At 43.9% G+C, this 110,677-nt stretch overlaps 2 protein-coding genes and 1 long non-coding RNA gene across 16 annotated transcripts; 2 read left to right on the forward strand and 1 right to left on the reverse strand.

Annotated features, from left to right (window-relative positions):
- Nucleotides 1-2,465: 2,465 nt before the first annotated feature.
- Nucleotides 2,466-4,818, reverse strand: LOC146760045 (uncharacterized). The gene is made up of 2 exons (XR_014948174.1): nucleotides 4,301-4,818; nucleotides 2,466-3,804 (listed from the first exon to the last, which is right to left on the reverse strand). It is a non-coding gene; the product is annotated as an uncharacterized LOC146760045 (long non-coding RNA).
- A 10-nt stretch (nucleotides 4,819-4,828) lies between these two features.
- KIF5C (kinesin family member 5C) lies at nucleotides 4,829-64,395 on the forward strand. The gene is made up of 26 exons (XM_015869249.3): nucleotides 4,829-5,034; nucleotides 19,953-20,043; nucleotides 22,682-22,755; nucleotides 26,437-26,541; nucleotides 28,337-28,385; nucleotides 29,207-29,262; nucleotides 30,121-30,208; nucleotides 31,056-31,180; nucleotides 31,366-31,470; nucleotides 31,815-31,963; nucleotides 34,923-35,071; nucleotides 37,374-37,549; nucleotides 39,010-39,078; nucleotides 41,806-42,012; nucleotides 43,195-43,341; nucleotides 45,311-45,499; nucleotides 47,507-47,624; nucleotides 48,523-48,599; nucleotides 49,223-49,332; nucleotides 50,055-50,156; nucleotides 50,504-50,564; nucleotides 51,748-51,819; nucleotides 52,506-52,610; nucleotides 55,084-55,300; nucleotides 56,291-56,404; nucleotides 60,697-64,395. The coding sequence occupies exons 1-25, from the start codon at nucleotides 4,909-4,911 to the stop codon at nucleotides 56,395-56,397; spliced, it is 2,874 nt and encodes a 957-aa protein (XP_015724735.3). The 5' UTR covers nucleotides 4,829-4,908; the 3' UTR covers nucleotides 56,398-56,404; nucleotides 60,697-64,395.
- Nucleotides 64,396-64,571: 176 nt separating this feature from the next.
- Nucleotides 64,572-95,601, forward strand: LYPD6B (LY6/PLAUR domain containing 6B). Of its 14 annotated transcripts, none has more exons than XM_085552939.1 (7): nucleotides 64,572-64,617; nucleotides 76,559-76,706; nucleotides 89,203-89,358; nucleotides 89,493-89,643; nucleotides 90,762-90,860; nucleotides 91,664-91,794; nucleotides 92,742-95,601. In XM_085552939.1, the coding sequence occupies exons 4-7, from the start codon at nucleotides 89,529-89,531 to the stop codon at nucleotides 92,904-92,906; spliced, it is 510 nt and encodes a 169-aa protein (XP_085409065.1). In that variant the 5' UTR covers nucleotides 64,572-64,617; nucleotides 76,559-76,706; nucleotides 89,203-89,358; nucleotides 89,493-89,528; the 3' UTR covers nucleotides 92,907-95,601. The 14 variants fall into 14 exon arrangements, with proteins under 14 accessions (XP_085409065.1, XP_085409064.1, XP_032301812.1 ...); XM_085552943.1 differs by having other exon boundaries at nucleotides 64,583-64,913; nucleotides 91,700-91,794; XM_085552938.1 differs by lacking the exon at nucleotides 89,203-89,358.
- The last annotated feature ends 15,076 nt before the right edge of the window (nucleotides 95,602-110,677 follow it).

Consider the following 110,677-nt stretch of genomic DNA (forward strand, 5'->3'; position numbering starts at 1 on the left):
GTATTTGGCTTCAGTGCTTGATATTTGAAGCTGAGAACCTGCAGAGATCCTGTTTTGTCTCCTGGGCTGTGTCTGTGGGAGCCTTGCAGTTGCTGGCAGACCTCATGAAGGAAGTGGCGTGCTCACAGCCAGCTCACAGCTCTCAATTTCCAGCACCTCTCAGGAAGAACTGCTCGGTCCTTTAGGATAAAGTGTCCTGGTTGAAATGCACTCCTTCAAACAACAAGGCTCTCAAGGTTGCAGCAAACAAACTTTGTACAGGCTAGTCGTGTCAATGGACTTCCTCCATTTGACTTCCGAGGAAGAGTCTCAAATCTCAATTCTCTACTTTTTCTTCTGTTTTTAGGTTTCACTGTATTCGGACTTAGAGGTGGAGAATTGCCTTCGTGAGTTAAACAGCATCTTTGTCTTCATAGTAAACTGTTACTCAGAAGAGAAGGATGGGGGAAAAATGGAAAGAGAAGAAATGTTTCCTGTGTAGCAGCGGACCAAGCAGTAAGAGCTGGGTTAGCTCTTAGGATCCCAATGTTTACATTTGAACAATGGCTGGGGAGGGGAAATTGTTGGGTTTTTTTTTTTGGTGCAGCCATTGGAAACATTCGGTGTGAGCAGTTTCAGTCCGTGAGCCAGAGCAATGCTGTATCAGCTTAGCAGTGGAGCTCCACCATGGAACCACTTGGACCTGGGAAGCTCACTAAAGCAGACAGTTGATTTGAAGGGGGGTTGTTGGGCAAAGGACAGGCTGCTTCAGGGTAAGGGCAGGGCTTGAGGAGGTGGTAGGGGCAAAGGATGGGTAGGCAGCAGTGTGGGGAGCACATCCCTTGTGGCTGCTGTGCTTTGCAGTGCATCATGCTCTTAACTGCATTACCAGGGCTTGCCACTCTGAGCAATCTGTTGCTTCTTAACAGAGCCCATGTTGCAGACACCCAGTTACACTGCTGCAATCCAAACCTAGTGAACTTTGCCAACCTAACAGCTATTTGTGCGATGCTATAAGTGCATGTAATGGCAGCATTTCTCTCAAGAGTCAGTGTAATGTGAGAATAGCATGTGTATGAAATGGGAATCTATTTGGGTAAATATTCTACAAGGCTTTATTTAAATGGCCAGAAGGTGAATGTAAAGATGTAATTCTGAGAGAGATGAAATCAATATTATATTCTGTTTGGTAAGGTCCTTTGGCTGAGAATGTGACAAGTCCAAAAAGGGCTGCAGTACTTAAATTGCTCTATCACTCTAAGCATGCAGCTTGAGATGTACTTATTTTGTGCCTTATCTTCCTGCTAGGAGCCTTCTTAGAGGAGTGGATGTGAAACATGGATGAAGAGACATAACTGCCCACAATATCCCGTGCAGGAAATGGGGAGATGGCTGGAGCCTCCTCTGTGGCAGAATAGCTTTTCCCCTGCACACTCAGTGGGCTTTGGTTCCCAAAGATAGGATTGTTTCTGTGACTAAGACCAGGAAAATCTGTTTAGTCCAATCTTGTTTCAATCCATTACACACTGATTTAGCTCTAATACAAATGTAATTACACAGGGAGGATAAAGTAGAAAGATCAATTAGAGAGCAAGGAGTAAATGAAGGGAGGAGGCAATTAAGAGTACAGCAGATAAGAGGAAAATGGGAGCAGAACAGATAGATCAGCCTAAATACTGTGTCTGCAGTGCACAGCCACCTGCTGCCACTCCCTTAGAGTTCTGACAAATAAGACTGACCGCAGCATTATACCTGTTATGCCTCTCGTTCCAGTCTTATCTATTCAGGATTGCATGTGGAAATAGTGTAATTCCAACCAGTGGAACTCTAGTAAAGATAGCAAAAAGTCAGTGGGTCGACAGTCAGCTGACCACGGCTGATAATCACACATTCCAAACCTCGGTAGCAATTCAGGCTTAGTGTTGATGGAGATGCTGGTGGTGACTCTGGCAGCAAGGCCGTGCTCCAGCAGCCCCATATGCCCTGCCTTCCCCCTGGGGACAGGCTGGTGGCAGCGAGCTGTGAGCTGATGGCAGCCTGGTGCTGGCTTTCCCACCATCACTGCAAACGCTTCGCTGACTGTTCCTGAATTAATGTTATTTCAGTGAACCTTGCCCTGGGGATAAAGTGATGCTAAAGCTAACAACATTCCCCTCCCTCCCCCCCCCCCATCCTCCTGGTGATGATCAGGCTAGAGCAGTCACTGTGCTTTTAAATCAACAGCTTTGTAAACGACACCAGAAGATGGCATCATCTGCCTGCAGTGCTGTTTAACTCTTTCTGCACTTTCATGCCTCACAGTGTTGGTTTTGTTCTCTCTTTGTATTGGCCACTTTTCTGGAGAGTGGAAATGCTGTCATCTCTCACAATAAAAGCTGAGAGTGTGAAGGTTTGGGGTTTTGTTTATATTTGTTAGTTTTGTTCCTGGATTGCAGTGATTCTTGTTTTTATGGCAGCTTTTTATGGCCGAGGAAGATAAATTTTGCTTTTCCAAGTTAAAATCCTTTTATTTCAGCAACACAGAAGGCTTATATCTCAGGACAATATTGGAGTAACTGAATGCTTTGCTGTTTTATGCAAAGTGATAAAAAAATCAATTCTTTTCTGAAGCCAACCCATTTGTACAGATGGGTAAGCACAAAAGATACGACTGCGTAATGTGAATAATGTATTTGAAGACTGAGATTCATCTCTGTACGTTAAGGAGGCGCACAAATGCTTTAAAGAAAGCATATTTGTTAGCGTTTGGCAACTGGGAGACCGTGGCTGCTCTTACGCACCCTGCCAGCGTAGTTCAGACCTTTCCAGTTGGAGCTTCCTTTGACTGCAGCACTCTGTTTATAATGGTTCCTGTCTCTGCCAGTGTGATGGCTCCAATTATTGACTTGTTTTGTTCTTAATAGCAGAACTGTCCTGCTGCAGGGCTTCTGTCTGACTGCTCCAGGTGCTGCTGGGATGTGAAATAAGGAAGCGTTAATTTTGTTGAAGTAAAAGAGTGGCGGCTTGCAGAAGGAGAACTAAAAGAAACCTCTTCAGTCCCGGATCAACAAGGAAATTACACGTCAGACCAGAAGAAACGTGGCCTGAGGGGAAGATTATCTTGAGTGACTTAGTGTTAGCTATGCAGATCTTGGTTATTAGCCTGGTTCTCTGCCTGCACAAACGGTCTGTAAGTCCCTCCAGAACTATTCCTAGGCCTCCTTTGCCTTGGTGATGCTTGGGCACACTGATGTGTTTCTGTTCCTAATAGCTTTCTCGTCACTTTTCATTCTGTTGCTTGTTTCTTTACTCACTCATTCCTTGTGAAGCATGTTTTGGGTTTGTAATGTTTTCTCTGATGCCTTCCTTGTGATGGTAGTAACCGACCTTGCTAATTCAACTTCGTCTTGTGGATCTCAGCCCTCTTGGTACCTCCTGCACCTCATAGATGTGATTTACCACCTCTTTCCTCATAGATGCATCTCAGCACTGATGACACAGGCAAAACATCAAATTTCATCTTGGTGGCTGTTGCTGATGCACCAGGATCAATGGAATCTACATTAAAGCTGCTCTCCTTGCTGATAAGTTTCTCCCCTGGCCAGTACTGATGTCAGTTCATTGGACCGAATTGTTAAAGACAGCAGAAATTCAGCCTTGTTTATTCTTTTTCTCCTGAAGCTCTTTCATCTCTCAGCTCCACTGCTCGTTCCTGGAGCCCAGCAGCAGTGAAAGGAAGCAATATCCAGAGCAACCTGGAAGAAGCTCTCAAGCTTAAGGGAGTTCTGATTGCTGATCTCTGACTGAGAGCTGACGTTCTGTCTTGGCTGCTGAACTCACAGTAATCTGGAATTAAGTAGCAAAAAGAGCAGGTTAGTGACCAATGCAGTATTGTCTGCGGTGCGGACAATGCAATATTGTTTCTGACAATGCTGCTGAGAAAACATGGCTCTTCAGAGCATTCTCACTGATGGCAGATTAATTCCCACTCTAACAGGGAGATGCAGATTTGCCTATCTTGCTCCACAATGAACCCTCAATAATGGAGAAAAATATGGATTAATTCCTTTATGGCTAAGCCCCTACTTGTCGTGACTTACAAGTTCGCTATTCATGGCAAGAGCTTGAAACATAAGAGAAGTGAGCGCTAAATAATTGGTAATCCATAGGAATAAATCACATTATATAACAATGCCTTATCACACGCTGCACATTGCTAACTCTCCTTGATGTAATTACTTTTAAGAAGGGCATGAGAGCCTTTGGAACCAAACCAACTGTGGCTACAGGGGGTGGGGTGATGGAGGAGACCCAACGTGGCAGATCCAACTGCTTCAGGTACCTTGAATGCTGCACATAAGGCAGGGATTCCAATGGCTAATAAGGAAGGCACAGGCCTCCAGGCTTTGCTTTTCCCAGCTGCTGATTCACGGGTTGTGCTCTGACAGCCTTATCGGTGCTGTATTGTCGCAGATCCATACCAAACTAGAGCAGTGCTGTTGTTACAAAGAGTTAAAGGTGATGTATTGATGGCTATGGACAACTCTGCTTTTCCTCGCAGATCTTTGCCAGATCAGCCCACAGACGGCAGCAGATCAGCCGTGCATCCATCTCTCTTTGTTCCCATCCTCCTTCCCCTCGCAGGGCCGCGTCCATCCCGCACGGATCCGTGGGGGGCGCGGACTCCATCCCCCGTGTTACATCGCGGCGGGCGGGGCGGGGCGGCGTTACTGCGGCGCGGCCACAAAGCCCCGGGGCGAGGAGGGATGACGAGCCGCTCCTGCAGCCCGGCAGCCGGGGCGGGAGCGCAGCCGGGGATGCGCTGCCGGCTCTGAGCGGCTCCGAGCGGCTCCCCGCCCCGCACGGTCCCGCCCCGCTCCTCCCGTCCCCGCCCGGCGGCAGCGGGGAGTCTGCGGCACCGGCACCTGCCCCGGCCCTTCCACCGCCGAGATGGCGGACCCCGCCGAGTGCAGCATCAAAGTGATGTGCCGCTTCCGACCCCTCAACGAGGCGGAGATCCTCCGAGGAGACAAATTCATCCCCAAATTCAAGGGCGAGGAGACGGTGGTCATCGGGGTGAGTCGTCCCCGTAGTGGCCGTGGGGTCCTTTTAGCGGGGGGACGATCGCTAAATGATGTCATGGCCGCCCCCGCGCTGTGCTGCGGCAGCGCCGCGGGGAAACTCGGTGCGGAGGGCGGACAAAGGCGGCGCGGGGCGGTGGGAGCCGCGGGGTGTCGGTGTCGGACCGGACCGGGATGCGGTGCCGCATCGCTGCTCCCAGCCCCGGGCTCGGCATCCCATCCCATCCCATCCCGCCCCGCTGTGCCGCAGCCCCCCGGCTCCGGGGCGCCCCCTGGGGCGGTGCCTTCCCCCCCACCCCAACCCCGTGTGGCCGCCCGGCCCCTCTTTGCAGAAGCATCATCACAGAGCTGGTTCCCATCGCCCCCTGGATGCGGGGTGCTCCTGCCGCTCCCTCCGGCCTCTGCGGGCTGAGCTCCGGGATGATGCGCAGTTCCTCGGCCCGGGTCTTTGTGGGGTTGTTAATGGGGGCGGCGTGCTGAGGTTTAGCGGAGCGACACGGGGTGATGGTGCGGGAGGCGATCGTTGGTCGTAGGGTTTATGAGGATGCTGATGAAAACTTTGCATCTATTGCAACTTTCGCACAGATATAAGAAAAACACAACCCTAAAACCATTTATTTTCCCTCATTTCGCTCTAAGTGAGTCGTCTGTGGGCAACCTGCTGCCTCCTCTCCCTTCCCTCCTACCCCAGCCAGGCGAGGCAGCGCTCCGGGGCTGCAGTGCAGCGCTGCTCACAATGGGCTGAGCTCATCCGCTATCAAAACCCGCTGCTCTGGGAGGAGCGGCTGCGGCACCGCCAGGGCCTTCAGCTGCCATTTGCTTCACATCTTTCTTCCTTTCCTCCTTAAATGAGCCCTCACGCCTATTAAAAGCCGGTTCGAACACTTTGCATTGAAACGTCCCCTTAACGGTGTGGGTCGCGTTGGAATTTGGAGCTGTGTCTATGCTTTGAAAGCGGGACGTGCCGGTTCGTAACCTGTGAGTCTGGAGGTTGTTGTGTGGACCACACAGTGACTGCACTGCTTTGAGGATGGTGTTTGTTGTGGAGATGGGGGCGATTCCTTGAAAGGTAGAAAGGAGAAATAGCAGCGACTGTCGGCTTCCTGCTGTCGGGGTTTAGGAGAGGAAGGATAAAGCTTGTTTGCCTTTTGGTTTATGTAAATAACACAATTTAGGTGTGCTCGGTTCCACGGGGTGGGTGTCAGGGGGTGCTTTGCTCTTCCTTTCCGTTCACAGAGCGAAACAGGGATCTGTTTGGGATGCTGGGGGGGAGGAGACCTCAGGCTGTGGGCTTCCATTGGAGCGGCAGCGGTGTGAAAGCCCTCACACCCATGGTGTGTGATGGGAGCACACCACTGACCCATGGTGTGGGATGGGAACACACCACTGACCCATGGTGTGGGATGGAGCACACCACTGACCCACCACTGCTTCCCTACAGCGTTAGGAAAACACTGCAATGCAGCTTTTACTTTTTGTTGCAGAAGATGTTGGAAAGGAGGACTCAAAGTAAAACAAAGAAGGAAGAAAGCTCATAGGAATTCTCTCATCCTATCAGAAGAATTAAAGTCTGAATGCTTAAGGGGTATATCTATCTTCTTTCTTCGTAAGTGCAGGTGAAGTTACTTCTCCTTCCCTAAAGGGTGAGTGTGGGAGGTGCTTTGCTTATGAACCTCTCGCATCATCTCCCATTTTCTTTATGCCTTGAGCAAGTTTTCCAACAACAACAGAAGATCAGAGCTCGGCGTTTACTGACAACAAGCTGCAATGGAGGAAGCGTAACAGAGGGTGTGAGTTTCTCTTCCACATCAGGAGTGAAGCTGCCTGCAGTGCCCGGCTCCATTTGTTTAGGAGCTGCTCATCAGGAAGGCCTTGGAGCTGGGATGTGATCTGTGCTCGTACATCCTTACCGCTTCCAGGGGTGCCTGTGCACTTTGAACTTGGTTTGCAGGGAGGTGTGGGCAGAGCAGGAGGACTGAAGGGCCTTGCTGAGGTTTTCCTGTGATTAAGGAAATAGTCAAGAGGAAAAAAACAAAGCAAGAGTGTATTTTTATAGGTGAAACTTCGAGGTAAAAGAAAAGCTTTTAATAGGCATCTCACCTTTAACCGTGGCAGCAAAAGGCGGCGGTGGGAAATGCACGGCTCTCTTTTGCGGTTAGATCCACCGTAATCCCAACAGACTGCAGCTTCATTTTACGTTTCTGCTCCTCTGCAACCTCAAGGTGACTTTCTGATTGATCGTGTTGGCTGACGTTCCTAGAAATGTGCTTTTCTTGCTGCCTTACCTTCTCCCAGTCTCGCTGGAGGCCGTGCAGCCATTTGCCCCAGTGAGCTGCTCCTGCAGGCTTCTGATGGTGGCTCCTTGAATGCCCCCCCGTCCCCGGCTGCTGTCCTTCATGGGCACCCACACAGAGGGGAGCTGGAGGGCTCTGTGCCCATCTCATTTTGGGATTCATGGGGAGCCCCCTCTGCCCCACTGCTGAGCACACCGGGCTGGACCGATGCCCCTGGGGTAGCATGGTGTGGGGCAAGGCAGGGCTGCCTGCTGCAGGGCGGATAATGCTGCATGAAATGTTCCACATAGCTCACCATTGTGCTTAGGAAAATAAATGGTCACCCGATCCGCAGCTCCGTGGTCCTTGTGGTTGAGCAGTGCTGTGCTGTGCGAGGTAAAACAAACCGAAAACTGATGGCTGATTTGGGGTGGAATCCGAGCGGTGTTTTGTGCACTTCTGGATGTAAATGGCATTGCTGTTTACAGCGCTGTTTTGCAGTCAGGCTGTGGGATGTTTGGAGATGCTTTACCTTTTATTTCTTGGGCACCAGAGTTGATAGTAATGTAATAAAGGCACATTTTTAAGCCCCTCCTGTACGGAGATCCCTGTAGGCTGCGAGCAGTTGTAGTTAAGAGACCTTCAAACAAAGCAGCCGACCCAAAGCTGTGGGGTAGCAAATGAATTACAGCTTCAACAACACCCAAAGAATGTGGTGGGAGCCCACCCCGTGCTGTGTGCCTGTTCCATGGGCTGTGCTGCACGGTGTTCCTGTGTGGTGCACAGGCAGGCTGTTTGCAGGGGTTTGTTCATGTCATGTCTATAAATACCTCCTACAAAGCACTCCTGCCAGTCTGATGTTGAATGCAGACTGAGATGGGGCTTCTGCCTCACTGCAGAATGTTGCAGTGGATGTGTAGCGCATCATTCCCCTAGGAGAACGCTTATCTATCTGGGTGCTGGATGCTGGCTCTGTCCCTCGGTGTTTTCGGTCAGCTTTCCAGCTCTGCTGAGCATTGCTGCTGTACTGAGCACTGGGCACGGCAGGAAAGCTGCTGCAGGGCACAGCAATGGGTAGCAGGTAGCTGGCATAGCTAATGTGTTTGTATGGAACTGATGGGATCCAAAGGCACCGGGAGCTGATGGATCCTTTCCAGGACTCTTTCCTTTCCCCCTGCACCATCAGCTTTTCCCACACCCAGACATGAGCTGCAGCAATCTCTGGCCTGCTGCCTTTTCCTATTACACGGGCAGACACACCGTGGTGTGCTGTGCTTGGTCCCTGTGATTATGGACCCTGCTGCTTACAGGTCAGGCTGTTTGCAGAGGAGCAGCAGCACAAGACTGACAGATCTGGAACTTTGTGTGTGTGTGTCTTTGGAGGTGGTTACTCTTGGAAGCTTAAGCTGCTCATTATCTCAGGAGGAAGATGGACAATAGTGTGTTAGTTTGCTTGGGAAACATCAATGCAGCACAGCTCCTTCCACAGGGCTAGGATGTCCCTTCTGTACCTCGCACAATGAAGGCCTTCATTTGCTGCACAACTGCTCTAGCAGCCACCCAGGGCTTGTATGCTGAGGTTCCTTTGAAAAGGGGAATTGTTTTCCCAAGGCATACAGCTGTGCTTCGTATCCACTTCCAAAAGCTCGTGCAGAAGGTGATGGTCGTGGGGCAGATGGGGCACTGAGAGTGTGCATGCCTGGTTCTTGCTGGCTTATAGCAGAGCTGCTTGCTTCTGTGTTGATGGGCTGGGTTTGGGGGGTTCTGTTGTGTGTGCTTGACAGCAAGAGAAACTGGGTGTGAAAAGTAGCATCTGTGTATTGGTGATGGTGCTAGGAAGAAGGTTATTGAATCAAATTACAAAGTTTCTTGTTTTCACCAAAGCAGTTTCGCACTGGTGTCTTTTCAGAGCATTGAAGGCTTTTTCATGTGTTTTTCCCGTCCTGTCTGGACACCTTTCTCTAAAAATTAAGCATCTTCCTTCTGCCTGCCTGTTCTGTCAGAAACACAGATTCCAAATGAGAACTTTGGAACTTAAAAGTACAGATGCTGTATTCATAGAATCGTGGAATCCCAGAACGGCCTGGGTTGCAAAGGCCCACAGTGCTCACCCAGCTCCAACCCCCTGCTGTGTCCAGGGTCACCAACCAGCAGCCCAGGCTGCCCAGAGCCACATCCAGCCTGGCCTTGAATGCCTGCAGGGATGGGGCATCCACAGCCTCCTTGGGCAACCTGTGAACAGTGCGTCACCACCCTCTGGGGGAAAAACTTCCTCCTAAGATCCAACCTAAACCTGCCCTGTCTCAGTTTAGAGCCATTCCTGCTCCTGCTGACCTGCTTCGTGTTAGACCAAGGCCGCTTTGGTGCATTCAGCAGTGTGCATCCCTGCTGTTTGGGCTCCTTTCTGGAAGTGCCTGCTCCATCTGATGCCATTGGATTGCCTGGCATTTGGGAAGTCTGGGAGTGCTTCTTTTCCTGCATTGCTGGAGATGATTTCTGTGAGGCTTCCTGCCCAGAGGAGGGCTGAGCAGTGAAGGAGCTGGTGGGAGTGATGTGCGCTTCCATCTCCATCTATTGTTCCAGCACTTCAGGCTGTGCCAGGAGGATTCAATCCATTGCAGAAGATAAAGCAGAGGATGAAAGGCCAACTTAATGTCTCTGCTACTAATACACTTTTCTCTGTGGCAGTGTCCTAAGGGATTTTTAGAGGGAAGAGATGCTTCCATAAAAGCAGAGACAAGTTTTTGGAAGAGAGAATATTCAGTTTAGTTCATCTTGACAGTTCTGAACAGGGCTGCTGACACCCTCGCTGTTACCTTTGGTGTCCTTTCCATCGTCACGGAGGCGACCTCCACTGGGACGTGTTTAATTCCAAGCCTGAGATACCTCGTGCATCTCCCATCGCTGACACATCCAGCTCTGCCAGAGGTGTGTGGGCTGCCAGAGCAGCAGCTGTGCCCCAAATTCCACACCTGCAGCTCCCCCAGCTGCTCTGTCCTCAGGGTGGGCTTTTCTTTCTGCTGAGGACGAGATTAAATGGCACTTAGATAACTTGTGTCACTCGGCATCACTTGCAAGGAGGGGTGGCTGCTTGGGCTCACCTTGTGTGTATCACTGCTCAGTGTCTGCTTGATGCCTTTGGCTGCACTACAGCATTGCTGGTGTTTGCATTTCTATCTCCATGGGAAGGTTCCAGCTGCTCAGCAGTGCTTGGTCAGGTCGCTTTGGTGGTTGTTTTTGGAGAATGAAAATACTGCGTACTTAAAATCATATTTAGAACAAACCAAAGCATCCCAAATGGGATGCTTCGGAATCTTAAAGGTGTGGAGCATGGTATTGCTGATGGATTCCTATCTTTAGTCATCTGTGGGAAAGAGCCAAGCCATTTCTAGGTATTTATGGCCTCTTTGGGTCTTTCTATGGGATGTTCTGGAAATGCACACGATTGCTATCGAATTCACATTGTGATATTGATCATTGGTCCCATGGCAGCTTCAGAACATGTATATTATCAAATTATGCGACAGACCCTAATTGCAAACAGGAGCGCTGGAGTTTCTTTCCCCCCTGAGAGATGAGTACTTGGAGATAAGAACTTAAATATTTAATAGTAGTCCTTTTAGATGCGTTTGCAAGAAGTGATTCATCCTTTCAGTGCCTCGCTGTCTGCTGAGAAGCCTCACCTGCTGCCTCGTCATGGTGCTGGGCTGTGACATCTGTGATGTCTCATTTTGGAGATGGAAAGCCAACTTTTGGGTTGGGAATCCATGGAGAGGTCAAACCTCTGCTACATGAGCATCACGTGCTGACTGCCAAATCCTTTCACTGAGTGCAGAATGTGCAGGAGGCCATTACCTGCATTGGGGTAACTGGGTTAGAGAATATTTTTAGCAAAGCTGTTAGCAGAACTCTGATTTCTGTGCAGCTGTGAATCTCTTTTCTCAACTCTGAATTGCTGGAGTGTCAGTTTAGAGGCCAGCAGTGGGATGTGATCAGAGCTGCCACTTCTCACAGAGCGCTGCCGTTTTCTGTGATCCACTTGGGTTTTTTGGAGCTGATTATCAGCACTCAGGAAGGTTTGGGGCTGGTTTTGAACGTGTTGCTCTATGGTACAAGAGCATGGAGAGGGAGGCACGGGGTGCAGCTGGGAGGTGTATCTCTCTGCCTCTTTGTCTATTGGAGCAGCTCATAGCGCACAGTCCTGCTCCCAACAGAGCAGCTGGAGCAGAGCTTCTCTGTATGCTTTCATATTTTCTCACTGCTTTCCTGGTCAACCACAAATACCTAGTGGAAAACACATTTGCTTGATTACTTTTCACTCTATGGTATCATTTACAATTTAACTTCAAAGCAAAGTAGTTCAGTGATGCAAACAAGCCTTAAAGCAAAGTTAATCTTGCTATACTGAAGCGTATGTACATACTTGAAGAAATCTGTTTCTGTTGGTGATAAGGGATTTATTCTGCCCATTGCTGCCTTTATGTGCAGCCCAGATTTTCTAAGTATTATCAAATAGTCACCCATTAGAAAACTGGAATACTCCTCCCATTTCTCCTCTCTGTTGGGTTCGGAGGTTTAGATTTCAAGTTGCCTGGTGCTGATGGGTGGATCAGCGTGGCTAGGGTCACCTGATGGGGCACGGATGGGTTCTCAGCTGGTGAGCAAAACTCAGCTCATGGCTCTCAGTCTTATCCCCAGGCCATGTATTCTCTGGTTTTGCCTGCTCTCCTTTCCCATGAAGTTCTGTGAGCTCAAGATACTCCAGCAACACGGTGCCATTTGGAGTTGTGAGGGCTTAAGAGATTTGGGGAGCTCGGAACTGTATGTTGGATAAACAGTAATGTTAGGGAAGTAGAGACCGTTCTAGCTTCAGTACTGAGGATGTGGGCTTTTATTGGAAGTGGTGCCAAGCGATGAGCTTAAGAGTTTGTATGAATTGACCCATAGGCCACGGCCTGTCCTTTGTCTCTCATGCTGCACCTGGTCAAGAAAGAGCACACATGGTTTTACTCACAATGTGGGCATTACTGTGATCCCTTTTGTGCCTGGTGAACGTTGTGAGTGAATGCTGTGTGACAGACCAGATTGTCCCCTGCTTTGAAGATTTGGGAGCTGCAGAAGGAATATTTCAGTGTTACTAAATCTGGTAATAGAATTACTGTCAGATAATGGTAGCCAGCAGTGCCTGTTTCGTGGATAACTTGCGGAAAGTGGGGCTGCTCTGCTGATCTCCTTTACGTGCTTTACGAAGGGATGTGCTGTATGTGAATGCTGTAACACATTTTGAGCTACAGTAAAGTCACAGGATGGGGTTATGAGCCAAAATATGTATTTCTGCACTTAGGAAAGCAAAAATTACATGATTTTTATTCATGTCTTCTGTGTGACTGAGCTGTATTGTGAGCAGTAACACAGGCAGAACCCAACAACTCATCCCCACAGCTTGTTTACTGTGGGACCACTTGACACAGACATTCTGACTACCAAATGCAAAGCTGTTGATAATCAGTTCCATTTGAATTTTGAATGAAATTTGAACAACGCTGAATATCTAGGCCACGGGCTTAGATGGTCAGCGGTCCCAAAAGGTTTGGATGTACCTCTTAACACTGTGGGTTCTAGATTTTCTGCAGATATTGAGGTGAGCTGTATAAGGAAATCAGTGTGATAAGCCCAAAAAGCAGAAGCTTGTTGGTTTTAAGCCTGTGGGTGGGGTTGAGTTGGTTCCTCTTTGTGCAAAGGGAGCAGGAATGGAAGCCCTGGGTGAGCTGGCTCTGTTGGGTGGGTGGCTTTGTGGCTCCCTGGGGGCTGCTGCCTCCTCCATCCTCTGCCTCAGCTTTGTGAGAAGACCCGCCTTGAACTGGGTGAAATGGCAGGAAGAGAAGAAGCTCCAGATGGGAAAGGATGAAAGAAATCAATAGAAGTGTTAGCAGAGCGAAGGGAGGTCACAGATACAGCAGTGGGAATCAAAGCACCTGATGAATCGCTGCAGTTCCTGCACGCTCCTTCCTGGCGGATGCTAATCTCACTCCATGTTCCAATGTAATCAGCTTTTAGATGTGCAGCTTGCTTGTGAAGCGAGGAGCTTGCAAGAGGAAGCAATTATGTGCCCCAGGTGCTGCAGTCAGTAACACCGACACGGAGAGAAATAGCACCAGGCAACAGCTCCTCAAAATGGCTGCAGGAGTGCATGGCATCGCCTTGGTGAGGGCTGCTCTCCATCCACATTTGAAGTGGTTTGTTGCCAGGAGCAACTTGTCTGCATTACTTGGTGACAGGGTAATTGCTCTGCCTGCCTCGGTATTGGAGCTTCTGCGGAGCTCTTCCATGCTCACGCTGTAGCTAATAGGGGGGATGTTGAGATGCATATGACACAAAACTGGGCTACAGCCAGGCAAGCTGCAGAATAGGGGTAATGCTAGCACAGCTGTGCATCACATACCTACAGCTGTGACTCCATACAGCACTGTGCTGTTTGCTGCCCTTTCAGTTCTTCTGCTAGTGTTGCTTTTCAATGGAGAAGGCAGAACGTGCAGAATGGTTGCTGTGCTTCTCCTATGTTAATTCATAGAATGGCCTGGGTTGCAAAGGCCCACAGTGCTCATCCAGCTCCAACCCCCTGCTGTGTGCAGGGTCACCAACCAGCAGCCCAGGCTGCCCAGAGCCACATCCAGCCTGGCCTTGAATGCCTGCAGGGATGGGGCATCCACAGCCTCCTTGGGCAACCTGTGAACAGTGCATCACCACCCTCTGGGGGAAAAACTTCCTTTTTAGTTGCATTGCAGGAAAGGAGGCGGACACAGACAGGGATTATGTTTCTGTTGTAAGGTAAGCTTGGTGGATGCGCAGCCCAGCTGTAACTGTGACACTTCTGCACTTGTGAAATGCTTCTTCTGCAGAACAAACCCTGTACAATGCAGGCAGCGGGAGTGCAAACATCTCATTTGTTTCTCTTTGCCACTATATATATCCAGCCTGGTGGGACACTCCAGCACCAATGGTGTGGTTTGTTCGCTGTTTCCCTTCAATCCTTGCTTTTGCAGAGCATGCTGAAATAAAGCTGTTATACGGATCAGTGATGCCCTCTCGTTTAATTTTGACCTCTCCTGACCTGAGTTGGATTTGAATCTACAACTGACAGCACTCAGTATCCCATTACTAATCTCCTGAGCCATCCAGCTCCCCATAAAATCTGTAAGTGATATGTTTAACAGAGTGAAGATTAACACAGTGCCAGCATGGTGGAGTGAAGGTGCAGCTATGTCTGGGGCTGGGGCTGTGGAGCTGGGGAGCAGCATCTTCCCTGGGTCTGCTTTGTTTCATGTTCTGAATTGTCTGCCCACCCTCTGGGGGCTTTGTTGGCATGGTACAAATGCTCCTGGTATGCAGAGATGCTGTTCTCTCCCAGTTTATTCCTGTAGCTCCTCGCCCATGGGATGTCACTATCTGGATGCTCTCCCATTGGTGCTGTAGGGAGCTGCTTCAGGGTATCTTTGATCACCTGATTGTTAAATTACAAGCTTCAAGCCGGGCAGCTTTTTTACCAGAGAGTTTTGGAAGGTCAGAACCTCGTTGTACCTCACAGGGCTTAGAACAGTGTGTCCCAAATGCCCTTGTGAGATTCCTGTTTAGTTAAGAACCTCTGACGCAGAGAAGAGCTGCAGCTATAATGCAAATGACAGCATTTCAGAGTTAATTTAATTAAGCTTGTCTGTGCTTTGCAGAAGTGAAATGAGTAGGTTGTGAAGGTAGCTCTGAATAGGCACATAGAGGTCTATTAAATTAGTTAGAGCACGTAATTTGAACTAGTAGCTTTCTGTTATGGTACAGCAATGCAGGCTACGTGGAGACTGAGAGGGATCATGCTGAAGAGGGAGTCCTGCTCTTCCCAGCAGGGTACAGGACCGTACATCTCATGTTGTATGGTAGAGCTGAGAGGCCTGCTGAGGCAGTAGCTAAAATAGCTTGGCTTGAAGAGCAGGGAATTGTTCTACTTAAGGCATGGCTTTGTGAGAAACGATGGGAGAAATGGAAGTGTTACCTTGATTTCTTGGGCATGATGCCTGTCTTGAGCCGGTGTTATGCAGCTGGCGAGCTCCTTTTCCCACCAGCATTCACCTCTGTAAAGACAAAGGTGCTTCAAACCGAGCTGCAGAGTGTCACACCTCTGTTCCCAAATCATTTGTGTGCCGTTACATAAGCAGTTAAATAAATGCTGCCCAAATCCACCAGCTGCCACGTGGGCTGCAGAGCAGCACACTGAGAGTTCCGAGAGCGTTTGGCTCTGCTGTACAATGCAACCAGGCCATGCAGAGCTCGAGCTCCATGTGCTGCATTGCTGGAACCATGGGCAGGTGGAGTGGCTGGATCCTGGCTCCCGGGGTCTTCCTTCATCCCAGGCTGTGCTGACGGTGCTGGGCAGCCTGAGAAGAGGACAAGCAAGCCAATGGCCCTCAAGTAAGACATCCCTCTTTCTGTGGTGTGTGGGAATGGGTGGGTGCTCCTGGTCCATCCTGCATGGCTCTATGGAGCCTGCAGTGCTCCGAAAGCAGCCCAGAGCAGTGCTGCTCCTCACCTTAGCCCTGGTTCCACTAACAGCCAGGAGGATCTGGGTGCTGATGGGCTTGGGAGGTGCTCACGCTTCTGCTCTGTGTTAGCTGGTAGCATCCCATCCCAGCAGGATAGTGGTGGAGAGCTCTGCCTGTGTGCCTCTTTGCCCAAAGTGTTGCTAAAGGGTGTTTGTTCTTTAACAGTTGGCTTTGAGCTGGGATATCCTCGTGTTTAGAATTCATTTGCTTTTTTCTTGACGGAGTGCATTTTCCAGGTCACTTAGGGGGAAAGAGGAGCTGCTAAATAGTTTTGGAAGCCTCTATTCCTAAATCGTAGATCCATACCAAACTAAAGCAGTGCTGTTGTTACAAAGAGTTAAAGGTTCTCTCTGCTGCAAGTGAGAGCTAAAAACAGGTCTTTGGCCACATGCCTGATCCTATCAGCGCCGCAGGGATGTTCAGAAGGCAGATCAATAATTAAAGCCGCCATGCAAAAGTAATGTTGCTCAACTCAGATTGCTCTGCAGCTCCTGCTTGGACCAGAGTGTTTGTTTTCAGTTGTTTTCCAAGTGATTTTTAGGGGTATTACCAAAACGTAAGAGTTTCTTTAGGAGAATTTTGTTACCCCTGTAGCGCATTGAGGTTACTCTGGGCCTTGATTGAAGATGTGAATTGCTTCTGGTAAGAGTCTGCTTTCTGATCTTTGACAAAGCCTGTCTTCCGGGCCTGCAATTAAGAATCTTTTATTTATAAGACCTCTTCTCTGTGAGCACGGATGGTGCTGGGTGTGTGCGGATGAGCTGCACAGCATGCAACCAAATGAGAGATGTGCTGATGTGATACAAGGATCCCTGAGGTCAGGCGGGTGGAACACAGCTCATGGCCATCCAGTTTGCTTAAGAAATGTCCTTAATGTCCTCATGTTCGTCTTCTGGTTTCCTGTGCAAGCAGATCAAACCTGTGTCCGTCTTGGGATAAATGTGAGATGGTATCTCTGATTCTGGGGTGTGTTTTCAGACTGTAGCTCCTCGTCTGATCCAGATGCCCTCATACAGCCCAAAAAAGCAAATAAATTCAGGGTTTTGTGTTCCTTTCTTCCCTTCTACTTTATTGATTCCACACCTGAGCTACACACTGGCTGTCGGGTGCTCCATTCTAAGCCATCTCATTCTGCTCACACTTCTCATAAGACATTCCAGGGCTCCATGTGGGGCTGTGGATCCTGCCACAGAGCTCAATGCCTCCTGCATGTACACTTGTGGATCGAAGCCTGCCTGAAGATCAGAGGGAATTAACCATGAGCTGCACTCAGGCACTAATTGTTAGCATGCTGCTCTAAGCGCTGAACCATTACCCGTTTCCTCTCTACGTGGAATTTAGAAGAGCTGAGCTATTTCTTGTATAAATCAGGAAATGCATTCAGTTACATTGAATTAGGAGTGTGTTACCTTCTAGTGACATCGCTGTGACATTGCATATGAAATCACAGATCTAGCGGTGCATGCGCTTATCATTAGAATTCTGTTTGTGCCTATGAAATCTTCAGGGTTTATTTCTTTTTAACAGCAAGTCTGCAAGTTCAGAAGCTGGTGAAGGAATCGGCAGCATGTCTGGGTGGCAGTTCACCCTGCAGTCAGAGGGGCTGTTGGTGCAGCTCCAGCCTTAGAGGTGTGGGTGTTGCTGAGCGCTCAGCACAGCCCATGGTGCAGGAGTTGATGGTACATGGTCAGGGGGACTGCAGGGAGCAATGGCATGGGCAGGAGGATGGGATTTATGTGTGAGAGGTGATAACACGGCCTGTAATGAGAAACCTTATGGAGATAAAATTGGTAGGGTCGCTTCATGAAGGCTGTTAATTGTTCTCTTGAATAAGCTGTAATAAGGCTGAAATCCTCCTGATTTCGGTTCTTAGTTCAGGTTGAATTATGGTAGGGTAAAAGTGGTATTCTGAAGGTGGCAATAGGAAAAAAGTCCTGTTTAAGGAGATGATAGGAATATGGTGACATTCATGCTTGCTCTCCCTGTCTGTGTTCCGGAGCAAAAGCTTTGGCTCTGCCATCACGTTGCCTTTGGAGGGTGGATGTGGCTTTTGTTACCTTCGAGGAAAGACTGCTGTAAACTCAGAGCTTAGAAGCATAGCACCCAAAAATTCAGTAAATTATAATGAAAAAGCTCCATATCTTAGTGTGTGCCCTCAGGAGTGCTGCTGAGCCTGAGCCCCGAGTTGTCTTTGTCCAAAATCAACAGGGAGATGAGCCATAAAAACCCTTCCCAAAAACATAAGTGCTGCTTGGATAGCAGAGCTCTCATTTTGTGTTCTTGATGACAGCTGCTTTGGGATCCTTAACACACATTTATTTCCTTCAGACACCAGTGCTGGGTGTGCCAGCCTTACAGCTTTCCAGAACAAAAATTCTAAGGAAAGAATTTGACCCGCATAGCACATTTGTGAATTGCTGCTTTACATTTGAAGCTTTTCAGTCTGACAGATAAATGACAGGCGGTGCCTCTTCCAGCTGCATGCAGTGCAATTACTGTGGGGCTGTTCCGGAGGGCTCTGACACTGGGGCTGCTGAGAGCTCAGTGGATTGATGGCTCAGGAGCAGCGTTTGCCTGAAGTGCGATGTTTGCTGTGGTGCAGTGATGTACTGGCATCTCCCTGCTGCTCTCTCACATTGAGTAGCTAATGTGCCTCAACTCAGGCATGAAGGGAATAAATTGGTAAGCGGATAGCTGCACTTATGTGTGCACTTGTGCTTTGGCCTCTTTGATTAGTGCCTATTGTTTATGGCCGCTGCTCCTCACACCCCTTGCCCTCAGAACTGTCCCCATCTTTGTACTCCTCCTTTGGGAGCTCTTGAATAGAATCATAGAACCATAGAATGGCCTGGGTTGAAAACAACCACAATGATCATCTCATTCCAACCCCCTGCTGTGTGCAGGGTCACCAACCAGCAGCCCAGGCTGCCCAGAGCCACATCCAGCCTGGCCTTGAATGCCTGCAGGGATGGGGCATCCACAGCCTCCTTGGGCAACCTGTGAACAGTGCGTCACCACCCTCTGGGGGAAAAACTTCCTCCAAAGATCCAACCTAAACCTCCCCTGTCTCAGTTTAAAACTATTCCCCCTTGTCCTTTTGCTGTCCATCCTTGTAGTTTTATGTCCTTCTGGTATTTTGGCACCCAGTCTGTACCCAGTGCTTATGGTAAGCAGTCTGGGACAGTCCCTATCCAGGGGATAAGTAGGTCAAAAGTCCAGTTGAGAAATGGTACCAGAATAGGCTGGGCAGCCCCACAGCACTGCAAGGGGAAAATGGTATATTACAGAAAGCTGTGATGAAATGGAGTGCTGGGGCTGAGTGTGTGCTGCCCTGGGGCTGGGGTTGGCTGAGCACTGTCCTGTGGTCCTGCTGCTCCCAGGGCTGTGCTGTGCTGGCAGTTGTGGTCACCTCAGTTGCGTCTTATTTGACCAAGTGGGATGTCTAGATTGCCCATTGCAGCACAAGAATAGCTGTTGCCCTGATTTTTTTCTTTTAAATCATTTAAAAATCACTTTCCTATCCTTGAGATAGGATGAGGTCCAGAAGATGCTCAGAGGGATGGAGCTGCAGGAGCCAGGCTGGTTCATCCTGGAGAAGGCTGCGGGGTGACCTCATTGTGGCCTTTCAGTACTTAAAGGGAACAGGGGGGAGAGCAACTGTGAACATGGTCAGATGATGGTAAGACAAGGGAGAATGGGTTTAAACTAAAAGAGGGGAGGTTTAGGTCAGGTGTTATGGAGAAATCCTTTATCCAGAGGGGGAGAGGCCCTCATTGCACTCGTCTGAAAGCAAAATGTCACGTCTTTGAAGGGAAACATTACAGGCTTTGATGGAAGATGAAGATACGACAGATCCACTTAGTATAATAAAGGAATCTTATTTTAAATGCAAATGCCTTGCTTGCCTTTACTGAGCTGTAAGAACTGAACTGCTGTCTTAAAAATGATTCGTCTTTTAAGTATCAAACAAACCTGTTCACAGACAACACACAAAACCTGTGTAACTGTATGTGATGTTCCTTCTCTTACAAAAGTCTCTGTTTGGTTTGCAGCAAGGGAAGCCCTATGTCTTTGACAGAGTGTTACCTCCCAACACAACCCAGGAGCAAGTTTATAATGCCTGTGCCAAGCAGATTGTCAAAGGTAGGTGTTGTCCTCCTTTATTGCCATTTCGGTGGAAGGAAAATGATGTCTCCCTGTCCACTCAAGCTATTTAAAGGCAGGATACTAAAGCTGTCTCTACTGGAACTTAGTAATTATTGCAGGCATGGGATTTTGGTATATTCTTTAAGCATTTGTCTGCATTTCAGTGGTTCCATGCAGTGGCTGACCTGCTTGGTCCCAGGGTTTGATCCTCAGTTTTTCTTTTTCAATCACAATGTTCAGATAGTGGGGTTGTTGTTATGGCTGCCCTCAGCTGTGCTTCTATAGCAGCACAAGGCTGTATGGTGAATGCTGTGGGCATGTGAGATCTGGGGTCGCTCAGAGGTGCAGGAGCAGTGCTGGAGAGCTCTGTGTAGCCTTTAGAGCAGTAAGCAGCACAGTGAGCTGAATGCTGACTGCAGGGAGTGGGCCCTGGGGTGAGCTCTGCTGGGTTTTGTTCAGGAGGAAGCGGGCTGCCAGCAGCACACGTGTAGTCTGGTTGATCAGGGATCAGGACCAGAAGCTAATTATTTGATGTTGTAGAGAGGAAATGAGTCATAAGGCTCAAGTTGGCTGCTCTCAGAGGGGAGCCTAATTAAAGCAATTCTGATTTCTTCACGTGGGTAAGCCTTTAATAAAAACTGGTGGGAATGGAGTTTGTAGAGCTTAGAAATCATTCAGATTGCTGACACACAGCTCCACATCTAGAAGTGTTCCAAAGAGTTCCAGCATCCCAGTGTGTGCTAATGTTGGATAGTTGGTGTCCAGTAATTGGTTTGCCTTCTTTGTATACGTGATGTCTCACGTGGCTCTTAGAGGCTGCAGTCCTGAGTTTCTGTTTCTGTGAAAGTGAAATACAGTGAGAGAAATAAAACACTGAATTTTCACTTTGAAACCTAATATAGTGAAGAATGTGACACAGGCTGTGCTGTTTCTGATAGGTGGGTACAAGGTGATTTACGACATGAAAATATCAGCTGAGGATGTCACAATGTGAAGCGCTATTTAAACCTTGGAGGCTTTACAGATTGCTTTTCAAGGTTACCATTTGTTATCAGACTTCATCGCGCTCCCGAGAAGTGGCTGATGGTTTCCTTGTGATTAATGTTATCACCAAAAACACCAGCTGCGCTGACAGGCTCTAAAACAATGGCTGTCATAACGATGTTAACAATAACAGTGATCCAAATGAGGTTTTTCTAGCTGGAAAAGAAATGGGATTAGGTTTAAGTAAGTAGCTCAGAAATTCAGCCAAAGTGTGTCACACTCTGCACATGAGAAACATAAGGAAGAAGGAGATTTTGAGAAGCAGTTCACTTGGTGTGGAGCTGGGGGGGTGCTGGGTGTGCTCCCAAAGGCTGCATTAGGCCTTTACGATTCTGGTTCATAGGATCATAAAATGGCCTGGGTTGAAAAGGACCACAATGCTGAGCATCCAGCTTCAACCCCCTGCTATGGGGTCACTAACCAGCAGACCAGGCTGCCCAGAGCCACATCCAGCCTGGCCTTGAGTATCTCCAGTTCTCACCATTGCTCCATTTCCAGGTCTCCAGTGCTCCACAGCTGCTGTGGACAGTGTGTTGTGGAGCTTTACTGGGCAGCACAGCCCTGCTGGTGCTGTCAGCTTTTGTATATGCCTGATGCCAGTGTGTCTGTGTTGCCACATATGCAACAGTGCTGCTTGCAGGGAAGCACCATCTGGTTGCAGTGCTGGGGCTGAGCTGGGCGGCCATCAGGGGCAGTGAGTGTAGCTGAAAATCACTGCAGAGTGGGTTCAGCAAGGAAGGGAGAAGAGTGCTTGGGCTTTCATGTTTGTTAGGAGTTACATAAAACCCACAGCTGATCTTCGTGGGATCGCTCCTGTTCATCTGTTGTTTTATTCCACTTGAAGTTTTGGGCAGGCTGTTTGTCTCAGGGCCCATCTTCTCTATTCAGTCAGCTGACAGATGGTGAATTAACCATCTTCAGTGGAAAGCCTTTCACCAAACATCCTTCTGGCTGGCCAACCGTCAAGTGTCTGCGTGTGGGCAGCACAGTCCTGCAGGCAGGGACTGCAGTGAACCTGCACATGTGTTGCTGCTTGGGCTACGGTGCCTTGGGATGCATGCATGGGGAGATGCATACAAAGAGATTACAGTTGTCTATGTAATAATATGTAATCTGGACACATGTGTATATATACAGGCAGTGGGGTGGTCTGATGGGACCAGCACAGAGTGAATAGTGGAATCATTAAATAGAATAACAGAGTGTCCTGGATTGAAAAGAACCACAGTGGTCACCTAGTTTCAACCCCCCTGCAATGTGCAGGGTCATTTTGGAAGCAAGTATACAATATAAAGACTGTCCTGCCTTGATGGAAGTCTATTTTCAGCAGAGCTAATTCCTGTCTGTCTCTTTTCCTCCTTTGCTCTCCTGCTTTGCTGACAAGCTTGGAAATTAATAAGGTTCTGAACTGTTGAGTGATACAGTAATAGGAAAAGTGTGAGCTTGTTTAACTTCCTCTTTGGAGGCTTATGGATGGCGACTTGCATTGTGTGTTTCTGACTGGCCTTCCGCATTTTGGATGTATGAAACACTGATAGTGCAGCTTGAAGATGCCATTCTGAGGTTTAATTGTTTTCCTCCTCCTTTGCAGATGTTCTTGAAGGCTACAATGGCACCATCTTCGCTTATGGGCAGACGTCGTCAGGAAAGACACACACTATGGAGGTACAGAGGCAAAGTTCAATCAGTTGGGTAGCAGCAGCAGAATTTTATGCACTGCATGCTTGAACAAAGCTGCTAGCTGGAACACTGAGCTGTGAGGGGCTTATAAATACATAGACAAAGCTTCTGCTTTTCATGCTATCGTATTGTTTTCAAAGGGAAGGTTTTTTGTTTTATTTTTCCAGAGCATCTAGCTAAATTAATGAATGGTGAGTGAAAAGTACCAACTGCAGCCTTTCCATGTTTGTCATGACAGCTTAGCTGTGTGTATCATTGTGAAGGAGTGAGATTCCTTAATCCACAGAGAATACTGTAATACAGATACAGTTCTCTTACACACAGGATTGTGCAAATTCATGCCTTGGTTATTGGTCTTCTCATTTGTACTCATCTTCTGGGATTGCCTCCCTCACACACTGTGGCACAGATGGATGAATTGGTGCGTTTGGAAATGGTTGCTTTACAGGAGGAGAATATCAGCTCCTGGTGACTGAGGCCCTAAGTCTTCCTATTTCTGCTACACTTTGGAGTTCCACAGTGTCTTTTGTCTTCTTCTGTATGAGTTTTTGTTTTGGTTTGCTTTCCCCCTGCTGTTCTGGCAGAAACATGCATATATTCTAGTCCCTTCCCATAGCAGAAGGATTATTCAAGCATTTAATCCTAGCATAGGATTGTTCTGTCACAGCACTGTACGAGCCACATGTATTTGTCGTAAAGCATTTGGGTTCAACTATGAACTTTCAATAGGAGATCTAGAGCAAAGCGTTGCTAAATGAAATGAAGGGAAGCAAAAAGCTGTCCTTTGTTTAACAGCGTCAGATGGTTTTGCTACGTGATTAACACAGCTGACCTACCTGACCTGAAGAGTAAAGGAGAAGGAAAGCAATATTCTCTTGAGCCAGTAGGCCCTGATGGAATTGCTGTTTAATTGCCACAGTTGCTCCTTTCCTGGAGGATGCAATAACGGATGCCTCATGTCTTATTAAGTCTGTCCTTGCCTCCTTTGGAGACTAGGGATGGGGAAAATCACTAGCTCAGGCCTCACAGATGGCACAGTGACTGAGTAATCCACCCGCTCGGAATGTAATTACATCAAAATGTCTGCAGGGCTTGAGCGGGTCCTTCCACATGGCATGGGGAAAGATCTCTTAAAGCCAATTTATATTCGGAATTACAAGCTGCGATGAAGAAAACGACTGTAGAAAAATGTCCATTTTGCTTTTTTAATAAAAAAAGAAGCTGTCATTTCTAAAGTGGAATCGAGTCTAAATGCAGTTTAATCCCTCTTTGACTCTAACATCCCCTTGTGATGTTGCTATAGCATGTTGAGGAGGAGAAAATAGTCTGAAGTTGAAGAAAAATGAAATCCTGTAGGGAAAGGATTTTGTGTGAAATGCAGAATGCTGCCTGGTGTCAGTGTGAGGCCTAACAGGGCACAGTGGTGTAATACAGCCAAGAAGGGCTTTCTGACACCTACCTTTCTCTTGGGCAAATAAAACATTTGCTAAGCTGCATAGCAGGATGGATATCTTCTTTAAAAATATGTGGGTTTTTTCCAACAGGAGAAACTGATGGACTCTGCTGTTACATTGCAGTTTTCAATAGCAGGTCCCTCCAAACTGTGGTTACGTCAACGTCTTGAAGTCAAGCTGCAGTGTCTCAATGCTGTCCTTCACTATCCTCTGTTTGCTTGCTGTGTAGGATCACAGAATTGTAGGGCTCTGAAGGGGGGATCATGTAGTCCAACCCCTAAAAATTAATGTTGTTATTAAAACGAGGCTTTAATGAGCAGAGAAAACTGTGCTGGTGCTCTGGGGGAGCTTCCTAACTGCAGTGTCAATTGATGGCAGCAGCAGCACTCCTCTCCATACTCATCCTGGGGTCAGAGATAAATCCATGGCAGTGTTTTCCCTGTGGATTTCTGCGAGTAGCCATCGTTTCCTTCGTTTCCCTTTCCAACGTATGCTCTCTTTGCAATTCCCCTTGTGATAAAAATCCATTCATAATGAAGTTAAACCAATTATTTTTCAGTGGCGTGCTGGTATTACAGTTTTTAAAGCAGTGAATGTCATCTCGCTTCGTTGCTTCATTGCTATTCTGACAGCACTGACTTAAACAATAAGAAAACCGAAGCTCATGAAGCTGTAGGGACAGTGATTGAATTACATGTACCTTAAATCATTATTATTTTTTTTACAAATAAACTTTTTCACTATAGTAAAGGCTATGGAAAGGGAAGCAGACATACTATGCAGCTCCTAGATGTTAGGAGAACATATAAACAAATACGTCTCTGAGCTGACATTTATACAGAGCCCAAGCACCATTTACCTTGTGCAGAGGTGCCAAAGCTGACACATCTCTGTGTCTTCAGACAGAAGACCCTGGGACAGAACTCTGAATTCATACTGTTCTTTGGCTGAGCTAGCAATGCATGCAACAAACCAAGACACTGCTATGGAAAAGGAGGCACTGCTTAGCTCCTTTGTTTCTGGACCTGTAGCTGCCTCTGCTAGCTGGATAGAGCTTCTTACATTGCTGTATAGTATGGATGCACCTTTGGTTGCATATGGGAGTAGTGAAGAAATACCAACTGATTTCTGTTTATCCTGGTTTAGGAAAAGCTCCTTTATCCTCTTTGGGAAGAATGTGTGTGTGCAGTAATGCAGGACGGGTAGTTAGTTGGCTTCGCTGGAACCTAAGGACTTCTACAGTGAGAAGGAATGAATGAATAGTGTGAAAATTGTATGGCAGTGTCTGCCCCAAACCAGTGTTGTGTAATGGAGCTCAGCATTGTGCAGTGAAGCCTTTGCTGGCAAGGCAGAACACAGTGCTGGGTTTTGTTTCGAGTGTGCATGCATACAGATTTCTTTCCCCTCCCTCAGGAATTTATTTAATCACCCTCTTTTTCATTTTCTCTTTCTGAATTAAAACAGCATTTTGTACAACCAGGACTTCTTAGCTTTTGCAGAGCGTCATGGGGTGCTGTGTATGGTACAGCATTTAACCGCTTCCACTGCAGAAGTTAATATTGCTTAAATAACATGAATAAAATGCTCCTGGTTTAGATACAGCCAAGTGCTGCTTTACAGGGAAGGCAGTCAGGAAAGCAACTAGTTTCTCTCTTTCAGCCTCTTTCTTCTGCTTTTTCCCCATGGTGTACATAGTTGAAAGGGAGAAACCTGGTAGCTGCTTTAAATGTAAGGTGAGAGAGAAGGAGAGAGACAGTGTCGATTCTTCATGTTAAATTTCCTTCATCCCAGGTTAATGACTTGACAGTCATTTATTACTGTTACTGGCAAAGGAGAATTGGGATGCTTTAAGGCTTCTTGTTTCTGACGTGTTTCCAAACAGCTGATTTCTAACTGGGAGTAGCAGGCAGTAATTGGAAAGTTCGTTTTGTTTGTGTTTATCTGTCTTAAATCAGTGAGTGGCAGAGTGCACAGCAGCAGGACAGCGTGCATCACATGTGGTAGGAGCTGACAAAACAGATAGGTGCTCCATGGAGTGAAGAGTGCTAACATGTTGAGTCACCCTGCCATCTTTTACGTGTGTTTGCATCAAGCAAATCCCCTTTGCTTGTTTGCAAAGCCCCACTGGATGAAGGTGTGTTTGAACAAGGATTTCCCTTTCCCCATGCTTAAGCAACACTTTCCTAGTTGTGGTTTGCTTTTGTGTCCATAGGGGAAGCTTCATGACCCTCAGCTAATGGGAATCATTCCGAGAATTGCACATGACATCTTTGATCACATCTATTCCATGGATGAGAACCTGGAGTTTCATATAAAGGTAAATTCAGGATGGCATGTTATGTAATGGGTCAGCTGAAAGAAGGCAGAGCTGGAGCTGGAGCTGGATTCTGGTTAGGGCACGTGGCTGCAGAGTGTTTCCTTTCTCCTGCCTGTGATTCAAACTGCTTTACTGAGGACATTTATGAGAAGATGGTGCTCTGGGCGTGTGCATTTCAATAATCCATCAGCATGCATCTGAACCAGTTAATGATATGCTGGGAGGAGTATGTCGTTTTGTACTGGGAGCACCTGAGCATGCACATGAACAGTCACCGCGACATGAAATGCAGACAGAAGCAACCTCACAATAAACCATCTAAATATTTGAATAGACTGTAGAATGTAAAGTGTTGAGCTCTTAAGAATTAAGGGTCACCTTTGAATTTTCATAGAAATGGTTTTTGTAGCAGTGGCACTGATTTCTTTTCATCATCCATAAAACTCTCCTGTCTGTTGCTATTCTACATGATAACATTTTGATGCTAACAGATGGGGACCCCCTTGTACAAGACACCAGACGTATTAAATTCCTGTCCCAGCAGAATTGTATCACTCTATAAATCACGTTCTGCCAGCACTGAGCAGTTTTTGTGGCTTCCTATCCTAGCTGACATCTATGAATATTGTAACAGAAAAGCTGCCTAAGTAGCAGTGAATGAATGAGTGATTATACGAGGAGCTGTCATTTAGAGAAATGCGAGTTCTGTCATTTGGAGCAAGGTTATAACTGAACTGTCACACTCTTTTAATAACTAAGCCAGCTCAGAAAACTAATATCAATTTTTTTTTCTCCCTAATTGAAACCCATTTAGAAATGGGAAGAGTACTTGATGTCTCCTACGTATGTGGGTCCTCAGCAGTGTGTGTTAATGGGATGATACAAAGCACGTGAGCTGAGTATGGGTGAGCCAGAGTATTGAAATGTGTGGTCCAAAAGATGGCTTGAAATGTGACACAGATGAAGAAAATATCCCAAACTGAAACACTTCTGTATTTATTGGCAGTTCTCAAAAGTTAAAAATAAACAAGTCGATAAAATTCTATTTCATTTGAGATAAAAGGATGCTTTACTACATGGGTTGGGTTTATGGATACCTGCAATTTAGCCATCTGCTATTGGATTTGCTAAATAATCCCTAGGTAAATCTTAGTTCTGGTGCAGTTAGGCACCATGCTGACATTTCTGTTTGCCTGTGTTGGAGCTGAATGCCCTTGTATTCACATAGTCACTCATTCATTCGACTTCTCCCTAAACTTCTTTTCTGTTTTTTATTCCGGGCACAGTTGTCTCCTTTTGTGACAGAGGAGCTCGTTTTCCATTTGCTATTTGAGACCTGATTCAGGAAAGAGCTTTTACAATATGCTTCATTGTAAAGTTTCATTTAATGTATGTAAGTCAGGCTTATGTTACTGGTGTGCAAAACCACGGGCTGTGCTGTCTGCCTTTGTGCCTCTTGTCAGACATGCCCTACAAGTGATGTAGTAGTATTGCAGTGGTGATATGGTACTAAGTGGGTTACTTTACTTCTCTTCAATATTTTTATGTCCAAAAGTGACAGAGGAAGCTGAGGTTTGTCTGAAGCTTTTTGACACACGTTCCTGGTGAGCCACTGATAAATAGAGAGAGGTTGTTGGCGTGGAAATCATTCAGAAGAGATAGATGTAATTCAAAGCATGTGGGAGGTGGGATTTGCTTGTAGTTTGGTGCTTTTCGTTTGGGCAGATAAATATAGGTGGAGGCATTTTTAAACTGCTAGAGTTTAAATCTGTAATGCTTATGATTCTTTAATTAGGTTTCCTACTTTGAGATCTATTTGGACAAAATAAGGGACCTACTTGATGGTGAGTTTCACATTTTATGTATAACTACATGGTGGTTGGTTTGGTCTGGGGCTTTTCTTCTCCCTTAAGTGTTGGTTCAGTTCTGTCTTTGAGTGATTTAAGTTGAAGTTGTGTGACTGTGACTGGGTTTCTGACAGACAGATCTGTAGCTTAAATCATCAGAAGTAGTGCGCTGCTTTGGCAGTGCTACCCAGCCTGGTTATCTACCAGTGGGTATGGAGCTGAATGGAAGGGGCTGTTTCTGAGTCTTGCAAACTTCCATTGGATTTACTGTAAAAAAGAATATAAAGGGTTTATTTTGGGGCTGTTTTTGGTGGTTTTTTTTTAAAGTTATTATTATTTTGTCCTTTGCTTTGCTTCTCTTAGGTGGAATTTTATGGGAGATAACCATTTGTGTGTCTGTATGTTAATGAAAATAACTTACGCTTTTTAGAATCAGCCTGAAGACAGAGAGATGTAAATCACAGTAGCACTCAGGAACATCTATTCAAGCTTTTTTGGAGTTTCCCTGAGACCTACTGATACTTTCTGAATTTTTTGCTGCTTTGAACAAATTTATATTGTTCTGTCTTGGTCATACTAAGACAAGCAGTAAAGAAGAGGTCTTTTCTATAAAGGTAACAATAACAAAACAGTCACAAGATCTACTGAAAAAGAAACAAAATATATGTACAGAAATAGCGCTAGTCAATAAGGAAATTACTACACTCTGCTTTGACAGATTTAATGTATTCAGAATATTTGCATCTTCGTGTCGTGTCTATATTTGACACAGTCTTATTTATGGAATGTTCCTTATGATCCTCCATCTTTCTTTCTAGTGTCAAAGACAAACCTTGCCGTACATGAAGATAAGAACAGAGTTCCATACGTGAAGGTACATGGCAAAGTTGAAGCTGAGCCTTTCATTTTTCTTAGATAACAGACATATACATTCATTTATGCTTGTATACCTCTGTGTTTACTGAGGTGATTCAACTGATGTTCTGTCTTGAATGCTCAAGCAGTATTAGATCCCGAATCCAAACAGTTTCCTGAAATATTAATGGGCTTGAATCATTTGTTTGCTTTGCTTTACTGACTTCAAACATTTACAGTGTGTTCCAGTGATGTTAAATTCTCAGTATTTCCCTGCCTGTTTCATGTTGAATATGAAAGAGAACATCTTGAAGAATTTTTTAATACTTTGTCGCTGTAGTCTTGCAGTATTTTAGAGCAGATTTGTTGGGCTGGGATTTCATGTATAAACTGCTTTATGACCTTTATGCCCTCAATTAGATTCCATATATTTCTTGTGAACATATGTGAGCCTTAATAATGTACGTATAATAGTGTTCAGTTTATTCTGTCCCTGGAGAAGGCGAAAATAATAACAAATATTGCAGAGAAAGAGAGCTCTGTCTTGTATGGATTGAGAGAGAAAAACTAATTCGGACAAGTAATCTAACCCAAATTAGCAATAGTTAGCAATATGCTGTGCCATTCTTTACGTGCTGAGTGTAGAAATGGTCTCCTGTACATACATTACAATTTGACTGAATATTTAATTTTGTGGAAATAAAACTCTCTTAACCTTTCCCATCAACAGCTGCTGCACCAGGGCAAATGTGGGTCTCTGCCTTGTTGGTGGTCAGCTTGATAATTCTTTTCCTTATTAGATCATCTGTGCTATAGATTCTTGATGGCATTTGGAGTACTCATGCTCTTCTAAACTCTTCTTGTGTTTCATTTTCAGGGTTGTACAGAAAGATTTGTATCTAGTCCTGAGGAGGTGTTGGATGTCATCGATGAAGGGAAAGCGAACCGCCACGTGGCTGTTACAAGTAAGTGTTCTGTGGGTGCTTTCTTGGCTGCTTGGTGCTTCCTAGTTGGATACACAAAGTATTTCGAGTTATTTATGCGAATGGTCACAGAATCATAGAATTGCTCAGGTTGGAAAAGACCTTAAAGACCATCAAGTCCAACTGCCTGAATGAAGGTGGATGTTTGATTACATACACAATAAAAGTCACTCATAAGCTCTAATGTAAATGGTGTGCTCTTTGCTGAAAGCATTCACTATGAAGTTAGGAAACCTTCTCACAGAAATGCACTGAGACCTGCCCAACTTCTTTTCATCGCTTCATAATTCTCTCTAATTTTGCTCAGCTTAGATTTCCTTCTCTATTCATGATGTTGAACATGCATTCTTATTGCAGTTCTACATCAACACCATCAATATACCAACACATCTGAATAGTGTTATTGTATCATGTGAGGTTTTTGTGTGTGTGCTGTATACTCATTAAGAAGCACAAATGGAGAGAACCTTCCTTCCTTTCTACATCCCTGAGATGCCATCTTATTATGCTTTCAGTGTTAATCTTTTTCATACTATTTCTGGTTAAATTTCATTGGTTTGTGGAAAAAAATAAACTTTTCTTGAAGAAAATTAAGGAAGAGGGGGAAAAAAGAAACCTTTTCCAAGACTGTTGTGTATTATGATTCTGGTTAATTTAGGTCTTGGTATGAGGAAGTAAGAGCTTGGTCCATGGCTGTGAGACGTTGCTGTCCAGGACTGAACTCTCCAATGAGTAGACTCTTATGTTTGAATTTGTTAGCCATCGGATAGCACTGAAATATGACTTCTTGTCACTTACACAACACTTTTAAAATGTGATTCTTCTGCAGATATGAATGAACACAGCTCTAGAAGTCACAGTATCTTCCTTATTAATATTAAACAAGAGAATGTGGAAACTGAGAAGAAACTTAGTGGAAAACTGTACCTGGTAGACTTGGCTGGAAGCGAGAAGGTAATCTTTCTTCATAAAATCATACTGGTGAGATTACTAAACTAACCATGTGCATATAAAAATCTCCCTTGGCTGAGGATAAGCTTGCTTTGTTGTTCTTCCAAGAGCTCCTTTAATTGTTGCACTGTCCCATCTGCACTGACTTGCCAGTAGCTGAGCCTGACTGTTGCCTGCTCTCTTGGTAGGTCAGCAAAACTGGAGCGGAGGGTGCTGTTCTTGATGAAGCTAAAAATATCAATAAGTCTTTGTCTGCTTTAGGCAACGTGATATCTGCCTTGGCAGAAGGAACTGTAAGTAATCCTGTTTTGTGCTGGTTTAGAATAACTTTGTTTATCTTTCTTTATCATGCATGTAAGAAGTAAGCTATGGTTTCAGTTCAGAAAGAAGAAAGTATTGACTTTTCAACCACAATCCAATAACGTTTTTAGTATTCTCCTAAAGATAAGAAAGCAAATTGTTAGTGATTTCGCTTGAATCCAGTGCAATTCATCATAGCACAATCAAAACTACTGCACTTGAGGACTGTATGCTTCAAAATCCATTCATCCTGTCATCATTGACTCATATTCTCTCTCAATTATAATACTGCTATTTAAAAAATATTGTTCATGCATCTTATTTGTATTTTGATTAGAAAACTCATGTTCCATACCGAGACAGCAAAATGACCCGGATACTTCAGGATTCCCTTGGTGGAAACTGCAGAACCACCATTGTTATATGCTGTTCTCCTTCTATTTTCAATGAAGCAGAAACAAAGTCGACCCTGATGTTTGGACAGCGGTGAGTCTTACTTGGCATTAAGATAGATAACTCTCATTGGAGCTCTTCCATGTGTTCTGAGCCGGCTGTAGAGGTCACGATTTCTGAAGTGGTTAAAAAACCAGAACTGAATAACTTGAGCCTCTTTATTCTGCATGGTACCAGTAAAAGAAATGTTGGTGTTGGCCAACAGCTTCTCTGCTTTGGAAAGGATGAAGATTTCTTGTAATTTTTTGAAGTTTTGTGGAGAAGTTAATGGTGCTGGGCAGTTTTCTGCTGGCTGTCTCAGTGGAAAACGTTGGGTATTGCTCTGTTTGGTACTGCTGTTGTCACTTATAAGATGCATCTTCTCCTTGAATGGCATCTCAGTGATCATTGTGATTTTTTTGAACTGTTAATTTAGAAAACTGAAGAATGTGGATGCAGGGTAAATGTTGACAGTTTTGATGGGTTACTACGATGGATTTCGATGTTTAGAACATCAGTTATCATTTAGGAGCAAGCAAGGGTTAAAGAAACGTGGAAATGGTTGGAAGGAAGATTTCTCTTGTGTGTATATCATTGGCTGTAGTCATATGAAATACAGTTGGAAAGGTTGCCAGAACAGGTCAGGCTCATTACATAGTTACTTTTTTTTTGTAACTAAAGAGAACTCTGATATGTTCATATTCTTTATATGATATAAAGCGTCATTTGCTTTATGTAGTGTGTATTTATTTGTGAAATAGCAAAATGAAAACAATTCTAGCAACTTACGATTGCTTGAGAGATTATTTGTTGAGGAGTTTGTGCAATAATAGAATATATCTGGTCGGGAAATAGGTTGTGTCTTCCACTTGGCATAAGTTTGGCATTAAAATTAACTCTTTTATGGAGCATTTTATATTGGAAATTAAAATCTTGTATAAAAGACAAATCTGGCAAACTTATATTAGTTCATCTCCCCGCTGTTATTGTTTAAGGTGAGCTCTTCTTTACGTTTTGTTGAAGGAAGATGAGCTCTGCAGTGCATTCACATAAGAGCACATAAAATACAGGATGGGCCCTGAAGATGCAGTTGGTGTAGCCCCTCTTAAAGGACAGCTGTGGGGACTGAGGGGGATGCTGTAGGTTAAGGCTGGCAGACAATTCTGCAGTGCTTTCCCCATCTGGCACTTCCAGAAACAAATCATGTGCTAGAGGAGGAAGGTTTTCTCTTTCTAATCCATAGAAGTGCTCCTTGCTGAGGACTAGGATGTCATCTGAAAGAAGTGGAGAGAGGGCTGCATTCTGTGCGGGGCAGCTTGATTAGTGAGTCACGTGTTGGTCATTTTGTGGTTTGCTGCTTAGAAGCTCTAAAGTTGTGCTGAAACAGGAGATCCTGGGGAGCATTTAATTGGGAGGGAGGACACGCAAAGAGGAGGACTGCTGAGGTGGCAGACCTGCATAGGAGCACACCTACTGTATGTGCACAGTGTTGTTTGTCAGCACTTTGAACAGCAGTATTGCTGCCTGTGGGGAATGGTTTCATTTCCAGGCCCTTTGGCTGCGGTATTCCATTTTTCTGATGTGGCAGGATTAAGGGCTGAGTAATGTTAAAGGAAAGGTGAGTGATTCATGGTTGATTACCAGATCCTCCATTTTGCCAAGCAATAGAGAAATAGCACCATTAAAGTAAGTGCCAGGAGTAAAATCCATCTTCATAGACCCAGCTGCAAATTCATGGGCTCCTCTGTCAGCACTGAGTCAGTTTCTTCTTTTTTCTTCTTTTTTTTGGTGTTTTTATGTTGTTTTTAATTGTAGTTGTATGTGCTTCATCTATCAGCAGTGCAGTGCAGTCAGTGTATTTTATAGTGTGGCATTTTTTCCCCAGTGCACTTCAGTGAGTAGAAATGTGAGCCATGCTTTTAGCAGAATATGAGACAATATGTAAGAGCCAAGCATTAGGTGTCTGCATCGTTCAGAAGAACAAGGTTATTTTAAATTCTTCTAAGGTAATTAAACTTCTGCATGTCACATAGTGCAAGTCACACTTTTTGGTGACCCTGCTTGTGACGGGGGGCTGAAACTAGGTGATCATTATGGTCCTTTTCAACCCAGGCCATTCTATTGTTCTGTGATTCTATGGTAAGTCACCAGGGCACAGTTTGGGATCTGATAAGCATGGATGGGAGCATTTCCCTGCTGACAAAAGAAAGCTTCAGGATTTAAAGTGATTGGCCATATTTTTTTCACTCAGAGGGTGGTGACGCACTGTTCACAGGTTGCCCAAGGAGGCTGTGGATGCCCCATCCCTGCAGGCATTCAAGGCCAGGCTGGATGTGGCTCTGGGCAGCCTGGGCTGCTGGTTGGTGACCCTGCACACAGCAGGGAGTTGGAGCTGGATGAGCACTGTGGTGCTGTTCAGCCTGGGCCATTCTAGGTTTCTGTGATATTTAGAAGGTGATTCAGAATCATGAAGTGAAGCCATGGAGAAAATGATAAAAGAGCACTTCTGGAACTCAGTAGTTTCACAATAGTGAAATGGTGAACCCAGAACTGCTTCTCTTAGAGTAAATCTGCAGAGACAGATCCGTGCCTGACTGGAGGCAGAAAAATTCTATTGAGGTTTCGATGGAAAGACTGTGAGAGTGGTGAGGTGCTGGCACAGCTGCCCAGAGAGGCTGTGGATGCCCCGTCCATCCCTGGAGCTGTTCAAGGCCAGGTTGGATGGGGCCCTGGGCAGCCTGGGCTGGTATCAATGTGGAGGTTGGTGGCCCTGCATGTGGTGGGTGGTTGGAGCTTTGTGATCCTTGAAGCCCCTTCCAACCCAACCATTCTGTGATTCTAGGTAATAACACTACTGAGGTTTTGAGAGAAAATGGAACTGTAACATTGCACTGCAGGAAATGAACTGCAAATGTTTCATAGTTTCCCTTGACGTAATATAAAAATTTCCAAATCCCAGCCTTGCATTGAGATAGAAGTTACAGAGCAGCTGACACCTGTTTTTGTTATGCAGAGCTAAGACCATTAAGAACACAGTCTCTGTGAATCTGGAGCTGACTGCAGAGGAGTGGAAGAAAAAGTACGAGAAGGAAAAAGACAAAAACAAGAGTCTAAAGAACGTTATCCAGCATCTGGAGCTGGAACTGAACAGGTGGAGAAATGGTATGTATGGGAAAATGGGAATGGGGGCATTTCTGCAGATTTAAGTTATGTGTGTTAAACTCCAAAGCGCGCAGCCTCCTTAGCACCTTTGGCCACACTGCTGCCTGTTGCTGGCCACAGACTTGCCAGCATTAAGTGAGAACAAATATGTGATTTAATGATTAGTCACAAATGGCTTTGCACTTGTCAAGTCTGCTTTTGAATAACATGGATAAAATCTCTACTGTCCATACTTAAAAGATAATCCCTGCCCCTTATGGCTGCAAAGCAGTGCTACTTTCTTTCACCTGCTGTGCTGTTTCCTTGCCTTTCACATCAGGTAGTTACCTAATGGCTGCTTTCTGCTTCTTCCTCTGGGGGGTTGGGCCACTTCAGGGATAAGGGATATTTCCCTTATCCACATGGTAAAATTGCTATGGAGACAGTGAGTCTGTTGTGCGTGTTGAAGAGCACTGGGAATTGTTGGCACTTATATGTTCTGCATTTCATTCAGTGTTTGCTCAATGTGATAATAATTTCAATGATTTCCTTCCCATCCTGGGAAGGATCTTTAAGAAAAACCTGTGTACATCCATCCTATATGCTGTTTAAACACAAAATGCTGCCTCTGTTGTTTTGTCTAAATATACAGAGCGCCTCTTCCCCTACATCTTTTCTCATTGGTGTTACCAAGCCATACATTAAATGCATTTAAATTATTATTGATTTCTTGTCTGACCTTCTGGAATAGCATCATTTGGAAGGATATTGTGTCAAAGGAGGCTCTTTCCAAATGAAACTATAGCAAAAGCAGTATCTTGAGTATAAAATAAAAGACCAATGCATAAATACTCCATTGATATAGCTTGTTCTGTACATTCAGAAAATAAAAACAACATTACAGCAGAAGGTGGCTATGCCCTGTTCTCTCTGAAGGAGGACTTCTGTGCTCAATTAGGTTTGTGCCTTACAGTTAGAAGGATGTTGTCCTCCCGGTATCAAATTTATGCTCCCCTCCTCCTTTCACTTGTGGTCTGAAATACAAAGCTGTTGTGTTCAGCAAAAGGAAAATCTCAAGGTCCTGCTTTGGAGGCACCTGACTGATGCTCTGCAATCCAACCATGTTGCTGCCCCACATACTAGCTCCTCTGCTCTGGATGAGCCCACCTTTCTTGCTTTGTTCTACTGAAATGCTACGGAGAAAAAATCATCGTATATTTTGCTCTACATTATCACCAAGTCATTAGCAACAGGGCAGAAAGTATTTCTGCATCAGTACTTTTATAGAGTTCACCGTGCTCGATTCCGAGTTTCTTCTTTCTGGCTTTAGAGTTGCCAAAACAGTCTTCTCTGTTTGTTGCTCTTTGTTTTTCCTCCCCTGTTTCGGTTTGCTTTCTGGTCAGAAGCATCTTGCCTTTTGGTTCTTAATACATTAGTCCTGTTTGCATGCTTCTACCAGTGCCCAAAATGGGCAGGAAGAATGGCCCATAAAGCTTTGTGGACTGAAATGTCATAGCTTTTCATAGAAATGGAAGAAATCTCTGCTGAAGGGTTTGAATGCAGCCTTCCCACACCTTGAACAGCATTCAGCAGCTAAGTCTCTCACCAGATTAATGAATATAGATTCAATTTCTGGCATGAGCAGCTTGCCTATCCCTCTTCACTGAACTGCAGCAGCCTTGTAATTATAATGATCTTACGTTATCGAAGGGAATACTCCTCTGAGAAAATAATTTGGAAAGAAAATGTGTAGGGAGAACATTCTCTCTGGTATGCATAGGCAACATCTGAAAATTGGTCTGTGCTGTTTCATTTTAGACGTGACAAGGCAGAACGTGAAGATTGTTTTAAATGCAGCTGTCTTGCTTGTTGTCCTGGTGCTTGAGCAGTTCTTTGTGGGGGAGGGAAAGCTAATAAGGCAGTTGGAAATCTGGAGAGGAAGGGACACTCGATTGCCTTTGGCTTTAGGTTGAAAGTCTAATTTTTTCCTCCTTATTTCCCCTTCTGCTAATCCACAGAGCTAATCCCATGTATAAAGGGCCCAAGTGAAAGGGAAGTCAGGAGTTCAGTGCTTTCAGTGGCAGCCATTCAAGCTGCTGCAGTGTTTGGTTTGCTTGTTTTTCTAACCCTGTAGGTTGCATGGCCACCACTCTGCACCTAATTTTGCCCATTACCTTTACTTATGGCAGTCACCCACTGGCAGGCCTATGCCCAGGTCACCCTTCTGTTTGTCCGTCAGCCAGGACTGTCCTGGGATGCCTGTGTTTTCGGCCCCCCCTCCCTGCACCCTGGGTTGTAATGACCATGACTTGTGTACCTGCAGGAGAAGCTGTGCCTGAAGATGAACAGATCAGTGCCAAAGACCAGAAGAATCTGGAGCCGTGTGATAACACACCGATCATTGACAACATCACACCCGTGGTTGCCAGCATCTCAACAGAGGAGAAGCAGAAGTACGATGAGGAGATTGCCAGTCTCTACAGGCAGCTGGATGATAAGGTGTGAACATTAGGTTTGACTCCGTTCTCTGTGTGTAAATGGAAGCCAAAGCCAGGATGGGTGGGTTTTATTTTTGGTGCTAATTTTGTGTCCCAAGTGTGTAGTTTGAGCTGCTCTTCCTCCTCCTGGCAGATTACATGCTCAGCAAACCAACACTGTTTCAGTCATGGGAGAAAGAAAATTAAAATATATATATAAAAATAAAGGGAATCTGTACCTTCATGTTTACTATATATTAGAATTTTGAAGAAAAAGAAAAACAGAAGCATCCCTTGGGCCTTTTTTGTTCATCTCCTTCTAGCTGTGAGCACTCTCTGGAGTGCAGGTGGCTTTTTTTGATTTGCACAGCTTGAAGCACATTATTGGCACTTAAAGCTATCAGCAATACATTTACTGAGCACTTGCCATTAATGGTTTTGGCTTGTGTGAAGATAAGAAGGGGAGAAAACAGCATCCTAAAAACACCGACCTTGATGAATGAGAAGCCGCCTAAGAGGCAACCTAGCAAATGTTTTCAGGGCAGCTTTAGTTTTGAATCAAAACTCATTTTAATTTTCAAGTGTAATTAGCAGAAAAATAAATAATAATTAAAATAAAAGCCCAGTGTTTCTTTTTTTTGAGTAGCAAGGGGAAATTCTGAGCTTTAGTTCTGCTGCGGTGTAGCCTGAGGTGTCAGCACAGCCTGTTTGCAAATGGCAAGGCAAGATGTTGCTGGCATTCAAATAACAGTTAAAATCTTTAAGAAATTACAGCTTGTCTGGGCTGGAGAATTCCTGCCTTCTTGGAGGTTGGTCAGTAAATGTAGCAAGGCCTGAATTATTGTTGAAGGAAGCAAGAGCAGGACTGCGTTTTACTCTAGAACATATGGGAAGCATAAGCTGGTGAATTACTGCAGGAAGCACTGTAGGAAATGAGAACATATCTGATCCCCAGAACAAAACCAAAACGTCCCTTTTATAATTTCTTATTACAGTGTAGGCCATTCTTCTGCCAGGAGCTATTTTAGTATTAGCAAGTGGTTCAATATATTTGACTTGTTAGCCATACTTACTATCAGAAATCAATCCATTAGCAGGGTTGTTGGTGAAACACAAAATGTCAATTGGCGCCATGAGGGTAAGAGTCGGTTGTTTGCCTTGGGTGAGTTCCTTCAGAAGGAGTATCACTAAGATGCACTTGGGGAGTTGCTGTGTTTGGTGTGCCCACATCCAGCAGCATCCATCACAAATTCGCATCTGAATTGAGGGTCAGCTCTGAGCTGTGAGGTCACCATCTTTACAAGGAAGTTGAAACGCTGGTCAAAGTGGGTGCCTGATTTGCATTACCTGAGAGTATCTTCTTTGTTTTAAACCTGGTCAGGTTTTGCTGTGGCATTATTCTTCGTACGAAAGGGGAAATAAGAGCAATCAAATGAGACCTGTGAAAAGAAACTAAAAATCTCCAACTCTATTTCATTGCAGGACGACGAAATCAATCAGCAGAGCCAGTTGGCTGAAAAGCTGAAACAACAGATGTTGGATCAAGAGGAGGTAAGGAGGAAAACAACAAAACCAACCAAAAGCAAAATAGCTTTTGCTTATGCGACCCTTGTGTAGTGATTCTGTCCCAGATGTTGGCTAGATGTGCTTACAGTGACTGTAAATTTCAGCAGGTAGGAGAAACCCTTGTTAAAGCAAGGTTTAAACTTCAGAATTTCCTACTATCCTCTGAAGAGCTTTTTAAGCCTTGATTACACCTTGTAAAGTCTGCCATCCTAGTGGGAAGTGTCACTGGAGATACCAAGAGAGGAGTGTGGCCAATATATTTCACTTCAGAAATGTTTTCTCAGTATTCCTGTATCCTTTCAGGGCAGTAAGCAGTGAACAGATTCCCTAGTTTGACAGGATACAAATTGCTGCTGATAATAAATTACTGATGTTCATTATTCTGGCATGAGCAATTAGAGCAAGCACCAAAGAGAAATCTCTGAGGCTGAAAAATCTACTGGCACTGGCATGGATTTGCTCTAAAATCTTGGATTCCTTGCTGCAGACATTATTTTGTTCATTGTTTTTATCTGTAAAGGAATGTTAATGCTTTTTGAGATGAAGAAAATGATCACAACTTACATTCAAAGTCATTTCCTTGTCTGTCATTTGTTTATGGAGATTTGAAGACATAAAGTGGTACTGATGCCAAATTAGAGTTCTCCAAATGTGCTGTGATATTCAGCCAGAAATGATTTTATGCTGTTTATCAAATTGGGTGAAACTGGAGGAGGAAGATTCAGACCAAGAATATTAACCCTGGTGTGGGAGTTCACTTGTCACTTGTATTCCAAAATACTGATCAGTTTTGGTTCTCTGGAAAAATACCTGTTCCATACTGTAAGCTGGCTCATTCCTCAGCCCATTCTGTGTTCCATACTCAGTGTTACTTATGAGTATGCACACACATTTTCAGTGGCCCAATCCTTTCCTTTACCACTTCACCCCCATCTTTTCACATGTTCCTGTCCGGCTTCGCTGTCCTACTGAAATCTCAGCAGGTGGTGTTGTGCCCCTTGTTTGGAAGGTTAAACTGGCTCTCTGATTAGCTTGTTTGTCTCATACCTTTGAAAGCTAATAAGGCAGTCATTTTTGTTTTCTCCTTCACAGGAATTGAATAACGATTTTCAAGGTCCTGTCTTCCATGTGTAAGGTTCACTTGTGCTGCAGGAGTGTGATGTACCTGTTCTCTTACATCTCATGGTTGGCTCCTTGAGATATGTTCTGCAGAGCAGCTGCCTCGCTCTGCTTCTCCCTAATGAACTGAAGTACTTTTTTATGCTTGATTAAGCTAGCAGGTCAATTATAAATACAAGGCCTGCCCAGCTGGCACTGTGCTGAAATTGGTGTCTGTTGATACCTTTTTGCCACTGGCTCATGCATTTGGCTGCCAGTGCCTCTGCTTTGGGGCTGGGACTGCAAACTGTTGTTTTCAAGTAAAGTCAGGTTCTGTTCTGTTCTCACAAGGACGTGTTGATAACACATCTCCAAAGTAAGGAGCGGAGAGTCTGTGATGTGAGAAATGAAGCTCAGAAATAGATGTGCCGCACTCAGGATGGGGTGCCCCTCACCCCAGAGCAGCCTCAGCATTAGGCAGGATTCCTTCGTTAGGGCTAATAGCTGCGGTGTTATGAGGACCCTTTCTAAATCTTGGCATATTTTGCCATGCTGTGTCACCAGGAAATCTCCTGGGGAGATGTTGATGCTCTAGGTGATATATAACACTTCCCTTTGCTTGAAGTCGCAGCAATATTCGCGTGGAAATTTTCTTAAGTAAATGTAAATAATAGTTCCATCTGTGTTTAGTGGAAAGATTATTTTAAGCTATTTTGTTGTTTAAATATTTACGTGCCATCTGGCTTTGGCAATTCACTGGGTTTTTTTCATAACTTGAGTGCACTTCTGAGGCTGCAGATTTACCACGAGATAAATTTCTCTTACATCTGAATCCTCTCTTCGCCACTTTGGGCCTATGCCAGAGTCTGAAGCCAGCTTGTTGGTTTCCTATTTTCCATTAGCACTCTGAGCCAAAAAGAGCCATTCTCCTTTTGGGTGGTCAGTTTGAGAGAGATGTTACAGCTCTTCTCCTGCAACTGAATCTCTTACGAGTGTGGAAGGAGTGCATTTAAATTTAATACAAGCTGGAAACAACCACTGTTGCTTCTGAAGTCTGCGTTTTCTTTGGTTTATACTCTGCTTCAGCAAATATGAGCAAGTAATCTGTCATCAGCATCACGCTTCAAAAGTTTGCTAAAAATAACCATCCAAAGTTTGCTTATCAAAATATCCCTCTAATGCCATAAGATCCCTGAGGCCGCCTCAGAGAGCCCTTTTTGAGCTTCCTTTCAGAGCTGTGATTCTGTGTTTATGTATTTTACTTTGTTGGGTGTTTTTTTGTCCCTGCTGCAGGATTGGATTGAGGGCAGAAAACTTATTTTGGAGCTCTTGTACAGCTTAAAATAAGCTTCTCTACCTCAGTCTTGTGTTGTAATAGGATTTGATCGAGATTTTTCTTTTCATTGAAGTTTGGAGTTTTCTTCGTGTACAGTTATGTGGAAGCTGATGACGTTGCTGTTAGAGGAGCAGAATTTCTTCCCTTGCATTCTGTCTTCCATACACACGTTGCCTGCTCACATTTTGCCTTTCTCTTTGTCTGTTTTTGCCCTTTTTGGTGTTATCTTTTAAATGACTTCTCATGTGATTTATGCTCCTGTCCTATCTGCTTCGCAGCTTCTGGCCTCCACTAGGAGAGATTATGAGAAGATTCAGGAGGAACTCACCCGTCTTCAGATTGAGAATGAAGCTGCAAAAGACGAAGTGAAAGAGGTCCTTCAGGCCTTGGAAGAACTAGCTGTCAATTATGACCAGAAATCCCAAGAAGTGGAGGACAAAACAAGAGCCAACGAGCAGCTGGCTGATGAACTGGCACAGAAGAGTGTAAGAGCAGACAGCTTATAGTGCTGCTTCCCTCCTCCCTCCTGACTCTGCATCTCTCCTAGAGATTTCCACTGAATTTCCCTGATAATTACTAGCCTGTGTCATTTTGGGGAGCTTTCAAATGCTGCTGCATATGTTTAATAACTGGTATAAAGATTGGAGCAACAGCGTTGAAAGATCTGTACTTGCTGGTGCTACCTCCTATCTTCTGTATTAATTCAAGGATATGATACTTTGAAAGCTGCTATATGAAAGCTGAGTGCAGACTGTGGCTCTGTTGCAAGCTCTGCATTTTGCACACCATGTCAGCTCCTGAGTTGAATGTGAGAACTGGCCATTCCATGTTTCGATCATTTGAAAGCGATATTGTACTGAGAGAGATGTGAAAACCTGCTATGTTAAAATTACATCAGTTTGTGTTTCTCTGGACTGTGTGCTGTGGAACAGAGATCTCATACAGAGTAAGGGAATCTCAGCAACAACAAAAAAGCTTTCTTCAGATGACGCATTGGTTGTAAGGCAAAAAAAATCTGATCTGAGAAAAATCCAAATTGGCTTAACTTGGTTGGTCCATCCCTCACACGTACCCAAAAGGATGTTGTTAACATGTCTGATTTCATGCATATCTTGCATGAAAGACTTTGTTACACACTTTAATAAAACAGATTACTATGAAATCCATTTGAAAAAATTGAATTTTATATCCTTCTATACCTGTTTCTCCGTGATTAACCTTCTTTGACATGTATTATGCAAATAAGATTCTTACGGGATTTACTACGTTTAATAGATCTAAAGTAGCCTTGTTAGCAAGTGAGTTGTGAAAGTGGATTATGGCGAGGTGAAACTGTGTTGCTGGAGTTGGTGTCAGTGCATGGAGCCAGCAGACACGTCCCAGGAAAATAAAAGGCAGTACTGTGTAACCTAGATATCACAGAAGAACTGGTGCCCTAAAGTGGCACTATTGAAGTGCACTGAAGCAGGGAGAAATTTATAGAAGCACAGTTAACTCCCAGCTTCATCTTTGCTGCTTTATTCAAGCAAAGAGATTTGGGACGGTGTGTTGTTTGGTGGATTTATCATGTACGGAGAAGAAATTTGGCTTTATTCTGTTGTGATGTTTCTGTATGGATAGAGAGAATCTGAGCAAAGAAGGGTAACTTTTGCTTTCGATCTTTCCAGACGGTTCTGTCAGCGACCCAGAGGGAGCTGGGCCAGTTGCAGGAGCTCAGTAACCATCAGAAGAAGAGAGCTACAGAAATCTTAAACTTGCTGCTTAAAGACCTGGGAGAGATCGGGGGGATCATTGGCACTAACGATGTTAAAACAGTAAGTTGGCTGTCTTTATTGCTTCCCCCCAACCTGTACCTCCTGCCATATAAAAATAAGGAGTGTGTGTGTGTGTAACACATCAGCCCTTCTCCCAGGACACAGCTGTTTAAATCCTGGTTAGAGCACAGTGGAAAACACTGATGAAGAGATCTCTGTGTGGGTCAGAGATGGTCAGTGTCTATTTTCATAATTACCACACCTGACTCCCAGCTCGGTATTTGGGGCCAAACTCATGCAGCCCATCTGTGTGCTGATGCATCTGTTAAACTCTGCTCTCTGAGGCCTGGGCTGGGGTTCTCTGTCCAAACAATGCACACATAGACCTACTCCATAGTTAGCTGGCAGGAGCAAGTATTCCCGGAATCTAAATAATCATCATTGGAGAGATTTGGCTTCTGGGTAACTTCCTTTTTGTTTGAAATTTATCCTGAAACTGCTTGTAGGTGAACACGAGCAGCTCTTAAATCCATACTTGTGTAGTGACAGCTGTCCAGGACACCTGAGTGAAGGAAGTGATCTTCTTGCTCTTCATTTCGTACCTTGAGCAGTGGCTGACTTCACCAAAGAGCCCTCACTTTTGTGTATGCTTCAGAACACAAGGTGCTTTAAAAGCATAGATTTCAGCGTTAGTAAATTTGTGCTATGTACCACCTAAATTCTACATTACAGTAGGACAGGATTAACTTTTGCATATTGGCAGGTATCCTTCCTAGAGGATTCTTTTCCTCTGAAGTTGGAAGGTAAGAATGAGGGGTGTAGGTTGTGAAGCAATAGAATCCTTGGTGTCTGAACATGTCTGGAGATGGTGCACATTTTGGCCAGCTTTGCTTTCAGATTTGTCTTCTGTCAGGCTCTTGGCTTTACAGATCTGATAGAGAAGGTAGATGCTCTCACTGATATGCTTACAATATCGTAGATGAACAAAATTGTAAACTTCAGAGATTATTTACATGGTCGTTGCTAAATGCTGCTTGCTGTATTGTGTTCATGCAGATCCTGGACCACAGGACCATATTTTGCTAGATGTTACAGCAACCTCTGGTGGCCGTTTTAATAAGAACCGTAAGAGGAAATCTCTGCAAATGGAGGCTGTTTGATACACATTTTTATAGCAACTAAGATGTCAGCATTTTCCAGGGCAGCTGTCTGTAAATAAGGCAAGATTGAAAAGGTTTTAGATGAATAATTTGAGATCTGTTGGCAATTAGCAGCTTCTCAAAGTATGTCTAATTTCAGACCAGACTGACAGTTTTGGAGGCGGTAACATTTTTAGGCTATTCAAAGAGGACAGAACACGTTGTCTTCCCTTTGCTGCTAGAAAAAAGGCAAAACCAGATGAAATTACTGCCCATACACTCAAGAAGAATCTTTACAGCTCATCAGTGTGTTATGTGAATTAAGAAGCTGAAGGAAAATCGTGAAGAGAAAGACATCAAAATCCAAGGCACTCTATTCACCAAGGAAGGAAGTGATGTATAAATAGGATGATATTAATGGTCAGAGATGAGGGGGGTTAATTTGCTCTTGCCAGGAAGGAGTTTCAGACCAACGCCTGTCTTGTAGCCTTTTATTGGGGAAGCGCAGCCATTCAAGAGCACATTTCTTTAAGAAGCACTTGAAAATGTTCTCCAAGTTTCAGTTGCTTGAACGAAAGAGAATGTTCTCTTCTGGTGACGTGAGCAGGTTTTTGCCATTCTGGTGGCACTGATTACTTCAGATGCTGATGAAGCATTCCATGGCAAGTCTTAATTTCTTACTTTTGAGGCTTATCAATGAAAATTCAGACAAACAGGGTGCTGGAGCACGTTTAAAGGTAACATGGCACTCTGTGGGTGCTCCTTGGCTGTGACTGTGCTCTCACAAAGGTTATCTAGCTCCAGACAACTGTTTCTCAGCAGGAAAACTGGCTACACATTGATTCCCATAAGGACCACACCTTTTAGATTGCAATCTTCTGTGTGTTTAGTTAGCAGATGTGAACGGGGTGATCGAAGAGGAGTTCACCATGGCACGGCTTTACATCAGCAAGATGAAATCTGAGGTGAAATCTCTGGTGAACCGCAGCAAGCAGCTGGAGAGTGCCCAGATAGACTCCAACAGGAAGATGAATGCCAGCGAGAGGGAGCTTGCAGCTTGCCAGCTCCTCATTTCACAGGTATGTTTGCTCCTTCCTTCTTCCTTTGAAGCAAGGTTTGGTGATTTTCTCAGCCTCCTTCCTCATGAGATGTGTGTGTTAGGAGTGAGAAATGAGAATTCAGGGAGAAGAGAGGTGTTTCTCTTGTCTGTTCTGTTGTCTGTTCCTCTCGATTTGCATTCCTTCCCCTCACCATTTTACAGCACATTCTGTGGTAAGATTCTGTCCTCCTGTTGTAGATTTCAAAATGTTTTCAATGGCATAACAGTGAAAATGCTCCCAGAGCGATTTCCTCAGCATGTATTTGCATCTTGTACCTCCACTTAGAAAGCAATCTGACAAAGGAAGCACTGATTGTATGGGTCTCTAACAAAGCATTTGGAGAGCCCCAACATCTGGACCATCGGTATGCTAACAGATAGCTGGGCAGCAATATGCATGTAATAATATATTATAGAAAACATTACCGTGTAAGATAGAAATCCAGATGGTATTAGGGCTTTTCAGTGGGTGGTATGTTACAGGCAGTGATGCATGCTGCAGCATTATGCAGGGAGGGGGCTAACTGCTTCACCATGCTTCTTTGATTACTGCACACATGAAGTGATGGAGACAGTTTGGAGTTTACTCTGTTTCTCTTGCTAGCAGTTACTCAGAGAAAACCTGGAGCAAGGATAGCCTCTTGTCCTGCCACAGGATGTCTTTCTTCAGGTCTGCAGTAATAGCTGTAGCTGTAAGCATGCTTCTTAGTGTTCAAGGGAGGCTTGAATCCTGAGAGTATTGGCTGTGCAAAAATGTTAAGTAAAATTACACTTTTCATGCTGTCTTAAAGTGGATACAGCCACTAGAAGTCATCCTGCCAATCTGTGTTGCTCCTTTTCCTTGGGAGCTTGCATGAGTAAAGCAGGTTTGCCTCGAAAGCAGCTATATGTATGCTTTTGCTGGCTCAGAGAGGATTGGCAGCACAGTGCTGGGAAAGAGTATCAGCAGTGGGCCACTGGGACACTCCTTCAGCTGTGGTGTTGGCTTATGCTGACCCAGTGAAGGAGTGCGTTAAGTGGAAGCCAGCCTGTCTGTCTGTGTGAGGTTGGTGTTCTTCTTCTTAGACCTCCCTCCTAGGAGGCTTAATATTTGAGTGACTTATCCAGGGCTGTGAAAAGATGCAGTGAAAGAAGTGAGACTGCAAGGCTACATCCTTTCTTTTTTCCCTTCCCTATATTTGTATTGCATTTTAACATGGTGATGAAACCAAGCAGAGATACTCTCAAGCAGGTGATCACCTTGCCTTGCCATTTTGGAAGCCTTGCCACTAAGCAGGTGTTGAGGCCCATCTGTTTTTAAGCTCAGGAAGAAGCTCGGTGTTATGCTCAAAGTGTTGTTAGTGAGCACATACACCTTATATATGGAGTGAAAAAGTATTGTTGGCTTAATTTAAATCTTAACAACACATTTATTAGTCTAGGCCTAATTACTGCAGAGAGAAAAGAAATAATTTGACGCGGAGAGGCTTTCAGTGACAGCAATGATGTTGTCAAAATTGTCACACACATTTCTTTAGCTTCTACCCTTTTTCTTTATGTTAGACCCAACCTTCTGCTGTTCCTAAGTTTGGTGGTTTCATGCTGACATTGCTGCTGTGGATGTGACAGTGAGCACTGTCAGCATCTGGAGCACTTTGCTGAGAGAGATATGTTTATGTTGCTGATTCTTCTTCCTTCCTTCTAGGATTCAGCTGGAGTAATTTTGTGTGTTTGCTAGCATTCTTTTACACCTTGCTATTCTTTGACTGATCTGCAGCTCCACGTTACAACTGAACTCACTGTGTGGGGCCTTTTTCATTGTTAGGTGTCTCAGTATGCTTCTTATGATTGTCATGGAACCACAGTGGTACCATGTAAAAAGAAAAGATCTATGGCTACATAATTGCCAGGTTAATCTGATCCTTGAGGTGGTGGATGACTTGTGTGGATGACACCACACACTCCTGTGTGTGCTCACATCTCTTTCCTGTTCCCTCTGCCTTTAAAGCATGAAGCAAAGATCAAGTCCCTGACAGACTACATGCAAAACATGGAGCAGAAGAGAAGGCAGCTGGAAGAGTCCCAGGATTCTCTCAATGAAGAGCTTGCCAAGTTACGTGCTCAAGGTACCACGTTGGTTCCTGTGGTCATCATTTCTTCTAAGAGCTGTATCTTAGAAAATGCAGGTTTCAATGCAGTATTGTACATACAGCTCGCCTGGCACTGCTGCAGCATTTGATTTTTCAATCCTACTCTACTTTTGTCATACTTGTATCCCCGTTGTCACAGAAATACAACTAAACAGATGGGATCTGAGCTCATTTACCTAGCCCTAAGCTCTGCAGGGCGCAGTGACAGGAGACCTGGTGTCACAGGGTCAAGCTCTGATGTTGAGGTGTTGCCTTGGTTGGTCCTACAGCACTGTTTGTCTGCGTGTATTTTGCAGTAAGGTCTTGTGTTGCATCTCTACATGACACTCGAGGTAACCCTCATGTTGCTTTTTTTTTCCATTCTAATCAGTGTGGAAAATTTCTATCAAAAGGAGTTTTTCTTGTTTTGCCAAGCTTCTGCTTTATGTATAATGACATTGTAGCCTTAGAATTACTCTGGGTTTCTGTATAGGGTCTGTTCTGTGACTCTGGGAGCCGCAGATGGTGACAGGATTTTTAAACATCTGTGTGATTTTTTATTCACACATCTCGTCTTCCCACCCCACTCATGAGAAATGATCTGTCTCTGGAGGCCACCATTACCCAGCAGAAGGAAGAGAGGGAGGATCCCTACAGGCAGAGTCATAGGAGACGAGGGGAGGTTGGGAGGGTGTCTTTAGTAAGTGCAGCAGGGTTTGGACAGTGGTTAAACGTAGGGTACTGCAAAACCATGGCTGTGTCTGCCCCTTCAGATCAGCCTCACCCTGATCTTGCTGCCTGCCTTGCAAGCAACGGTTGTTCTTTGTGTATGGCTTGACATAGAGATGTCGTATGATTGGTTGGTTAACTCTCAACTGTCTCCAACTTCAAACAGAAAAAATGCACGAAGTCAGTTTCAAAGATAAGGAGAAGGAGCACCTGACCCGGCTTCAGGACGCAGAGGAAATGAAGGTAATATCGTGTGCCTGCAATTTTAAAGTCAATTTCTTGGTGAGATCATTCATTAGCTGATAATTAGAGTGTAATTTTGTCTTCCTGTACGTGTTGCGTGCTTTTAAAATTACTTTTCTGCCTCTGTCAGAATTGCTGGCTTCTGTTAGAAAACCTGATCTGTTAGAATTGAGTGACCTTTGAAATTAGAGAACTTGCTGGTATTGAGGCTGGTGGCCAGATGAAGGAAAAAGTAAGTTATAACCTGAGTATCTGAGGTGTCTTCTGAGACCAGTTTGTTTGCTGAACCAACTTCAGAGAGCACAGAGGTTTGGTGCACTGTGTTTGCTTATTGGAGCTGCTTTGGTTCCTCAAATCACTTGAACAGAGAACTGAAAAATAAGAGCCAGCATCCATGGCTGCGAATGGTTTTGTTGGGTATGGCTGAAAAAGGATTCAGCCATATGTCACTCTGATATTCAGTTTTTTTCTTACAGCTGGGAATGTATCTAACCATACAATTTAAATGTCAGGGCTGTGGCTAAACAATCTAGAAAGATGGGTTAATTTACATTATGCATAAAAAGCAACCTTAGGCATGTTACTTGATTTCTGTTTCATGATTTGTATTTTGTGCTCTGCAGAAGGCACTGGAGCAGCAGATGGAGAGTCACAGGGAAGCCCATCAGAAGCAGCTGTCCAGGCTGAGAGATGAAATTGAAGAGAAGCAGAAAACAATCGATGAAATCAGAGAGTATGTTTACTCACTGTCACTCCTTGTGCTCCTGTACTGCTCTGTGATGCTACAGGACTGCTTTTTTGATTGGTTTTATTAGTTTTAATTGCTATCTCTGTACTTCAGAGTCTTAGGAAAAGTAGCGCAACAGCTATGTCACACACTCCAGTGTATCTCATTTTCACGTTCGTGGTATTTCTTTGTGACACAGGAATATAATTGTTAGATACCCCCCTGCTTGGAAAGGTGTTAAGGTTTCTTTTTACTGTTGTGCTCTTATTTCTGAAGTGTTCATAAAATCTGAGCAATCATGATGTAGCACTCCTGTCCATAGTTATAGTGTGGGTGAATAATAGTAGCGAAATGAGAAAGCAGAACAGAAAGAATGCAAGAACAGCACGTCACAGAATCACCAGGGTAGGAAAAGACCTACAAGATCATCCAGTCCAACTATCACCAATAGTTCTCACCAGACCATGTCCCTCAACACAACGTCCAAATGTTCCTTGAGCAAGGACCTTTAAGATAAGACAAACAAGGCAGGAGAGTATAGGGTTGGCTGCTTAATATTCCAGTATTTGAAAATAAAAACTATTGGTTTTTTAGATTCGTTAGCCTTAATTTCTTCCAGAATTTTACAGTAGAATTACTTAGTTTTGTTTGTGGAAACTGAACTGCGTATTTATGGCCTTCAGGACTGAGCTGTTCAGACCTTTTGTTGTTTTTTCTTTCCATTCCAGTATGAATCAGAAGCTGCAACTGGAACAAGAGAAGCTGAGTGCTGATTACGATAAATTAAAAATTGAGGACCAGGAGAGAGAAATGAAACTGGAAAAGCTCATGTAAGTCAACTGTTTTCTCAACTGGTGTCCTTGAATCTGGTGCCTTTTAATGCGTGCACAGGAAATATCCTGGTGGGAAGCATTTGTGTTGAAACATTCGTGCTGAAAATAGGATTTCAGTAGCAAAGGCAGTGTGCAGTAGAAATGAATGATTACTAATTACTCCTTCTTTAAAAGTTTTAAGCTTTTTAATGGTAGATTTGATGCTTGCTGAAATGGTGCCATAGAGCTCCAATTCTATGAAATATTACGGCAAATCTCAAATCCCCCATTTCTTAACCCACAGGAAAAAGAGAATATTTTTAAAACGTTTTTTGATTTCATGTTTAATGTTGTGATCTTTTTAGACTGCTTAATGAAAAAAGGGAACAAGCAAGAGAAGATCTTAAAGGGCTGGAGGAAACAGTGGTAAGTCGTGTTTACAAGTTATTGAGGGTTATTTTTCCCCTATGTTTTCATCACTAATGTGTAACCAAATCACCTGCGCTGGTGCTCATGAAAATGACTAATTTATATCAGATAAGCTTTAAGTTCTTTACTCTGAGAGTGGTGAGGTGCTGGCACAGCTGTCCTGAGAGGCTGTGGATGCCCCGTTCATCCCTGGAGGTGTTTAAGCCCAGGTTGGATGAGGCCCTGGCCAGCCTGGGCTGGTATTCAATGTGGAGGTTGGTGGCCCTGCATGTGGCGGGGGGTTGGAGCTTCGTGATCCTTGAGGTCCCTTCCAACCCAACCATTCTGTGATTCTGTGGTGATGCTATGAAGCTAAGTCTGTGCATTTCCCAAATTCCAAAGTCTAGGTAAAATGCTACTGTTGTAGTCTCCTGTGAGAAACCTATCGCTATTGAGGTTGCTAGAACTGTGTTTTGCTGCCCTTCTTCCTCGAAAGCACCTGAAGTGACCAGCATGCTCAATACAGGGTAATTACACCTAAATGATGCCTACCTGCTTCTCACTTGGCCCATGCAGTGGCTTGTAGAGGAAAGCCAAATGAGGTCTCATCCCTATGCATCAGGCTCAGTAGGCATTGGTTGGCATTTGGATGGTGGTTTTGGGGAAGGGATGGAGAATAGTTTCTGTGGGGCCATGTCTGCTGCCCTGTGCTCCTTCCCACTGCTGGGCTGATACAGAAGCAAGACGAGGGGGCTCATTGGAATGAGTTTTGGGTTGGAGGTCTGCTTGTGAAGGCTTCTCTTCTGCTGCTGTGTTGTTTAGAATGGCACACTCTGCATCTCCTGCTCCAGTGATTAAGCACTCAGACCCAGTCAATGAATTTGCAATGCAGTGAATCCAGATTCATGTAGGTAGATATGTGTAACCGTGGACAGTTTGTGAGACTTGTGGTGTTGCAGACAGCACATGGCAATGCACTGGCAAGAGGAAAAGTGCATGCCCTGCTCTTCTGTGAGCAGCTTGTTTGTAGGCTGCTTCAACAGCCAATGCATGTACCAGGCAGGGACATCTCTATAAGTGGATCACGTTAAAGTCATATTATCTATGTGAATTTGCAGAGATGTCTTTGTTTTGTTTAGAAGCCCAGAATATCTACTATCTATCTTACTGATTTGTGTCTTTTCATGTAAATTGATTCCAGGCTAGAGAACTCCAGACTCTCCATAACCTACGCAAGCTGTTTGTTCAAGATCTCACCACTCGTGTTAAAAAAGTAAGAATACCTCTTGTCATCCAATATACTGCAATCCACATGTGCATATTATTACAAAATGGGATTATTATTTTTTTTCAGTATCAGTGAGCAATAGCATTAAGACTGTCCTGATGGTTACCCAAGCTTTGGCTCTTGTTGGGTCCTACAAGTCTTGGTAGTTAAGTGAAGTTACTGCATTCAGAAAGATGGCATAATGGGTACCAGAAACTGCTCAATATAACTTGCACTAATGCAAGTTAACTACACCAGACACTGTGACTTTATGATCCTGAGGCTACTTGACCATTCAAATTCAGGTGTTTTTAATTGTTGAATCAGAGTAAAAAGTTGCATAATTATTCAAAGGCTTCACAGTACTTCACAGTTCTCTAAAGTGGCTTTGGAGAAACTGGTATAACTATATAAAGTAAAAATGTTACCTAGAACTGGAGAAAGGGAAATTCTTTCCCCACCTAAAGTCTGTGGTCCTGTTCGGGATCCATACATTGTTCAGTAAGAATATTTCATTTTCTTTGTGGAGAGCAATATGGCCCCTAAATATCAAATGAACAGGTGAAATAACTTCTCTTTAATCTGGGGCTCTGGAAGGCTTTTCTGTCTATGGCAAACTTACATTCCAAAATGCCTGAGCTTCCTCTTGAGTTTCTGCATGGTTTTGCTGACCCCTGGAACCCTCTGTGCAGAGCGTTGAGCTTGACAGCGACGATGGAGGCGGAAGTGCTGCGCAGAAGCAGAAGATTTCCTTTCTTGAGAACAACCTGGAACAGCTTACTAAGGTTCACAAACAGGTAGGAGCTTCACTTCTTCCAGTGCTTGTTTTTTCCTATTAAATCAGAAGCCATTGTGCCTTTTTCATTGACTGATAGTAATTTCACCCATAGGAAAAACTGCTCGAGTAACACTGTTCTCTAGTATTACAAATTACATCTCTTTCCCCCCAAATTTTATTTTTATATGTTTAAGGGAATAATTTTTGAAGGTAATATGTAGGTACTGTTTAAGGAAATGGTACCTATAGTTCTCAATTGAAGTTGTTGGCATTAGGACTACACCTACTTACTGGAATGTTGTTGTGGTCTGGCCCTGGCAGGCAGCTCAGAACCTCACAGCCGCTCGCTCAATCAGTGGAATGGAGGAGAGAAGCAGAAAGGTAAAAGTGTGAGAATTGTGGCTTGAGATAAGGACAGTTTCATAGGTAAAGCAAAAGCTGCTTGCGCAAGCAAATCTAAGCAAGGAGTGCACTCAGCTCTTGCCATCAGCCACTTCCAGGACAGCAGGGCTTATCACATGTAACAGTTCCTTGGGAAGACGTGGGCATCACACTGAACATCTATCCCCCCGTCCTCCTACTTCACCCCAGGTTTTATTGCTGGAAATAGAGGTTTACTGTGCAGCTTAAGAGCTGGTGCCTTCCCAGGAATGCTGAGGCTGGCCATTTCTGGGCATGATGATTGCCATCTCTTCCCTGTTTTTTAAGAGCTCCTGTTTCCTTTGGATGTCTGCTTTTCAGAGCAACGAGAGCCCTTCACTGTGGGTGCCAGCCCAACAAGTGGGAGGTGTAGGGGTGCGCTGTAGGCAAGCATTTGGGTATAGATCAGGGAGAGCCCTCTGCTCACTTGAGAGCCTAAATATGATTAGGGTGTCTATGTGTGGGTATATCTATCTCAGTAGGTAAAACTGGATCACTTCTGCCACTAAGTCAGTTTCCACCCTCTTCTAAGATGACAGATTTATCGAACCATATCCCACATCTCAGACGCGGAGTACAAAGTAGTAGAAGAGGCTTCTGGCTTCATTTATGAATACTAACATAGCGTTCTCAACTGCGGTTTTCTGAAACTGATAGGGAGACACAGCAGGATCCAAGATTTGCTTTATTTATTCCTGTAGAAATGCCAAAAATGCAAGCAGTGCTGGACTGGGACAAGTGTCCATTAAGGTTCAGTATTCTGAGATTCCTTAACAGATGGTTTAAAGACCTACTTTCTAAATGTGGAAATCAGGACGTGTGAATAATGCTTTTTTGTTGCACTCTAGTGCCTTTTTTTTTTTTGCATTCTGTTCACATTTCTGCTAGTCTTTCAGATTTCTATAGCTCTCATTAATGTATATTTGCTCAAAAACAACTGAGGAGTTCATGTCTCATAAGAAACTTAAATAAAAAACAACGTTTGGCTTGACCTGAATAGGGGATCATCCTGCACGTATTCCAAACTAGGGCTGTTTGGTAGAACATGTGCTTGACACTTTCATTGTGACAATGGTTTTTCTTTTTAGCTTTGCTTGTGTTTTTCTTTTGGCGCTCAGCCTGGACCAGCAAGCAGGTGTAAAAGGTTTTGATTGCGAAACGATGTGTGAATGTTACTGCATGCTGTTGCTTTACTGTATTATTTATGTGGTACCAACTCACTTTCTTCCCTTCAGAAAGGGGAGTATTATTTTTTTGGAACAGTTATCTGTTGACTTTTAGCAATAAATTGTTCTTTAGAATCTGTATTGTGTTTTGTTTAAACCAAGAGTCTGTTTGTATCAGTTTTTACTTACCTAAAAATCAATCTGCCTCCTATGGTTGAATATAACGTTAGATATTATTCTGATAAGCAGTAGAGCTTGTTCGGGTTCATAATCAAGGAAGTCTGTGAATTTAAAGTTACATATTGTCATCACCATGTTTATGGTTACAGGCCTTAAGCTGAATTCTTAGCAATGGTTGAGGAACAGAAAGTTTCTGCTTCTCCCTAATGCTTGAATAGCGAACAAGAAGGTAAACATCCCCTGACCATCGGTGATGGTGAATTCTTGATGAATCCAAGTATTGACTGTAAGCTATGCTTAAGCACTGTGGTTTTTAAGCAATGCGGTGATCAAGTAACTGAAATGCCAGACATGTCTGCATGCTGAGAAAGCAGAGTTTCTGTCTGAGTTGCTCTGAGGGTCTGGAAGTTTGGTTGTTGCAGTAATTCCCTGCAGGGTTCGTCCAGAGCCTTCTACCTTCAGTCATCTGTGAAATCGTGTTCTTTGATCTTCCTGCTGAATGTGAATGATTGGTAGCTCAGCTGGACAAATGACCAGCATGATTAATAGGAAGAGAAAATCTGTTTTTGGCATAAACTTTTTACAGGTGTTTCTGGAGGAAACCTGTTTCCTTCCCTCATGGTGTACAAGTTGCGGAGAGGAACAGAGGTGATTTCTGTCTCTCCTTATGAGATGACCTTTGCTATGGTTTCTCACAGGGTATTTTTGAACCTTCTCTTCTTGCAGTTGGTACGTGATAATGCAGATCTTCGTTGTGAGCTTCCTAAGCTGGAAAAACGACTTAGAGCTACGGCAGAGAGAGTTAAGGCCCTGGAGAGTGCACTGAAGGAGGCCAAGGAGAATGCCATGAGAGACCGCAAGAGGTACCAGCAGGAGGTGGATCGCATTAAGGAGGCTGTAAGAGCCAAAAACATGGCACGGAGAGCACACTCTGCTCAGATCGGTAAGGGTGTATTGCTAAGGGGCGAGCGACTGCTCACATACTTCATGGTTGGTTTGTTTGCTCATTTGTGAAAGAAAAGAGCTTTGAAAGCAGGAGTCTGGAGCAAACTTCTGGGTCTGCTTCTCCCCTGTTGCACAAGCAGCTTCAAAGGCTTCACTTCTTAATAGAATATGCCCCACCTGAAGTTTAAAGTGCCTTTGCTATTTAGCTCAGTAAATAAATGGCATAATGGGTCTTGTGTGCCATTTTAATGACCTGAAAAAGTGTCTCTTTAAATTAGTCTCTCGATTTCTTCCTGCTCCCCACGTGCTCTTCTTGTTCTGCCTTTAAGCTCCTTCCTCTCCTCTTCCCATTACTACTTGTGCTTTCATTTGGGCTGTGTAGAGTCAAATATTCCTGTCTAATGCAGATGCTTGTTGTATCTCTGGTACAACCTGAATCCGTGCATGCAATCAAATAGTGTTCAATATGGGACTTTTCAGGTGGCAATTTCTGAACTGATTTCTAGGAACTGACAAGATAGAAAGATAATGTATTGCATGGTGGTGGTAACATTGGTGCCTTAAAACCCAAGGGAAAAATTAGTATGCAGTGTTTCCTGCCTTATGCTGCCAGTCCTAAAAAGCCATTATCAGTTTTGTCTCTGCTTCTTCTGGAAATGCACAAATAGCCGTGGCAGGAAATTGGACATAGAAAGTCCATCAGTAGCACCAAATGAGTCTTGAGTTCTCTCTATGCTGTACAGACAGCCCACAGTCTTTGTAGAGATGATGGGCATGCATGAAATGGTCAGATGGATTCTGTCAAAAACAGAAGAGCGATGTATTTGTTGTTGTTTGAGGTAAGGGAACACTGTGTTTCTGATTACAGACTAAACTGACAAGCAGTTTCTCTCCTGTACATGATGGGCTTTGTACTAAAGGAGAAGGTGAGGTAAAATCCTGTTGGAAAAAGCTAATTGTGTTGTTTGGTTTCCTGCTTTCTCTGCAGCCAAGCCCATCCGCCCTGGTCATTACCCAGCGTCGTCTCCAACAGCTGTCCATGCCATCCGAGGGGGTGGGATGTCCAACTCCAGCTACTATCACAGCGCCAAATAGATGAGAAGTAAGACCAAAGGCCCAACTGTTCTGTCACTGATCACCACTAATATTTTGCTTTTAGCAGACCAATGGTATTTTTTTTTCCTAGTTTCAGTGGGAGTCTTTTGCCTGTGTTTTAACTGAGAAAGTAATTAAGTGAGGGTTGCCTTGTTTAGAGTACTTTGCAAGCTGCTGCTGCTCAGAGTTTTTATTTAGTGACTTGTCACTTGAAACTTTTTTTAATAAACTGAAATGCTACTGCAAGTCTGTTCTGAAATCAGCACACAGCAGTGTGAAACTTGGGTATTAAAAATAGAGTTCCAGAGGCTGCTCCATTTTCTACTTTCTGTAACATGAATATGTTTCCTTGTGGTATTCTTTAAGGATAAAGACTTCTAGTAAATAACCCTGTACTAGGAACTAGCTGTGTGTGATTGAAAAGCAACCGAGCACTTCCATGCCCATGCAGGAGCTGCCTGCAAACTAGTAAGGGTTTTTCCTGGTCAGAGTTCAAAATGGAAAACATTAGAAGCTGCAAACTTCATGCTTTAGGGTGAGATATTACTTGAGAGATGGATCCATATGGTAAACATGCTTCTTCACAAGCACTTAGCTTTTCCTTCTGCCCCTCACAAGCAGCATCTGCTCCCTCCTGCTCCTGAGCAGCTGTACCCAGAGTGCCTAGAGAGACCTGCAGCCCAGGGCAGGGCTAAAGCAGCCTTAAGTTGGCAGCAGCACAGAGCTCTCTGAATTTGTGTCAGCATTTGGCAAACTTTGCTCCTGCTTCTTTTGCTTTGCACTCTTAGTCAGCTCTCTTCAGCTGAAAATGTAAATATTTTACTTCATTGTGAGCACTTAAGGTTTCTGTGTCTACTCAAAATCTTGTCTTGGAAAGAAGAGCAACAGAGCCCCATAAGACTGCTTCATGCGCCCATCTCTCTATTCATTTCCTTAAATGCTCATTTTTTTCTGGGGTGGATTAGTCGATAATTTTGTTACGAGCATATTAGGAGTTGGATGGTAGTGAGTGATTGTGGAAAGCAGCTGGTGGACTCCTGGATTGCCTTTCCAAGCCTGGCTTCTTTCTCCTCTGGAGGATTAATTCTGTTTTACGACTCTCTCTGATAGTATCTGGTTTCCTTTAGGCATTTGGCATTCTTGGGTGTGTTTTTCTTTTTCTTTTTTTTATTGAGAATGCTTTGTGTCATGCATGCATGCAAACCATCCATCACATCATTCAACCTTTTATTGTGTCGTGGGGATTGTTTCTGTTCATTGTGTTTTCCGTGAGCCCTGTAGCTGCAAGCAGCATATTTTTGCTGTGGATGAATTAAGGCAAGTCTTTGCCGAGTGCTTTCATGAGTTAGTTGATTCTGAACTGAAATTTGCTTTTCCATCTCATGGGAAATATAGCCTCTATCTACTTCATTGCATTCCCATGAAATAGCAAAGGGAGAGGAGCGTGATAAAGAAGCCTATAAATTATTTCTAAACGTATGTAATAAAAGCTGCTCTGTGGGGAAAAAAGCTGCTACCTGCCTAAACTGGGCAGGCCTTTAATAGACCATCTGTTGTGAAATTAAAGCTGTCAGACATGAGCAGGCCACACACCAGCTATAGGCATGCGTCGAGCAAACGACTGTAGCGTAACAGAAGTCATTAGTAAAATAAACAGGCATAACACGAATGGAGCATATCACAAAATAGGACTTTGTAAGTCAATAAAGAGCAATCTCATGTGCTTTAGATGCTGGGTTTTCTGTCTGAGGGGATAAGCAGATTGAGGCCACATCTGGAGCTGAGAAGGTCATAGGTAATGGGAGAGGAGAAAAAGAATTGGGAATGGTTTTTCTAGATAAATGTTTGCTGTCAAGTAACACGTTTTTTAGAATGACAATTTTATACCAGGATGAGGGGAAATTTGTTTTATTTCACTCATCATTCACAATGAAGACAGTAGCCATTTTTTGCTGCTAGACCAGTCAGGAATTGAGAGTCATTAACCTGAGCAGAACACCCCATCAATAACAGCCAATGGGCATTAATAAAACATTGTTGTAAATTGCAAATTGCCAGTTGCCAGCTTAAACAGAAGACTCCATAGAGCAAGGAATGAATCGCTAAGAGAGAATTCCTCTGTCTGTGTCAGTTTCAGGAATCTTCAGAAATCTAAGTGCAGTGAGTTTGTTAGCTGGGGCATAGCTCAAGCGCAGATCTGATGAAGTTATGAGGATGGGAGTTCACATTGGTGTGGCTAAAAGGGTAACTGTGGCAGCGTGAGTCCTGGCTTGGTAGAAATCCATGCTGAATTGTTTTTCTTACTTGAAATATGTATGCAGATCTGTGTTAGAACAGATCAGTTCATTTGGAAGTTCTGTCTTTAAATGCCTAACGTGGACCTGCTCAGAATCCTTCCGTACACCCCATCTGGAGGCCACGTTCCTGTTCTTCACCTTACTGAGGGAAAGCTGAGCTGTGGTGGTGCTGCACTTCTGCAGCTCATCATTTAATAGCTGTCTTAAGATGGACCAGAGATCATCTTTATGTCTGCTTTAACTACATCACACACCTTACCAAGGGGACAGAGGAGCACTAGCAGAGCTCTGGGACAGGCAGAGTTGAGGTGCAGGACAAATCTGGCTGATTATATGAAATAAATACTTGAGTTGCTGTGTTGGAGAGCAGTTCAAGTGCTGTATACAAACTTCTAGGTTGGCTACCACTGTATTTATAGCACTTTCCTCAAGGGTGGGGTGGCAGTCTGAAGGACTTTCTCCTGATGTTGATACACCTGTGAGCAAAGTGGCACAACAGGGTGTGCTCAGGTGCTGCATGGGACCCCTGCACAGGCAGGCACACCAAGAGCAGATGCAGGGAGCTGAGTATGTTGACAAAGCATGTGCTTTCGTATTTCAGATCCTGAGTAAGCTGGTTATCTGCCTATCCTGCCCTTCTCATGTTTGCTTAAACTTGTCTGGTACCTCATTTGAAAAGTAGTGAAATGAAGATATGCTAACAATTGCAGTAATGCTCCATCGCAGCTTACTGAAATTATTAAACCAGCTTGTATGGGACCCGTGTTTGTGAAACACACTGTGCAAACAAGCTTTTGACAATGTGACTTCCCTTATCCTAAAGTCTCTGGTATGTTCCCAGCACCTCCCCATCCTTGAGCAAGATGAATAACTATATTTAATCTAGGCAGGCCATTTAGATTAATCTAGGCAATAAAATGCATGAATTAATAACCAGCCATCCCTCCTACTTTGCTAAGAAGGGTGGTAACTAGGAGGGAGCTACAATTCCCACCACTAAATCAGGGTAAATTCAAAAAACACAGATGAGTTGATTCTTTCTAATACCTTCATCTTTAATACTGAAAAGTTTTGTGTTAAACAGTTCAACAAGAAAACATGTAATGAAGCAAAATGTTGCTCTCTTTACAAGATCCTGTCTTAGCTGCTTAAATAGCACTGGGCACATTCAGTTGCTTATATGTTGCTTTCCATATGGCTAATGAGAAAAGCGTAAAATTTCTAAATGCAGCCAAAGATTGGTACTTCCAGTTATTGGTAACAAGCTGCAAATCAACTTCATACTTATCAGCCTACTTTGAACTTCTGGAAGGAGCCATTGTGACATTAGAGAGAAGGCTGTAAAATAGCAGTAGTTTTGTGTAAAATGGTACTGTCGATTTTGGGAATACCTCGTCAGGATGTTATATAAAATATTGTATATGTTTATATTGATATTATATTCATGTTATTTATATTCTTTATATAGGTGTGTGTGTTTGTATGTGTATACACATCAGGAAGGAACCTTTTCTCCAGGAGATCTTTGCAGAAGAATGGCTTGCCTGGATTTGTAGCCCTTTGTTCCTTTCCTTTCATAATATCTTTGCAATACTTGTTAATTAAGATATATGTGTGTGTCTGTTCTGCAGCTCCTATCAGTAGGGAGAAAAATCCCATGAAGGGAACGAACAGATAAAAAGGGGGGAAAAAGAGCTTTCTGTTGTGCTTAAGGATGTCTTTAGACAAGCTGCGTTAGAAGTGGCAAAGAATGAATTTCATCCAGGCCATTGTTTTGTTATGGCTGTGCCAATCTGTGGGCTGGAAACTGTCAAAATTCCTCTTTAAGACTTAATAATTGAGACTCGTTCCTTGAATTCCTAAAATGGTGCTTTACAGTCATGTTCTCGTGGCATATTGAGTTTCTGCCAAGTGTTGGTATCAGTTATTTGCCTTGTTGCATATCTGCTTTCTAATCTAAAATGTTCACTAATTATCATTACCTTTCTCACTCTTTTGACAGGTCAGTCCCACTTAGCATGTTACAGACTATCATTAAGTCACTACTTTCTTTTACCCCCCTCTTCAACCTGATCCACATTCTCTTCAACCTGCGCTTCCTACCGCCATCTGCGACGCACTGGCCATAGGTATTTTGAGCTTCGTAGGATCTCCACGTGTACAGAAGTCTTCAGCTCAACTCTTCTACAGATACTTGTACAATGTATTTAACGTAACCATCTCAGTACCCATAGGAAGTCTGCCACCCAGAATGGCACCGACAGTGTGTGACCCCCTGGCTTAGGCTGGGGCTTCTCCGCTCAGCCCGATGCTGTTGGAAGTCCTCTGTCACATCAGTAAATCCTGACTTCCAGCATCCAAGATTTGATTATTTGGTGACCAAGTGCCATCAAAGGCAGGTGATTGTGCTCTGTCATGACTGATTTACTGTATAATATACATATTATTTTATATTTTTAAGGGATGAAAATGTGCTGCTACATGGTTTTAATTTGACTGCTTACATTTTTTGGAAGGAAATTTCCCCAAAGAACCGTTTGTAAAATCCCGATAAAACCTTTGGACTGTATAAAATGACCTTTCTTGCAGTACCTGGTAAAGATCAAATGGGATGCAGAGAAATCTGTTAGTATAAACTTAGGTTTTTGGAGTTTGGTAGTTACAAGACTTGTATGTGTGACTTATCTTCAAGTTACGAGCTGGTCTGCTTGTAGTTCTCCCTACAGTGGTGGGGTTCTCCTGATGCGTGTTGGCTGGCCGTGTGTTGCTCAGCATTGTTCTCCATGACACTCTGAAAGCTTTCAGAATGCCACAGAAGTCCTGTCTTGGGAAAGCCTCCAGCAAGCCCTGATCTGCTCACACTGGAATTCACAGGCGGGAGGGAACAGTCCCTGACTGGAACAGGCACTCCCTAAAAAAACACAAACATCCCCCAGAGCCCCAGCCCTACCTTAAGGTATAGAGGGACCAAGAGGAGGTGTGGGTTACAGGCTGTCCTTTGCAGACCGAATTGGGAAATACATCTGTTAGGAGGTGAAGAGCGCGTTGCAAGGGGAAAAAAATGTACTTACTGCTTGTGTAACGACGTGCAAGCCATCCTGCTGTGCTCAGAGCCTTTCTCATCTCCCTGGTGCCAGGCAGAAACGTGTCCAGCTCCTCAGCAAGGGGGCACTGGAATCCTTCTGAGAGCACAGCTGCAGGTGGAAGCTGCTCCTGCTGCTGTGTCACATATCTGTGTCACCCAGCAGTGTGGCTCACAGGGAGGGTACAGCTGTGCGTGACCCTTCCATCTTCTCCTGCAAGTCTTTGCTCTTAGGTTGAGACAGACATGAAACCAGTCGGGTAATGGAGAGCATTTGGAAATATTGTGATTTTTTTTTTAACTTAGTTTTTTGCAGAGTAAGTTGGACTTAATTATTATTTTTTCTTAGATGTTGCACTATATTTGGGAGCGTTTTGCAAAAATAATTTAAAGAAGTTGCAAATTTTGCATGTATTTATTTTGTATTTTTTCAGAGTTTTCTATTTCTCTTTACGTGCGTGTGCACTGCCAGGAAAATGAACTGTGAACTCACCATATGCAGGCTTTAACAGGGTTACTAATTCTGACCCATTCTGTGCTGCTCAGAGCTGAACTGTCTGCTATCAACTTATTATCCTCTTCTTTTTGTTCTGTTGCAGTTGTCTTCAGAAAGGAATACTGAACTCTTAGTGGCTGCCCGATTTTGTTCTGCGGTGCAGCTGCTGTTCTGTATTTTGAATTCAGAGTTTGGCAGGGAGTTGCATTTTAAATGCAACGTCCCAAGTTGCTCGCGTTGTTATCATCAGTTCTGTATGACAGTTTAGACAGCTTTCTTCAGCTTGAGTGCTAAGTTAGCTTTGACATCCCTAAATTGTGCTAGTGCTGATCAGCCAGTCAGTTCATCTAGCTAAAGTGAGGTTCTCCAAGTTAACTTCTGCTTCAAGACTGTAAGAGGACTTTCTATTACTGAAACACTGAGAAAGTGCATCAGGCTGAGCTCCTCCAAAAGGAACACGTTACAGGCTTAACTGGAAATTATCCAGTCTGTCAGTTGCACTTCTTCTGCTTATAGATTCTTGTTTTGGAGCCTATTGTAATGAAGCAATTTAAGTTTGTATTGCTTACCGTATATCTAACTTTTGTACCATTTTTAAGTCTTATGCATTTTATAGATAGAAAATGAAAGCCTCACATCTGCTCTGCAGGGATCAAACCCTGTCTTGTGTCATTTCCAGCACCTGATACTGTCTTACTTTGCTCTTTGAATGTTGTGTCATATTTATTCTAGGCTGATTTTCAGGTTGTGATTTGTATAGAGCAAATGGAACTTCACACCTAAGATATCTTGCATAGGACACGTTCTAGTGGAAACACTGTTGACAAATGGAAACCATAATTCAGGTGGAACTGAGGTGTGTACTGTTCTTTTTCAAGGAATAAAATACCATTTCCTGCTCAGCTGAGCTTCTCTCCATGATGTCATTGGATCATAGAACGGCCTGGGTTGAAAAGGCCCACAATGTCCATCCAGCTCCAACCCCCTGCTGTGTGCAGGGTCACCAACCAGCAGCCCAGGCTGCCCAGAGCCACATCCAGCCTGGCCTTGAATGGCTGCAGGGATGGGGCATCCACAGCCTCCTTGGGCAACCTGTGAACAGTGCGTCACCACCCTCTTGAGTTTCTCCTTGAATTCATGTTTCATTGACTTGTTTATTTCAAAAGCAAGGAAAGTTAAACCTGGGAAGATCTTGGCTGATGCATCTGCAGGTTGTGTTTTGCTCACCAAGGGGGAGATGGGAATATCCTGAAAATACTGAAAATCAACAAAGTAAAAACAAACCCCAAACTATACAAACACCTTTACAACGATGGTTTCTGCCAACAGAACCCAATGAGTAGCTTTTAAACTGCATTCCACAAAGCCTTACGCATTGAAGTACATTTGCCTGACGTTTCCATAAATAAGGCTTGGAGCTGTAATATTTCAGTTGAATTGGAGGTTGAATTCAGTTGAATTGCTCATGGAGGCTCAAAAGGAAAATGCCTGATCCAGTTTCCAGTGTCGGAGGAGGAGAACCTTGTGTAACCATGAGGGTGTGCACCAACTGGAGTCAGTGAGTTGGCAGGACGAGCTGAACCTCCTCTTGCTTTGACTTTCCCCTTTGCTGTGCCTGTATGAACTGAAGCTCACCGGCCAACATCTGCTGCACGGGATGGGACACCGCTGCACCACTTCGCTCACCATCTGGTCCACTGGAACACGTTGTGTGGTGGGAGAACCGCAGGGGTTGAGGCGTTGCGTAGAGTTATCCATGTCTAGTTTGTCAAGTGTGTGCCGTGTACTGCAGATGTGTATTCTCTGGGCTCTGTGTATCTTTACAGTAGTGTTCATTTTAGGAAAAAAAAAAAACAAAAAACAATAAAGTGTGGACACCTTTTGCTGGTAACAAGGGGAATTTTATTATTATTATTATTATTATTTTGCCATTGCATCAAGCAATGCTGAAATGTATTAATCTCCTGATAGCAGATCTGACCCCTTCTCCTCCCCATCCCATGGAGATAAGCTTTTTATCTTCATTCTGCAGTTCTATCGGGGACGGATGGGTACGCTGGCAGACTGCATGATGTATCATTTGAAAACCGTTACAGTGGCCAATAAAACCGAACTAAACTTTGCAGCGTTGTGTGGCACCGTGTGTCGGTGGAGCTCCCTCAATCCACACCCGGGTAGGTAGGTGGGTGGTGTGGGGGCGTCCGACACCCGGGTAGGGGGGTGGGTGGTGTAGGGGTGGTGTGGGGGTGATGTGGGGGTGTCCGAGCGCCGCTCGCTCCCCGCCCCGTCCCCACCCCGCGGGGCAGCACCGCCCAGCGCCGAGCCGTGGCCGCATCGGACGGCAGGTGAGCGGGGCCGGGTGGGGGGTGGCTGCCCCGGGATTGTGCGGGGGACCCGATGTAAAAAGCACGATGTGAAGCCGCTGTGCTGCTCTAGGTGTTGTTAGACGGGCAGCGCGGCGCTGCGTCGTTCGTACCCCCCGTGCTCGGCCGGCAGCTGCCCGGAGCTCGGGCTGCTCTCCGGGCTGCGCTGCTGGTTGCTCCGGGAGGAGATCCGGCACATCTCGCAGTGTGATGGAGGGGTTAAAGCTGCAATTCACAATCCTACCCTGAGTTATAGAGGCTGAGAAGCGGCGCTGGAGGTAGGAGCGGTGCTTGGTTTGTGTCGGTGTGTTTGCGCTGAGTGTCCCCCGCGCGGATATTTGTGCATGTAAAAGGGAATTTAGCAGTGAAAGAGAAACTAACTTAAAAACGCGCTGTTCTCAGCGGTCTGCAGGCCGTTGGTGTGACTGTAATCTCTTCTAATAATCTCTTCTAATATGGCCCCGTGCAATGCGGTGCTTCACCTTTAGGTTCTCAACTGCAAAGGCTTTAAAGAAGGAGGAGATAATTTGTATCTGAAAAACGGCGTGGCCTTCCAGCTTGGAGTCTTTTGGAGCTGGAAGGAACAGGCTGCCGTTCTTCATAATCTCAGCTCTGCGGAGCTGCCCGTGGCAGTGATGAATAACAGCGCTTCGGGGGAGACTAATATCCCCTATTATGCACCTCACCAATTGGGCAACGTCAGGAACGGAGAGATGGGAGGGAGATTATCTCCTGACCCCCGCGGATCCTGCCCTGCAGTGCGGTGATTACCCTCCCCGCAGTCTAAACATGCATAGAGTGCAGGTGGTAGAAGTTACAGTCATCTAATCCTTTTGGGGAAAAATGCTGGCCCGGCTTCGTCTCGATGTGAATAAACCTGTTGCGGCAAATTGCGCTCATTCAGAGCTCAACTTAATTTGCAGAAATGGAGCTAAAAGCTTATGAAATAGCTGGGGATGTGCAGGCATGGCTGTCCTGTGGCTGGGCTCGCTCCCCCGCCAGCATTCTGTGCATCCCCTCACTGCTTAAAATCTTGTTTGCTGGTCTTGTTTTTGCCTTGCACTTCAATTTACTTGAGACCAGATACGAGAAGTTTTGGTGTCCACGTACACGTGAGATGTTAAATGGGAGCTTCAGTGCCAACTTTCTCAGCTGGTAACAAGCCAAGAAAGCGCATTTGGGCTGTAATTCCCTATGGGTGGGTTTCCCTGTAGTTTTGGTGGGTGCTTTGTCTCAGTGCTGTTCCTTTACTGGGGCCATCTTGCTGCCCAAAAGTCCGCCGTCTCCATCTGTTGTGTCTGGCTCAAGTAACACAACACCTTCCCCAGACTCATCATTGCAGTGCTGTCTGTAGTGTCTGGCTCCTGGGGACTGCTTGGGGTTTCCCTCTGATGGACGTTCCATCTCAGAGTGGCAGGATGGAGAACATTATCGGGTGCCTGATCTTAGCTCTGCAGCAGTGTGGCTGCTCCAGGATCTGTCTGCTCACAGATGTGTCCAGGGCTTTAAGGCTATAAAGTGAAGTCAAACATTAAACAAAATGCAGATCACTTCAGTTCTTTCCAGACACCAGTGTGCTGGGATTATAGAATACACGAGGAGTTTTATTTTCCTCCAGGTACGTGGAGACGTGACCCCTTCCTGCAGTTCTTTTCAGTACGTGTCTATTTAAGTGCAAGCAGAATTGCACCCCATGGATTACCCATGGCACAGGAAGTGGGGCAGCCAACCCTGGGGGTATCCCAGAGCTGTGGATGTGGCACTGAGGGATGTGGGCAGTGGGCATGGGGGGGTGGAGAGGGTTGGACATGGGGATCTGGGAGGGTTTCTGTAACTGGAATGGTTTTGTGTTCCTGTTTTGTGATTCCCACCTAAAAAGAACACAAGTCGTCTCACGTGGAAAAACTTAAAATAGGTGTTTAAGGCACTATTGAGATATTAGCTGCAGATTTACAGCTAATCTGCATGGACTTGAAAACTTCTTTGTCTGTGAAGTAGCAGCATGCAGTTAATAATTACAGTATAATTAGACAAGAAGAAAGATGTGTCAAGTGAGGTAGGATTTCTGCCTCATTAGTTGTAGGAAATGAGAGATTCAGTGTGCACAACTGATCCTTGCCTTTTCTGAGGAGCAGTGTTTGCAGCTGAAGGTTTTGTTGGGACTGTGTATGGTCCTCAGTGATACTTTATGGCCACTCGTGGCTGTAAGCACAGGAGTGAGACTCTGCAAACATGTGTAGGATTTATTCTTCACACCTGCTATGGGGTGGGTTCAGAACATGGTTCACTCAGCAGTTCCTCAGCTGCTGTGACCATCCCAAGAGCAGCACAGCAGGCATCGCTGCCCTCCTGACCGGCATGTCATGATGTGTTCTTAACAGAGATCAGCTATCGATGTCAGATCTGAGAAGTCATTACAGAAATAAAACAGCAGCAGGTTCAGAGAATCCACAAGTAGCTGGATCACTTCTAGTTGTTTTTAAGGGTTATTTGGGCTTGAAAAAATGCCCTGTGGTGTCCAAACAAACACCTGAAAATGTCATTAAGCACATGAATATCTTTATATCTGACAGCCGTGCTAGACTAAGTGCAATTACAGGTTGGTACTGGGACTTTGGAGGCTGAGTGAAAACAGTGTGCAGTTTTGGTAGAGATAAAGTAATTTCAGGTAGCACAGAAGGAGAAGGAAGCGTTCCCTTTCCTTTCCTTGCTCTGGGCAGCATTGCATTGTTTCTGAGGATGGCACTGACTGAAGGAGGAATGTCCTCTGGGTCCATTTCAGCTGCTTACCAGGGAAATAGAAACGTGGCTATTAAATATGTTTATTAAAACAGGGCACTTAGTGCTCCTGTTGTTGGCTGTCAGTTGGGTGTTCCAAACCCAAAGGTGGGGTCTGGACATTGCAAAGACTTTACTTCAAGTAAGAATCTGGGCTGCTGTGAAATGTATGTCCATCTTCTTTAATATTGCTAAAAACACCACACTGCAAGCAGGATAAGGAGTCCCAGTTGCATCTGGCTTCTTGGAGTGGGTTTTGCTTATTCTGTGTGGATATGAACTACATGGCTCGGTGGAAGGGATACATTTATTAAAGCTATGCTTGCCTGTTTGGCTCTTTGGGCACTCTGTGCTGTCTGACCATGGTGAAGTAACAATGTGATTTTAAGACGCATATGTCCTTGCAGGAGAAATGTTTGCTTCTACCTTCAGATGCTAAAGTGAAGGGAACTGAGATCTCTTAACTGGTTAAATCCATGTTTACAACCTTGCCTGTGGTTAACCATCACTAGATAAGATCGTGGGCTGTCTCATGTGAGTGCTAACATGTATTGGAGCGATGATAAGATTCACATTTAAATTACTTTTCCTTGTGCTTTATTTTTTCTATTGTCTTTGGCTTTGGAGAGGAGCCGTCTGTGTTGTGAGGAATGTTATCAGTTTATTAAGTGGCTGCTGCTTACAATAATCTATTGTAGCTGGGAGGGCAATGATTGGCACTCAGTAATCTTACACTGTGCTGTTTTCCTGCAGTACTTCCATGTAAAAGGCCTTCGTGGTTCAGACTAATTCTGATAATGTGCTAAATCATGTGCCTGGACATATGCAAGATGGGACTTGAAACTTGGCAGTATGTACGCTTCTAAGTCAACACAGCTTAAAAGCAGGCACAGTGCATCCATTTAATTGTTGTTCCTGTTTTTTAGTTACTGCAGAAATGCAAAGTTCTGCCTTAATCTGAGCCTCAGTCCCAGCTGTCAGCATGCTTCAGCATTTGGGGTATGTCACCTAGCTTGTGCTTTCATGCTGATTATGTTACCAGAGAGATCAGTGTTTATACGTATGTAGATGCATGTTTATATACATTAAAAACTTGTTAAAAAGTGCACTGATAGTATTCAGTCCAATTGGACATGCAGATGAGTCAGTTGTCTTCCCCCAGACCAGAGCTGGCTGTGGGATGGTTCTGCAGAACCAAGTTTTTAGAATGATCTTTGCAGGTGAGTTTCCAGTCTTCTGCAGAGCACAGTTCTTACGTATAACCCTTTCAAACAGGACATTTAGGTAAAGGATTTTGTTATGAGCACACTGAGCATTTAATTATTCCCCTAAAATAATGGCCGGAATGGGAATTGTGTGAACTGTGGCAAGAATCTTTCATTTTTATCTTTTTATTCAGCTATAGCTTGTTAAATCTCTTCTTCATAGAACCACAGACTGGTTGAGTTGGAAGGGATCTCAAAGACCATAGAACCATGGGATGGTTGGGTTGGAAGGGACCTCACAGCCCCCAGCCCTGCCATGGGCTGGCTGCCCCCCAGCTCTGGCTGCCCAGGGCTCATCCACAGCCTTGGGTACCTCCAAGGATGGGGCACCACATCTCTGGGCCGTGCCATGGCCTCACTGCTTCTGGGTAAAGAATTTCCACCTTATATATATAATGTACATCTATTTGTGCTGGGAGGGCTGCGGATGGGAGATAACTGTCTGATTCCCAGTGCCATGTTCCCACAGCCAACCTGGAAAGAGGTGTGGTTGCCACGAGCAGTAGCAACAAAGGCACGGAGCTGGGGCTGCCTTCTGTTAGTGGCAGCTCATCAAAGGGCCAGGAACATCCATAAAATGAGCAGCGAAATTACTTTGAAAGCTTCAGGTTTACTCATTTTACTACCACAGGAAAATGCTGGTGATGTATATGCACATAAAACACGTTGGTTTATATACTCAATGTGGCACATATTCTTTGAAGGAGTAGACAAGGGAAAGTCCCTTCTGTGCTCTTACAATAACTGTGTTCCCCTAAACTGGCTGTTTTCTGCTGGGAGAATGCTATGACCCTGCTTATTCAGGGTGCTTTAACTGAATTGTTTCCTTTCTGAGTGAAGGATGCCGTAGTTAATCAACTTCTAAGTCTGCTTGGAAGAGAGTTTAATTGTTAATCACTACCAGCAATACCCAGGAGCTCAGGTACTGATTTGGTGCAATGCATTTTTCCAGCAGCAGCAGCAAGCACTGCATGTTTTTAACAGCCTGCTGTAGCAGACATTGACTGTAAAGCTTTGACTCGTGGCTAAATCCATAAGAACCCAGAAGTGGTTTTTAAAAGTAGCCCCTGTAATGTTTTAAATCATGAAGGTGCTGCTTAGAACCATCACACTGGTGTTGGAGCGGTGATGTGCTGCATGCCTAGAGAGTGTCCTCATACCTGGGAATTCACAGCAGCTGCTGAGGACTGTGCTCCACCTGTGGGAAGATGCCTGGGGGCATATAGGAGAGGCAAGCTGGGAAAATACAGGTTTCCCAACCGTGGCTCTCTTGGAAATACAGCACTTTATTCTGGTTTACTGGTGGTATTTACCTTCGCTACAAATTCAGATGTTTTATATGCCAAAGTCGTTGGATAAAAGAGCTGATAACTGAGACAGAGAGTGGAATGCAGATCTTCCTCCTCTTGGGTGAGTGTCTGCTCCCTGTATGTGTGTGTGTGTGTGCAGACTTTCTGTCTGCAGGACGGACCTTTGAAGTTCCCTACAAGCTGTATCCATTTCAGCAGAAGAGATCAGGAGAGATGATCTGTCTGTTGGTTCCAGCACATGGTGGGAGAAGTGGTGGGCTGAGTGCTGGAAACCACGGAGGGCATTGCCCCAGCTCTCCAGGTGAGACAAGGTAACAGCTTCAAACACCTCAATCCCCATCACTATCCCTGCAGATGGAAGGGACCTGGTCTGAACCCCCTCAGATGAATATACGTGCATCCACGTGAGCCTGAGCTGGGAGATGGGTGGAGAGGTGCTCAGCCTGCCAGAACGGGCTGTGCCTGTGAGCCAAGCCTCACGTGGACCAGGAATAGGGAAAGGGGGAGCCTGTGGGATCCTGGGAGCAGCAGCGAGGTGGGATGCGAGGAAGTGGGGATTACATGTTTCAGCTGTGTGTGTCGTGGGGTTGCTCTTGTGGCTTTTAGAAACGCTGGTGGCTTTTTTCAGCTGAAACTCGGGGCTTGAAAAAGCTGCTGCTCGATCTCTGCGTCAGCACATCTCATCCAAATCAGCTCAGCTCTCTGGAATTTGGTCACAGACAGAACTACTGGTGGGGAATGTACTGGTATGAAAGCCACATCATTCATATCTGATACCAGTTCTATCATGGGAATGGTCCTGCCAGAGCTTGGTTTGTCTTTTTTTTCCAGCTTCTTGTGATGGTGAAGAAAGACTTCACGTGGAAGGACTGGCAGAATGTGCCTGAATGTGTTGACCTGTCAGTGCAGTGCCCAGTGGTTCAGGAAGCTGAAATGTTTATGTTCTGTTTTGATAGGAAAGCCTGAGGCTGCAAATGTGCATCCTGAAATGCAAGAGCCAATACGTGGGTGAAGTTCATTGTGCCTGTAGCTATAATAGTATGCTAAATACCTGCGTTGTTGATCTTTCCTCACCTCCAGAACTCGTACCCCATGTATTAGTGTGTTCATTTAATCAGCCTTGTAACAACTCAAAACTTAAATTCCTGTTTCCCATTGTGATTTGAGTCTTGAGGAAATGATTTGATCTAAAAACAGCAAATTACTGTTTGGTTTATATTTGCTTTTCAGCAGCTCACAAGGTTCACCTATGCTTGCTCAGGTTACTGGATGGCAGGGAGTGAGTACCCTTGGGTTAGGGAATCCCATTAGCTTGCTGGTCACAAAGTCTGCCTCTTGTTTGGTAAATGCATTAATAAAATATTATGAATGTTGCAGTCCCTCCCATGCGATAAGGGCATTAATAATCTAATGAATGTTACAGCCTCCATGTTCAAATGGATGGTGTTCTGTTTCTGAGCTGTTTCTCTATAGTGCTAAATTGCAGGTGTTGGTCATGGAGCTTTCTTCATTTCTATAATCATAGATTCATAGACTTGTGGAGTCATTAGGGCTGGAAGAGACCTCTAGACTCATCTGGCTTATCTTTGTATTGGACTGATTAAGCCAGGCATCTAACTGTATGAATGAGCCTGTTAATGTCAATGGGAAAGCCTGCAGCAGGCTTTCTGGGATTGGAGCGAGGATGATTTAAAAACATATGTGGGTATTTACACTCCAGATGAAATTACGTTTTTTTAAATTGACATTTGCTTGTGTGCCGTACACGGGCACCAGCCCTGAAGGTAAGGAGATGCTGCATGGATGTGTGGAGCCTGAGCCTCAGATTCTGCAGTGGCTTTCCAGCAGCAGGTAACAGCCAGGAGGGATGCTGCAAAGGGAACTCTGAGCTTCTGGCTTTCTGCACCTGACTTGGATCATGCCAGCACTGTATTTGCTGTCTTAAGGATATTACCACAATAAAACACCTTAATGTTCATCTTAACATAATAAAGGAATGCACTTCTTACAATAAAATATGACTAGACCTGCAGAGGAAATAATAGTCTCTAAATTAACTTCAGACAAAGGCAAACTGTACCTCCTGTTGCACAGTGTCAGCTTTCACATTGCACATGCTAAAAGCACCAATGAACGTTTTTAAGAGGGTTTTTTTTCCCCTTTTTAAATTAACAGGTTAGAAAAAAATTTAAGACAGTTTTGAGAATCAATCTGTCATCATTTGTCTGCTCAAGAATGCATGCAATGTTTTAGATATAAGGGAAAAGGAGAGAAAAAGCATAAGGAGAGGCTTTTGTTGAATGACGTTGGTCTTCTTTGGAGTTCTTGTTTGTTTTTCTGCTCGTTAAGCTCCTGACATTGAAACAGGCTTGAAAAGGCTGATAGCTACAACATCAGGTGTAGATTTAGGTATGTCATCAGGTCTAGCCATATAATACATATTGAAGTTTATTTTTACAGCAGAAACTAGTGTTGGAAAGCATTGCTTTTCTTCTGTATTTCTCCTGACTTCGGAGTGCAGCACTCAGTATAGCTGCAGAAGGTTTGTGCAATAGATGATGTGCATGTTTTCATCTTAATTGTTGAAAATCTCTTTGTATTCTTGTAGCACTTTCGAAAATCAGTTTCTGTTCTTTTAGGCTGTAGCAACAATACTGTGGTGACTCACAGCTTCTTGTTAGAAAGTGCACAGGGCTGGAAGGTATCGAGTAATGGAACTGAAATCTATTCTTGAGGATCAAACTGCTTGGTGTACAGTAGAGTGTTCTTATTGAAGGACAGCAACGATAGACCCCAATACGACAGGGACAGAGGAGAGGTAATAGAAGGAACAGCATAGGAAGATGTGAATGATAGCAGTGAGAAAATGAAAAGCTATTTGTCTTTAGAAATGGATGTTGCAGATGTAGGTGTTTTCAGATTACGTGGGTCACTGCATCCTTACTTGCACTTGGTGAAGTTGTTCTGTTAGTCAGGCTGTGTTTTACATAGTTGATGCTTTTATCACTGTAAAAAAAAAAAAAAACAAGCAAATATTTATTCCTATTGCTCATGACTGAGAGCAGTGCTGCTTTGGGAAGGAGGCTGTTCCCAAACATTCTAAAACCAAAGCAGTATTTCCCCAGCGGTTCATCCTTAACAAGGCAGTACAGAACTGTGGCAAGAATCTTTCATTTTCATCTGTTTATTTGGCTATATCTTGTTAGATCTCTTCTTCGTAGAACCATTGGGCACGGCAGCTGGGAGGGAAGGTTCATGGGACAGAGCCAAACTCCAGTGGGTAATGAAATGTAAGCGGTTCTGGTATGGTTCACACACATGTAAATGCGCTGTGTTTCAGTGCAGGCTGTCTTGTCGTTTGCTTTTGTTCTGACTTGTTCTCTCCAGCTGTGAGTTCATAGTCACCCACCGCCTTGGTTTCCTCATCATTTGTTTCCTTCTGATTCTTACAAGTTGCTGATGATTTATATCATCTCCCTCATATCAAGGGAGATTCATCTTCATTTAGTTTAAATGCCTAAGAATATCCCTATTGTTTCTTCCACTTTCTTTGGACTCCGGATTTATGTAAAGGAGCTGACATCCTCAGAAAGGAATCTCAACTGTAATTCTGTGCCAGTCTACTCCATAGGAAGTGGTTTTGGTGTGTTGTTTGCTTGTATCCCACCTCATTATTAATATTATTATTATTACAATTACTGGAACTGCTACATTCTTGAATTCTTGCATATTAACTTCTTTCTAAAGGTCCTATTCAGAACTTTCTGCTTATTTTAAGCATAGGTATATTTGTACTTTAAATCACTTTTAGATGGTAACTTTAGAGCTTTCCAACCCTTGCTGTAGGAATACCTCCTTTACTCTTGATTGATGTAATGTAAAACGAAGTTTTCTGTGGCAGCCCAAGCTCAATCTGACTAATGGCATTTGTGGTGCTGTTTCCTTTCTCCCATTTTATGCCTTTTCCTTCCATCGTCTTTTGCTTTAGGTATGCTCTTCTGCTGGAAATGTTGGCTAAGGAAGGGGGATGGAGTCTTTGGGTTGCTTTTATTTGGGTAAGTTTGATTGTGGGTGAAGACTAGAAGTAATGGCCACGCTCACAGCTTCTGAGCATACAGCTGCTTTGTTTCGGTCTCTTTCATCAAGAAGTGGACTAAAGGAGCACAGTGCCAGAAGGGACCTTGCAACCCCCACCTGCTCAGGCTGCCCAGCACCTATCTGCAGCCTTAGGCACCTCCAGGGATGGGGCACCCAGGGCTCCAGGCAGCAGAACCACAACCTACATCTCCCCTCTTTTACTTTAAAGCTGTGCCCCCTTTATCCTTTCCTTGCTTCTGCTTTCTTGTCTTACTTGCCTGAATAGCTTGTATGCTTTCTTGCACATAGACTAATGACAATAACCATGCTCAGCAACCACGTCTCCAGTATAATCAGGTGAGAATCAGCAGTCTGGGCCTCACAGAGCTGTTTGTTTGAGCCCAGCAACACAACCTGCCATAAATCTGCAGCCATAACCCTGCAGGCTTTAGCACAGTGCAATTTGCATCCATCTGTGTCTAGCATTTATATCACCGAGGTGTCTCAAGGCAGGCAGACCTGCTGAGTATTTATTGATCTATTACCAAAGCATGTGAGGAATGCGAGCCAGCTCGCTAGGAACCAGCTCCAAACAGCAGGCAGGGCACTGAGTTTATTTTCAGACTCACTGCTTTGGGGGGTGAAGCTCAGAGGTAGCATTCTGACCACATTGCACACTAACCATGTTGTCTTCTCTTGCGTGTCCCTGTGCAGTGTTTGCACAGGCATTTACACAGCTGCAAAGCAAACAGCCCCAAAATGTAAGGCGCACACCTTTCCTGGGTGTGCTGTGACTGGGGATGCTGCAGGGGCATCAGTCTGCCTGCGTTGGTTGTGCTGAGGTGTGCTTTGTTCCATTTTGCTTTGTTAGGTGGCACAAAGCAAGATGCATTTGGTGTTAGCACACAAAGGGTGAAAAAAAAGGGGAGAGGGGGGAAGAGGATTAAAAAAATCCCGAAAAGGGTCAATACCTTTGCAGGGTTTGTTTCTGAAGAGGAATCTGTAACAAGTCAGAGCAGCTGGTTTTCAGTAGTAGCTGTGCAGTAGAAGTTTATGGCTTTTGAAACTGGTGAGTTGTAGGAGGAATTACATCTGCACTGTCTCAGTATAGCAAGAAAGTAAGTACTATGTCTGTGTCTTGAATACTATCTTGATGGTATAATGAAAAAGGAAAAAAGCCTTTGACCTTAAGACCTGTCTCTTATGTGTTCTGCCAACCCAAACCAGCAGGGTTCCCACCTCATCCCTGGAAGCAGGGATGGGGCAATAGGAAAAATGCAAGTGCTGCCACCCACCATCACCCAGAGAAGCTGTTCTGATTCGCGGTGCTACGTGTCCTGTTTGCTGTCTCTACAGAAATTACAAAGATGACAGCAAAAGGTCATGTGAAAACGAATGCAGTTTCTCGCTTTGCATGTGAATGCTCTGCCAGCAGTGAGCTGTTAGGAACCTTGAGAAGTTTCCCCCACCCTTGTGGGTGGCACAGAGCTACGTCAGGCGTTCCTAGTGTCCTTATCACCCCCTCGATGTGCTGGTTGATGTTGGTAGCATGCCTCTATAATGACAAGTGTTGAAAGGAAGGTGAAGAAGCAGAATAAATGGTTTGCAAAGCTTGTGATCTTTTTCTTATCCAATTTGCAAGTTATGCAGATCTCCTGTTGTCGCACCTTGTATTTGTGACTCAGAAGGGTGTGGATGCAGGTAACCTTCTCTTGGCTCAAGTAGCACTTGCTTTCTAGTCAAGAAAATATGCCTAATAAAGCTTTCACTTACATTGCAGTAGTCTGCCTTTGTACTGCCAAGGCTGCCCTCATTCTTATTTATAACAGTTGTCAGCAGTGGAATGATAATGACAATTTTTCCTTTTTTCTCTTTATTGTGCTGGTGCAGCAGTGTCTTCATATCAGCTATAGTAAATCTTCAAGATAAAGAAGTAATAATCATGTACATCCAGTATCAACATGAAATTTATGCAGATGACTCAGAGCATAAAGTCTGGCCCATGTAGTTATCCCTGTGTAATGAACGTATCTAGTGGTTGGAACCAGTATTTTACCTGAAGAATAAGCAGCTTTAAATAATCTCTGATATTTATTAGATGAAACTTCTGCTTAATTTATCACCTGTGTAATTTTGTGTCACAAAGCCCTGGCTTTTCTCAGGGAAAATCAAACTCTAACTAGTTTTAGCCTTTGCTTAGCTTGTGGTACCATCACATTAATGAAGCACGAAAGCAAAACCAAATGCACGTGGACAAAAATGCATCCATTAAATATACACATTTGTTCCTGCTGGCCTTATAGATGTTCAGGAAAAGGTGAAGAGAGTTTTGCTGAAAGATTGTTTTAGGAACTGTTTGACCTTTGTCTGTTCCCAGCAATATTTAACTTGAGAGTGGAAAAATCACTTTTCTGCATATTAAAAGCAGGTATTTCATTAAAACCCTGTCATGATGTCAGAAAATGCAAACATGTGCCTATCTATTTGTTTTAGATGGTGTGGATGGAGTTCAGAGGAGGTGAACAAGGATGACCAAAGCAGAAGATACCTTCTATAAGAGATTCTTGGAAGAGCCAACTGTGAGAATCACAACCAAACTGTAACCAAAGAGGGAGCACAGAGTGTTTTTATCAAATAAAAAGTAAGGAGTAGAGGTGAATATTTCAGGGAGCAGGGGAGAGCGTGGTCTTGAAAGGCTCAAATAATGAGAAAAATAAGATTTTAAAGGAGGAGGCTTTTTAGACTGAATATTAGGATTTATTTCCAATTACGTCCGTGAATGCAGATGGGGAGTGCATTGCTGAAGGTGGTGACTTAATGGTTGGCATTTCAAGGATAAGTTTTGTGGATGCCCCATCCCATCTCTGGAGGCATTTGAAGCCAGGCTGGATGTTGCTCTGGGCAGCCTGGTTTGGTGGCTGGTGACCCTGCACATAGCAGTGCATTGAAATGAGATGATTATTGTGGTCCTTTTCAACCCAGGCCATTCTTTGATTCTAAGTAAAAGCTCTGTAGAGCACCTTTAGTTCTTTTCTTGCTTGGCGCAGAGTGCTGCAGCGATCTTTGCTTGCTATATGTTAAACTTCAGATTTGTTATTACTTCTTTTTATGTGAGATATCAGCAGTTGCATCGAGATAAAATTGGAGGGCTGCCTTTTAAAGCAGTTGAAATGGGGTATCAACAAAAGATGATTTCTTTACAGTTCAGACATGGGCAGAGATCAGTGCCTGCAGCTTCACTCCTCTCTTGGAAGGCTGCAGGCTGCCAGGAGACCTCCCCTCAAAGCTCAACCAACTGAGCCACCTCAGCTGCTCCTCTGTAGCTGTGCCCTCTGTTCCCTTGTCCTTTTTAAGTGTCCTCCTGTGCAGCCACTTAGGAGACATGCAGGAGAGAACCATTCCAAGCTATGTCTGTTCCAGGCAGCTTTCTGAGCCCTGGAGGTATTCAGGATACAAAGCCGGAGAGCTTTCACATAGATGGGATACTTAAGCTGTGTGTATAATTAAGATGGGATTATTTTTTTCATCACTCCACCCCTCTTTTCCCTTCCCCACTCTTCTAAGCCTTTGAAGCAAGGCCAGCCTTTATGGCGTGTCTGTCATATTTCTCCTGTTTCTGGAGCCCTTCCAGTGTTGGAGATTCCTGACAAGTTACAGGATTGTATCAGATAGGGCCTGTGAGGTGATCCTGTTGGCACAATCTGCTCTTCTCCGTGTCACCAGCATAAAGCAGAGGCTCACCCAGTCTCCAAGCTGAAAGATGGAACCTAAAATTGCTGGGATCCCTGTGTCCCTCAGCTGAGTATGTGTGAATATCCCATTGGAATGTGCCTGGAAGGGTGCAGGAAGTGTTTCAGCTTTCTCTTGATGCTGTACTGAAGCTGTCAGACACTCTCGGTGTGTTATAGCTGAGACAAGCTAAGAAAGATCCCACTTTTAAAATTAAGTTGTTTGTAAAGAGCAGCCATATGAATAGAGGAAGAAACTCATACTGGCTTTGGCACAGTTTTACACCAGCACTAAGCTCTGGGCAGCTACAAAAGCAAAGCACACTGCCCTAACTGGAAACGTATACAAGTATTGGTAGATGTGGATCCCTGTGTTCACCAGTTGGGCACTTTTCCTCCTATTCTGAATGGTTTGTTAGATTTTCAGCTATGCCTGAAGTTTCAGGTTTGTGTTTCAACAGACTCACTAACTTTGCAACTAATTGTAAAATTGAATTCAGGTCTATATGAGCACAATATTGATGGCTGTCAATAAATTGCAAAATTGGGTCTGTCTTTTCCAGCTCTTAAACTGGCATTATGTTCATCTGTCCTTGTTCAATTTATTACCAAATGCTTAGTTCAGTGATTTCTTGTGTGTTCTTAGGTCTTACCATGAATAACTTCAAAAAATACAATTTTCCTGATCTTTTGTCTTTGGATTAAATTCTGGAGAGGACAGTGTGACCATTAGTGCAACAATCAATTGCTTTTAGTTATCAGTTACTCTGGTTGCTTTCAGTGAGCTGTTCTTGGTTCAGCTCACCTGATCCCTAAACCTTTGTGCATAAGCCAGGCGTGTTAACTTTTGACCTCATTTTGGCTGACAGTAGCAACCATCAGCAGCTGGAGAACTTTATCTTTCCACAACACTTTATAGTGCCTACGTACTGCCTGATAAGAGCTGGAGGAATTTGGCCCCTGCTGCAGCATCGCTTCGCTGTGTTCAGTGTGAAATTGTTTTGCGGGGATAAAAAACCACTGAGGTTTCCACTCATGGCAAAGGTTACAGAGAGGTAGTTTTGCTCTGAGTTTGCTATGTACCCTGAACAGAAAGCAGAGAATCTTCTATAGTCTCTTCTTGACCTGAATGGTTTCTTTTTTTGTTGTCTTTTTTGCCTAAAAATGCCCCCACTCTGCTTCTGGTTATTTGTTGCTGTGGTGCAGCTGGCTGTGCTTTTTGGTTCCTTGGAATGGGCTAATGAGTGTTAAACTGGGAATTGTATTTGTTAAGGATTGTGCTCTAATCTGCAGCTGAACAGATTTTGCTGTGAAGAGGTTTCATCTCCAGCACTGACACGTTCGTGGAGGATGAATGTTTGTTACACGTTATTGCTTTGCTAGTTAGGGGGAAGTCATCGCTGTAACCTTGTTTTTGAATGTTGTGAATCGCTCTTGTGCTTCTGTGTAAGATGTGGCACTGGCACACGGTTTGCACGGGCAGTGTGAAGATATTGTCACCTGCTTGTGCACATGGTGAGCCCAGCAGCTGGCAGGTCGTTTTTAGAAGCAGACAGGAGGACACTCACTGAGGTCTGTCCTGGGGCTGCCATCCACATGTGTGCGCCTCTTTAGGTCTGCTGTCAGTGTTTTCCCAACTACATCCTTGAAGTCATCCGACTGTGTTTGTAACCTGCAATCCACTTTTCAAGGAAATGGTACAAATTAAAGGTCAGGCACAGACACAAACATTTCTTACAGTGGAATTACAGGATGAAGCGAGTGGGGTGATGCTCTGCTAGACTTAGAACTGCAGAACATCAAAGAGGGAATTCACGCTGGTGTGGCAAGTGAGGAAGTGACATATAGATGATAATTGCAAGTCAGCATTATGCTCTAAGGCATTTGAGTTGGAGCCTCTTGCACTCAGTTGTACATCAGCAGACCTGAGCAGATGAGCAGTTTCTCCCTAGGACCAGGAGGATTTGAGAGTTATTCATCAGTTAACCATTTTCTGAATGCTTGTTGTTGTATTTAACCTGTAATCACGTTTTGCATTTAAAGCCTCTCACACTGTATCTTCCTGATATGTTCGGTGGAAGGTGGTTTTGGAAAACAACCAAAGCAAACAAAACCAGGGGGCACTGGAGAAATCTGCCAACAGGTATCACCAGAGCTTATTGCAATGTCTTGTCCTTCCTTGATGTGGAAGGAGGGAAGTGCTCTTTGCTTTTCTGTTCTGTATTTTTCTGGGCAGAATTGAGAATTAGTTGAATTCTGCTGGATTACCAGCAGGCTGGTGATGAGACTTTGTTACTGCTTGTTGGTGCTGCTGTGTCACCCTGCTTGGGGAGTTAAACCCACAGAACATCAACAGTAGGCTTAAGTGTGCTTGAAATATGCATTTATTAACTGGAGGAGTGTGTGTTGGGAATATTATAAGTAGACAGCAATAATTATCCAAATGAAGACTGTGCGTGTTTCTTTAATTAGGTGATCAGTACTTAAGTAACCAAGGGTTTTGAAGAGAGAATGGAGGTTGGGTGGGGAAAGTAGTGTCTGTTTTGCAGCGTGCTCTGTCTTGGTCTGCATTCAGAGAATTTAGCTTTCTGTCTCAGCTACTGATTTACTGTCTTAAACAAACACAACCACCTTTTATAGACTCTAATGAGTTGATGTGGTCAAATGGCCTATTTAATTTTGATTAAGACCACATTTTTTAAGGTCAGGGTTTGTACCTGTAATACAGGCAGTAGTTATTATCAGTACTGTTGAATATTCAGTTACTTTTTGATCCTTAAGTAGGACATACAACTGCATGTATAATTACAGCTGTTCCTACCATTCCATCAGATGTAGCAGCTGCACGTTATGAGGCTTCTGTTTACTGGACAGTGCTGGGGGTTGGAGACATTTCCCTCTTATTTTAAGCTGTATTGCCTTCTGCATCTGCTTCTTCATGGACACTGTTATATGTCTTAGATAAAGTATACAGATATTGCTTGAAAAGACCACATTTGAGACTCTCGATGGTACAGCATCCCTTTATGCTGATGATATAAGTGGTTAAAGCATTGGCTTAGAGTGGTCCAGGAGATTTGTCTCTTTTTCCCACTGCTGCCTTGGAATGCCTGGAGCCCATTCAGAACTGCAGCAAGAGAGCTCTCTTGCTTCAAAAGACTGTTGAACTTCTTTTTTCCTGTAGTAAAGTTTATTGCTTCCTGTCTGTTTGCCTGCTATTAAGGAAGGGTAGCTTGCCACCTGTTGTGTAACTTAATTCTGTAGAATTCTTCAGTTTATCCTTTGGGCACTAAAATTCTCTTATTTCATCTCACTTTCTGCCTTCTCAGCCAGCGGACTTGTCCTGGCCCTTCTGTCTGTGTTTTCCTTTTACTTGTCCTGATTGAGTTTACTGTTGCAGCCCATTCTCCATTTCTTTTCCCTGCTTGCCTTCATTCTCAACACCTAACCTCTATTTATCAGTGCAGTGATGATAAAGAGTCTGAAAGGATGTTCTTTTTGAGTCTTTCCACGTTTGAAGGGTTTAATGCAGTTCGTATGTAGCACAGGCACAAAACGTTGCTCCAGACTGACACTTGGAACAGAAGATCTGAGTTTGAAAATGCTTCATTTTCTGTTCTTTTGTTTACACGTGGCTGTAAGTCCTTGAAGTGGGGGGTTTAATTCCTGTTTGTGTCAATTTCTTCATAATCCGTGCATGGATGGTGTTTAGGAGTGATGGAGTGGAAGTAATAAGCTACCAGCTTCCCTCTGAAAGCCTTTATTCCTCCACTGATGTTCACAGAACGTGTTCTGAGGATGTGCAAGTAGGATCTATGATTTCTGGCAGACCTCTAAAGAGAGATATTTCTAATCTGTGGATAACTGATGAATTTCATGACCTACAATGCGAAAAGCATTGGGATAGTTCTTGTTAGGAGAGTGTTTTTCATATTGCTGTTTATTTTCTTACTAGTGTTTGATAGTGGTTTAGTTTTCTTTAGTGGTGTTTTTTTCCTTACTTCTGGTGCCCTCTTTTCCAACTTAGCGAGCACTAGTTCAGTAATGACTTATCTGCCTAAAATACGCTTAAGGTTACACAAAGGATATTCTGAGTAACCTTATGAAAAAGCACATGGGGCCTTTGATGGTGAGGAGTTAGAATGTGAGCTCCCACACACAAAAGGAGTACGATTTCTGCTTTCCCTGGTGAATTGCTTTCTGTTTAGAGGGGAATAGTAGCAAGGCAAGTTTTCACCTGTGTTCATTTATATGGATAGCTTACTGAAATGGCATCCTGGAGTTCTTGGAGCTGCCCTGTACAGTAGGAGAAGCACAATAAGGAGAAACAGCTACAGTAAACTACTTATTCAGCCTTTATGTTGAATTGTTTGTTTTGAAGGACAGCATGCAAACACCACATGGTTTGCTTGTAGTATGTGATGTTTTCTAGCTATAGGCTTTATCAGTAACCACATGGGTTAGTTTGCTGCAATGGAAGTAGGACAGTCTGTCTGCTCTGAAAAGGAGAGTTACCAGCCAAAAAAACAAAGCAACTAGTTTGGCACTTCAGCTGATGTTCAGCCCACCCATCCCAGCTCATCAATCTCTGAAGAAACCACTGATGAGATTTCAGATGACACAGAAACTGGCACTTGCTCCTAGAAAACAATATTTACTTGTGCGGCTTTTACCCAGAGCTGCCTTGGCTGCCAGGGATTTATTGCTGTCAGGAAAGTGAGAATTTTTTCTGCTTGTAGTGCGTTTCTGTTTAGCGCTGCTGTTGATTTGTGAGCAGGAGAAGAAGGAAACAGAAGAACTGTCAACTTTAATTTGTGGAATTCAATCTTGAGCACTACACTGCGGGCGATGTATAGAGTAAATAAATCTCCCCACCCACAGGCATTCATACTGCTGCTTGTGACTGCACTTTCAGTGTGTTTAAGAATGTCTTTTGGGCAGATAAATGCAGAGGCAGAGTGTGCACGTGGTGTCTATTGTTCTTCTAATTGGATGAAAGCTATCGGTTAGGTCAGATTAGAAATCATGTCCTGGCTTACGCAGTGATGGGTTTCCATTTCAAGAGCATGGATGTTTACAGCAAAACTGGACAAAAATTAACGATTTTCAATTAATTTTGATTATATATTACCACATTTCATAGAATCACGGAATGGTAGGGGTTGGAAGGGACCTCTGGAGATCATGTGGTCAAACCCCCCGGTATTTTAACTACTAATGCTTAGTACCCAGTTGTGCTGGGAGACGTGGAAGCTCTGTGCTCTTTCTGGAGAAATTTGAGCCTTAGAGGAAGAGAACAGCATTTGGATTTTGCAGTTGAAGGTATGGCATGTATGTCAACATGGCTTTTGTGAAGCTGTGAAAAGGAGCTCTTTCTGTATGTGTTGTCCCTCCCTTTGAAATGAGAGCAAATCATTCCTCTCTTGCTGCAGCAGAAAGCTGGCTGGGGCTGTTCAGGTAACAAATTGTGCCAAATGCTCTCGTGGGTAATAGTTCTCATCTAGTAAAAACTGGGATCTGCTTCTTGCTGCTTTCAGCTGCATGGATTAGAGGTGATGACTGGAAGCAAATGCCATTTTTATGCTAGGTCAGACAGGAGGGGTCAGCAGTTTGTTAAGCCCAGTTCATTGAAAGCATTTCAGAACAAACAAATGACTCTTAATTCTTTTTGTGATTGAATCTGCCTAAGGAATTTAAACATGCTTTGTTAGTAGCCTTAGAAAAATGAAGCCTTGTTCTCCTCACCGTGCTTCATCTCTTGCTTTTGCAGAGTTCACATACCCTGGGCGTGTTATCCAAGTTAACCTTTAAGACGATGCTGTAAAACGTGTGTAGATATATTCTGTCATGTACGTTAATGTTTTCCTAAAAGACACCATTGCCAGCTTCTCAGCTCACTCTTTGGTGGCAAATTGTAGGAGCCCTGCAAACAGACAACCTTGTCTCAGAAGTGAGATTCTCCTCTTATCCATTAGTGGCTGTATCTCTAGTAGAAAGAAATGAATCTATCCAAAAGGAAAATCCTTACTTTCTATCAAGACGTGTTTCAACTGTCCACTGCTTTAGAGCGAAGTAGCATGAGACATGAGAGGAAAAGCTGGGAGAATATGCACAATTTGAGCTTATCTGCTGAAAATGACATCGGAAAGACTGTTCTGCACGAGATGTTATGTCGGCTTGTGTAGGGCAAGGCAGAGTAATGGCAATTACTCAACTACTTCATTGGTTCTCAGCGACTGCGAGGATCAGCCTCAGTGATGCGGAAGAGAGGGGATTCAGTGCACAAAGCATTGTCCTGAAGTGTAATCAGTGACACTGTGATTAATTCTCTGTTCCAAACTAGTTATGGTACAATGATAATGTTATGGTACAACGATAGCAACGTTATATGTGATGTGTGACACTGAGCTGCAGTGCAGGTTTGCGGGCAATACAATTCCAGGCCTTAATTGGAGAGCTGCTTCAATTGTATTCTGTGTTCACTTGACAGCAGTCAGAATTTCCCTCTTTCCCTGCCTGCAGCACATTTGCAATGAAAATTGGTCCTTTTAGGAGATGGAAAGATCATGTAGGCCACGACAGTACAACCTGCAAAAGATTTCTGCTTTCAAAGTTACATTTTTTCAATAAAGAGTTCCTCAAAAATGAAACGTCTGAGCTCTTGAAATGAATCCAGGTGCTGTCGACGTGTTGCTTAGCAGGGATGCAGTGCTGGCTGACAGCAGTGTGCTGCAAGGGGAGCATGAATGTCACCTGGGGAGAAATGGTGCCAGTTCATTTTCTCAGCTGCTGTAATTTGTGTAGGGAGAGAAATCTCCTTGCTGCAAACACATTGTGTACAAACACAGGTTTCTTTGTGGTGAGTTCAATGTGAAGACAGACAGCTTGTTCTTCACAACTGACTTTTAAACTTGCCCTGTGCCCCGAAAGAAGGAAGTCAAGGTTGGCAGCAGTGAACTTAGTGCACGTTGGGTTGGGATAAAGAAGGTTTAAGCATTCTTTCCAGGTTTATGAGCTCAGCTGCTGTGTAGCTTAAATCTTAGCTCTAAAATACTCTGAGCGCGGAGCTTGTGAAAAATGTCTTTGTGATGCAGAAGCTGCCTTCTAATTTCCTTGCTCCCACAGTGCCTTCTTAGGTTCAGGCAGATGATGATGATGAGTCTCAGATTTGACACAGGACTACATCCAAACCAACTTTTCTCCAAGCAAATTCTTTCTTTGCAAATCTCAATTTGAACTTTTAGTTTGAAAGGGAGGATGGTATTTGTTTCCCTAATGGAAGTCAAGCAGGTTGCTATTTCTATTGCGTAGAATGGTTTGTGCTTTATTGCCTGGAACAGCAGGTGTAACATTTAGGCATGTATTACTGGGTACATGGCACATAGTTTGTGATAGAATTATGAGAAGTTCTGGGTAGGAAAAATGCAGAATGATATTGTCATATGTAGGAAGTTTGTGTGTATGTAAGATGCAAGTAGTTTTAAAACAAATGCAGATTAATCCTTTCATCTGAATTTTCTGCAAGGCAAGTAAAAGCATTGCCTATTCCCCTTCTCTCTAGAGTAGTATTAAGTTCCCATTTCCAGTCTTGCACAGGTGGGAGAGAGATTTAAAACCATTTCATGTGTGATATAAAGAAGTTGTTACAAGCTTAAGTGTAAAACTTACGGTTATCCACAGCTTTGACAAAGTGCAGTTGTTAGAGGAAATTCTATACCCATGGAAGGGAATAGGAAATGTATGTCTCCTTAATGGATTTTTAGGTAGAACAAATTACTTCTCAAAGATGATCAGGGATTCTGAACATTAAAATGAATGTCAGTGCTCAGAACTACTCTTTCCTGAGCAGTTTTGGCTATGAAAGGAAAGAGGTGTCAGACGAATTATAAAGCAGTTTTCACCCCATGGATCTTTCTTGTGAGAGCTTAAAACAAATGCATGTGTTATCCTTGGGAATGCTTCACTTCTGTGGTATGGCTGAGGTTTATCACATTGATCATTTCCAAAGCCATTGTTGTTGCCCATACTGTGTCAGTACTCAGACACCTACATGTCTCAGTGTTTGCATCACTACCCACCATGCCAGCACTATACCCCCAACAAAGTGGTGTTGTCATTACCACGTCTGCATTTTGTTTTTATAAGACCTTAGATAAAGAACTCTATAATTTTTTGTAACTAAGCCCAATTTTAATTCCAGGCACGGTTAAGTGTTAGTGTGGGTGAAGATAAAGAAATGAGGTTAAAAATGGTCTTGATGGCATAAATCCTATTCAGTCAGCGCTATTAGTTGCAGTTATGTGTCAGTGCAATACAAAAACTTTTCCTTTGTTATTCTGTACTAATGGTAACGTGCTGTAAGGAAAAGAGAAACATCTGTTTATTAAATAAGAAAGGGTAGAACTCGTATAATGGTTTTACTTTGCACGTAGTATTATTATATAATATACTATACGTATCATATAATACATAGTAGTATTTTGGGGCTTCTTAGTCTTTCAAAACACTTCCTTATTCCCCCCTTTTAAAACGTACTTTAAGTAAGCTCGTTTATTTCCCACAGAAAATGAAGCTTTTCTCTTATGCTCCTCATTTATTTATTCACTCTCTGAGTTTTGAAGTTTGGTAAATACTGCTTTACAAATCAAATTACATTGATCTCTAGAGGAAAGGACGTGAGAATGGCAGCACTGCTGGAGGAAACAGGGAAGATCAGGAGCTATTTTTTTCCCTTTACATAAGTGAAAATGTCAGTTTTACCTTTCTGACTTGATGTAGGGAACACCTGATGATGTCAGGTATTGGCTGTAATGCTTTCAGCCCTTACCATACATACCTTTCTGCCTATGTATTTCCAGCTCTCATGTCCTGAAGTGGTATTTAATAAGCTTTATGGAAGCATTTGCAATTATCTAATAGCACCTGAAAATTGCTTACTAAATGACAGGAGGAAGTTTCATTTGCGTTCCATATCTGTTGTTAAATCTGCTAATCCTCCATAGCCTCTGCCAGGAAAAACAATGTAGACAGACCTGAATTTTATTAAAATTAGAACCTGAGCACATTGCTTCCTATTCTTCCCTTACACACCGTCAAATAAATCCCCTGCAATCTGTCGATTCAGCCATTATCCTCATGATTTTCTTGAATGCCTTAGTTATCAGTTCCTTACAGAACACTCATTCACAGCCCTTACCTCTTGGGTTACCTCCCCTTGCCCTGTGAATGCTATCTCCAGTTTTTCTCCTGTTTATATAAGTTAATCTTCCACAGAGTGACAGGTTTTGGTTTTTTTCCTTTCATTAATGAGAATTCCTAATTGTACCTAATGAAGTGTTTGCTCATACTGTTAGAATAATATTATATGAGAGCACAGTTGAGATAAGAGACCCTGAAGAAAAATAAGCATTTTAAAGATTCTGGACGAGATAACAAAGCTGCTTTTTTTTTTTGCCAATATTTTCCTATTTTATTTGAAAATGGCTTCTGGCACAGCTGTGTAACCAGGACTATTTCAAACGCCATCCATTATTTATTGGCCTGGTTAGCAAACAAGGACACCTTTGAGTAGGGCAAATGGTGAGGTCAGTTTACGGTGCTTTATGCCAGCTGAGGACGAGCTTTTTTTGTTGGTCTTTTTCTCTAAAATTTTCCATTTGGCGTGAGCTGCTCTGGGGAAAGCAATAGGAACTTGGGGAGGGGAGCAGGAGGGAGCTTGAGTTTATGGAAAGCTGGCACAAGAGGAATTGTGCCTTTGATTTGCTCCCCAGGTGCATCAGATCAGGTTGCAGACCAGGCTGCCCATAAAGGCAGTTCCTCCTCACCCCAGTAGAAACTACAAAAAATGTAGTTGAAGAGAGAAATTGTAACAACTGTTATGTGCTGAAATGGCTCAGCACTGTATCTTGCTACAGAGTGAATCTGAGAGGATTAAATGCTGTCCAACTGCCTGAAATACACTGAAATTTCCAACTCAATTGGAAGTGGCTTGCTAATTTATAAGTTACTTGCTTGTGATGTTCAAAAAACACCAGCATAGCCTGTATTGAAAGGAAACTTAGGGAGGGTGACAGCGTTAAGAGGGTCAGAAGAAATTTTTCTCATGCTCGTGGCAGCCTGTAGGCGTTAAGGACCTTAAACTGCCCTATAAGTAAATAAGTACCATCCTTGTGGGGTAAGAACGTGAAGACAAGGTTTCTAACAGTGATTATTATCATGGAAAGAATGATTCTATAGAAAATATGCTTATCATGGAATCACCAAGGTTGGAAAAGTCCTCCACCATCATCCATCATCCACGATCATCCATCAGAAGGGGCAATAAAAGCAAAGTGTATGTGTAAAAATGTGTTAGTGAGATAAGAGTGTTATAAACTGTTTCAGTAAGAAACGAGCTGTGGGGGACCTGCTTACTTCATAGTTGGCTAATAATCTCTAATCTAGATTCTGATCGTGGCCTTTGCTATTTTAGGTTTTCTTGTTGTTGCTTAATGCTTCTATTTTGGTCGTAGCATGTGTTAACGGATTTGATATGTATCTCCAGAGTGTGAAATGTATGTTCAACTGGTGTAGGCTGGGCCCACCCAGGTAATTGCCTGCAAAGTACCTTACAAAAAAAGTACACTAGTCCTCATGGAAGAGCTGTGCAGTCCTATTGCTTCTCCAGTTAGTCTTATTTCTCTTATGTAACATTGGGCTAATGCAGGAGGGAAGCAATCTGTATGTCTGTATTAGGATAGCACTTGAAAGGGCAGAGCAATATGATGTAGTGCATAGAATCATTAAGAACTCTAGGATCACAAAGTCCAAGCCCTGTATGGGCACTGGCCTGGGCCCCCATCTTGAACTGTTTGCCCTTTTTAGAGAGATGCTCTTTTGTTTGTTCTGATTCAGATGCAGTACAAATGGGTGGTAATCTTTACGTCAGGGTTGCAGGAATTACTGAATGAATTCAGCTGGCATCTCAAAGCAATGTATCTGGTTTAGCAGGAGCCTCCGCTCAGTCTTGCTTCTCCTGCTGGGAGTTTGCATGGGCTGAGTGCTATTTAATAATGATTCTACTTCATAATAATGAAACTGGGTCCTGTGTCACTACTTTTTTATCACACGTGTGCATGAGTATATCTAAATATCAAACTGACCCAAAAGTGAATAGATTAGTTCTTCTTCTACACTCATGATGGATAATGCCAAACAATATGTTTATGATTCAGATGGTGTCCCTTACCTGAAGTCAATAGAGATACGCTGATCTGTATCAGTAAAGGAACTGGATGGGCTAAATCTTGGATTCTAGGCTGTTCGTGTTCAAACCAACATTTGTCTGCATTGTGTTGTCTTTAGTGGCGCTGTAATCCTGTCTTATTCAAGTAGAATGTAAAGGATCTCTGTTTTGGTGTTGATTTTCAGGAATGATTACAAAGCATCTGTAAGACTGACTTTGCTTAGAAGGACAAGTAGATTAAACAAGCAGTATTCTTGAATTTGTGGAAATTTAAGCACTTTGTGCAGGATCTTGGCCAGCAGAAGGCAGTAACTGCTCAGCTTTGAGTTGCTGTTAACGAGGTATGCTTGCTTGCTTTAGCCATTTTCACAATGTAGATCTACGGGCTGAACTTTCAAGGTTTCAGAATTAATTTACTGTTAATGTGCTGTTGTTTATGATTCCCCATAAGTAATATTTTCCCATTCTTTCCTAGGCCTCAGTCTTTTACTTCTCACGTACCATATTCAGCATGCTGCTGTTCTATCACTTGCTGGTTGGAGCCTTTCTTCCACTCGTCCTCTTTTCAGGGAATTGGGTTTCAGCAAAGAACATCAACTTTTACAATGTGAGACCTCCACTAGACCGTAAGTAGACGGTTCTGTTTTTCTTGCATGTGCATTAGTAACAGTATTTTAGTTAATTTCCATATGCTTTCAGCAATTTGTTTCTTAACTGTTTTTCCTCTTTAAACACGAAGAATTAGATTTTTAAAGCAAAACTTTTTGCTTCTCAACCAAGAGCAGTTTGTTTCAAAGGTTTGTGTTGCCTGATAGGAAACAAACTGTTGAATGCAGCACTAAACTAAAGAGTTTACCATGGCAATAGCTTTTACATTTCTAATGTTTTCCATGATATTTTTCTGCCTCTGAAGCATCTCCCTGCAGACGACATTATGCGGTAGATTTCTCGTAAATACAGAACAGGTGTCTTTTGTCTTTAATGTTGTTGGGTTTTTGGTAAGGGGAAGAATAGGTGTGCAGCATGCAATTAATTCAAGCTGAAGGTAATTAAAAACGTTGTGAGACCTGTGAATCCGGTTGTTGCTAATAGCATCATACTTTCGCCTCTTATCTAACATCAGAAGTATTTTACCCCTTCACTTAAGAGAAGATTTTCCTGATGATAAAACCTGATACAGTATAGGTGCACATAGGGAACCGTGCTTCTTAAGTTCATTTTTATATATGTATGTAATGTAAATAAGCTTTTCAAATAGTCCTCCTGATCCCTTTGTTGAAGGGAAAAGATTCTCCAAAGTTGGAGATCAAGACCAGAAGCAGGTTTTGAAGGAGTAGATTTTGCATCAAAGGAATGTAGATGGGTTGTGTATCTGCACCAACATACAGTTGGATGTACTACAATGTGTACGTATATACATGTAAATATATACAAGGTGTTCTCTCTTTACTGCTTTTCCCACCGGTGCTTAAAAGGTATTCTGGGTTGTGAGAGACTGAAAAGAGGAGGAAATGTTTTAAAGATCAAGCAAAGCAAAAGCAGTTAAAAGCTTTCAGCAAAATTTGTGTCATAAGATGCATTTATCTAACAGTGAACTATCACTGAGAAGATGCACATGTATGTAACATGTTTGTGTATGTGTGTGCAAGCACTTAAAATACTACTTTAAACATTTGATTTATGGTTGTTTTATTGGTGTTTGTTATTTGTTTTGTAAACTTATTGTATTTTAATACTTTCAAAGCCACTCCATTTCCAAACAGTTTTAAGTGCTTTACCTGTGATAATGCAGTGGACAATTACAACTGCAACAGATGGGCTGAAGATCGGTGGTGTCCTGAAAGTAAGTGTTTCTGCACTAAGGACTTTCTTCCTACACACTTCAACTTGTTTCTCCCTGACTCAGCCATCTTGTTGAAGTCTAACTGAATAGGATTAACATACCAACACAGTGATGTTGATGCCCTCAATTATGTTATTAGTGAGTCTGAGTCATATGATTTTTGCTGAGCTTAATATTCTGACCGTTGCAGAGTACAAAGCAACACTGCAAAAATTAATATGTATATATAGAAATAGACATGTGTGTGTGTACTTTCTGGGAATTAATTGTAAGGGTGTTATCAAAAAAACCTTGAGAATTGCCTTTGTGGCCTTATCTCCTTCTCTTTGGATAACATCCCAAGGTGTGGCGGTCGTGGTGGTGACTCTGCTTGTGACAATCAAGACCTGAATGATTGGGCAACATACTTGTATGAGAGAATGATAGATACGTAGAAAAGAATGGAAATATGTTTCCTCATTTTTCTTCACAGTGGTGGTCACGGTGGGAAAGGGAAAGAAATGAGCCAGAGGAATGAAGGAAATGTCTGAAACAAAGAAGAAAACAATGTGCTGCAAAAAAAGAGTAGAAAATGAAAGATTAATGTGTAGCCTGTAGTACAAATATGTAGTTTAAATGCTAGAAGTTTTTCTGGAGGCTTGAAGGATCAGTGAGATTTCCTCACTAATTAATTTCTTGCTAAGCGGTATTCTGAGTGAGTTGAAAAATGGCTTTATACGTCTTGCTAAATGCTGAGAAGTTTTTGAGCCCTGTAGAGGAGTTCACACTGTCTGAAAATGAACGTTTAAACATTTGTTTTGTAGGTGCGCAGTACTGTCTGACAGTTCATCTCTTCACAGACCATGGGAAGAGTACATCGGTCACCAAAAAGTGCGCGACTGGGGATGAATGCCATTTTGTGGGCTGCCATCATCACAGGGAAAGCGGTCACACAGTAAGCGCTACTTCTTACATAGGAGAAGCACGTTGGCTTTAAGGGTTCAATTTCAGCAGCTGTTTTACCTGCAGAGCTGAAGAGCACGTGCCAACATCTGTTCTACAGTACTTCACAATTGAAATCCAGTTTCACCAATAGAAGCATGACTATCCTTTTCCTCCTACTTTCCTATGTGCGTGACTGTGTGATGGGGTGTAATAAGCAATTCTAAAGTAGCACCTGATGGCAGAAATCTAGAAGAGGCAAAAAGTGATTTTTCTGTAGCATAAAACCTGCTGGGAGTTTGAAAGTTGCTATTTACAGACCCATGAAGCCAACCTTGAAAAGCAAGGCAATGCTCCCCAGCAGCCACCATATTAATACAGTCACTGATTAAGGGCTGTAACCTGGGTGTCTTATTTCTTATAAGGGTATTTCCAGTCTCAAGTCTTGCAGTTACTGTCGTGTTCCATATTTCACTTCATTAAACTCTTGCAGTTTGTCCAGTTTCCTTCTTGCCTTAGGAGACTTTCAGTGACATTGTCATGTTGTGCAAAACATTCTGTTTTGATATCTGGAGATATTTTTATGATCTTCCTCTTAAAATTCTTCACAACTCTGTGAATAGACTTAAGCTCATTTTCTATCCTGTGTGATTTATTTTTTAATTAATATGAGCTGCTAAATGATTTTGGGGATGGAAGTCAGTCTAACCTTCCATGTTTTTGCAAAGGAGCTGTTTATCATAGCATAGTTATTGGGCTGGGTGGTGAATTACTCTGGGGAAGCTGTGGTGTGTAGTTTGGAGGAGGAGCTGTAACACCAGTGCTGCATCTGCTGCCTTGGGTCTGGCTGCTGGGTAACATATTCAGTTTATTATCCTCTGCAGTCATCTTGCAGATCGTGCATCTCTAGAAGCCGCTGCTGAATTGCCCTGTGTGCAGTGATTTCCTTTTTCTCAACAGGAATGTGTTTCTTGCTGTGAAGGCATGATTTGCAATGTGGAGATCCCAACCAATCACACAAACGCGGTACTTGCTGTGCTGCATGCACGGAGGACGTCGGATGGCAGCCGGCGGACGGTCAGCATTGCAGTGCTTGTGTCAGTCATGGCAATTGCATTGTCGTGATGCAGCATCCTCCCTTTGCATTGCTTGCCTTTGTGGGCCCTTGGAACATGTAAGGAGCTCAATATGCTCAAGGAGAAACCACCAAGACTTCTTGATTACATAAAATGTGAGAGGACAGTGGGAAGACATATATATCATGCAGTCCTTGGGTGTTCTAATGAAGATATTTCAAATGGTCCACAGTATTTAAAGAAGAAAAACAAGATGTACACACAGAAAAAGCACAGCAGGAAACCCAGTGGTGACTGAGAAGTGAGGCAGAATCAAGTTGTTATGATGGTTTTATGATGAAAATGCATGTATGGTTTGTGTGTGTTTGATCAAAGAAAGGAGGTTTCTGTAGGCAATCAGGTGAGTTAAAGGGGAGCTCTCGGTGGACCATGTGCCAATTTGTGTTGTAATGGAAACTGCTTCTAAGCTGTTTATCACTGTGCCTAACACTATGAATAACACGGGCTGTAAGCTGCATGTAAGCTTATAATTAGGTATGGTTTTCATGGAGAACTCATATGAAAGAAGTTCGACCTGGTGTAGGGAACCTGCTTTGGCAGGGGGGTTGGACTCGGTGATCTCTAGAGGTCCCTTCCAACCCCTACAAATCTGTGATTCTGTTTTGATCAAAGCTGTCATTTCTATGGGAAATAAAATAATACCTTATGCCTTTCTTTCCTATAGAATGTCTCACACTGGGATAACAAAACAGTATGAAGTTAGGTAGAGTTTCTATCTGAAAAGGATGAACTGATGGAGCACCTAACTCAGAATTCCTTACTGCCCTCAGAGGCAGGATTTTCTTGCAGTAGAGTCCCACCTCGTGTGCTCACCACAGCTTCTGAGTCCTTTTTGTTATGTTAACATGGCAGTAATGCCACACATTTCAAATTGTGGCTACAGTCAAGCAGTTACTTCATCATAAAAGCGGCATATGGGCCCTTTTACAAATAAGGAGAGAACTCTGCCATGTTCTCTCTTGATTTGCAGAAGATTCTCCCAGGAATGTTGCTCTCCTCAATGGATCAGAAGTCAGCAACTGGATATCCTAGGCCTCTGGACGTAACTTTATATAGCACTTGAAAATTTGGGGCCAAGCTCTTTTTTTTTTTTGCAGTATTATGGTGATTAATGTGGTTCAAATAAACAGCTTTGACTATTTGAATCCTGGTCATGCAGATGACAGTTCTTCAGTCAGATGAACAGCTACAGATACAGCAGTGACATGTACTGGAACCTTTGTTTCCTTCTGTGTTGCTTGTGATGCAGACCAGCACTCCCAGGCTGCTCCAGTGAGCTCCCACTCCTAACAACCCTGCAGCTGGAGCTGCATAGGCTGTCCTGAGTACAGTCCACAATAAGTCAGGCGTGCAGTTACTTCATTAATGCTCTACCTTATTTATGTTCTTTGCACTGCAAACTCACAGGCCAGCAGGTACTTGATTTCAGGTTGTTGTCAGGATAGTTTGATATGATCCTAAATCTAATAAATTTCAGCTGCTCCTGTTTGCCAAATTGTGTTTCTTCAAACTCTTCCTTCTCCAGCAACCCAATATTCCAGCACAGCTAAGGGTTTCACTGTTCACAGGTTGCCCAAGGAGGCTGTGGATGCCCCATCCCTGCAGGCATTCAAGGCCAGGCTGGATGTGGCTCTGGGCAGCCTGGGCTGCTGGTTGGTGACCCTGCACACAGCAGGGAGTTGGAACCAGGTTGTTGCTGTGGTCCTTTTCAACCCACACCAATCTGTGATTCTATGATTTCACCCAACAAGGTTGGAGAATTGCATTATGTTTCTTTCTTTTTGTAAATAAAATTGTGATTCATTTATGAGTATATCTCTGTGATTGTTCTGATCTTTTCTAGTGGCTCAGCCAAAATGAGAGGGGTTGAAAGGTACAACAGATTGTTGCAGTGTCTTTTGGAGATGAGGTTTCTTAAAAGCTTTGCTTTACCAAGAGATTCAGAAGTGATCTCTAAAATACTCAAGTAACCCTAGAAATTGGGGGTTTTAAACATTAACATTGGCTGAGGTCACTGGGCCATCCAACATGCCAAGCTGCCAAGGATGATTTTTGGACACGTTTCCTTTGTTCAAAGATCATCCCTGGGTAGCAACACAGCATTAATCTTGGGCTCAGACATACCTACAGGCATAGTTAGAATTGACGTTTAGTGATGAAAAACATGTTTTTTGCTGTGTGACCCACAGGGTTTGCAAACTTTTCTCCCATGGTAAAACCACCCCAGATTTGCTCTGTGCTCCTCAGGGAGTCTCTCAGTTGTGTGTGATGTTTGGGACCATGGATCTTTTCCTGGTTTTGTCATTGAACATCAGGTACTTCCATAATGTTGTTTCTGTGAGCAATTATGGCAATCATAATGAGGCATTAAAGTGCTCTGTAGACTTACATTGAGTTTACCGTAAATACTTGCTCTGCAAATGCCATTTTGGAGCATTCAGGAGTGCCAGGAAGCCCCTGGAAAGCAGCCCAGGGGGTGGGCTCTGGCACAGAGAAATGACTTTCAGGTTCTCTGCAGCTGCCAAAAGGCCGTGGGGATGTGTGTGTATCTCTGCTCATCTTTGTCTTGGCTGAACTGATTTTTTTTATTCTCTTTGTCACACTGAAAAGATAAGGAATGTGCACATAATATATGCATTTGCTGAAGAATCGCCTATAAAATAAAATAAAGAGTGCCAAAGTACTGTGCTTGGTTCTAACTGCCTTCTTTTTAACTCTTATAGACACAGCAGCCTGGGCTAATGAAGGGATTCTGTGTTGCTGAAGGTGTATTTTTTAGTGTATCAGTGTTCCAGTATCAGAATTCATTCTCAGTTTTGCTTCACATCCATGTGATGTGTTAATGCCTCAAGTAGCCATGCAGCTTTGGAAGTGCCATTTGGATAAGTGCTCATCTGTAAATGCATGTGCTGATACTTCTGGGTATACATCCAGCCTGCTGCATTCTCACTCATGGGACAGAGTAAGAATCCCACTTTTGTCCATGAATATGTCATATAAAGCATCTGATGCAGTTAAGGAGGAAAGATTAGGTGGTTTGATGACATGTGTGTATCGTGTTATTTGTTTAATGTTGTATGGGATGATCTATGGAAGACCCACCGGGCACATAGCAGGGAACAAGCAGCATTTCTTTTTTACTTCTGAAAAGTACTAAATAATTGGAAGAATGCAGCTTTAAAAGTATGGTTTTGTGGCATTTAAATGGAAATCAATTTTTGCCATGACTTACAATCAGAAAAGCATCAAAGAATGAAACATCCTTCTTGAGTGGCCCCAGCAGAACAACTGAAGTCTTGATGCAGGTTGCAGGCATGCAATCCAGTCATTTAAACAGGATCAAGTGCTCATTTCAGGTGTATAGAGCAAAAAATCAACAAAACCTCCAGTTATTTCAGAAGGCAAAGGTCTGCAGAACCACCTTCTGTGTCCTGAGCAAGGAAGGAGCCTTGTTGCAGTGCAGGGCATTGCAGTCTGTGCTGCTTGCAGGTGTCTCCAATTAAGAAAATGAGTCAGTCTCCATTCCTGTGCACCTGGTGACTCTATCCTGTGCTGGAGCACAGCAGTGTGCTTGGGCTCCTCGTGTCTCCTCCATTTTCAGACGTCAGCCTGCTGTGCTGCTCAGAGCAGAAGGTAGGAATGTGCTACTCGATGTGGGTATCGTGACTTGTTTTTTTTGCTTTGATTTCATGTTGATTTGCCAAGGTTGCTTCTAATGCTGTTGTTGGTATTATAGTAAGAAACTGTGGTTATTAACAGTGGGAAAACTGAGGATGGTGTTCAAATAATGGTTTGTACAAAGAGGTGATGTTGTTAAAGAGGGCTTGAAAGATCACAGGTCATTTGTATTTGGCCAAGTTATAGCACTTTTGAGGTTATTTTATCCTTGCTGTTTGCAGGGTGCTGCTCTAGAAGGTGGCTCATCTCACATGGGCTGCAGCCCCAGGCTTACTGCAAGCTGTAACTCCTCTGTCAGGCAGCCACGTGTTGGGTTTTGGTTGCAGTGTAAGAGATATGTTGAGGATGTGGTCCCCACGTTGCACATTAAGGATGTGGGATGAAGGATGAAAACCACTGTCCCTGAAGTGCTTCAGCACAGTTGGTGAACAGTCTGCAAAGGGATATAAAGTCTGTAAGTGCAGCACTGGAGGAGGATAAGAGCAAAGTCCAGTGTGAGGGCACAGCCAGGTGTTTTCAGATGGATCAGGTTTGTTGGTCTGACTTGTCTGCAGACAGCCGGTAAACATGTTTCAGTATATTCTTTATAGCAAAACACTTCTTGGTATCTTTTTAAGACATATGCAATTCTTCAGGTGGATCTGTTTTGCTTTTGTGAGAGCCATCAGGGCTGGGGGCTGACACCTGTGCTCATCGCAGAGTGCTGTGGGGGAAGGACAGTGGGGCATGGGTTTGCTGGAGTGAGTGAGGGAACTATGGGCAGGCATTGGGGAAGTGATCTTCAGCAAGGGCAGGGACAGCCCGGAATGTTTCCTATCTGAATTGCACCACGAGCCACCTTGCAGTGCAGCTGAGATGTTTTTCCAAGCACTCAGCAATTCTATCTGGCTCATGCTGATGGGCGTAGTGTCACTTGTGCACATCTGAGCAGTTATCTCACACTGACAGCTATTTTATTTCCTTCAGGGGCAAAACAGGTATTTATGTATAGAGATACTATATATATTTTTCTTTCTTTTTTCCTTTGATGAGTGCAGATGGAACCACCAGGAAATCAATCACTAAATACATTCTTCTTTGATGGACTGGTATTTCCAGTCCGATCTGCAGCTTGTTCCTTTCTGTTTGACTGCAGATAGAAAAGGAAATATTGCCGAAGAACCATATTATAGATAAATTCAGGAGATGTGGTTGGTAAATACTTGATTTTTCATGGCCTGTGAGGAATTTAAATACTCATGCATGTGTGTTTAGTGTGAATGAATGAGCTGCCCATTGAATGAATGCCCTCTGAAGGTGGTGGGAGTTGTACCACAGTGCCAGGTAGCATTGGGAGCTTAAGCAGTGTTCACCTGGTCACTGCTCACATGGAGAGATGGTGTGCAATTAGGTAATTATATTATTATTTGGAGTACATAATGGAAATGCACACACTGGTTTGCAGTAAGCTCTGCTAGAGATCACCCGTGGCGTGATAAATGGGAAGGGCTCAAGTCATTGGGTCTTTTCAAAAGGTTGGCTGCAGACAAGATACGTGCTCAATTAATTGTTCCTTGCAGCCAACACCATTAAAGTAAATGGGAGCAAGGAAGATGCCCACTGAGCTGTACTGGAGTCCAGTCTTGGATACCTGAGAGCAGAAAATGTGTTGTTCTGGCCAGTTAAGAGCTGTGTTGGAGGGGGCAGTTTTTGTGCAACTTGTTGGCTCGTGTTGGCAGCAAATCCAAATGTAGGAAGGTCTCACAGAGAACATCCTCATTAATGAGTTTTCCCTGCAGAAGCCCCAAAGTGGGACATGGTTCCTCCAGTCTGGAAAGGGGCCCGTGAAAGTTGTCAGTGAGAAGGAATTCCTGGAATGAGTGACTTTTCTCTTTGTTCTCGGCTCAAAGCAGAGTAGATCCTTTACAAAAGGGATTTTATTTTTAATGTTGGAAAGAAAATGATTTTACCTTAATGAAAAATGTGGAATCCTATTTGGGGTGTGAGGAGGAATTAGAGAAATCATTGCAAAATGTGGTTCTGTTGGTGGTTCCTTGTGTGCTATTAAATGGAGTTGGGATTTGTCCTGGGCAAGAAGCGGTGGAGAGAATAAATCTGTGTTCTTGTCCAAAAGAAATATGGGTATGCAAAACTTTCTCATGTATTTCTAGGTAATATGCTAAGGTAGCAATAGAGAGCTTTGCTGTGTCCTCCATAAGGGATGTCACTTCTTCCATTAAGCAAGCCAGCTCTAGGCTGGTGCATCACTTTATCTCTTCTGAAGCTGTCAAGCAGGGATCTAGGGATGGCATAATTGGTGCCTTAGGACTAAAACTACCTGACTTGCTGGGACAATACGTGTGCAAATGCAAAACAGTCATTTGGGGATTGTCGTTTGGTCCAAGTGGTGGTTGCCGTGCACAACTGTGTGTGTGCTTGTTGGCACTCAAGAACTCGCATTTGTCTTTGTTTTATTAATGAGCTTTTCTATTGTGCATCAGTGTTTATGAGATTGCCTGTAGTGTTCAGACCGTATCTCGTTGCCTATGAGGGAATTTACTGTTATTTCACACTAGAGGAATAAGAAAGCATATACATAGGCTGAACTGAGAGAAGAGGGGAAGGGGCTCTTCAGAAAGCCACATCAGGATATCGAGTTGATAGTGACTGTTGCTTGTTTGAAAGTGAGGCATCCTTCCTTACTCACCGTACTTCAGCTCCTTACAAGAGTTGTCTGCTGAATCGCTTAGAACTTCAAGTAAGAGTTGTTCAAAATGAAGCTGCTTTTCTTCTTTTTTAAAAACTAGATTTAATTATAATCCTGTATCTAAGTGGATTTGTCTGTTTTTAAGGCAGTTCCAGAGGGTTTACCTCAAATTTTTACTTTCCTTCTGCTAAGCGCTTGTTTTCTTCAGCCTTCCTCCTCTGACGCAGTTAATGGGAAAGGTGTTCACACTGCAAAACCTCACTGATGCTTGTGTAAATGAAACACCACTCCCTTTTCCCCTTCTCCTCTTGATTCAGCTGCTGTGCGATGTGTTTATCTTTGCTTTTGGTGAATCAGCATTCGCCCATTGAACAGGTCTGGTCTGTGAGGTACAGTAAGGCTGCAGGTTGTGATGCTGGAGATGCTCAGTGCCACTGCCTGCCTTCCTGTTCCACTTGGCACAAGGAATCATGGACTCCACTGCTCTGATGCTGAGTTTGAGCCAATTAACAAACTTGTCTTTGCAAAAAAAAATGATCTATTTCTGTGGAGTAGAACCTTCTGTGTGCTCCAGACCTCCCTTCCCACCCACGTGGGCCTGAGTGTCTCAGCCAATTACAAGTTGTTGGCTTGGCAAACCTCTGGTCATCTTCCATTTGTGGGCTGGGTGAATGCTGACCTTCTTAGGGTGATTGCAAAGGGGATGCCAACATCACCTTGGTTTTCATGCACTGGTAGCACCCATACCTGGATGAGGTGGGACTGCCCAGGCACTGACTTCTAAGATCCCAGAATATCACTTTTGGATGCTGCAATGCAAGTGGGCTTCATCCCTCACATTCAGCCTTTGGAGCGTCCTTTATTCCATCAGAAAACGTGTTGACAAGTCCAAGTGTGTAAGCTCCTCTTCCAGAGTAACATAAATCGAATGCAGCTCCTGCAGTAGCTGTCAGATGCCAGCAGTGCTGGGGGCTTCAGCTGAGTGATGTTCAGCTCACAATTTATTCCTTTCTGTTGTTGCAGCTATAAATAAAGATTCCACTGATACACATAAGACATGTCAAGGAAGCACAGGCTTTGTCCTGGCATGCAGCCCTTCCACTTTTCCTTACATACACTATTAATGGCCTATTAATGAGCAAAGGCTCCAAATTGCATTGGGACACCTCTGATTCTCAGGGTGTTTGGCAGCTGAAGTGCTGCCCCTCCGCTAAGTTAAACCATAGAAGTTTTGTTTAAGTGAGCATTAAGGCAGCTGAGGACTGGCCAAGACCTCATGCTGTTCCCCTTGCTGGGGAATAGGATGTGGATCTCAGGAAGATGCTGGGTCGGCATTGTTGGAGCAATGATTGCTCCCCACCTGTGTCTGCAGATCGGACCATTGGAGGTCTACACGTTCTCTAAAGGCTCCATAGACATAAAACCTGTTTAAAGTGAAGGGGAGATTGGCCCCGTCCTAGGGAGCTCCTGATTAATTCCAGCAGAGGGGAAATGTCCCTTTCTCCTGCATTGCCTTACCAGCACGATACGCCCTTTCATTTCTCCCTGTAACATTCCAAGCTGTGGGCTGTGCTTAGTGTATTACTGGAGGTAACCACCAGTCTTACAGGAAGGTTCGAAGGATTTATGGGTGGCTGTGGGCAAACACAGCTACTGAGCTGCTGTGCTGGTGTAAGGATTGAACTTTATGCTCATAGAAGGAAAAATAGAGAGGATGCGACATCTTGTTTGTGGTAGAAACTTCCAAAAAGCTGTTTTTAAAGTCATAGAATCATTAAGGTTGGAGAAGACTTCTAGGATCCCCAACCCCACCCTACCATGTCCACTGCCCATGTCTCTTAGTGTCACATCCCCACAGCGCTGGAACACCCCAGGGATGGTGACCCCGCACTCCCTGGGCAGCTGTGCTACTGCTTGGCCACCATTTGGAGAATAAATTGTTTCTAATACCAACCTGACCCCCCTACAAGGCACAACATGAGGCTGTCACCTCCCATCCTAATGTTTTGCCCCTTCTCATTGATGTTGTAAATAGAGAACCACAGAACTGTGGGGGTTGGAAGAAATCTCTTGAGATCTACCAGCCCAACCCCCTGCTAAATCAGGTTCCCTAAGCAAGCTGCAAGTAGGTAGATTTGATGTGAAACCTAAAGCCATTTTGGCTGTGGTAACACTTGGTTAAGGGGTCAGTGCAGCTGGGGCAGAGAGGCTCCTTGGGATGGCTTCGCTTGAGCAGGGTGGTTGTCAAGAAGGAAATGACACCATGCTTAAGAACATTGGCACCGTGCTCTTGCAGAACATCCCCCATCTGTCAGCAGTCATTATGGCCACACTCTGCTGTAGCTGCTTTGGAATTTGCTGTCCTAAGGCAAGTAATTTCAGAGCAAACCTAGCTGACCTCAAGCCCCTGCACCATTAAGTCCTGTAAATCTGCCTGGTAGGAATCCAGCACGGGGAGATGGCTGCGATAGGGGAGTTGCCTGAATTCCACTTTGTTTTTTTGAGGGTGTGTGTGTGTGGAAAAGGAAGATTTGTACCACCATCTTTTTGGAAAAAAAGATAATCATTAGTGATATGGTTGAAAGAATAATGTGATGGATTGATGTGCTTGATGGGTTAATGTGCTTAATAGATTCAGAAGCTGCTACACTAAACGAAATGATGGAGAAAGTAATTATTTGGGGGCAATACTGTAATTGAAAGCAAAGCCAAATGTCAGAATCTTTTTCCTAAATCAGTCACTGATCAGACCCAGCAAATAAAGGTGCAGAATATTTACGTGCTCCCTGTAGATTCATGTGCTTTGTGTTCTGAATCACAGGGTGATTTGGGTTGGAAGGGGCCTTACAGGTCATCCAGTGCCAATGCAAAGGCTGATGCATTCATTCCTTATATGACTTCAGCAAACTGTGCCAGTTCCTATCCTGCATAGTGAGGACAGGAGCTCCTCTTCACTACCCTGCTTCACACTGCCTGGGCCTGGGCTCAGAACCTGCTTGGCTTTAATGGAGGATGTGTCATTTTCCCCTTGTTGTAAATGCTGAGGGGTCTGGTGGCCTCTCTGCTGAAACTTTAACAGGAACCCAACAGGTGGCAATTAGAATTGGTGCTCTTGGAGGTCTTTTTCAACCTCAGTGATTCTGTGAAATCTCTATGGGGTGTCACCATTGGGCTCTGCAGGTACTATTTCCTTGACATCTACATCGTGGGCAGTAAAGGTAGTGAGCTGTGTGGGCTTTATTCGGTGTTTTTTTGCTGTCCAAAAGCTGGAGGGCCATCTGTCACAGAGGGAGGAATTTACCTGCAGCCCCAGGCGAGAGGTGCACAGATTTCCCCGCCACTCACAGAGCGAAGCAAAGAGATCCGACGCAACCAAACCTCCTCCAGAAAACAGATTGTCATGCAGGAAAATCCCTCTGCAGAAAAGAATCCTACATTCAACTTATCTCCCTGTGGCTCTCTCGTGTTAGCTGGGAAGCTCCCCCAAATGTGTAGGCTCATGAAAGCAGTAATCTCTACGTCTGTACTGACGGTTGGAACAATGCACAGGGCCGTGGCAGCAGCAGGGTGCTGCATCCCTGCACACCCAGGTGTGCTGCTGAAAGACCTTCCATGATGGGATTGCATCCCAACGTGTCTTTTCTGAGCTGGTGCTGCAGCTCTTATGCTAAAAACAAGCTCCTTGGGGCCAGGTTATTGGAGCTGAGAACTTAGCAGAGCTTTTGAAAACGTCTCTATTCCTTAGGAGTTTTAAAACGTACCTACAAACCTTGCCAAAAACTATCAAAGCCAGGTTTTTAGACTGGGCAATAGGTTGTTAAGTCAGTAAGTGCGCTTTTAAAATATTATCCACGAACAATAACCATAATCATTTCTATGGCTAATAAACCCCTGTGGTTTCATTGCTCTGGCTGCCAGAAATGCATTAAGGAATGGATTTTTGAGTGTTTGAATCATATGACTAATCCTGGCTAAACCAGCATGAACACGCATTTCTTGGTGCAAATACAGACTGAGTCATTTGTCTCATGTGAAATGCAGCTCGGACAGTGCTTGTGCTCCTCCCTCCATCACTGAACCTTGGGACCATTAAGGCTGCAGTAGACCTCAAGGATCCCCAGCCCCCTACAACACACACACCATGTGCTGGTGAGCATCTCTGAGGCTGGCTGTCCATTTTGTGGCTATTATAACTGAAGGTCGGATGGTGCTGTGTGGCTGATATGGAGTGCTGAGATGTCCTGATGGCCGGATAAGGCGGCTGTCAGCACAGTGTGCTTTTGTTTTGTGCCTCGTGAAGGAACTCAATATGAAACACAGTCTCCTCTGGAGCTCTTAAGTGCACAGCAATTACACAAAATTTGCTCAACTCTTTCTTGTATCCGCTGACATCTAAGAGACAGAGAATGCGGCATTGGATGTGCGGATCGATGGAGCCCCGATAGGCTGCAGCCCTCAATGGCTCTGTGTTCCCTCAGCATGCCCATTGTGAGGTTAAACCTGATAAATATGAGGAGATAATGCATGTGGAAGGCCGGGATGTTTTGTTTTACTGGGGGAAAGGTGGCCTTTTACCTTCATTGCCATCAAGTCAAAATTCGTATTTATTTTTATACCAAATAGAGTAAAGCTCCATTAGTTTTCTGTTGTGGTTTTGGGGTGTGGTTATGCTTTTAAAAAATAAACCTGATACACACCAGGAGGGGCAATCCAAGGCTGCAGCTCTGGCATTGGAAGGGACCTGCATGTAACAATGGCAGCATTCATGCTGCTCTGCAGCGGCTGGGACCAAGCGGTTCCCCACCCTGCCTTCCTAGGCTGAGAAATTCAGTGCTGTGCACCTTTCATCGTTTACACAGGGAAAGATGGTGGGGGAATAAAAATGAAGCTGTGATTTTTCACCCTCAGACAGAGAAGCTGGGTCCATCGCTGGCTGATAAGCTGTCCAATGGACGCTGAAAATCAGACACAGAAGCTGTAACCAGCATATCTATAAGGAGCTGAACAAGTGCTGTTTCAGCTGAACTCATCTAAGCCGCCTATTGGCATCAACCTTTTGTTCTTCCAAACTTTCCTGTAGAGATAGTGTTGTTGACTTCCCTTTCCTCAAGCATGGCTCTGAAATTCAGATCAACTCCTGAGTTTAGGAAATGATCAATCTCTGTTTTCCTCGCTTTGTATGGGAGAGAAGATTCCCCTTCTGATCTACTCCTGTTATTCTGGGTTTTATAAGCACCCCCTTACTCTGTGTGTTAAAGGCACTTTGAAGACACAGCCATGTGCAGAAGGATGGCCCATAGCCATCAGTGCACATGATGGGGCAGCCCATTCTTGTCTCAAGGTTTTGTGCTTTGCTCTCGTGGAACTCTGTGAAAATATCCTTTAACTTGTAGTGCATGAGAAGGGAATTAATTGGGAAATTATCCATGTGTCCTCTTCATAAATTCCTCCATTAATATGATTACATCCTTGTTGTTAATCACATTGCGTTAGCAAAATGTACTTTTGGCTTGGAGGAATTCCGTCTTGTGTTTCTTTCTCCCCCAAATTTCTGCTATAAGCCTTAAAGACAATTACCCTTCTCTCCAGGTTAACAAGATAAAGTATTCTTTCATGAATTGGAAAAGCAACTTGGAGCTCTCAGGTGCTTTTGGAGCACCCCACACTTATGGGAGAGGCTGGGGCAGGCTGATTGGGGCAGTTTGGTGCTGCCTGAGTGGTGAGAGGAGTGGCACAGCGTTGTGCCCTTTGCAGAGGATTGCCTTGCTGCCTCTGCTCAGGTTTTTCTCCTCTTGAACTTGAGTAGCTTTTGCTGCCATGGAAGTGCTGTATTTCTCCCCAGCTGTCAGCAGGCTGAGCAGGTTGTCCCCAGGCGATCTCTGATGGACTCACCCCTTCTTTCTGCCAGAAAATGTCCTTGGGTTGAATTGCTCTCATTCCTTTGATCTTCTTCTGCAGGTCACAGCTGTTAGACCTCTGCCCCTTCTCACTGCTCTCTTTGACACTTCTCTGATTCTCATATCTCCTCTTTCTCTCTCATTCCTGTGCTGCTGGTCCCAAAGCAGTGATGTGAGAGGACACGTGTCTCTGGTGTGAGAGCAAGGGGCAAAAGCCATGTTCAGACCATGCCCATCTTCTCACTGAACCGTAGAGTGGTTGCGTTGGAAGGGACCTCCAATTTCATAGAGCTATAGAATGATTGGGTTGGAAGAGATCTTAGAACCCAAACAAACACTATTTAAAGTACTGAGGTTCGTGGCCACTTCACCTCCTGAACTTCCAGGCTCCTCAGTCTCTTGAGACCGCAATAAGAGCCCTTTTCTCCTCATAGCAGCAAGTCTGGATGACCCACTAACGAGTCTGCTCCCATTGCCAGCTGGACTGGATCCCAGTCAAATACTATGTAAATTGTTTGTGTATGTTTAAGCGTGATGAAAATGTCTGTGGTGCAAGTAGGCTGAAGAGGGTCAGTAGTTGTGCTTGTGTAGTTGAACAGAGTCATTCAAGTGGTAGTTATTGAATCATATGCAGAAAATGATTAATGAAAAGGGCATAGCTCCCACTGATTTATCTCCAACTGAAGCAATATATTTTATTCAGTATTATATAATTCCAAAGAAATTGAAAGAAAAAGCAACTTCTCAATATTCCAGGTAGCCATCCGTGTAATGATTTTATCCAATTGAACTGAGAAACAAACCACTCTGAATCTCTTCTACCCATCTTCCATGCACCCATGCTCACCAGAAGCCAGAAGGTGTGAGCACGTGGAGGCCACCCACTGTTATTGGCTTCTCCGTCTCTCAATTGTGCAAATTTCACATGGAGCCAGAATTTAGCACATGGAGCCAGGTATGGTCACAGAACTGAAGATCACACTGAAGGACATGTCCCATACATCCTTCCCTCCAGACCCCCCTGGTTGTAACCCCAGGGCTTGCTCAGCCAGCCAGTAGGACGTGGCTGGGATTTTATAGTTCAGCTCAGTTATTTCACTCTCATGGCTCACCGCAACAGCAAAATAACTGGGTGGGATCCAGACCGGCCATCTCCGCATTCAGATCCTCTAAGTTTATCTCATCCTCCCTCATAAAGATTCCTTTGGCCAGCTTGGGAGCAGTTTAAAAGAAAAATAAGACAACACAGATGCAATCACGGAGAGACATATCATAATGAGACCCCTCAGTCTCTCCAAACTTCCTCATTAACTTGCACCAAATGCAGACTTCAGAATTACAAAAGGATTTTCTCTCGCAGCCCATAAATAGTCTGTGCTTAGAACATACCACATTGTCTCCATCTTTTTGGCTTGTTCCCAAAGCTGCTTCTTTAGGCGTGCTGAAGTTGATGGGAATGATACTGGAGGAAGAACAAAGTACACTTTTTTCCAAAGGAAATAATAAATCTGCTGTGGGCTTTCAAAGCAAGCTCACATAATCAGCGAGCTTCTCTTTTTTGCTTGTCTTAAGAATGTAGGAAGAGCACAGATGTTGCTTTGGACCATTAACATCTTGGCTATAAAGACACGTAAAGTATTTCCCAATGGCTTTTCCCTCCTTTTATTTATTTTCTTATTTTGTTAAGCTGAAAGCTTTTTTACCTTGTATATTAAGCATACAGTCCCCGAATACCCTAGTTCTGCCCAAATACCCATGTGTTAGCACAAACAATTGCTGCTTCCATCTGCAGAATCATTTTATTTATGAATCAGCTTGTCATCTCCTGTTTTATCTCCTTAATGTATGAATGGAAGGAAGGTATCTAACTGAAAAGGAGCTCCATCTGCCAAACAAGGGTGACAGATTGGGTTGCTGGCATGAGATAACAAACCTATCACAGTACGTATGACCAAAGAGAGAGAGGCAAAAAACATGTTCTTCATGATATCCTCTTGTCAAATAATAATTAATAATATTCATTGATGAAATTTAGCTACAGAACAAATTGATATTTGTTTAACAGACCAATAAAGAGTGAAGAAGTTGTCAGCTTTGCATGGTTCGGCATCAGTAGGCTTTGGATCAGGTATCTTGCATCATGGTTGTGAATGGAGTTACACCAGGCATGAGTGGTGTTGCCCAGGGGTCAGCAGTGGGGCTCATTCTGTTCTGTATCTGGATGAGGGGGCTGAGTGCACCCTCTGTAAGCATGCGGATAGCACTGAGCTGGGGGGCAGTGTTGATCTGCCTGTGGGTAGGACAGCCTGCAGAAGGACCTGGATGGGCTGATCGCTGGGGCTGAGGCCAACGGGATGAAGTTCAACAAGACTGAGTTTATCTTTGACATGAAACAAATTCCGATGTTGTAATACTGCAACGTGAAACATCAAGAGGGGGGAAAAAAGAATAACAAGAAAGCTTCTGCTGGGGGGGATTACATTTGTCAGAAGTCATTAGGAGCTCTCCTGGTACGTAGGGCTGAATGCAGGCGTGTGTGTTTGCATTTTCACACAGATCCAAGAGAGAGAGCTGACAGAGCACGGAGCGATCGGGTTCGTTTCCAATTTTCCACCAGACTGTAATGAAATGCCACAATGCGTCCAAGCAAACTTCTCATTAGTCTCCCTATTAGTTTTCACTCCAGTAAATAAATGGCTGGTGCTACTGGCAGTCAGCAATGGGCAATGAGGGGTCTCTTTCATGGCTGTCACTTTGGTCTTTGCAAAAAAGAACAGTGCATGGAGGTGAGGGGGAAATGTACCCCCCCCCTATTTACTCCACTAACTCTTTTTCTTCAGTCCTTTATTTTGTGGTGCTGTTTTTATGGCTGACAGAGGCCCAGAAGCTCTCTCTGTTGGTAGGGCTCCAATGGGTGCCACCAGGGATCTCCTCCTGGTGCCAACACTGCCAGCAGGGAACCACAGCACTCAGTGCTGGAAGGTCTGGGGAAATGTGGAGCCTCCTGCAGGAAATGCGAGGCTGTGTTGCTGTTTGTGAGAGCTTTGGTTGTTGCTCTATGGCCGGAGCTCCTCTGCTGTATTCTGGAGCAAACTGAACATTTGTTTCCTATTTATTTTATATCTTATTCATGTTTTTCATGACCTAACATCTGGAAACAAGCTTTTTGGGTATGCCACTGTTTTGCTGTGGCACAGAAGCCTATATTGGCTCAATACTCTTATTAGCAGTTCCTTGCAGATATTAGGATTTCCCCTGTTACTTCACCCTGCTTTTTCTTAAATCTCCTGTTATTTCTCCTCCTGCTCCTTGTCTTTGAAGCAGTAGCTCTTCTTCATCCAGTCCACCATCATGCCCACCTTCCTTTTTGGACCTGACCTCCTTCTTGCTCACAATGTTCTTGTGTTTGTTTGAAATATTGGTTTTTTTCATACCAGATAGGTGTTGTTTTTGGTTCTATTAAGTCATGATTTCTCAAAGAGATGTCCAAAAGGAATCCTATTTGAGAGCTGCCATTAAAAATGAGTGGATGCTGAGTTAGTGTGGAATCCTCCTCTTTTAGAGATTCCTTTGTGGTTTGGGGTGTCAGACCGAGTCCTTGGATCAAATAACTGATCAGATGTTTTTCTCTCCTGAAGCGACATGTAAACCAAGTCACATAGAGGACACAGGGCTGTCCATTATGCCCTGTTCTTTATGAAATGCTGTGATCTAGTGGTGTGTCCCTTCTTTCACTGCTGGGAAAGTCATTCCTAAGCAGATGAGACCGGTTGCACCTTAACTTTCTTTGTAGGACTGGAAAATGTGATCTTGCTGATATCATGGAGCACCCCATTTAAGCTGCTCATTCAGTCTTCTGGCTCTGAATAGCTGGTTAATATTATTAAATGTTGTTAATTATGTCACTAATTGCATGTGAAATCAAAGGCTGTTCAGGCATGCAGGAACCTAAGCCTTAGGTTTTAATACAACTACAAAATACCAATAGCTCAGAATATGTCTCCAAGCTGTTGTCCTGGAATCTCATACCAAATAAGATGAGCACAATTAAACTTGCGTAATGTTTGGAAATAGAGACAGCCTGTGCAACTGCCCAAGCACTCTGGAGAAGAAATGCTTCCTAAAACCAGCCTGACCCTCCCATGGAGCAGGGGAATAGTCCTGGCTTCTCTCCTTTCCAGTGCTTAAGGGAAAGTGAGGGATCTGACACTGTTAAAATGTGTGCTGCTGTTCATGTGAGCTGTTTGCAGCCAGAGAAACAGCTTTCATGTTCACCAGCTGTGAACAGGACACTCAGAAACCATCACAAGCAAGCAGTGAATAAACTGCTTTGAAAGGCTGTACTGATGGTGCTGTTAAGCAGCACTGTGTTCTCATGCCTGGAAATGAGAAAGTGTCTGAAGATCTATACAAATGGAGATCTATTTTTACATAGTGCACAAAGACGGAGTCACAGCATCTACAGAAGACACCCAAACCATTTCTGAAGGAACAGATGCCCGCAGTTCATCCACCCTACAGACAAACACAGGATCGGTGACCAACAGAACCAACATTACTGACTACTTCTATCCATGATTGCTAACTCTTCCATATAGGCTTCCAAATTAAGGAATTAATAAGAACTACTAATAGCCAGCCTTTGAGTCTTCTGGATTAACCAGAATTCAGTGTGATAAAGTGCAGTGTCCACTTGGAGGCTGTGGTTAATGGCTGCTGGTAGCCCTTCCGTGCCCATATCTGTGCTGTGGGATGCATTGGGTGCTTGGCATCCGCGGAGGAACCCATGGCCCTCACAGAATTCCCAGACTTTCGGGTCAACACCGATCACTTCTTTAATCCCCAAAGCTATACGGGACTCTTAAAATGCTTTACAATTTATTTTGTAACTTGCACGATTTTATGTGCTATTTTAAAAATGACTTTATAATGAAAATTTCTGGGCTGCTTGAAATTCCCATGTTATACCTGGATGTACTGTTGAGTAGGGGCAGCTTCTGCTTCTATTTTGCCCTCTCCCTGGAGAAGCTCTGATCCCCTCTGTGCCAATTACAGCCTGGTAGCCTCACTCTGTTGTGGCCCTTTCCAGCTTTTCCCACTGCTGTGCCATAGCATTGCTGCTCCTTCTGCCCTCTGTGCAATGACCCCATTGCTCTGCTGGGGTGGTCATTAACACTGGATGCTCTGACCAGGTGAGTCTGTTCTTATTAACATTTGTGGGAATAGATACAAAAATAATTATTAAGTCCTATTGATTGGATTAGGCTTTTTCATTCTAAAAGACCTGAGTCAAGAACTTGGTCCTAGAGTGGTTGATGCTCAGCATCTCCCCCCTTCCCAACCTTCTGTTCTCATTAGCCGAGACATTTATCTCTCTGTGTTGGGGTGAGGCTGCCATCGCAGATAGGGCCATGGATAGCACCCAATGCCCGAGGTGCCCCAGCCGGTTTTACAGCCACTTAATGAAAGGTGGGTAATCCTTGGGTGCTCCCCCCAGGC

This window comes from Coturnix japonica, chromosome 7 (genome assembly GCF_054131305.1).
Source record: "Coturnix japonica strain WE chromosome 7, WE-NBRP24, whole genome shotgun sequence".
Lineage (NCBI taxonomy): Eukaryota > Metazoa > Chordata > Aves > Galliformes > Phasianidae > Coturnix > Coturnix japonica.

Coding starts and splice junctions, on each gene's coding strand:
- KIF5C (XM_015869249.3), top strand. CDS start 4,909: ATGGCGGACCCCGCCGAGTGCAGCATCAAAGTGATGTGCCGCTTCCGA. Junction 20,044..22,681: donor TGCCAAGCAGATTGTCAAAG/GTAGGTGTTGTC, acceptor CCTCCTTTGCAG/ATGTTCTTGAAGGCTACAAT. Junction 42,013..43,194: donor ATGAACTGGCACAGAAGAGT/GTAAGAGCAGAC, acceptor CGATCTTTCCAG/ACGGTTCTGTCAGCGACCCA.
- LYPD6B (XM_085552939.1), top strand. CDS start 89,529: ATGCTGCTGTTCTATCACTTGCTGGTTGGAGCCTTTCTTCCACTCGTC. Junction 90,861..91,663: donor AGATCGGTGGTGTCCTGAAA/GTAAGTGTTTCT, acceptor TTTGTTTTGTAG/GTGCGCAGTACTGTCTGACA. Junction 91,795..92,741: donor ACAGGGAAAGCGGTCACACA/GTAAGCGCTACT, acceptor TTTTCTCAACAG/GAATGTGTTTCTTGCTGTGA.